Source organism: Triturus cristatus, chromosome 4_1, assembly GCF_964204655.1.
Source record: "Triturus cristatus chromosome 4_1, aTriCri1.1, whole genome shotgun sequence".
NCBI classification, from domain to species: Eukaryota; Metazoa; Chordata; class Amphibia; order Caudata; family Salamandridae; genus Triturus; species Triturus cristatus.
In genome coordinates this window covers 1279884416-1280028594 of record NC_140585.1, presented here as the reverse complement: position 1 = coordinate 1280028594, position 144179 = coordinate 1279884416, and positions in this window count along the sequence as shown.

Here is a 144179-nt window from a genome sequence, read left to right as displayed (position 1 = left end):
TGTACACATTTAAAAAAACACTAGACACCTGGTGGAATCAAGGGAGGGATGACTTGCATGGCTCTCATCAGCCTTTTTACCCAGAATCCCTTGCATACCTCAAACTGTGACAAAAAAACACATTTTCCTCCAATTTCTGTGATGGAAAGTTCAGGAATCGGCAGGGAGCCACAGACTTCCTTTCACTCAGCATTGCCCGAGTCTCCTGATTAAAATACTACCTTAATTGTGTAGGTAGGACTAGTGCCTGTGGCAGGAAACAGTCCACAGTGCTGCCACAGCCTAAAATGCAACATGAATACATCAAATTTTTCCACTCAAAACTGAACTTCTTTTTTACAAAGTGAGTAGCTGTGGATTTTGTGCCATAGATCAGCCAGCACCTAGGGAAACCTAGCAAAGTTGCACGTGCTACTCTTGCTCTGCAAACTGGTATAAGTACAATGCCTTCTGCACTTGATTCTCAGTTTTAGTGATAGTGAGCATTCACAGGCTACTCTGGGATGTAGCATTGGGGTGCTCAAGCCCAGGACAAACACAGAGCAGCCAAATAAAGCTCAGTCAATTAAAGCCACTCATTTTCCACACATGGAGGTGTACTGCGTATAGATTGTGTACATTTTGTTGGAGGACCCAGCCCTGTTGCTGGGACAGAGGGTCCTCTTGAAGTGGTAGCATGATCGGAGGATACATGCTCATGCTCAGGAGTCCCTGTTACCACACTCTTCTAGCCCAATCTGGAGTTACTGGTCTTCTTCAGAACTCAGGACAGAAGAGAAAGTGGTGGGAAGATGTACAGGTGGCCTTTCTTCCATTCTAGTAGGAATGCATCTTCTAACAAATGTACTTGCGAAATCTTCAATGGGCACAACTGTTGACACTGCACCTTCTTGATAGTATAGAAAAGGTCTAGTCAAGGTTCTCCCCACTGGTGGAAGATACCAAGCGCCATCTTGGCTTGTAGCCTCCACTCATGATCTGCCAGATGACATCTGCTTGGTTCATTAGCCAAGGCATTCAAGAACTTCACCAGGTGATTGACGACCAGGAAAAGGACCTACCATTCCAACCAACTTCTGGAATGGAAGGCATCTTGACACAGGAACAAGGACACCACCCTGCTCAGCTTGCTGCAGTACAATGTGGCGGTGGTGTTTTTCTTGAGAACCTGTACCAGCTTTACCTTGATGGGTGGTAGGAAGGCCTTCCTAGTCAGACGAATGGCCTGTAGCTCTAGCAGACTGATGTGGGGTTGGCCCTCCACAGGAGACCAGAGTCCTCTGATCGCAACCTCCATCACATGACCCGCCCCAATCCAGCTGCGATGCATGGTCACCTCTGTCAGCTCTGGGTGAGGAAGGGATAGGGGCCTGCTGCTGAAAAAATGTTGTAGATCAACCTCCACTGCAGGTCCCAAGTTTTCTCCTCTGAGACCTGGATGGTGTTGGAAAGGTGGCCTCAAAGTTGGGCCCATTAGGATTTCAGATTCCACTGCAGGGCTTGCATGTGCCATCTGGCGTAGTTGACAAGGATGATGCAAGTAGTAAAGAGGCCATGAAGCTCAGAGTGACCCTCACCTGGATCCAACAAGAAGCTTAAAACCTCAGGGGGCACATGTGCGACTGTTTTGGCGGTCGCAAACGGAGATTCCGCCCATTTGCGACCACTAAAATGTTTTTTGTCGTGTACTAACACCATTTTGTGAATCTGTAATCTATTACCGACTAGCAAAATAGGGTTTATGAGTCACTATTAGTAAGTGGGGTGCCACGAGCGTCCCTTCCTAATAGCGAGTTGCAGGGGGATGTAATAATGTTTTATTACCAGAATGCGGTCACAAAACAATCGCAGTTTACCGCCTACCTCAAGTAGGTGGTAAGCCAATTGCAAACAAGAAGGGGCACCCAGGGGACCCCTTCCCCTTTGTGAATGGTAGCAAAAAACATTTTTGAGAGCAGGCAGTGGTTCCATGGACCAGCGCCGACACTCAATAAGTTAAACTGAAATGTTTAATTCTTCTTTTTTAAATGCATCCCATTTTCCTCTAAGGATAATGGGATGCATTTTTATATAAAAAATAAAACAGCACTTTCCTTTTGCATGATACTTTCTACCTGATTAGCTCTCTTTCAGACTTTCTGATCTCTGCCCACAGGATTTAGGAAGTGGCCATTTGGGTTGTGGCTGCTCGCATAGGGCGTGCTGCGGGGCGGTGGGAGGAGTGAGGGAGGGGCAGGGTGGGGGTAGTAAACTCAGACATACGACTGAATGGAGGATAGTAATTATTACTTTCCTCCGTTCCATCATATATCTGAGTTTACTACCCCTCACACTGCCCTTCCCCCGCCCCGGCCTACAGCCCCACAGCACACCCTATGCCAGCCGCCACTGCTAGTGGGCTTGCAAGGTGAGAATGAGTGCTCCCGTTTTCTCCATTATCGCCGTTACACGGCACCAGCAAAGTGTGTGCTGACATGTTAGACGGCTTCATATTCTTGGTGAGCGCGTCTGGACAGTTGCTGCCAGCTGTGTTAGGAGAAGCTACCGCCAGACACCAGGTAACTCAGCACGCATGAATTACCAGTTTGGAATGCTTTTAATGGAGAATTCCCTCCCTACGTAGGCTAATTGATAACTGAATTATCGTAATTGAGGGTTCAGAGCCACTTTGCATGGCTGTCTCCTGACGAATCCAACAAGGTGAGCCACAACAGTTGTTGAGGGTTTTATTTATTTTTCCCTTCATCATGGGTGCAGTAATGTTTATATGCCCACCTTCACATTTTAGGCAGAGACCTTTCCCCTGTGAATAGTTAAGCCTGACGGCCATTGAATATTTCTACTTTTTGTCGAACACCGTTTGGATTAGTTTCTCTGTCACAGCCTTTGATGACATTGGCATCCAGGTGAGAAAGTTTTTCAGAAATCTAGCTGCAACAAGGGCTCTACTCACTTGGTACACAAATAGGGATGTTGCACTATTATGTTTTAGGTGGACTTCTACCATTTGTTAAGACAAAGCCTTTTTGCCTGCCTTATTGCACTCCTCCGACATCGATTGTCATAAATGGTTGACCTCTGCATTCGGGTGAGGGCAGCAGTAGTTTTGTTTTTTTGAGACACAGACAGAGTTTGAATTTGACCAAATGAGTTAAAAAGATGTCCTTCTTTTAGGTCACTCTCTCACCACTCACATCTTCAGTCCTGATGAAGACCCATGTTTGAAGCATTCTGTGGCCCCTTCCAGTGTGTCAGGTCGAAACTTCGATGCCCAATTAAACCTAGCCTGTATTAATATTTGGAATCCACCTGTTGCCAATCAGCTATGCCCACATGATGTGGAAGAAATGTCATGTCTATGTATTGGACAGGCTCTTTAGATGAAGAAATCTAATTAAGAAAAGAATCACAAACCCCCCTTTTTTTCTTCCCCTTCACACTCTCACGAGCACCTTCTCTAAGCACCTTCTGATACGCATACAATTCTATGAAAGCATTGATCACTGATATGTTTGCTTTAAATTACTATATTAGATATGCATGAATCACCATGTTTCAAAACATTTCAACTAAAAAAATGAAACTAAAACTGCAGAAGTATTTATATGTGTATGTGTGTCTCTCTTTTCTCTCCTGATTAATCTGGATTATGATACTTTAATTCTCTATCGCGTGTGCTATCTCATATAGTGTAAGAGAAAGAGATAAAATCAATTTTTCGATGTTGTTATGGTTGCTTCTTCCGATCTGAGCACTGTTTGTTTGTATCACACATTACCCAAGTGCTTCATTTTAAATTTGGGTCACCCCATTATTTGTAATTATTTAAAAAGCAGTCACAGACATTGTGGTCTGCTGACCCCAGCAGGCCACCATCCCTGTAAGTGCCGGCCATTCACAATAGGCCGTGAATTATGACCTGCCTCTGATACACTGATGTACATCAGGTTTAGCGAATTACTAGGGTTTTGTACGAGGGAAATGTCCAGCTAACTATAACGCCCCTGAAACCTATGGTTTTTTCAGTGAATTTCTAAGGTTTTTTAAATGCCAATTCCTAACTATAACGTGCCTGAAACCTTTGGTTTTTTCAGTGAATTTCAAAGGTTTTTTAAATGCCAATTCCTAACTATAACGTGCATGAAACATATGGTTTTTTCAGTGAATTTCAAAGGTTTTTTAAATGCTAATTCCTATCTTTAACTTATCTCTGAAGATGTCATGTTTAATGATTTTGATTGGATTTGTATATTTTTCAAATTCAGTGTGTCAAATTCATTAATTTTGTTTTTTATAGACTTTTTTATCACCATTTTTTAAACTTATTTTTTCAATTAATTCTTTTAAAAATTAAAAAATATTATTTGAAGTTAATTGCTTTTTCAAACATATTTTTTTATATTTTTCAAAATATTATTTGAACTATATGTGCAAAACTTTATTTTATATATATATATTTTTTAATGTTTTTGGATCCGCGCACCCTAAGCGCACCGTTCACGATTCCTACGCGATAGCGTCCGCGCATGGTATGCGTCGGGTACGTGGTTAGTGCGCGATCGCTATGCGACCGGTACGCGACTCCCAGCCTATACACGACACGTTCGATGTACGTAACGCGACGTCTACGCACTTCCGCGATGCGTCATCTGCGTCTATGACGCGGTAGGTGCGCGGATCCCGCGAAGTATTTAACATTTTAAAAAAACATATATATGTATTTCATGTGAATATTAATTGAAGACAAACTCTAAACTAGTCTTAAAACTAATATATTTTTACATCTAATCCTATAATTTTTTTTTAATTCAATTTCGCGGATGCGCGCTGGGTGCGTGCTGTGTAAGCGCACGGTGCGCGGATCCCATGTGACCTCCAAAAAAAGAGATTTGATTAGTTCATTACACTTCCTCTTCTAACTACTGAAAGACCCCACCCATTTCAATCATTCTTCTTTGAGCTTCTTTAGAGGAACATCTCATCTAGAAGAAAGTTTTTGGGGAAGATTTCCACAGCTGCAATTTTTCTCAAAACAATGGCTTCTGCACAACAACCAACATCTGAATCAGACCTTTCGTCCGATGAGGAATTTGTTGTGGAACCTCCACGTCAAGAAAGATACACCTCTGTGTCGTGGAAATTTTTTTCCTTCCCAGAAGGACAAAACTAACTCCACTAAAGTGACATGTAAAATATATAAGAGTGCTTTCCAGAGGAGATTCCTCAAAAAAATACTCTTGTGGGACGGCGAGTATGCTAAAACACCTGAAGACTCTGCATCCCGTGAACCTGGCCAGGCAGGAATGCAGAAGACTCTGACAGCAGCCTCAGCCAGCAGTGGCAAGCACTTCTGCAGCAACTTCTGCAGCATCACCATCAACCACTCACCCGAACATATGTCCTGAATGTGGAAAACTGAAAATAAGTTGCATTAAGTGCAACAAACTGCTATGTTACGGCGAGCAGTCAATTGACCTTATCTGCCGAGCACAGCAAAACCACAAGTGCTAAACTCGTGTTTATTTTTTTTGGGGAGAAGTTAACTGTTTTGTTCCTCCTGTTGTCTTTTTTTCCTTTTGAAAAAAACAAAAAGATAACAAAAATGTTCCAAAAAGTACAAAAAAATTAAAAAACAAAAAAGAAGAAAAAAAAAAGTTCTTATAAGAACTAACTTTCCTGGTTTAAAAAAAGAACTACATTTCTTTGTTAGTGTGTGAAAGATTATATGAATGTATGAGTAGTACATAATTGACTGAATGAATGCATTAGTAGCGTATGGTGAATGTATAAGTGCAGAACTATGAGGAAGTGCTGCAGCATCACACAGTAACCTCTTTAACTGCAGTGTGCTGTAGTACTTCCGAAGCACAGGGATGCAACATATGTACATAAAAATGTTGCAAGTCTATGCTTCTCTCTGCACGGCTGCTTAAACTGCAGCCACGTAGTGACACAGGCACCCTTGCACCATAGTGCAAGGATATCTGTGTCATGTGCTGTTTGTTTTTCTGCAGGAAGACACACCTTCCTGCACAAAAACAATGAGAAAATGCATTTTTCTCCTTCAATGTATGCTGAATATTTCAACATGCATTGAAGAAATAAAAATGTGGATAAATGAAAACAATGTTCCTTGTTGTGCTTTCCTACACCAATTTTAGAATGGTACAGCATTCACACAAATATCGAGATTTATGATTTCTGATAAATCTAGACATATGTCTTGTTCTATGAGGATTCAGTGCAATCATGCACAACAACACTTAGAGAACACCCTATCAACACAAAGTGGTCTGCATGATGAGGTTGTATTTACATGGAGTATAAAAAGTGCACAGAGTGCCATTTCCTCTCTTTCTAAATATGAAACACTATCTTACACAATAACTATTTTACAAAAACTGTCATATTTCCATTTTTAAAATTCGTATTGAATGATAAAAGTAAGCACAGAGTTTTGTCTGCAAAGTTGTTCAAAGAAGAATGATTGAAATTATTGCAGTGCTTCAATAGCTAAAAAGGTGAAATATGATGAACCCCTCAAATCTCTTTTTTTGCAGGTCACATGATATCTGATTATGGTCAGATTTAAAAAATACATAAACAGAGTGTTTCAACTTAGTAGCCTCTTGCAGGCCTCTTCATTCTGCATATTCAGACTTAGTTAAACTTACCTTTACAGTAATATGAATAAAAAATGGTATTCATTTTTTGCAGCTTTTCGATCTAATATAAATTGTTAAAAATTGCCTATTTTAAATTTTGGATCTGTGAAAGAAAAGAAAAAAAAATTATTACATATAATAATACATTTTTTACAACACAACATAATGTCCACAAAGTAATTTCTTTGCCTTTTTTGCTGTTCTCAGAATATATTGAATTTCACTAGAAATAGTGATTTCAATAGTACTCATCACTTAACAGCGGGCAAAAAAAAAACAATCAGAAAGATTGTTAAAAAAAAACCAACATACTATTCTCAGTAAAATACCAGAAAATACAAATCATACATATATGAAATGCTTACAGATTACAACATTTTATAACTTTAACTTATAAAAACTGTAAATGTTGCCGCATTAAAATAATCACCGAACAAATGACCACCAAAAAGTCCATAATTCAAAAAAATACCTTTCCTTGAGGCCAAATGGTATTTTAGCACTTCTTCTTTATGTAAATTGTCCAATGGTAGTCCTATTAAATTATAATAATAAATTCCTCAGAGAGTGAATTATTTTCCTAAAACTTTGGCTTTAAAAATATTAGGTAGGAATTTGGTAATTCACTAGGCAAACGTTGTTTGAAAACCAACTGGGCATCATTACAAAGTGTCCAGCCTTTGTCACATTTTAGATAGGCAGTGTAATGCCCAGATGTGGTGGAAGGACCATCATGGAAAATTATTGCAATTGCTACAAAAGTCCTTCCTGATATTGATAGTTGTGCTGCTACAAATTGTTTTATTAAAGTATCCAATTTTCTTCCGTCAGCTGTACAATGTTGCATCATTAAAATTATGTATTCTCCATATTTTCTTAAAAATAATGTGGATAACATTTCTGATTTACATTGGCTACACTCCATGTTTTGAATTGCACCTTTCACTACTTTATTGAAAGACACTGATTTACAGTCTGGTAATATTAAATACAGAAATCTCTCAGTGTCTACATTGGTGGTACATGTATACATGCAATTTTCACAATAATGTTCCCATTTGTAAGAAAGGCCAAAAATATTTTCTAATTCTAAACCTTCATTTTCAAAAATTGTAAGCATATACATTAAAAATTCCTGAGCATCTTGTTGGATATTTTGTGTAAATTGTGTAGAACCAGAACACACATCCAAAAGATTACGAACATCTGAAACAGATTGTATTTTACTTCTATCTGTTGTCAATTTTTCATAAACAGAATGCAACAGAGAACAAAATCTTTTTTGCCGATTCTGCATAATTTGTGCTTGCAAACCTTCCAGATAAAAAACAACATTAACCACTACATTAGCATAGCAGTTGACCCCAGAACTATTTTCAAAATGATAACCAACATTCTCTTCAACAGTGTCCAATTTCTTTTTACCTGCAATCACAACATTATCTTCTTATTTTCTTTTCTTGATACCTTCAGAACAGATATTCTCTAACCTTCTTTTTCGACCAACCATACGCTTTTCAAATACAGGATATTTACCTAAATTTGGGGCATACACCCTTCTTAACCTATTATACTCTTTTACACAGTTTGCATCTGCAGTAACCTTTGTCTCATCAAAATCAATCAAAAACAAACCAGATAATGTTCTGACTCGTGACAAAGCAACATATGCCATACCCTCTTTAAATACAGTAGATCCAATGTTCACCAATGCACTGTCTACACTTAATCCTTGAGATTTATGAATAGTCACTGCATATGCAAAAGAAAATGGAAATTGTTTCCTACGGACATATAAATCTTTAACAAGCAAAAAACTAACTGAACAACGACCAATTTCTTTAACTTCATCAATCTGATCAAATTTAATTTTTAAAAATTAAATTCCTTCTTTTTTCTGAAAATTCACAAAATCCACCACTTTGCCTATTGCACCATTAACTAAACCTTTCTCTACATCCAAATTACGCCTTAAAATTACCCGACAGTTTACACACACATACAGTGTCTTTTCCAAACCAGCAGTTTTAGATATTTTTTTTTCTAAACAATCTAGTTTTGACTTCAACTTACCCGTCAAAATAATAGTGATTCCTTCATGTAGTATTTTATCGATGGCTTCCATTTTCACAATTTCTTCCTTTTCCAATTTTAATAATTCTTCGTTGAATATTGAACACCCACGTAGTGTCGGCATTAAGCAAATCACTTTTTTTAGAAATTTCCACGTACACTTTTGCAGCAACTGCATTTTCATTTGGAAAGACATTGCAAAGTAATCGACTCTCCAAAGCTTCTTTCCCTTTTTTTGATAGAATTCCAATTCTTATATCTTGAAGAATAGTTCCATATTCAGCATCATTTGCCTGTTGCATATTTGTTGTTAGTTCCTTGTATTCAAAATTACTCCAAATGTTCACATTACCAACACTGCCAATGGACTTTCTGGTATCTTCATGTGCAAGTGTTTTAAACACCGGTTGTCCTTTTACCGGAGTCAGTTGCAGTAGATCTCCAAAAACTATGACGTGTTTTCCTCCAAATAACACGTCATACTCTGTTTTAAGAATTTGCTGCATTCTTAAATGCACAAAGGCAAGCATCACGTTTGAAACCATGCTCACCTCATCAATAATGAGAAGTTTAATTTTCTTCAGCACTCTTGAAACTTCACAACAAGCTTCTCCAGATAGCTTGTGGTATTCCAATTTGTTCTCATGCTCTACTGGCAGCATTAGTAAACGATGTAAAGTAATTCCTTTAATGTTATGTGCTGCCAACCCAGTTGGAGCAGTGACAACACAAGACAAATGCGACTCAGTTTTTTTTTTTGCAGATAACTTGTAATTACTTTAATTAAGAAACTCTTTCCTGTTCCAGCTTGACCACTCACATACATTCGGATAGGTTGAAATGATGTACATGAGCATCCTTTCTTTTCATGAAGTAATCTATGGTCAATCTGCTCTTTCACTTGCTGATATATTTCTTTCTGTTCAACATTTAATTGCTCTTCCAAGTTTCCTAACTGTATTGCATCTTCTTGTGCTTGATACATTGCTGTTTCCACCTCATTCATTGCAATCGCTGCTTCATTTTCAACAATTGGTTGTCCTAGTGGATCTTGACCCAGTACAGCAGAACTTTGACTGTCTTGAGAACTGTCTCTTGCAATCTCAGCTGCAATTGTAGCTTCTTGATCAATTTCATCATTCAACATTTTCACATAATTTGCAAAAGCACTGCATTGTATGCTATCTTTACAAGCATTAAATGAATCTTCATAGCTGGGAAAATCTCCAAGTAATTCCAGTTCAGAACGCCATGGTTTGAACATTTGCAAAAGGGCTTAATAGTAAAATTCCCATTTGTCAGCAGTGTCGCAACTCAGTTTTCTGTGATTAATTAAATTTCCTTTCCTTTGTTTCACCAGACATCCTTCGGAACCAATCACTCCATATTTTCCATCGTTGATGTTCTCTGTAATATTCTGTTTAAAAGTGTAGTTTTTCAGCACTTCATAGAGACACATGTTCTCAAGATGATGACTTCTCTTTGGATAGTATGTGTCCATCATATTGGTTTTCAAAATATCTGTACTTTCTGGGTCATTTTCTGCTAAATATTCAATTTCTTGAACAGATTTCAGTACCCGATTTCGCATTCCTGCAAGACCTAGACTCACCCAAATGATTCTTCTACTTTTGGAATATAGACTTGCAGATGATAACCGATCTGAACATTCATATGCTCCAATTTCACGATGCGAAAACATCTTCAAACTGAAACTGTATAATTTCTTACTTAGAGTCTTCTCGTGAGAAATCTCTTCCCACATTTCTTTCAATTCAGTCTTTTCTGATTTAGTAATGTAAGACGTTACATATCGAGCAACAGCAATGGAATTGTCCGCAACATACTGAATATCCATGTTAGCGTTCCACAAGGATAAAATAACTGGATTGTAGTCATTTATGTATTTTGATTCTTCGCTTCTTCTTAAGTTGTAGGTGTTTTTCAGAGACTTTCTTGTGATGGTATGTCGTAGAGCTGACATAAAACTGTTCACTCTTCCTTTGGCTAATACAAGACGTGGAAATCCAAAACGACATTTGGTGTAGAACTTATCCTTTGACTTGTACTTTCGTTGACAGTATTTTCCACACCTATGGCTTTGAAATCTTAAGACTTGTTGTTTTAAGTTTTTCTCTTCTCTACTATTTGGAAGAGCACATGTAGCATAATCTTCAATGAAAGACAAAACAGTTTCATCTGAATCTGTTCCAAATTTGGGGGCATCCTTGACCCATAACAACATATGTATATGAGGAGCACCTCTTGCTTGATACTCCTTTCTCCAAAATAAATCCACAACTTCTCCAAGAGGAGGATTCTTTTTATTGCAGATGAAAGACATCATAGCTTCAAATCTATGATTGAAATATCTGCATACATTGACAGGATCCAAAGAGCACAATTCTCCAGGTGTCTTGTATTCAATATTTTTTATATTGCAATTTGCCTCTCGAAGAAATTCAAGTAGATCATCCCAAGAATACTCAGCACAGCTTAGTGTAACAAACCATGTAGGAGTTCCCAAGTTCCGTAGCATGCATTTCAGTTCTCCATGTCGACGGTACCAATATTCATTAGTCCCACGCTGACATGCCATCAGATTAATCAACTGAGATTCTAAATGATCATCTCTCTGATGCACTTTATCCATAAAATCCTTTGCAGTTACATTTTGAAGATGCATTCCAGTTTTTAAAATGTGATTTACTGCATATGAAAGTCTAGATGAAACATATAAGGGATACATTGTCGAAATCTTGGATCTTCTGCATATAATCTTGTTGTCCGAAATTCAGATGCAGGAATCTGCACAGGACGTTCATCATATCGTCCACCTTTTCCTGTTGGAAACAACTGCGGGAAACAACGAGCTTCCAAGCTCTCTTCCCATACACTCATGGGACTTCCAGTTGCTTTTTTCATTTGAAACAACTCAATTGTATTCCCCATCACCTCTTTGGAATGAAGTGGATGTACACTGTAATATTCATAGATCTCTTCACATCTGGACATGTCCACTTTTTCAATTTGTCCACTTAATGTTTCACTATCTTCTGCTAAATCTATTTCTTCTTCTCCAACAAACACATTTCTATAGTACTCATTATTTTTTAACAGATACAATGATGCCTTTTGCACTTTTCTAACATCCACTAACTCTTGCCATATTTTCTTATTCTTAGTAAGAACACCACTAACCAGAATGACTAGTGGCTCATTTTCTGCATGATCTACACCAATGGTTTCAACATTTTTCCTTAAATCTAAATACACAACTCTTCCTTTCAATCCTCTTTGCAACTCTGATGGAGGTAATTTACTTGTTTTGGGCTCCATACGAACAATAGCCTGAAATGGGTGAACACATTGTATCAGAATAGACTCATACGAATTTAAATCTATCAGCTCTGGAGGAATAGCAACCAACTCTAGATTATTATGAACAGCTCTAGCAGGCATTTTATTCTCATCTAATTTATTATAACAATATTTGCAAATACGCTGCTCAGATCCCAAATCAAAACAATCCTCTTCCAGCAAATAAGTTGCAAATTCTATCCACTTATCATTATCTTCTATTTCACTCTTTAAATACAGATTGACACCCCTAGTCTGATTTTTATAGTGACTTCGCCGACAACAAATACAAGAAACATTTGGTCTTTCACCTGAAATTATCTTAAACTTTGTGATTTCATCCTCAAATTTTTCTGTAATTACGGGTTCTACATTGTCTTCAACATTTTGTTCTACTAATGTGTCAGTTTCTTCACTCTCTTGCTGAGGCTCAAAGTAACAAAACTCAATATCCTCACAGACCTGCTTCACATCTGATACTGACCCACTCAAAAGAGCACTGTTCAACTCACTTAACTTTAGTGTTGGACTTTTTGCATAATAGAACCTTCTCACTAACTTCCGCATTTGAGTATGATGTACTGCCAGCATTCTGAAATGGTGAAAAACACTTTCACAAACTTTCCTAGAAAGACAAGCCAGAGAATGACCTTGCAAACCAGTATGTTTTCTCACTCTGCAAGGGTCTAGTCCTTGCAACAGCTTAATCTTTTGTTTTACACTTTTTTTACTATAGGTTCATAAAAAACTACATAATTTTTCAATAGATTCCTGTCGTAGACTGCAAACACTACTGCAATCCCAAGTGTACACAGGGTTTTTAGCACGTCTCCCTAAAACTTCATCAGCTATCACTTCTTCTGCATTTCTTTCAACCATTTTCTCTTTCTCCATTGGACAACCATCACTAACTTCATAACCTCTACCACTGGTGTCAACTGCATACAATACTTTTTTTTATTAATAATTCTTTTCCTCCTACTTTTGGCCTTCATTACATATATTGGTTTATCTAGTGATCGAATTCTGTTTAACAATAAAATAAACAGTTTCCTTTTTACTTCAAAAGCCTTCTCCACAATGCTTTCAATATGCTTCTTCTTTTTATAAAATAAAGCTCTCTTTTTATATTTCTTCACATCTTTCAGCAAATTATTCACTACTCTCTTGTAAAATATATTTTTGCGTAATTCCTTATACTGATTTTGTCTTCTTTTACCATACTTTATCTCCTTTGACTGAACATTTGCTTTTTTACTTTTCCTCCTAATTTGATTTGTTTTCTTACTTAAAAAAATCTGTGAAACTGGAGCATTTTCAACATTCTGTTTGCTCCTACAAACATTTTTAATAAATTGCTTCGTGTTCTTACCAGAAGATTTTTTCCTTTTAGCCACATTATCTTGTAAATTCAATACTTGTGGTTGATGTTTCTTCAAATAATCCTCCTGTCTCTACTCTTTTCTTTTTCTGGCATAATTTCTCTATTCTAACGTTGAAAAACAGTATCTGTAAAAAAGAATCACAAATAAAAGTATATTAATAACTTGAAAATTTATACTATTCTATTACTGTCCACACACATTTTATATAAAAACTGACTAAGAAACTATGTCCCTGAACCACAAGTGTGACGATGATTAAAACACTACATACATAGTGCATACTACTTTGAAGCAGTTCATGCCCTAAAGCCTACCTCACTAAAAGACTACATGCTAACTGACTGAATGATTACAATACTATAAGGAAACAAACTGAGTGAGTGACAAGGTGTTTCCTAGAAGTGTATGAATACTGACATGGATATTGATGGTGTGAAAAACAAGTGTGTAGGTGATTAGAGACCTACATGCATACTGGACAAATGTTTCAATCCATCCATATGTTAAGGCCTGTCTCACTCCAATACTATTTGGATACTGATTAAATTATTAGAGTACTGCAAGTAGAGTGCCTGGGTGAGTTTATAAGTGTTCGGGTTTTGGCACACTCAATGGATTACTCCATGGTGCTGAATGGGTCACTAGAGGACTCCAAGGGGAGTGACAGAGTATTTGCTAGAAGTACTTGGATACTGACTGAATGATTAGAGTACTGCAAGGAGAGTGCCTGGGTGAATTTATCAGTGGTTGGGTTTTGATGCAGTCAATGGATTAGTACATGGTGCTGAATAAGTCACTAGAGGAGTGCAAAGGGAGTGACTGGATGTTTGCTGGAATTGTATGGATAATGACTGGTGAATCGCAGGTATGAAAGACAAGTGTGTAGATGGTTAGAGAACTACGTGCATAGTGGATAGGGGTTTGAAGCAGTCCATATGCTAAGGCCTGGTCACTGAATGAGCACTTGGGTACTGACTGAATGATTAGAGTACTGCAAGGACACTGCCTGGGTGAATTTATAAGTGTTTGGGTTTTGGCGCACTGAAAGGATTAGTACATAGTGCTGAATGGATCAGTAGTGTAGTACAAAGTCAGTGACAGGGTGTTTCCTGGAAGTGTATGGATATTGACTGGGGAATTGAAGGTGTGAAAGACAAGTGTATAGGTGGTTAGAGGACTGCATCCATACTGCATAGGCATTTAAAGCAGTCCAAGTGCTAAGGCCTGGCTCACTGCATGAGTACTTGGGTACTGACTGAATGATTAGAGTACAACAAGGAGAGTCCCTGGGTGAATTTATAAGTGGTAGGATTTTGGCGCAGGGAATGGATTAGTACTTGGTACTGAATGGGTCACTAGAAGAGTGCAAAGGCAGTGACAGGATGTTTTCTGGTCTGTATGGATACTGACTAGGGAATTGAAAGTGTGAAAGACAAGTGTCTAGGTGGTTAGAAGACTGCATGCATAGTAGATAGGGGTTTGAAGCAGTCCATGTGCTAAGACCTGGCTCACTGCATGAATACGTAGGCAGTGACTGAATCATTAGAGTACTGGAAAGAGAGTGTCTTGGTGAATTTATAAGTGTTTTGGGTTTTGGCACAGTGAATGGATTACTACATGGTGCTGAATGGGTCACTGGAACACTGCAAAGGCAGTGACAGGGTGTTTCCTGGAAGTGTAGGCATGCTGACTAGGGAATTGAAGGTGTGAAAAACAACTGTATAGGTGGTTAGAGAACTACATCCATACTGCATAGACATTTGAAGCAGTGTATTTGGTAATGAATGGTTCACAACATAAGTACTTAGAAACTAACTAAATCATCAGACTACTTTTAGGACAGTACCTGGGTAAAAAATTTAAATTTTCAGTTCTGGTGCAGTGAAGACAATACTACATTGTACTGCACTTTAGTGTCAAAGCATGATTCATTTTTTCAATGCATAAGCAAACACTGCCTAATAATGCTACTAAAACTTGACAACATGACAGGTTTAAAAACACTTATCTGCCACCAAATACATAATGTTACCAAATGCTTCTCTCACAGTGGTTCCCAAATGCACACAAACTCACAGTTTGATTCTAGACAAGCAACACTATCACTAGGAGTTTACCAAACCTCATTCACTACAGTGGAAGTGGTAAGGGAACTGCACACAATCTACATAATTCTCGACTGCACTTTAGTGTCAATACCTGACTCATTTAATCAACGCATAAGAAAAGACTCGCTTCTAATACTACTAAAACTTGACAACATGACAAGTTTAAAAAAAGTTATCTGTCAGCAAATACACGATGTTACCAAACGCTTCTCTCATAGTGGTTTCCAAATGCACACAGACTCACAGTGTGCTTCTAGACAATCACCACTATCCCTAGGAATATACCAAAACTCATTCACTACAGTGTAAGTGGTAAAGGAAGTGCACACAATCTACATATTTCACGACTGCACTTTAATGTCAATGCCTGACTAATTTAATCAACGCATAAGCAAATACTTGCTTCTAATGCTTCTAAAACTTGACAACATGACAGGTTTTAAAATTATTATCTGTCAGTAATTACACAATGTTACCAAATAGTTCTCTCACAGTGATTCCCAAATGCACACAGACTCACATTGTGATTCTAGACAAGCACCACTATCCCTAGGAATATACCAAAACTCATTCACTACACTGAAAGTGGTAAAGGAAAGGCCCACACTCTACATATTTCACAACTACACTTTACTGTCAATACCTAACTCATTTAATGAAAGCATAAGCCATAACTGTCTTCTAATGCTACTAAAACTTGACAACATGACAGGTTTTAAAACATTTATCTGTCAGCAAATACACGATGTTACCAAACAGTTCTCTCACAGTGGTTCCCAAATGCGCACAGACTCACAGTGTGATTCTAGACAAGCACCACTATCCCTAGGAGTTTACCAAAACGTATTCACTACAGTGAAAGTGGTAAAGGTACTGCACACAATCTACATATTTCACAACTGCACCTTAGTGTCAATGCCTGACTCATTTAATCAATGCATAAGCAAAGACTGGCTTCTAATGCTACTAAAACTTCACAACATGACATGTTTTAAAACACTTATCTGTCAGCAAATAGACGATGTTACCAAACGCTTCTCTCACAGTGGTTCACAAATGCACACAGACTCACAGTGTGAATCTAGACAAGCACCACTATCCCTAGGAGTTTACCAAACCTCATTCACTACAGTGAAAGTGGTAAAGGTACTGCACACAATCTACATATTTCACAACTGCACTTTAGTGTCAATGCCTGACTCATTTAATCAATGCATAAGCAAAGACTGGCTTCTAATGCTACTAAAACTTCACAACATGACATGTTTTAAAACACTTATCTGTCAGCAAATAGACGATGTTACCAAACGGTTCTCTCACAGTGGTTCACAAATGCACACAGACTCACAGCGTGATTCTAGACAAGCACCACTATCCCTAGGAATATACCAAAACTCATTCACCACACTGAAAGTGGTAAAGGAAAGGCCCACACTCTACATATTTCACAACTACACTTTACTGTCAATACCTAACTCATTTAATGAAAGCATAAAACAAAACTGTCTTCTAATGCTACTAAAACTTGACAACATGACAGGTTTTAAAACATGTAACTGTCAGCAAATACACGATGTTACCAAACAGTTCTCTCACAGTGGTTCCCAAATGCACACAGATTCACAGTGTGATTCTAGACAAGCACCACTATCCCTAGGAGTTTACCAAAACGTATTCACTACAGTGAAAGTGGTAAAGGTACTGCACACAATCTACATATTTCACAACTGCACTTTAGTGTCAATGCCTGACTCATTCAATCAATGCATAAGCAAAGACTGGCTTCTAATGCTACTAAAACTTCACAACATGACATGTTTTAAAACACTTATCTGTCAGCAAATAGATGATGTTACCAAATGCTTCTCTCACAGTGGTTACCAAATGCACACAAACTCACAGTGTGATTCTAGACAAGCAACACTATCACTAGGAGTTTACCAAACCTCATTCACTACAGTGGAAGTGGTAAGGGAACTGCACACAATCTACATATTTCTCGACTGCACTTTAGTTTCAATACCTGACTCATTTAATCAACGCATAAGAAAAGACTCGCTTCTAATACTACTAAAACTTGACAACATGACAAGTTTTAAAGAAGTTATCTGTCAGCAAATACACGATGTTACCAAACGCTTCTCTCACAGTAGTTCCCAAATGCACACAGACTCACAGTGTGCTTCTAGACAATCACCACTATCCCTAGGAATATACCAAAACTCATTCACTACAGTGTAAGTGGTAAAGGAACTGCACACAATCTACATATTTCACGACTGCCCTTTAATGTCAATGTCTGACTAATTTAATAAACGCATAAGCAAATACTGGCTTCTAATGCTACTAAAACTTGACAACATGACAGGTTTTAAAACATTTATCTGTCAGTAAATACACGATGTTACCAAATAGTTCTCTCACAGTGGTTCCCAAATGCACACAGACTCACAGTGTGATTCTAAACAAGCACCACTATCCCTAGGAGTTTACCAAAACGTATTCACTACAGTGAAAGTGGTAAAGGTACTGCACACAATCTACATATTTCAAAACTGCACTTTAGTGTCAATGCCTGACTCATTTAATCAATGCATAAGCAAAGACTGGCTTATAATGCTACTAAAACTTCACAACATGATATGTTTTAAAACACTTATCTGGCAGCAAATAGGCGATGTTACCAAATGCTTCTCTCACAGTGGTTCACAAATGCACACAGACTCACAGTGTGATTCTAGACAAGCACCACTATCCCTAGGAATATACCAAAAATCATTCACTACACTGAAAGTGGTAAAGAAAAGGCCCACACTCTACATAATTTAAAACTACACTTTACTGTCAATACCTAACTCATTTAATGAAAGCATAAGACATAACTGTCTTCTAAGGCTACTAAAACTTGACAACATGACAGGTTTTAAAACATTTATCTGTCAGCAAATACACAATGTTACCAAACAGTTCTCTCACAGTGGTTCCCAAATGCACACAGATTCACAGTGTGATTCTAGACAAGCACCACTGTCCCTAGGAGTTTACCAAAACGTATTCACTACAGTGAAAGTGGTAAAGGTACTGCACACAATCTACATATTTCACAACTGCACTTTAGTGTCAATGCCTGACTCATTTAATCAATGCATAAGCAAATACTGGCTTCTAATGCTACTAAAACTTCACAACATGACATGTTTTAAAACACTTATCTGTCAGCAAATAGATGATGTTTCCAAACGCTTCTCTCACAGTGGTTCACAAATGCACACAGACTCACAGTGTGACTCTAGACAAGAAACACTAGCCCTAGAAATATACCAAAACTCATTCACTACACTGAAAGTGGTAAAGGAAATGCACACAATCTACATATTTCACAACTACACTTTACTGTCAATACCTAACTCATTTAATGAAAGCATAAGCCATAACTGTCTTCTAATACTACTAAAACTTGACAACATGACAGGTTTTAAAACATTTATCTGTCAGCAAATACACAATATTACCAAACAGTTCTCTCACAGTGGTTCCCAAATGCACACAGACTCACAGTGTGATTCTAGACAAGCCCCACTATCCCTAGGAGTTTACCAAACCTCATTCACTACAGTGGAAGGGGTAAGGGAACTCTAAACAATCTACATATTTCACAACTGCACTTTAGTGTCAATGCCTGACTCATTTAATCAACGCATAAGCAAAGACAGGCTTCTAATGCTACTAAAACTTGACAACATGACATGTTTTAAAACACTTATCTGTCAGCAAATAGACGATGTTACCAAACGCTTCTCTCACAGTGGTTACAAATGCACACAGACTCACTGTGTGATTCTAGACAAGCACCACTATCCCTAGGAGTTTACCAAAACTCATTCACTACAGTGGAAGAGGTAAGGGAACTCTACACAATCTACATATTTCACAACTGCACTTTAGTGTCAATGCCTGACTCATTTAATCAACGCATAAGCAAAGACTGGCTTCTAATGCTACTAAAACTTGACAACATGACATGTTTTAAAACACTAATCTGTCAGCAAATAGACGACGTTACCAAACGCTTCTCTCACAGTGGTTCACAAATGCACACAGACTCACAGTGTGATTCTAGACAAACAACACTATCCCTTGCACTATACCAAAACACATTTCTTCATCTAGAAGAAGTACTACATTTTAGTATAGAAACATAACATAACTCCTTTCACAAATTCATAAACAATGTCTGATTTCTAATTCTACCAAAATGTAAAAACTGCACAGTTATCTGTCTGCAAACACATGAAAAACACAAATGCTTATCACAGAATGGTTTCTACATGCACACACACTGTCAATACCATTGTAGAGAGAGAAAAGAGGTACTCCCTACACTTTAGCAAAAGAAATACATTAGTCTGATTAAAATCAAAATAGTCTACATACATCCCCTCAAAATTAAATAACTCACATTTCAAGATGTTTTGTAGATTAGGAAGTATATCAGACACACACCAGATATCATTCACACACCAGATTTTCTTATACAGAATCTCTGCACTGTGCACCTGTCAGCAAAACCAAAGAATGGCAAAGTTTCCCTCTATTTTTCCACACATATACATGTAAACATCAAATCACACTCCTTCCCACATAAATTCAAAAGCAAACACACATTTCTATTGGTTAAACATTTCAACCCTTTTCAAATGACATAAACTTCAACCCTTCCCCCAATCTGCCTTCTGCCCGTTACCATAGAAACATGTCATGGAACACTGTACTGAGGACACAGGTCAGAAGTTCAGCACACACAATGTTGCTAATCAAGACAGCAAGTGTGCTTGACTTCTTAACATATCAGCTTATCATATATAATGTTCCTTACAATCAGTTTTTGTTAACCAATAAGAATAATGCATTTAAAAAACAGAAATATGCACCCTACCTTTCAGTGTAGAAGGTTGTCAAACAACCAATGATTTCTTGTCTTTTTTCAAACTTGCATCTTAGCCACCATTTTAGAAACATCTTACTTTCTAAATGCCATTTCATTTAGAGAGACCATCTGAGTGCATCCAGACCTCGATACAAGATGCTTACAGTGTGGATTGTGGGACACAGCTACATTTTCTGGAGCCAAAGGTATGCAGAAAACAAAGGCATTCACAAAGACCTAGGTTTGCCAAATGTAGACATTAAATGGATTGGACAGAGAGGGTTAAAGTGGCACCAATTGATGCCATTGGTGAATTCCTTCATGCAAATCCAACACCCTGACCTCATAATAGTGCACTGTGGTGGCAATGACCTAGGCACTTTGACTGGGGTAGGTCTGGAAATGCTTATGAAGGACACCTTTGCAGAACTGATCTCACTTTTCCCTAAAACTGCCTTTGTGTATTCTAACATATGCCAAAGGCAGAAATGGAACTGGTCCGATCATTTTTGTCCACAGATTGAGAAAGCTAGGAAACATGTGAATAAATCTGTTTCTGCTTTTCTCCGAGACTACAGAATGGGGTCCATATACAATAACAATCTGCGCTTTCATATGCAAGAGATGTATAGGAGAGATGGAGTACACTTTACTGATGAAGGAAACAGAGTCTTCCTCAACAACTTTAGAATCTGTATAGGTACTTAATTATAAGTACCAAAAACTCTGAATGAACACAACGGCTCTTTTTAGAGCCACTCAAGAACAAAACACTTAAGGTTAATCTTTATCTCCCAACAATTTCATTTTTATTCCCTTGGATCCGCGAACCCACCGCAAGAGGATCCGTGCATCCAACGCGATAGGATGCGCGCATTTCGCCGTATTTGTTTCTTTTAAAAAAAGGGGCCCCAGGGGGTCCTTCTGGGACCCCCTAAGCACCTCTAGAGGGTTAGAGTATTTCCACTCTGCCCCCTTTGTATGTTTTACACACTTTTTCCCCTTGCTTCTTCAGCCTCGCTTCTACCGAGGCAGAAAATGGCCGCCAACAGTTCCTGATTTCGAATGTAGAGAGACACTCGACAGCCAATTAGCATTCAGCGTGCGATCGGGAGGGTGCGCGCTTGGTTCGGGGAGGGTGCGCTTACGGTGCGGGTAGGGTGCGCGGATCCTCCGAGGCCATAGATATATATGTACTTTTAACTCTAATTTTCTCAGGAACTACTGAACGGATTCACACCATATATGCAAAAGGCATGAGTCCGAACTGGGGACTACCTCTTTGCCAAATTTGGTGTCATTCCGTTCAGCGGTTCGGGCTGTAGCTGCGACAACAGATCCTATGGGAAATTGCATGGGGAAAATGCGTTTTGGGACCCCCCTTTTTTCTCGGCCCCCGCTTGACGGATCATTGCAAAACTTTCAGGGTAGAAGCGGAGCGGAGCTGGCCAAAAGTTTGGAAAATTTCGCGAGGATTCGTCAACCGGCGCCAGACTTATTGGGAATATAATGTTGCGCATTTCCTATGGAAAATAGGTCCTAACTATAACTACCTACTGGCGACCGCCAGTAGGTAATATATATATACATATATATATATATATATATATATATATATATATATATATATATATATATATATATATATATATATATATATTACCTACTGGCGGTCGCCAGTAGGTAGTTATAGTTAGGACCACGTTTCCATAGGAAAACCTCAACATTCTATTTTGAATAACTTTGGCGCCGGTCGACGAATCCTCGCGAATTTCTCAAAATAGGTGGGGCGCTACGCTCCGCTCCTACCCTGAAAGTCTCGGGGGGATCCGTCAAGCGGGGGCTGAGATAAAAGGGGGGTCCCAAAACGCGTTTTTCCCATGCATTTTTCCATAGGACCTTTAGAACGAGCTACAGCCCGAACGGCTGAACAGAATTACTCAAAATTTGGCAGAGAGGTAGTCCCTAGGTCAAGGAAGTGCCTTTTGTAGGTCTGGTGTAAATCTGTTCAGTATTTCCGGAGAAAATAGCATTTAAAAGCATATATATATATATATGCGCGCAGGGTGCGCGCACCGTGCGAGCACCGTGCGAGCACCCTAACGTGCGCGAGCGTAATTCTGATTGGTGGTTACATGTTAGTCAACGTTCGAATCGGTCGAAATCAGGAAGTGTCGGCCGCCATTTTGTTTGTTTTCAGTGCGAGAGTGAAAAAGGAAGGTGGCGAACGTGAAAAGGGGGCAGGGTAGAGAGTTCCTGACCCCCTAGCCTTTGTCAGGGGGTCCCTGAAGGACCCCGAAGGCAAAAAAAAAAATTTTTTTTTTTTAAAAATCGCGGGGGTGCGCGCACAGTGCGCGCACCCTGAAAAACACAAAAAAAAAATTTTTTTTTTTGCAAAAAAAAAAAAATTATTCGCCGGGTGAAAACCAAAAAAAAAAATAATAATAATTTTTAATACGTAGTTTATTGTAAAATAAATATATAAAAAATAATACATAAATAAATTAGCATTTAAAAAACCGTACAAATTCACTGAAAAAACCATAGGTTTCACACACGTTATAGTTAGGAATTAGCATTTAAAAAACCTTGCTAATTCACTGAAAAAACCATAGGTTTCACACATGTTATAGTTAGCTGGACATTTTACTGATAAAAAACCAATGAAATTCCCCCGTTATAGTTACTGTAGGCAACTATAACTCACGCGACCGTAATCCTCTGCTGATGACATATGTGTCTTTATGAAAAAAAAATATTTGTAATATATGTATAGCTAAAATTTAATGGAAGAAGACATGGGCAAATAAGTGTCTAAATACAGTATTAGCATCAGCAGAGGATTGCGGTCGCGTGAGTTATAGTTGCCTACAGTAACTATAACGGGGGAATTTCATTGGTTTTTTATCAGAAAAATGTCCAGCTAACTATAACATGTGTGAAACCTATGGTTTTTTCAGTGAATTATATATATATATATATATATATATATATATATATATATATATATATTCAACACAAAAACATCTGAGACCAATACTATTCAATGTTTTCAATGATCCACAGATGATTAGTCTTCTCATTCAATCATTTCATGACGTTTTTATTCTTGGATCTTTTTTTGAAGCCAACAGTTCACAAAGGGGAATCACAGAAATTGCCAACACGTGTTTCGCGCCAGCTGCACTTCTTCAGGGCTGTCATATAAACAAAATTGATACACTTAGAATTAACTAGTCCATCTTGATCGTACACCCTTACTTATACAATTCTAAATTATAATAATGAAACAGAAAATTTAGAAACAGAATTTTTTTTTCTTACAGTGACAATTTTTTAAACAAAGAAAGTAATATACACGATAAATACACAGTGCTAGAACACATGGAGAACATAGGAACATATATATATATATATAGCTCCCCTAGCTCGGTAGCGAAATCGTCGGGCTGTCACGGGCGGTCCGAGTTAGAACACCGGAATTCCTTGTATATACTCCACAGTTCCCCTTTATGAACAGGAAACACTCGGACACCCAGGTTGCTTGCAGATAGTTTTATTCGGCAAGTAGAAAAACGACGCGTTTCGCCATTACGGCTTGATCACGCTCGTATCGTACACCAACCACCATGTTTAAATTCACCTCAACGTGAAAGGAATAATAGAAGAGGGACTAAAGCTGCAAATAAATAACATATCAATGTCATTTGTGCGGCCATTTTGAAATGTTCAATATAGTCCTATGGTCACATCTATTTGCACATATACTTCGTATATATGATAATATTGTCAATTATCCTGGACAGATTACAGATTGTGTCTAAAATACTCCGTAATACCATAGTAGCTCCCTACAGCCCTATGAATTCCTCCGGGATGATAATATGATAAATTGCCCATCCCCGTCGATATTAATACACATACTGTCTCTGGCACATTAGTTGGTAAAGCAAATAGCATTCTCATAATAGTTCGGACATTGCTCTTGTTAAATAATAATAATAATAGGATTTCAAAAATACATCTCACGGTCAGTACCTTGTTGGTTTGTCATTAAGCCCAAGTGGGCAACATTTAGTACAATACATTCAATATCAATGTCCAAATTCCTGTCACAAGTGTCCACAGTTGATGATGCTGTCCATAAATAAATGATTTCTTCATTAAGCTACAATTATTCCAACAATTTGCAACAGGAAGTGCCCCATCTGAAATAAAATTAAAATAAATATATAAAAATATAAAAAAAATCGAAACAGACTCATATGCAGACCAATACATTTTCTACAATTAATTATGCAAATTAATTGCCTATTCTTCACTTAGGTTTAGTCCCTTAGGTGCCAGACTCTCCAGATCAACAATGTATCGGGACTCCAATTTTCTAAGTGACAACTCCCGATTGCCACCTCTCACACCCAGATTCACAGTGTCAATTACCACCATGCGGACTAGTGTATTGTCCTGCATGTGTTTCTCATAAAAATGTCGAGCTATAGGGTATTGTTTGTTGTTGTTGTGTATGGCACGCAGATGCTCCAGTACTCTTTTTTTCGCTTGGTGTTTAGTACTGCCAGTATACCATTTATTACAGGGACATATCAAGACATAAACACAGTAAGTAGTGTTGCATGTTAACTTTTCCTTGATCACAAATTCCCTCTCGGAGTTGGGTACTAGCAGTTTTCTACAATCAATGCCATTCCTGCACGCTTTACAACTCCGGCAACATCTAAAACCCGATGTACCCATGGGTATTATTGCGTCTTGTTTGGTAACATGATTGTGACTCAGTGCATCTTTTAAAGATCGCCCTTTTCTAAAGGTGATCTGTGGGTTACAACTCAAATCCTTTTTCAAATGTTCATCCGTTAGTAATACGTGCCAGTGTTTGTTAAATATTTTACGAACCTCCCTAGCCTGTCCTGAGAATGTGGTAATAAACCTAATGCATTTATTCCCTTCATCCTTCTTATTAGGATGCAGTAATTCATTCCTAGATTTCATCTCTACTCTGGAGATTGCTTCCTGGATGATTTTATTGCTGTATCCTCTCTCTTTGAATCTTTGACACATGATCGTTTCCTCGCACTTGTATGCACTTATGGTGCTGCAATTCCTTTTCGCGCGCAGTAATTCCCCATAAGGGATACTGTGCACCAAATTTTGTGGATGGCTACTGCTGGCATTTAGAATACTATTGCCTGCTGTTTTCTTACGGAACAATTTAGTTGTCAACTGATTATCTTTTACTTCTAAACAGACATCCAAAAATTCTATTGAATTTTTGTTAACATGTTCAGTAAACTGTAGATTGAAACTGTTCCTATTCAGTTAGACACACCAATACCAGTTACTACACACGCACTCACTGATTCTTAGGTCTACACACACATCCACTCATTCACCCATACAGTAACTCATACATGCAGTCACTCATCAATACAGCACTATCATATACACTCATACACCTATACATACACCCACATACCATCACTCATCCATAGACTTACTCACACACCTCCTCAGTCATGCAAAGAATCAATCACACCCATTTACTCACCTATACAGTTATACACAGACCACCTCACTTATTTATACTTACTCTCTTATACAATCACTCATTTAAGCAGACGCTCATCCATACAGCCACTCTCACAAGCACTCACTCTCACGTATAGTCATTAATATTCCCAACACTCACATATACTGACTTTCACATATGTAGTTACACACACATATACCACTGGGACATCCATTCACTCATCAACACACCCATACACACACTCACCCACCCATACAGCCCTTCACAGATGCACTTTTGAACCCATACACCCAGTGAATCACCCACTCACACATCTATGCACAGAGTCATCCACCTCCCACCCACTCACAAAGACACTCAGGCACCCATACAGATACTCAGACAACCAATCAATAACCCATATAGACAGTCATGTAGCTACTCACCAACCCATGCAGCCGCTTATACACCAACTGACAGACTGAAACAGACATTTACACAGTTAAAATCACTAACCCATGCATTCAGTTAGATATGCTTAATCAGTCACTTATACAATCAGCCAAGCACCTACTAAATCATCCATTCAGACACTTATACACCCACTCATTCTTCAATACAACTTGGCATATATATATATATATATATATATATATATATATATATATATATATAATATATTTAAACTTTAAAGAAATACACATTCACTTTATGATGTTATCAGTGATGTCATTTGAGATGTCATGACTGCTGTCATCAGTGATGTCACTGACCATGTCATGAGTGATGTAATATGTGACGTCATCAGCAGTGCATTGCGGGGGCACGAGTTATAGTTAGCTCTAACTACAGTGGCCGAATTTCTCTGGTTTTGTACGAGTGAAATGTCCAACTAACTATAACGTCCCTGAAACCCATGTTTTTTTCAGTAAATATATATATATATATATATATACACATATATATATACACATTTATACACACACACACACGCATATATATATACATATATATGCATATTTAAATACACACACACATATATATTTATTTATTTATACATTCCAAGTCAAGTCAGTTTTTATTGTGCAATTACTTAAAACCTTAACAATAAAAGTTAATACAAAACATATCAATACATTATCTTTTTAAAATGTGCAGCAGACTTTAAAATTCAGATTCATAATTATATATATATAATTCATATGTGATCACATAGTTGGTGTTTCTGCAGTGGATTGAGTTGGGTGCTTAATTTAGTTTATAGGTGCAAGGCCATATTGGGGCTAATATTAATTTGTAAGCTAACAGATTCTTGTATGTTCTAAATTGTAACATATTTTTCTTGTTCGTATTGCATTAGCTGAAATATTTTATCCAGTTTCTGCAATATTTTCATGAACTGTTTTCTGCTTGCCGGCCCAACTTGTATGAGTTCTGTGGGGGTAGAATTTCAAAGATACAAAAATAGAGGTGGGCGAGCCACTGACAGGTTGAGCCAGGCTCAAGGCTGAAACCTGGCTCTGGCTAAGCTGAAGGTCCTGTTGTTACCTTGAGCCCTTAATGAGCCGAGCTTTCATGTGGCTTCTGCCTGCCTACCTCCCTGTACCCAGGATGTAGCATTACAGACAGAGTTGTTGACCAGGTTCAAGTTTCAGTGTCGGCTCAACATATTGTGTTTCTGGACAATCATTTAATCTACCCGCCTATAAGTAATGGATGTGACCTTGAGTAATGTAACTAACTCTCATGTAAAGTCCTTCAGTACTTTTGGTTCGAGTTCTCGCCATTTAAGAACTGTAGAAAAATGCATAGATACAAATAAATCCTTAACATAAGGAAAGACAAATATATATCAATTTAGTGACTGGTTTGCACAAAGTCAAAGCAGAAAACCTAAATTAAACACGACTTCCCGCTTAAATTGTGTAATCCTAGGCAAGCATTGTATTTCATCAAAACTTTTTTCTTCATTATCGTGTATGAAAGCTCATGTTTAAAAACCATCACTTATAATAATCACTTCTCGGTGCTGTGCTGTAATGGGATTAATTCATGTCAAGGCTCCACATATTAAGGGAAATACTGTTTTTGAAGTTTGAAACAGTGTTATCATACTTTATGTAATGTTTGTTGTGTGCTTTACATAGCCAGCATTTTCAGGTCTTGGCTCATGCAGTGACTCTAAGATCCGAGCTAGACACTTGGCTTGGGTTCTACTCTACCTGCAAATCTGTTGGCTCGCCGACCTCTATACAAAAATGGTGGCATCCAGAGGCTTCCAAATAAACTAATGGGAGCAGTTTTTTCAGTCCTGTGTTGCAAAAAGCAGGATCCAAGTGCATTAGCCCCCACTATCCCTATAGGCTCCTTCAACTAGAAATGTTATACAAGAACCTGGAACCTGGTAAGGGGCTGGAAATGCAGATCAACCAGTTGGTGGGGAGATGCCATCAAGTGGAGATCTGATTTGAAACTGACTGGCATACATAGACCGGTAGTGTTTTCTGTATTATAGAGCGCAGGACACCTATGGTCCCTAATGGACTCTAATGATGTAAGTGAGTTTTTCGAGGTCCAGCAAACTACTTGTGCATGCAACGTGTGCCTCAGTTGAAGTGAAGAATCGACGGTTGGCGTACGTGGAGTCAAAGAGTAACTCCGGCCAGTATGAGACCTTCAAGGAAAGGGAAGGCCCCACGAAAAGTTTCATTTATCATCGGTCAGAAAGTTGCCAGTAGGATCGAGATAAGAAGAGCAACAATACAACCTAACAAAGAGCTGTCATTCATACAGTGCGGAACCTTCAAATGCAGTATCAACCAGGTACATAAAGTGCAAAAAATTGTGACAGCTGGAGTGAGAGAACGCCGCAAGCAGAAGTAGATGAGCACAAACAAGTACTAAGAGGCAGAGGTCAACTAGGTATGAGAAAGCTGGAAGGACGGCAAGTGTAGCATGCCTCAGAAAGAACAAATGATCATCTTCTTTCTCAATATCTAGAGTAATGACAGTCATCCAACCTCAGCGTCAGGTGCAGCAACCCAGCCGCAAGTATGAGGTCTGTGGTTGCGAGGCTGTCTAAACCTGACAAACCGACAAAGGAGGTTATGAACAGTGGCCGGAATAGTGCAATTGCTTAGCTCTTTCATGGCTGCCAAAGAGAGCACCCCACATGGCACTGCCTCCTTCCTAAAACCACAGTCCAATTTTGATGTTACCAAGAAGTAGAACATAGAACTGTCTGGATTAAAGCTTTTGATGTCTTCATTAATACACTGGAAGAAGCATATGACAAAAAGATCATCAAATATCTCAAAACTTTAGCAGGTGATGGAGTGAAGGAAGTACTAAAGAAGATAACGAGAGGTGAAGAAATGTCATACCATCTAATTAAAGAAGTGCTGTACACCAAATTCAATCTGATGCAGAATTTTGACTATGAAAGGTACATCTTCAATCAGAAGGGACATAGAGCTGGAGAAACCATGGATGAGTTTGTTGAAAGACTTGAAATGCTCATCAAACATTGCACATTTAATTCATTCATTGATGAAGAAGTCACTTATTTCAGAGTCAGAATTGGTTGCCTGTCCGATTCCTTCAGACTCCGAACGCCAAATGTAATGCTCAGTCTGGAGCATGTGCTCATGATGGCCAGAGCTAAAGAACGTGCCGACAAACAAGCCGCTGACTTGGAGGCCAAAGGAGCCTGTACAGAAAGCAAAAAAAACGCAAGGTAGAAGGCCTGTGAAGAAAAAGAAGCTGTCACCGCCTTGGTCCAAAGGTCGCCAGTAAGCCTAGAGGTGTCATTATGTTGTTTCTGCAATTCACTGACCTCCTACAGGTCCTTTCAGCTACCAAGCTCAAAAAGCAAATTATGTGGGTAGGTCATCGCCTTTATTTCTCACAAGATGTCTCCAAGGCCACTGCAGATCGAAGGAAGAAGTTTTTGGACATGGGACCTCAATTAAGATCCCTGAATGCTAGATATGGACTACTACATCCTTGTCTCTTCAAGGTCACATATAAAGACAAAACAACCACGTATGAAGATCCTGCGGCCTTACAGGCGTTTCTCCAGAGACACGGCCCAGATGTTATGGATGTATCCAGGCCTGGCTGACTAGTTCTGCTATTTTTTCTTTGGCCTCGTTGTGTCATGATTTTGTCGTATTGCAAGTGTCGCTGATGTTATGATTCCCTCATTCTTTCTCCTTTCACTGGCCATTTTATTCTCATATGTCCCCTTTGTAGTTTAACTGTCTTCCCCTCAGTTGTTATATCTCTTTTGTTTCTACAGATACCTTCTCCCATCCCTCTACCCTGATGTGCCATGCTACCTTTTATATACTGCGTTTTCGGAGCCGTGGTATTTGAGGTCTGTTTTGTTCGTTTTGGATGTTGTTGTCGCTGTCTCCCGGCGTCATTGCCCCATCCTCGCTTTTGAGTCTTTCGTTCCGTAAGTATGCTTTTCAGTCGTTCGTTTCGAACATGTACTGTCCTCTTGTTGGTTTTTATTCTTGTCCTTTTTTCTATTACTTTCTCTTTCCTCCCTTTTCCCTTTTTTATCCCTTCCTTTTTCTGGACTCAATACTGTATTCACATGGTTTCCCTTTGTTTTTTCTCTTCCTTCCCTTTCTCTTTGCTTTCTCTCCTCTTGCCCTTTCTCCTTATTCAATTCATTACAGTTTCTTCAGTTCTGTTAAGCTATTTTTTCTGTAATAATAAGCATGTTGTTATTAGATGCTTCTTTTTGTTGTTCCATTCCGTATTACTTCTTGGAATGTTAAAGGTTTAAATAACCCTATTAAGAGGCAAAGGGTTTTATCACATTTAGCGAGACTTGGGTCGGATGTTTCTTTCCTTCAGGAGACCCATCTTTCTGACACGGAGGCTCTAAATCTCAAGCGTTGTTGGGTGGGCCATGTTTATTGCTCTCCCACAGTTTCTAAGAAAAATGGTGTTGTGATATTATTGCATAAAAAGTTAAATGTTTCATCTATTACTCATGAATGTGATGTTGATGGTAGGTGGGTTATTGTTACACTGCTCATAGATAATATTCCTATCACTTTTTTAATGTGTATGCTCCAACTGGAATTGATAGATCATTTTGGCCCTCTATTTCAACCAAGTTGTCCTCCCTTTCCGGGGAGTACATACTTCTTGGGGGGGATTGTAATCAAATTATTGATCCCTTTCTCGACCGCCATTCCAATGCTAAATTTATCCCCTCTAGGATGCATTCTCAATTTGTTAACACTTTTCAAAATAACGCTTTGGTGGATATTTGGCGACTGTGTAACCCAGATCTTAGGGAATACAGTTTTTACTCCCCTTCACATCACTCACACTCCTGCATTGATCACCTCTTCCTTAGCAAATCCCTTTCCCAGCACGCTATACGCGCTGACATTGGTTCCATCCTAATTTCAGATCATGCTCCGATTTATGTGGACCTTGACTTACTTCCTTTCTCCCCTCACTCTGGCAGATGGCGTTTCAACAATGCCTTACTTTTGGAACCTACCTTTTGTTCCGAATTTAATGCCTTTGCCATTGAATTTTTCCTTTTTAATCATACCCCGGACTCCTCTTTTGTCACGGTTTGGGATTCTTTTAAGGCAGCCTCTAGGGGTTTTATTATCAATTTTGTGTCCCGGCGAAAGAAGCTTCGAGAAGCCAAGTCCAAATGCATTCTGGCTAATATTAAGACATTAGAGCTTGATTATCACGCCTCCGGTTCTGAGATCTCCCTTAAAAAACTTATTGATGCGAAAATCACTTTCAATAGGTCTACAATTGATGCTGCTTCAAATCTTTTGCTGAAATGTAACTCAAGGTATTATGGGGGTAAGAACAAAATGGGGAAGCTTTTGGCTAACTACTTGAAGATAAGGAAGGAGCGTACAAAGATTGAATCCATCAAGTCTTCCACTGGGAATTCATGCTTTAAAGATAAAGACATTCTCTCTGAGTTTGTTAAATTCTATGACAATCTTTACAACCCTGAACACATTCCGGAGACCGCGGATCTTCTCTCATATTTCCACTCGCTTCCTTCTCCCCCGGCTTCTCACGTCGACTTCGCTGCCTTGGACCAAGACATTTCTCTTTCTGAAATTTCCCACACTGTCTCTAAATTACGCCACGGTAAATCTCCAGGCCCTGATGGATTCACTATTGAATTCTACAGCCATTTCTCCTCTTTACTTCTTCCCAAACTATTACTTTTATTCCAATCTTTTCTTGCTGCGGGCTTTTCCAGTGGCTCCTTCCAACAGGCTTTAATCTGTTTAATTCCCAAAGAAGATAAAGATCATTCATTATGCAAAAACTACAGACCAATTTCCCTGGTTAATACGGATTACAAAATTCTGGCCAAAATTTTAGCACTACGCATGGATCCACTTCTACCCGATCTTATTGGCCCTGAACAATCAGGTTTTGTCAAAGGTCGTCTCTCATCTGAGAACTCTAGTGTTTTTCTCAATATACTTAGTAAGGCTTCCTCTCTGTCACTTCCCTTTGCGGCTATTTCTTTAGACGCAGAGAAGGCCTTTGATAGGATCGGGTGGGACTTTATGTTTCAAGCCCTGCGCTGGATAGGTTTTTCTCCCAAATTCATCTCTATTATTTCTTTACTTTACTCTCATCCTCAAGCTTCCATTTTTGTTAACGGGATGACCTCGGATTATTTTCCGTTACGCAGAGGAGTCCGACAAGGCTGTCCTCTCTCTCCCTTACTTTTTGTTCTAGCCCTGGAACCCTTCCTTACTAAAATTCGTTTGGACAATAGTATTTCTGGTTTTAAATTTGGCTCGCGTCAGGTCAAACTTTCGGTTTATGCTGACGATATTCTTTTTTATTGCTCTGATCCTGCTTCCTCTATTCACTCTTTTCTTAATCAGGTGTCTTCCTTTTCCTTGGTCTCTGGTTATCGTCTAAATGCTGATAAGTGCGAGATTTTACCTTTAAACCCCTCTTGTCAAAAGCATCTTTTTTCCCAAACTGGTTTCTCATGGCAGCCGTCTAAGATCAAATATCTTGGTGTTTGGTTTGCTCCTCTCCTGTCAGATACGCTTAAACTCAATTTTGATTATGTTTTCAAGAAAATGGATACGGCTATTCAACGCTGGCATCCGCTCTTTCTATCCTGGTGGGGTCGGCTCAATTCTATAAAAATGATGCTATCTCCTCTTCTTCTCTATACCATTTCCATGCTCCCAGTGCACATTCCAGCTTCCCTTTTCAGGCGGATTGACTCCCTGTTACTGAAATTCTTATGGAATGGTAAGCGATCTCGGATAGCTTTGAGCTCGTTGCGCAAGGACAAGGCTCATTCTGGTGTTCGTTTTCCAGATTTCAGAGAGTATCATCTAGCTTTTTCCCTGAAACAGTCATCTCGCTGGTTCTCTTCTGATCTACCACTCTACCCTCCCCTTTGGTTAAGTATGGAAGCTTTCTTTCTATCTCCCTTTACCTTTCATGAGTTTTTATCCTTCACGTCTTCTTTAATTCGCCTCCGTACACCTGTTATTTCTCACTCTCATACTCTTCTTTTCCCTTACTTATCATCATCTTATCCTTCCCTCCTTTCCATTCATGAACAACCGATTTGGCACAACCCTCTCATCAAAATTCGTAATCGTACCATATTTTGGAAGTCATGGTACTCTCGAGGATTGTGTTGGATCTCTCAAATAATATCTCAAAACACCCCCCTTTCTTTCCAGGAACTCCAATCCTCTTTTTCACTGCCCTCTTCTGCTCGTTCGCAATATAATGCTCTTCTCCCAGTCCTGGTCTCATATCTTCGCTCTTTAGCATTATCTACCTCTAGAGTGCAAAGCCACTTCTTTACTTCTGGAGGAGTCTCCCTCAGCCTCCGCTATTTATAACTCCTTTCGTTATTCCACCGGCAGACTAAAATCTAAAATCGAGACTGCATGGGAATTGGATCTTTCTCAAGACTGGCCAATACCTTTTTGGGACAAGTTATGGGCCAAGCTTCATAAGACCTCTAACACTACCCAAACCTTATATTTTATTTATAACAGAACTTTATGCACTCCACATGTTTTGTCCCATTTTTCATCTGACTCGTCCCCTACTTGTTGGTCCTGTTCCTGTCCCATTGCTGATCTCAAACATATGTTGTTCGAATGTCCTCCCATTTCCAAATTCTGGTGCTTAGTTTGGACGCACATACAAAGATATTTCGATTCCAAATCCCCTTTTCTCCTACACAAATTTTTCTGGGCTCCCTATCACCGTCCCTTTCACAATCTCCTTCCCATTATTTATTACTTGACCTCCTAATTGCTGTAGCTCTCCACACCATTACTTCTAACTGGAAGCAGGCTGCCAATGTCTCCTACAACTCGTGGTGGAACGCCGTTTGCTTCCATCATCGTTTGGATACTAATTATGTCTCTCCCATCTCCCTAGCAATCAAGCGTGACATGCTTTGGCTCCCTCTGGTATCCTATCTCTCCTCGTTTGCTCCAACCCTTACCTCTCTAGACCCTGACACAGTTGAGGTGCGTAAGCCACCATGATTGTCTTGTTTCTCTATTGCCTCTTTGTTACGGTTCATTACAATATATTTCATAGTATTTTCATTTTTATAATAATTTCTGTTCATACAGTCTGCATGCTTGTTATTTTTGTTTTAATGGCAGTTTTTATTGAATTGCTTAATCTTTACATATGCTCATCATGATGATTGTACCCTGTACCCCTTCTCTTTCTCCTCCCCCTCTCTTTTCTTCAATAAACTCAAACTTAAAAAAAAAAAGAAAAAGAAGCTGTGTTATCGATGTGGATTTTCCTTTCCACATGAAGGTAAATGTCCCACCATTATGCAGATATGTAAAGGCTGCGGGGAAGAGAACTATTTTGTAACAGTATGCAAATTGAGAGAAAAAGTGAGTGCATCATATGGTGAAGGCAAAATGGCAGCCAGTGCGCCACGTCTGAAAGTCAAAATGGCAGCCAGAAAGTTTCAGAACTGCTCCAGTCATGCCCATCAAAGTAAACTGCAACATTAGTTGATGCAAGTAGAAACTGAAAGAGGATGATTGTCATCTAAGTGTTTGTTGAGTGACAGTGAAGAAGATGGGTGTGCAATGACGATGCTGGCCACAGAAAGATGGATGCATGTGGGTATGGCTTCCTGTAAAGAAGAATAAAAGTCAAAAAAGGATTGGCAAGTGAAATCACGAAATTCCTCTGGGCACTGTCCCAAAATCAAACTGAAGGTCAATGGTTGCTATATACGGTTCACTATAGACAGTGATGAGTCGATAAACATCATGCTAACTAAAAAAAAAAATGAACTGTCTCAGGTGCCCCGTCTCACACCATCGGAAACCAAAGTATACACGTGGGCAGCCTCAACACCATAGCAAAGTCAAGGTTTATTATTAGGACTGGGCGTAAAACTCTGCTCTGGAGTGACTTGCAGGGGCACACGATCACCCACGAGATTTCAGAGCAGTTCGGGAGCAACACGAGATTTGATAGCCAGCCGCATGCTCCCGCAAGATTTTGCGGTCGCCAACATGTCATTAGGGCATACCAGCGACCTCTGGTGGATGTTTTCTGACGTACGCAATCCCAAACGCACAGGACCTAATGCAGTTACAACCTGAGAAATATTCTCTCCTCGAGAAGCATCAAAATCTTCCTGAACTGAACATTTGGAAGCAAAAACCTCCTCAAATGGAAGGTTAGCATTGGTGTTTAATCTGCCACTGGGCCTTCCAGCCAGTAGGCCTAGTGCTAGTTATGGGTTCATAAAAAAACAGTTTCAGAGTCTGTTGAATGTAAACATACTTTAGGCCATGGATGGCATTGGATTAAAATACAAATTATCTTTAATTGTGTGGTATTTCACATTTCTTCCCCTGCTAACTGTGTATAGGTGGGGTAATGCCTTTGGAGGATGTGTGTTGTGTGTTGTTGTAAACCTGTTTAGCCCTGTTAATTTTCGTTTTTGGCATTGCTGAATTAATGCTGTGTTCTCTGTATTACCAATGCCTCCTATGCCTGGCTGGTGTGCGTGTGCTTGCCATAGGCCAACATTTGACTTGGTTCCCCATGCCATGTTGCCAGGGCCCATTTTGTATAGTCAGTGTCCATATACCTGCATGTGAAATTTGTTTTTCAGGCTTCCTGCTTCTTGTTGTGACCATGTGGCTGGAGACGATTTTGGGTAGCCAGACAGTTTGCTATCCCCATAGGGCTGCATCTCTTTTTTGTGATGGCCATGCCTTCTTGCTGGTTGTTGTTGTAGTGACCATGTGGCTGGCGGCTATTTTGCGTTCGGCAGCCAGTGTGCTTTTGCCATATTCCTGCATGTCTTCTTTGTTCTGGCAATGTATTTTTCCTGATTGTTGTGACTATGTGGTCGGTGGCCATTTTGAGTAGCCAGCCAGTGTGCTTTTGCCATAAGCCAGCAGGTATTTTTGCCCAGTGTTATTGTTGTTGACGACTATGTAGCACTGCAAAAATTTTGTGCATCCAATGTGTGTGGCCCTTTGCCATTGGCTTGCATGGATTGAGAAATTAGATAGCAGTATAATGAATTATATATGCATGAAAATAATTTCACTAATTTAATATATATAATTATTTTTTATTTTACTTTAAAAAAAAATATTTTAATTTGCAAAAAAACATTTCTTTGATTGTTTTTATTTTAATGGTTTTTAAATACATTTTTGTCAATTTGTAACCTTTTTTTAACCATTTTCATAACATCTGGCATCAATGAATCAATCTCTGGACCCATGCCTGCTATAAGTGCACATTGCACAACAGCATTTATTGTCTAGGGATTATTCCATTGTCATCATTTGTCAGCTGCACCTTCCTGAGTGCCATACCCCTCATGATGCACATAAAGCAAACAGTTACATCTGTATGTTGTTGTTCTTCTTCTTTCTTATCCTTCCTGAGTGTACACACCATGACAGTTTATGTAGACGTAGTTTTAAGAAAGGTGCCATCAATAAAGTGGCCAGTGATAAGAAGAAAGAGTTTACCACCACTGGTATGTTGCCCCAGACATTTTTTTTGGGAAAATAACTTGTGCTTGCCGCACCGGCCTCTGGAGAGCAAGCTGGGAGCAGCACTCACGCATCAGCAGAACCACCCCAACCTAGGCCCAAGCCCATGTCTGTCATAGGGCCAGTCAGTCTAATCAAGGCAACACCAATGACCAGTGACATTGACTTATCTCTTTAACAAAGTAGTACTAATCATTGCAGGAAACTCAGATAAGTAGACAACAACAGCCTCAACCAACAATTGTAGTTCCTCCTGAAGTAGGAGCAGTTCGAGAGATTGAGCTTCATGCTGAGGAAGTAGTGGAAGCTGCTCTTTCAGAAGATCCATTGCCTTCCAGATCTCCAGCAAGAAAAAGAAGGGTCACTCCATCATCTTCTTCTCCAAGCCCCCTTCTGATGATCTAGACACCACTTGCATCCCGCCTCAGTCTGAGAGTGAGACATGCCACTAGAAGCTAGGGAAAAGGAAGATTACTGACAGCCATAGACTTATTGATGAAGAGGAGGAGGATGACGAGCTAGTCATCATGGATGTTAGCCCAGCCCCAGTGGAGATCGGGTTTACCCCATCCCAATCTGATGTGAGGGATGTGGCATCACAGATACCACCACCACCGCTGCCAGCTGCCATATTTGCAAAGTCCTGGCAGCGACCTAAATCCACAGCCAGTAGAAGCAGGTACTGCAGAGAGACAAACGTCAAAGCGTCTACCTTCCACCAGTTCATCGTACATTGGCAGTGCCACCAGCATCAGAAAGTGGACCTCCCCAGCTTGGGGCTTCTTTCCGGTTAGCAAGAAGGAGGTGAATATTGTCATATGCTCCATTTGTGGAGCAAGTGTTAGGCGGGGTAAGCTTGGTACAAACTAAGGTATGGGAGGCCGAACAACCCATTTGAGAAAACATCACATGATCCAGTTGGAGGCACATCTTAGCGGCCACAAAACTGCAAGTGGTGTTGGTGAAGGGGTTGAAAGGCTGAGCAGGGAATCCGATCCGATCACAGTGAAAGGTGGAAGGTGAAGATAAGGTAGACCCTCTTCCCAGAATTGCAGTAGTACTGCCTGCATCAGTAACATCACAATGGCACAAGACCCAGGTCGAGACACCAAGGCAAAAGAGTACAGTGACTGCCTGGCTAAAACGCACATTGAGCCTACCACTGTCTACTCTCAAGAAGTCATCTGCATTAGTGGCACCATAAAAGAAAAAAATCCAGGCTACTATTCTTGGCATGTTGAGGCAGGAGGGGCAGAACGAATGAAACCATCGAACAGCACATTTGTACAACGCAAACCTTGCTAAAATGTTAGCGCTGGACCTCCTCCCTTTTTTTTTTGTGGAAGGGGTGGGTTTTCTAGAATTTGTGCAACCATTTGCACGAAATAAAGGGTCCCAGCCAGTCCAATTTCCCAAGAGTTGCTGTTCCAGTGCTACAGAGTGCTGTTCACACTATCCAACTGATGACAGACATCTGGACCAGGTTCCAAGCCACTGATTACATGTTCATCACTGCACACTAGATCTTTTTTCTGGGGGTTAGAGAAAAGATATCTGCAGGTGTTGACGCTGCTGGGATTTTTAATGGCACTCTGAAGCAGGAGACTTTAGCCATGTTCGCCAGGGAGAAATCACAAACTACTGCAAACATTTTGGAGACTTTAACAACAAGGTCTTTGAATGGCTGTGACTAAGAGGGCTTAACATTGGATTTGTTCACACAGACAATCGCAGTATACAGTTAAGGCCATGGCTTATGGTGGCTATTTCAGGGTCCTGTGTTTGACACACTGCATCAACATCATGGTACAGGACTTTCTTAAAAAAGAAGACCAAGTAAGCAACTTACTGTCCACCTGCAGAAGAATTTGCACTCATTTCAGCCATTCATTTAAAGCCCAGAAGCAGCTGAGGGTCATTCATTGTGATAATAGAATGCCAGTTAAAGCATTCACGTAGGAGCTGCCAACACGTTGGAACTCGACTTATTACATGTTGCAACGTCTGTTTGAGCAGTACAGACCATTCAATGAATATGTCATGCAAAGGGTGGTTGCAACTGTAAAAGGCATGATCATTGAGATGGACCAATGGGGCCCAGTCAAATGCCTGACAGAGATGCTGCTTTTGAGGTGTTCACATGGGAAGTCAGCAAGGAGGACAGTACCATGTTCCAAGCTATCCCATTGCTGTACATTCTACAGGAACAGCTAAAAGAGGTGTCTGCAATGTACGCAGGTGTGGAGAAAAAAAGATGTGTATGAGTTGGTGGAGAGCTTAATCCTTTGATTATTTGTTAATACAAGGGTGCAAAGAGGCATTGTGCCTTCCAAATATTACATCTGTGCCACAATTCTTGTTCCATGGCTCAAACCATTACTGTCCACAGGGATGTTGCACGCTACAAAACATGGATTGCTGAGCAAGTCACTGAGCTAGAAAAAGACCAACTGGGAATTAGAGGCTCAATCTTCCAGGGTACAAGTTCTACAGTGCGGCCTTAAACTTCAGAGCCTGAGGGCAGTGCTGTTGGCTCACAGTAGCCAAAACCAACAACAGGAACACCAGCAACAATTGGAATATCAGCCCCAAAATCTGCAAATGATTTGTTTCCATTGGCAAGGAGTAAGTCCATTGCAGAAGCAAAGGCAAAATAGGCCAAGCAAGGTGGAGCACCAATGACTATTGAGCAGATGGTCCAGGCCTATCTGGATGTCCCAACAGTGGTCCACCAGATCAACTCTGTCTCATCCTCCTACTTCCACACCCTCCGCCTCCTACGTAAGACCTTCAAATGGATCCCTCTCAAAACCCAGAAAGACCGTCACTCATGCCCTGGTCACCAGCACACTTGACTACGGCAACGCACTCAATGCCGGAATAAACCAAAACCTCACCCGCAAGCTACAGAACATCCAGAACGCCGCTACAAGACTGGTCCTCAACCTGCCAAGACACTGCCACATCTCCCAGCACCTGCGCACACACCACTGGCTCCCCATTGAGGCTAGAGTCACCTTCAAGATGCTCACCCACGCACACAAGGCCCTCCATGACACCGGACCAGCATACCTAAACAGTCGACTCAAATTCCACGCACTCCAAAGGACCCTACGATCATCCCAGCTCTCCTACACCGTGGTCCCCGCACCAGAAAGACCAGATCGGGGGCCGCTCCCTCTCCTTCCTCGCTGCCCGAGCCTGGAACACCCTTCCGCTCCGCCTCAGACAGACAACATCACGCCCCATCTTCACAAGAAACCTCAAAACCTGGCTCTTCTGCAGACCCCCTCCTTGATGGACTGGAACCTGCACCCCTCTACCCCCAGCGACAGGTGAGTAGTCATGCTCAACAAACACCTGATTAATTGATTGATTGAGGTCTATCTTGATCAAAACCCATTGGTGTATTGGTATGGTAAGAGGCGCCATTGGGCAGTGCTCAAGAGGCTGGCAATAAACTATCTGGCGTGCCCGGTAGCCAGTGTCTTCGCTTAGCGTGTTTTCAATGCTGCTGGTGCCGTTGTCGCAGTGAGAAGGACTAGTCACTCACCCCAAAATGTGGAGAGATTACCCATGATCAAAACGAATCAGCACTTTATATCACCAGAATACTCCACACCTGAAGTACGACAGAAGGAAGATGAGGGAGACTTAGGTGATAGAAGTAGTGTGTTAGCTGACCTGCTTCTGAGCAAACCACCAAAGTTTAAGGACAATCGCTGTTTTCCTGACTACTAGGCCCGGGCCAAAAACAATAGAACATTCTCTATCGTTGATCTGCTTTGACACCAAAAAAAAGAAAAAGATATTGCTAGGGGACATAATTATTTTTTGTTTTTGTCTGGCTGACTAATTCAGCCCCACTGTCTTCAAAAACAGTCAAAAACACTTTATTCGATTAGTTAAAATCATAAAAGTACAGAAATACATAAAAGCATAAACCATGACATGATCAATAAAAAATATAGTTACAATAAAACCATATAATAAAACAACATACAACATATTTAAAAATCATTAGAAAATTACTCATATGATGCCCAAGCTAGAAGATTGTTTCGCCTTACAGCGCATAGCAGCCACCAAAAAATTTGCCACGCTAAAGATAATGCGAGTACTACTCAGCTGTTGAAGAAACAACAGGGCAGGTCTAACTTGTAAGAAGCCAGCTTCCTTTAAAATTGGAAGTAAGTATTTTTTACGGCTAGCAGAATAAAACTCGCAAAACATAATAAAATGCAACGTATCCTGACATGAAAAGTCATCACAGTGGCATGGTATGCTGCATTCGGGCTTGCCCCACAGAGGATAAGAGCCAAGAGAATAGTGAATCAGATTGAATCTAAAACGCAGTAATAAAAATCTATGGAAAGGATTTGTAACAATGCTTAGATAGGGTTCCAGCGAAGGAGACGAGAGAAGCAAAAAATGTGCTCTCACATTTGGTTTTCGAAGTTCTGTCTCCTCGCGGTCCATAGTAAGTCTATCTAAAACAGACTGCCTGGTCCATGCAATATCTGCTTTAACTATGAGAGATGGAGACGAAAAAAGCTCAGGGCGCCCCATGCTAGAGAACGCCACTCTAATGTACTCTAGCCAGGGGATTCTATTAGCATGATCTAAGGCTAAAACATCACTCAGGATCTGATGATTAAGGGAGATTTCCTGGTTTAACCAGGTTTTCACCCAAAATAACAATGGAGCCAACTTCAATTTATCAGAAACATAACCCAGACCAACCTCCGCATGAATAGAAAAAACAGGTGTTGATTGGGGAACTGATAGCAAAGAACACAGGAATCTATTTTCTGCAACTTGAATCATATCCTGTGTAACATAGCCCCACAGAGCCGCGCCATAAGTGGCAATAGCCAGGCTTTTTGCAGTATAGACCTTCAACAAGGCCTCCATTGGCCTTGCCCCCAACTTCTTAGCAAAACTGATCACAGCTGAGGAAGACCTGGCTACTGAGTTGCGTTTAAGTTTAATTTGTGGGCCCCAGGAGCCATTCTCATCAAAGAGAACTCCCAAGTAGCAGAAGACCTTAACCCTGGAAATCTCTTCCCCGTTGCAAAATAGGGATCTAGACTTTGGCTTTTTACGTTGTTTCCCCACAACCATAAAGTGAGATTTTTTAATATTCACTTTAAGATCCAGGGCAGCCATGAATGCACCAAAGGCATCCAACAATCTCTGAAGCCCCACCGCCGTGCGGGCCAACAAAACAGCGTCGTCCGCGTATAGAAGAACTGGTACAACCCGTTCCCCCACGCGCGGCGCATCAGCTCTCGAGACCCCCAGAGACCCTTCCAGGCCGTTAATATAAATTGTAAAGAGGAGTGGGGCAAGGATACACCCCTGCCTCACCCCTCTCTCCGCCCTAAAGTGCTTCGTGCATTTCCCATCCTGTGTGACCCTCACAGATGCGGATAGATCCTGATGCAAGGTTGCAAGAAAACTTACTAAGGGCGGGTCAATACCCAGATCCAGCATGATTTGCCAGAGCTTGGACCGGTTGACCAAATCAAATGCGGAGGACAGGTCCATGAAAGCCATGAAAAGGGACCCGTCCTTCGCCACCGTATATTTGCTGATTAAAAGCTGAAGATTTAGACACTGGTCCAAAGTCCCCCTTTTTGGTCTAAAACCGTATTGCAGATTAGATAAAATACCTCGGCTATCTAAGACATCCCTAAGTTTACCAAGTAAGACCCTGCCCAAGATCTTAACCGCAGAGTCTAGCAGGGAAATAGGTCTGTAGCACGAGGGGTCATCACGTTGGCCCTTTTTAAAAATGGGTATAATAAGAGCAGTTGACCAAGAAGCTGGAAACCTATAGGTTGAGACGGCATTAAAAACAATAACTAGGATCCTTGCCCAAACATTAGGAGAAGAGGCGAAAAGGTCGGCTGGTACACCATCAGGGCCAGGTGCCTTATTACTAGCTGACTCCTTAATCGCCATTTCCACATCCCCCTGCTCAAAAACTAGGGAAGACGTGGAGCAGGCTACCGAGGGAAGAAGACCACCATTAGCGCCATCGCCACAGGCCCCATAGATTTTACTAAAATGGTCATACCAGAGCTCATCCTGGATGACACAGTCCTGGATAGTACCCTCAACATCTGAGAAGAATGGGTTATTTATTGTGGCCCAGAACTTACCGCTGTCCCGAAGGACATCAATAGATAAAAGATTATTCCAGGCTTCTGATTTTATTTCCTTTTTCCTATTAGCAATGGCCGCTTTATAGGCCCTTCTCGCGTGTGAGATTTCTCCCCGATCCCTAGGGCTCTTTTTTAATGCATCATACAAAATCCTATGCGCCCTAGAGCAACTCCCATCAAACCATCTAGGAGGATTACTGTTGTTTCGACGGGAATTAGTGGAAGTCAGATCCCTTGAAATCTGTGCGCAGATGGCCTCAAAGGCCCCGACCACCTCCTCTGCTGACGAATGTTGGTTCAAACAGGTGGTCCATGGCCCATCCATCTTAGCACACAACTCCTGTAAAAAGGAGGCAGGGGCCACCTTAGCCCATTTAAGCCTGCGACCCTGATCTTTCACAATCAGGGAAAGGTCTCTTGGACAGGGAGGGTGTATTACGCCCAAGCTCTTCGGCAGGGCCACCTCTAAAAAAAACGGATTGTGGTCACTATGTACAGATGGAATAACTGAGTGAGCTAAAACCCTAGCTAAGACGCCAGAGGATAAAAAGAAGTAGTCGATTACTGAACCCAGGATCGAACCTTTAAAAGTCGAGGCCCTACCTCCAGCCTCAATGAGATTGGATTCAAAGATGTTAGTTGTAGCGAGGAGAACTTCAAGGGCCTCCCCCTGCTTAGTATGCTCGAAATGTGGAGCCACAGCGTCTACCGGCCCCTCATAGACATCAAGCCCCTTTAGGTAACACTCGTCAGCGCAAGGATGAATATTAAAATCGCCCATAAGGACGAACTCGAAACCGGTGTTTTGTTTCTGACTATATTCCAACATGAAAGTTTGCAAGGCAGCCACATGTTGTGTAAGATCAGCACCTTCTCTTGCATTATAAAAATTAATTAATAAAAGTTTCAAAGTGTGGGAAACCAGCCATTCAACACAAAGGAAATTGTTAGAGATAGTAGCCAACCGGGTGAAAGTACCCGTCAGGTGTAGTGACAAAAGAAACAATAAACCCCCTTTGGGACGACCAGCCCCCCCTGTAACAGCCGGAACGACAAAGCTGGAGTAGCCATCCACACAGATATTGCTAGAGGGGTCCCACGTTTCCTGGATGGCAATAATATCATGTTTACCTAAAAAGTCCAACCAGGATGGGTCCGTTTTTTTAGAGCTTATCCCAGCCACATTCCAACTCAGCAATTTACAACTGGCCCCACCAGGAGAGTAGTCCAAACAGGGATCAGATGTCTGAACCAGGTCTGGCAGTCAGTCATTAGTTGTCAAGTCTGACAGTGGGGAATAGTAATTGTTCAGGGTCAAAATGGGAGGCTGTGGTGGCAAAAGTTCTGAGGAGGTAAGGGAACTACAGGCATATGCGGAGCTCCATAGTTGTGAGTCCCTCCCAGGTAGGGCACTCTTGAGAAAGAGTGAGGCTTCGAGGGTGGGGGTGGGATATACCTGATGTTACGGGGTAAAACCCGATGATTGTGTAACCCAGGGAGGGGTAGAGGGGCAGGTTGGTGGAAAAACCCCAGGGGGACTGCTCTCATGTCACCCTGCCTGATCTCAGACCCATCCCAAAACAAACTGTCAGCAATATTTGGACTATTAAAGTTAACGATTACACAATCCCCCATCAATCGCTTTGGGCGTCGTCCCACCCACCCCACCCTTCTGGCCATGATGATGTTTGAAGAAAAATCCCGCCCACCACAGCTACGCATAGTACACCATGATCTAGTAAGCCTCAGAAGGTCTTGCGTAGATTCCATTACGCCCGTTTGGAGCGGGGGGACCCCAGCAAAAACGGCTACCAGGGGGGCTGATTCCGGAGGTAGATCAAGAGTAACCTGACTGCCCTTATCCTGTATCGAGGTCCTTACTACGGGCTGAGAAACATCAATGCCAGCCCCGCCCACCAAGTGGCTATTTGTATGGGTGGTTTGTAACGGATGTGGGATAGGAGCGGAGGGAACCAATGCCGACTCTCTACAAGTGGGGAATCCAACCTTTGGGGGGCATGATTGTAACGAAGACCCAGAGGGATACTTCTCTCTATCCTGGATTGGGGATCTAACCCCGCCCTGACCCCCACCTGCTGTTGATGAAGCTCCTTAATGGACGCTACCAAGCTGGAACATTTTTTAAGCAGATCTGCTACACAAGCATTAAGTGTTTCCACAATGTCTTTCGCAATGCCAACCAGTAAGGGTTCCACTTGAGATGCAAATAGTTTTTCTAGGATGGGCCCTAGATGCTCCTCAGAGGGCAATACTGGTGCAGGTTTAAGCCGTTTCGTACACTTCTTCTTAGAGTTGCTCACAGCTCCCGAAGTGGCACAAGCCTGAGGCTCTGGTTGAGCCACCAGACCCTGGGTACAAGACACAGGCTCGTGAGTAATTGGCGGATTAGAAATTACGACAAAGGGCTCCAAGGGAGTACTTTGAGTGACCACTCCCACACTAGGGTCACAAGGCAAGATAGGAGGTACCAGTCCAAGTTCCAGTTCGGCATTGGCAATTTCCTTAGATAGCACCCCAACAGCGGACGACAAATATGAGATGATACAGTCAGATTTGCGGGGCACTTTCGCTTTCTTCCCACTCCCTTCTAGGGATGCTGCTTGTTTGCGCTTACCCATTGTGTGGCGTTAAGGGAGTGGCCCGTCCCGGCCTCCTTCGGGCTCTGACGGGCGTGGACGGGCCCGCCCTTGGCCCGGGCTGCGCGCGTCCCGCGCTGCGGGGCACCAGCGGCACTGAAGTAGGGGCCAGGCGCTGCCTGATGACAGCAGCGGCGAGCGCCTGGCGCAGGGACTTCTGGGGGCTGTAGTTCTGCAGCGCTGGCCGTTCCCCTCGCGACGGTGCCGATAAGTTATTTGACTGGGTTAGCACTGCTCCCTCGCCCAAGCCGTTCCCCTCACGGCGTCCTCTGAAGTTCTTGGTACGGGTACTGGTACTGGCTCACATCAGACAGGCTCCCACTACAGGCGCGTCCCCTATCAACTGTCAGGATATGCTGTGCGCACAAGACTGCACTTAACCCCACTACAGCCCCTGCTGTGGGAACAGGGCTCGCCCAGGGGCTCAGCTGCCTCACGGAGTGCTTGTGGTCTGCACCCCGCGTGTGTTGTAGGAAGCGCTGTGCCAGCCAAAATCACCTCCGCTGTGAGGGCGAGGGAGCCATCCTTTGAATTGCCCTGAATCACTGCCTCCACCCTGGACCTGGCTGTGCTGTAAAACGCTGGGAGCAGAGGAACCCTGCAAGTCTGAAGTCACCGCCTCCGCCTGGGATCGTAGGGTGCCGTGAAGCGCTGCGGTGGTAGTGAAGCACTGAGCGGGCCAAGCTGGCCGCCGCTGGCCCGAGACTCGCGCTGTTACCCTGAAATCATCGCTGCGGGCCAATGTTCAAGTAAATTCAAATCTCCCTCCCTCTTAATCACCTCTGCGGCAGCCTCAGTTGGACGATGTGGATCTTCCACTTTGATCACGTCGGGACTTAGATCTCTCAATGTCCGCCTCCGCTGCCATTTTGTGCAGCCTCAATCGCCCGTTTGTCACCGCTAGCTGCAGCTCCCGGCTCTGGTCTCTAGCAGTCGGCAGAGTTTTACCCGGTCCACTCCTTCTGGCTCCAATCTCCAAGAGGGCGCTGATGGTGTTCAAGGCAGCCCCGGCTGTGCGATTGTTGAGGAGAAATTACGGGCTGATGCGGAGCTCTCTGCTCACACGTCCGCCATCGTCCTCGGCCACCTGAATGCACCAACTTCCTGTTGACCCTGCTCCTCCCTGGTTGTTGAAGTACACATTTTACTGCCGGATTGGAGTTGCACCACGGTGGAGTGAAGAAGCCCCGCAACCCATTTTACTCAAGCACATTGGAGATACAAATGTGTACCTGCCTCCAACCCCGGGCCATGGCTATCTATCCTTTTCTACTTTATTCCCCTAGCCTGAGTGCCCCACATTATTTCATTTATTACAAGACTAGTCAATGTCTGTTTCGTGAACAATGGATCGACAATGTACCACGGTGGCCATGCCTGAATTAGAAGAACATTTAAATTGCATGCATTGCACGCTGAGTGAATGTTATTTTTAATGTGTTGAGATGATTCATGTGGTGTCAGGTAGTGACACTGGGTGTTGTTTATCTGTAACTACTATGCCTAAATGTGTTTGTGATGAGTTACAATGTTGGTGACCTACTGACGGCTGTTCATTTTGTTTCCATGAAGGTGATATTTTTTCTTCCCCTTTGAGAGTTACCTAGATTTGTTTGACGGGTCCACACCACACTGCATTGTTTTCTGCTTTGTACTCCTCAAATAGTCAGACCCAACCAGTCCCGTTAGCTAACACAAACACAAATCTAGTCTACACAAAAAATGACTCAATGTTTATCTTGCTGTGCATCAACAGCATTGTACTACATGTCAATCTATTGCATTTGAGTCGGGACTCGGGACACAGTCGGTACAGAGTTGGATACCTTACTCGGAGTTAGAAGGATCAAGATGATGGAAGGACTCAGGGTGTGAGCGTGAATACTTCAAGAACTGCCACCAGAAGCAAGTTTTCTACTTCACTGAAACCAACGGATTTGGTGATGACTTTAAAGTGGCCTACCCAACTCTTTGGAGTGGTGATGAGTAGTGACAGCGGTGAGTTGATTTTACTTGATTTGGAAAATGAAATGTTGCTGGGTGTATGTGTTGAGTGCTTGTTGGGTGGGAGGCCTGTTGTTGTAAGTAACTGGAGACAAACATGTGGTCATGAATGATCATTACATTATGCACGTGCTGTTAGGCCACATATTATTGTCATGATTTAAGATGATGAATTGATGATCATGACAGTTGCAAGTTTGATCAGCCTGATACCAATAGTTACATGTGGCCACTTTTGTGCGATTGTTGGTTGTTGTAAAATTACTCTCACCTAATTGTTCACACATCAGTCAAAAATCATTAATGCAAAAAGGACTCCTTTTCTCTTCTCTCTTGTCTTGCCTCTGAGTCTTCTCATTGCACTCCTTATGATGTTTAACTCCTTTCTTTCTCTTTACTTCAACAATATAATTTTTGTTTTACAATCCGTAGGCCCTCGTATCCTGTGCAGAACTGGAAAATCAACATAATACTCATGCTTACCTTACAGGGCAGAATCCGCCAGGCACCCAAGATTGACAGACAGCCCAAAAGGAATGCAGATGCAACTCCCAATTTGGCAATACAGTATCATTTTTCTTTTAACACTCATTAGAACTGTGTGTGTTGTTCACTTGGCTCCAACATAATTTGTAATATATTCGCTATCTTTCAAAGCTAGGTATCACAGAACATTTTGAAATCATGTAACTTGGGTCTCCCTGGGGGCAGATGGACAGTTTGACTTGCATTCTAATTAAGTTACCTGTACTCCTTCCTTTGTTTCCTTTTCCTCCCATAACAGATTTATGATGGTTGGTGCTCATTGCCCAGATGAATGTTGTCCTTGTGTAGTGTTTGCTTTTGTCAAACCTTTGCCCCGAATCCCCCTTCCCATGCATTCATCAAACCCCTAACCCTCTTCCCCGGGCTGTGTGATTCATTGAGGTGTGACTTAATAATTTACACGATTAATTGATGACACACTTGGTGGGGCGGATGTGGTGAAAGCAACACCAACTCAGTGCAGGATCTTCAGCTCTAAGTATAGCCCACACTGGCCACATTTACCCACTGATGCGACGCATAAAGACAGTGTTCAATATTTTCAGAAGGACATCATTCCCAGCATTATCATTCAGGCACTGTGTTGCGTCAAAGCTTACCCTTGTCCACTTCAGAATTTGGGTCCACTTCATTTTGTAACTTTTACTAGCTCACCATTGTTCTGAATAATTGAATTTAGCATTGCTTATTATATGTTCTCTATTGTCTTTCTTCTTGTGGACTAGTAGTCTAGTCTGGTGACTGTCTCAATTGTTTGTAAAGCTTTCATATAATAATATATAACCCATTAAACTCAGTTTTTATATCAATTTAGTTAGTTCCCTGCGATGAATAGTCCTTATCCTACAGTTTGAGTTCACCTAGGAGGGAGTGGAACCTTGCTTCTGATGCCTTTACTGTTAGTGCGCTAGCATGCTGCTACTACCACCATCTTGGAACCTTGGGAAACCATGTAGCACTTGCTTCATCTCTTCAGGTAAGAGAACTGTGGAGCATTGCTGTACTGCAATATAGACAATGGAAAATTACCCCCCCACACACTTCTTAGGGTGTCAACATAGTTGCAGACTGCAGAGACAAGGAGGAGAGTAGTAGGACACAGGTACCGCATAACTAAGTTGGTTATGTACACTATCAGCAGATTTTAAAAACAGGCTGCGGCAAAGGCAGCAGTGTGAAGTAAAGCACAATCCCAAAATGAAATTGCCTATAAAAAAAAACATATGCCCCAACACCCACATTCTGACCCTCTTCCCACAACAATTTCCACCCATCCAATAAATAATTAAAAATTGGGTAGAAGAGGGCACTAATGGTAGGTTAGTAGCTTCTTCAGGTGCCTATTTATCCTTTCCTGCCTGGCTTCCGTGTGCACCAGCCTCTGCATGACTCGGCACTCAAATGCACGGAAAAAGGAGGGGCAACAGTGATGGAAGGGCGGCGGGTGGCTGCCATCGGTATTGCGCCCTGGTGGCCTCCAGTTTCCCTCGCCGTGTTCGAACTGCTATCTCCTGCCTGTTAGGACCAGAGGGATTAGCTATATCAAGAAGGAAAAAACTAATTGTAAACAATGCTCTTAGCAAAACATATAATGTAGTGGCACAGTAGCAGTACATTTGCTGGTATCCTCCGTCCATTCCATTTTGATGTGATTAGCGTTTCAGACATTATGCACTATGGAGTGCAGAAGTATTCTTCTATCTCTTGTTGTGCTAAATGAATGGAGGCATGCTAGTTCAGCTGGCGCCCTAGTCATACTCGCATTACTTTGCTACTGTCTGTAGGTGAGGCAGCTGTAATAGACAATCATCCAAACCCAAACAAATACTTTATTTCGGCCTGAGTGCCATAAATGTTTCCCACATTCACAGTTAATCACCAATGTACAGTGTATAAAACTACAAGAGTAAACCTTTGTTAGATATTGTCGGGAATTAATAAAAGAAGACAATTACAGATAAAAACATGCAATGCATAAAATACATGTATATACTGGTATTGCGGTTAAGATTTCAAGATAAGAATATATATATATATATATAAGATAGCCTAACACCTTAGCAATATCCAATTTAGGTCAGTACTGCCTAATGCTCATTAAATCCTTTTGGGGTAACATATCTTTATTATCAGGATCTCCGTAAAACAGTATGGGGGGATATCCAAGTACAAATAGCATTAGCCCCCGTCGTAGTTCCCCGGTCAACAGACCGTGAAAAGTGCAGGTGCATACAGAACAGTGCAATAACACATAGAAGGTTCTATAGAATAAATAGACTGTGAAAGATACTACTGAGCGTTAGTTGAAAAAGTTAAAACAGTAAGCTCTATATATATCCACCAAAGATACTCAATTAACAATTTTCGGCAAAGATCTTCTGGTAGCACACATCTTGCCAAGGAACTTAGAAACTGCGCAGACTATAAGCAAGCTGGTGTCAGATTTTTGGATGCGCAGTGCAGCTCGAAGGCAACGGGTACCGAGGCACTTACAAAAAGGGGCTAATCATCTCGATCTTAGGGCACAATAGAGTGGACAAGCAAAGAATATATGGGCTATCGACTCAACAGCTAAAGGGCACCCTGGACAAACCCCAAATGATTGGGAGACTTTCGGCAGGAGGCTGTGAGCAAATTAACCGGAATCGAGCCGTTAGAAATGAGGGGGCTCTGGTTGACGCAGGTGTGAACCCACCACAAGCAGGGACCCTTTACTTCTTGTCAGGGCGAAGGATGACTCCCCAGAATAACCCCTGCTCACCCTCTAGGTGCGTGGCGCGAGCAGTCTAGGCTAAGTCTCAGGCGTACACGGTTAAGCAAATGCAATTACACATACAGTAAACCCCTTGCATGCACCACAAACGGACACCAATCAGGAAGTATATAAAAATAAGCTTTTAGCAGATTCAAATACAAGGCCCAGTAACGTTGAACTGATGGGGCCACAATTCTTGGAAATACGGTAAAGTCTCTTTGTTACGGAAAGTTCTTTAGGCGGGCACAAGGTAACTGTAGGCCTCAGCGCACTTCGTGCTGAGGCGGCGCCCGGGAAGCACATGGCAGATGACAGGGAAATCAGAACGTTGCGGACCCTGGATCCGATGCGAGCTCGCGGTCGAGTTCGTAAGTACAGTACCTTGTTTCTTGACGCAAAGGCGGGTGCGGGATTTCAGCGGCTCTTCGACAGAAGGGCGAGGCGGCGTCCGAGGCTCCCACACTTCACGAGGGGGGTCTGATCTTCAGGCTCACGGCAAGAGCGGGGTGTTGCAGATGGCGGGTGAACAAAGCGGGGCAGCCGGGCACGCAGGTTGCGTCCGGGCCGTCCGAGGCTTGGAGATGCTCACAACGCCGATTCCGGTGGGAGGGTGAAGGTGCACAGCGAGCCTCCGGCGAGCGAGGAGACGCTCTTCTGCTGGGGACCCTGCCCACCTTTGGCGGAATCTCCCACGGTACCCTTGTGGACCCTGGTACTGACCCAGCGGTCCGCCTCCTCAGCAAGCTTCCTCGGGTTAGTCAGCCTACTATCTATCAGGTGCTGGCGTAGCTCAGGAAAACAATTACTGGACAAGTGCTCCCATGCCATTAAATCAAGAAGCCCTTGATAATCATTTACCTTACTACCCTTTACCCAACCATCCAGCGCTCTGCAAAAGAAAGTCACATACTCCACATACGTACTATTGGGAATCTTAGTGCAACCCCTGAACCTCTGTCGATGTAACTCAGGGGTCAACCCATACCTAGTCATCAGTGCTTCCTTCATATGGGCGTAAGAATTATGAACATCAGCAGGTAAATCTAACAGTGTGTCCCGCCCTTCACTCAGGAACCATCCCAACAACCCCGCTCCCCAATCTCTCTCAGGGACCCGGTGGGAAGACATGGCTACCTCGTAGGCTCTGAACCACTGCCCGATGTCGTCATTCTTGAAGAACTCCTTCACTACATCCTTGGAAATATAAACTCTTGGTTCCGCCGGTACTGGCGGTGTGCTGCCACCAGAGGGATTAAGCTCCAAACTTTTTGCTTTCAGCTCCAGCTCCCTCAGCTTCATGTCATGCTCTAATTGTAGTTTCTTTTCTTCCATGGCTAATCTTTGTTTTTCCATATCCATCTGCCCATGAAGTTTTGCCATCTCCACCTCGTGTGCCCGGGTTGCTGCCCTGTCTGCCAACTCTTCTGGCGACAGGCCTCTGCCAAACTCATGGACACTTTCTGGTGGAACCATTTCCACCTGATTCTCTGGTGCCTTTGACTCATACCAGGCCCTCATCGCCTTCACGAGTTGGGTCTTGTTTTTCAATCCAGTTTGGGCAATTCTGAACTTGGAGCAAAAACCTTTCAATTCTTCATTTGTATAGCCCTCAAGCGCGCCTTCTTCCCAATCTATGTCCTCAAATCCAGAGATTATAGAAGCTGCCCTTCCAGCGGGAAGTGAACCAGGCATGGCTCTAACAACGGAGATTCTTTGGCAAAACAAAAACAATTGCTAGTCTTGTGGCTGTGTTACTGGTCTGCTCTCACTACGTGGTGATCAGTGATTCACTATACGCAAACCACAAATGCAAATCCGTAAATCCTCACCGCTGCCACCAATGTTAGAAATGAGGGGGCTCTGGTTGACGCAGGTGTGAACCCACCACAAGCAGGGACCCTTTACTTCTTGTCAGGGCGAAGGATGACTCCCCAGAATAACCCCTGCTCACCCTCTAGGTGCGTGGCGCGAGCAGTCTAGGCTAAGTCTCAGGCGTACACGGTTAAGCAAATGCAATTACACATACAGTAAACCCCTTGCATGCACCACAAACGGACACCAATCAGGAAGTATATAAAAATAAGCTTTTATGTAGATTCAGCAGATTCAAATACAAGGCCCAGTAACGTTGAACTGATGGGGCCACAATTCTTGGAAATACGGTAAAGTCTCTTTGTTACGGAAAGTTCTTTAGGCGGGCACAAGGTAACTGTAGGCCTCAGCGCACTTCGTGCTGAGGCGGCGCCCGGGAAGCACACGGCAGATGACAGGGAAATCAGAACGTTGCGGACCCTGGATCCGATGCGAGCTCGCGGTCGAGTTCGTAAGTACAGTACCTTGTTTCTTGACGCAAAGGCGGGTGCGGGATTTCAGCGGCTCTTTGACAGAAGGGCGAGGCAGCGTCCGAGGCTCCCACACCTCACGAGGGGGGTCTGATCTTCAGGCTCACGGCAAGAGCGGGGTGTTGCAGGTGGCGGGTGAACAAAGCGGGGCAGCCGGGCACGCAGGTTGCGTCCGGGCCGTCCGAGGCTTGGAGATGCCGGCAGGAGGGTGAAGGTGCACAGCGAGCCTCCGGCGAGCGAGGTGACAGGGGCAGCCCAGCACAGCGTAGGGGGAGCGGCTCCGATCGAGCGAGGCTCTTTCCAAGGCGGGGGGGGGGCTAAGCAGTCCTGGTCACGGCTCAGGGAGGGACTGGGGCACGAGGGTCACAGCTCCGGCGAGGGAAAGGACACCACAGTCCAGCGGCAGGCGAGTGAAGATCAGGTAGAGCCCAATTGTCCTGGGGCTCAGTTCAGGGGGCAAGCTCAGTTCCAAGCCCTTGGAGATCGTTTTTGGAAAAGCACAAGTCTTGAAAGTAAAAATAAAGCAAAGTCTTCAGCAACAGTTTCTCTTCTCCCCTTTGGCAGCAAGGTCACCACTGCAGGCCAATCCCCCAGGATAGGGACAGTCTTCCTCCTACAGCTTTCCCGGTTCCTCCTCCTCAGGCAGAGATTCTTCTTGGTCAAAAGCGGATCTAGTTTCTTAGGAGCAGGGCTCCTCCATTTATACAGCAAATCTTTTGTTCTCCCAGGCCAGGGGGTCCTTTGCCTAGTCCAGTCCGGTTTCTGAGTACTTTGTTTACGCGATGCAGGCTTCTTCTTTCAGAGTGCAGGGCAGAGTCCTCAGACGCTCCACAGGGGGCGAAGCCGGCATTGAGGTGGCAGAGCACTGTCCTATTCAGAGCCTAGGAGTACTCCTCCCACCCATCTACCTGTCGATCGTCCTATTCACCACCAGGCTACCTAGCCCTGCCCATCTGGGTTCCCCCAGCCCTGTCACTCATACCAGCCAGACATCAGATACACATCACGCAGAGGCGGGCTGAAATGTTTAGGCAAGCAAAGGCCAGTTTTCTAAAAGCGGCATTTGCAAACCCGGCATATTAAAATAAACCTTGCGAAAAGATGTACCTTATTATTCCGAGTTCAGGCATACTAAACTCGATCTCCTACCATGTTCCCTGGGTCGGTTAGGATCATAGGGTGTAACAATCCAGGCCGCCCATCCTGGCCTATGAGAACAGGGTAGCCTTGCAGTAGTGAACAACAAGATGGCGGTAATTCACTACTAGGACATGCCACGCATCTAGGCTTGTCCTACCTTATGCTCACAACGCACCCTGCCCGTGGGCCTACCAGAGGGGTGACTAACATGCAGCTAAGGGAAGGTTTCAGGGACCGGCAAGTGTGGGCACCTGCCAGTCAGCATGTCAGTACCAGACTGCACGCAGGTTCTGCGATGGCAGACCTTAGACGTATTTTACCGGCCGCTTCTGTGGGTGGCACAACCAGTGCTGCAAGCCCACCAGCGGTGTTTGCATTTACATGCCCTGGCGCTCCTGGCGCACTTTACTGGGGTCTGATAGTAAATCAAACAATCCAATCATGGAATCCAACCAACATATATAGTTTACATAGGGAGCACTCGCACCGCGACACTGGTTGGCAGTGGCACAGCGCGCTGAGCGGCCAACACCATAAAAACACATGAGGCACAGCGGCAAGAGAGGGAGGGAGACTCACGCCAAGGTGCCAGGTCTAACACGAGCCAAATCTAAATTGGATGTAGAGCTTTCTCTCCAACGGGACTGTTATAGCCTCCAAATATTGCTCAAATGTCCTTGTCTGTTTAACCTCGAGAAAATCCGATGTAAGACGGCCCCATTGGTGATGAATTAAAAAAGACTGGGCCACCCAATCCCAGCATTGTTTCTTGATTAGTGCCTTACTGGGAAGTAGAGCAGGATCCCTAACATCCCATGGGCCCTCTAGCCCTATTGCGGTAAGCAGACTTTTCAGTTTGTGGAGCCAAACAATCTTCTTAAAATGATCAAGGGCAATTACCTCAGATAGAGCAGCAGCATGTGGGAGCAACTCAGGTCAAGATGAGGTCCTATGCTCCTTAATCAGAGCAATTATCTTATTCCTATGGCCATGCGCTGAGCAAAATGCCTTTCAATTTTACCCTTACTACAAGGCAGATGAATACTATGAATGATGTACATCACGTGAGGTACTATAAAACCAATCATGCAGATATCCTCCTGTCTGCCGTAAGTAGATGGTGGGAAAAGCAATACACTATAATACTGGGAGAGGATTAAGGAACAGGATATTGTATTTGGCACATTCGTCAAAGACTATCCCATCTGCAAAAGTCAAGGCACTTACTCTTTGTCCCACTTTACTCCCTGGCCTCACCCTCTGTCACCAAACATTGAAATCACATTTTTCAACGAAATGGATTTGCTAGGCAGTAAGGAAAGGAATTATTAACTTACTCTACTGTGGGTAGGTTAGAGGGATTAGGCCGGGTAGGTAGATGTTTTACTGATCATCATCATCTTCTTGTGCCTAAGCTTTGGCTAATAGTGAGTAACTGGTTGACAGATGTTGAAAGGGAAAAATTTGAACAGATGTAATCTGTATGCAAGCCATAATAAAATACATCACTTGGCCAGAAGAATGTGGTGCATGCAAAGAATGTTCTTCGGAAGGCTGGGCCAGAACTTAGGAAAGGAGTTATGTACTAGGAAGTGACTGAGCGGGCACTGGGAGGGAAGCACACCTTGCTTTCGTATTGCCATGAACTTTGTAAATGGCACACTAGCTGAAGCAGACGCATATTGCACAGCAAACAATGCAGTGCTGTCGAATTAAACCATGCAGCCGTTAGTTCACCATTGGTGTCACTGGTGAAATGCCAGGGGTAGGGAGTGGGAAAGATGATTGATGATGGGTGGGTAGGATACATAATATATATTGTGCTTGAAAACTAATGTGAGTCAAAGCAGTAGTCAGGAAACCCTCCTCAACCCTTTGAATCTAAGCCTTGATAAAACCATTCAAAGAAAGTAAAGTAGGAGAGAAGAAGAACGCCCCTCCAGAGGGCCTCCTAGTCCCTTGTTTCTTCTTCATTCTAAGCATTTATCTATTCATCATTATGCTGTTCTTCTAATATTATTATTCTACACCCTTGACTTTGCTACTCATCATTTAATTTTTACATTCTCTCATCCAGTCTTCACCGTTGAAAACCATCTGTTCCTATATTCATCCATCCAAACATGGCTCTCAGTCTCAATGAACCTTTCACCAACATACATTTACCTACCTATGCTTCCTTTCACCCATCAAACCCACCTGAGGATTCCTTTTACCCACTCAGGCAGGCATCCTTTCACCCATACCCTTTCACCTACTCAGGCAGGCATCCTTTCACCCATACCCTTTCAACCACCTAGGCATGCATCCTTTCACCTGTATACTCTTTCTTCTATCCTTGACCCAGCCATGCATCCTATTACCCACCTATATGCATCGTCTCGCACATGCACCTTTCTCTTTCACTCATATTACATTTCACCCATCCTTTCTCTTTCATTCCCTCGTTCCCTTTTCCATCATCCCATCATAGTTAAAGTTCACTATGAAACATTGTCTGTTGATTTGCAGATAGAAGAGGCTATTAAATACTCAATTTCCGCTGTATCTGCTAAAGAAGGGTGTTCACAAGTCAACGATATACCCTTGCAGTGAGTATATTATTAATTGTCAATAATCAATCAATATGATTTACTACCGCCTGCAACTGCTGCTGGCTCAGCCCTTCAGACCACTGTTGCGTTTGCTTGGCTGGCGCCGTCACTGCTGGCCCAAGCACTGGTAGTCGGTGCTGTTAGAAAAAACATTACACATTTTTTAGATGCCAGATACACCTCCCCAATACTTTTTTTATAGCAAAAAACAAACCACAATACATCACTACAATGCAATTACAGTCTCTTCTTTCAAAAATATCAGGTTGGACATTTTGTTGCTGGTAATTTTTGAAAAGCCAGGTAGTCAAGACAAACAATACCTTTTTGGAATGGAGTGGCACAGCTATTGATGAATCTGAGTTTTTGAAAATAAATAAATGGGTGGACAGCTGTACATATGGTCTTGGTTAGCAAATGTAATGGGGCCGTCCTCCTCATACTTCCTTCCAGCTGTGGTGCACAGTCTTCATCAACTGCTGGTATACTATAGTAAATAATACATGCACAACTTTGGGGTGTCTAGCATGACCACGGCCACTCTCTCATTTTACTGAATGAGTATGAGCTAGTAAAAGAAAGCCTTCTCATCTCAACAAACATGCGCAGAATACCATACTTGGGCATATAATCTTCACAACAGAGTAGTAGTACATGACCAATGGGTTCTCTGAGACTTACAGTATGAACACTAGGCAGTCTACAAGGTATATAAGGGGGAGGGAAAGCTGACTGGCAAAGCAGAGGAAAGGAAGCGACAGACAGACTAGTACAAAGACAGTTTGAGGTAAAGTACAGAAACCTGAAATATAGAAAACAAGTAAACAGGACAATGCAGAGATAGCAATAATTTAGAAATGGATAGCTCGAAGAAGATTTTGGAACAAATTAGGAGACAGGCAGAAATAATTCAAAATAAGGAGCGGTAAAAGTTAGGGGAATGAATATTAATGTTAACAACAGGAGGACTTACTGGGGCCAGCTGAGCCATCAGCCGCGGAACTTTGGGAGGCACCTCCATCTCCCTCACCCACCTCATCTGCCCTCTTCTTGTCCCAGGATGCTGATGTAAGACATAAAGACTAGAAAATCAAAAAAGATTGGTGGTAAATAAATAATCTCTCAAAAAATAATTTTGGGCAGCAAAAGGCAATTGCAAAAAATTTAACTTTTCTAAAAAAGATTGACTAGTAGTATCACAGACTGCCCTATTCCAAATTTCATAAACCTACCTAACCCTATTCCAAATTTACTAAACTAGATTTTGGAATTTCTAATAAATTGCAATGAATGATGCTTGCTTCTCATCTCATTTGCAACCTCTCAACCCCCTTTGACGGGCCAATTTACTAAGACTGCATTTTTCAATGCATAGATGGCCGCATGATCACTGAGAAAATGCTTGACACTGTACGAGCTACAAAAAATAAAGGCTCCAAGAAGTGAGAGAACACACTAACTCACTAATACTAACTACCACTATCTTAGTGACAGGACAAAGGAGTCTCTGCTGCCAGGGTGGAGGGGAGGTGGCACTGAACATAAAATACCAGCGCTGCCACCTCCATCTCTGAAAAAAGGGCACGGGCTGCACGCCTTCCTGGTGCCACTTTTCACAAAGAAGGCGCCTGCTTTTGCCTTACTTTTGTCGCCCTGCTTTGCCATGGCACTGGGGGGTGGGGAAGAGAGACGAAAACAGGAAAAAGAAGGAAGGAAGGTTAAAAAAAGGAAATAAAATAGCAAAAAATGTCATTACAAAACGCACACAAAAACACAATTTATTTTAGAAAAACATAAAAAATGCACACACAAAGACAACAGGTAAGATAATAAATAAAAATGCAGGGCAATTAAGATTTAGAAGGAAAGGATTAAACAGATTCAGAAACCATTGAAAAAGTAGGCCCCAGCACCATAAACAAACTGAAAACAAGATGGCCCGGCTCATTTGAACCGCGTGGTGCAGTTCACACAAGATTTCGGCACAAGAACGCAGTTTGCGTTGACGTATACATAAATGTCACGCGACCAGAGAACTCCATCTGCTTGCGGAACTCCACGTAGTGTGGCTGAGTTTCTTTCCAATTTGTGGAGTTCCGTGTAACCCGGCTACGTGAACTCCGCCAGGGCCTGTGCCACATATATTATTGAGCTAATTGCAAGTCCGAGTACTTTGTAAAGGTCCATATTCCAATTTAACCTGGTATTCATGAGTCCATGCATGTCTTCTTTTATATTCAAATTTGGTGATGCAAAAAGTAACATGCATCATGCATATGAGGAGTCTGCATATGATAATGTTAGAAATGAAGATGAGAGCAATCTTCAAATGTTACAGGTTGGTATGCTATATGTTGGCGGACTCTCCAATCCCCAACTTTCAAGGACTGTCACTACACACAGATATGCAGCGATCCATCTCAGGCATGTAAAACTAGACCTGTTAATGGAGGGATGGCAGCAGCTCTTGAGAGCAATAAGGAAGCTACAGAGATATTCATGCTTCTGTTGTAAACGTCGGTAAGACCACCTCAAAGGCAGTGAAAGGAATACATCAGCTGCTAGGGATCAATCACAGAAGCCAAAGATCATGATGAATGAGGACCAGCAACATCCACCTCCTATTCCATCCATAAGTCAACATCTACACAGCCGTTGTGATCAACCACAAATTAATTTATTAAAACATGTTGATGGCATTATGTGAAATATTTTTTGGTTACACGGGATTTCAAAAAATAGTTTTTTACATGCATCATGTAACACATGCTTTATTTTGTATTTTTCGTATTCCAATGCAGATGCGGGTGACTTACATTTATATATTCAAACTGTCAGACATCATCGAAATAAAATTCCTTAAAATAATTTGTTTTCTGGATGAGATGCCTGTTGCTTGTCAGAATAATGTGCCAATCTATGAGGTCAACAGCATTCATAGTTTCCATGAGGGGACACCAATGCAAGTGGGTTTACCTATGCCATGATGGTTGATGCAGTAGTTTATTGGGCATAATCATATTGATGTGCACATCAGCCAGAAAAAGGATGATTTGTACATCATTCAGAAAAAGATGCCAGAGATACATAGTACACAACTACATGAAACAAGCATTGAAAAAGTGAAATTATTTGATTGCTTTGATAGTTAGATTAGAACCATAAATCGTAGTAACTTTGCCAGGGTTAGTCTGTGTCCTTGGAAGTGTACGCAGACAAATATTTCTGAAAAACGAGTGCTACAGAAAAAATATGTTTTTTTAAGTAGCATCAATTTTTCAGATGTGCTTGGCAGTACTTTCTCCCTAGTGATTCCGGGCTGCTCGCAGACTGATTATATATAAAGTGGCTATCTTGAAATGGTAAAAAAATAATACAGTATGTAGGATAAAGTTGCAAGATGGCTGCCATGCACACAGAAAGTCAGACAATGTATCAGAACTCACTGATATCTTTGATAACCCGTTGCAGTGAGTAATGGGGCGATTAGAGCGTTCCCTCCCTCTTATCTCACCTCTCATTTCCATGCTGATGAAGCGTTCCCGATATTTGCTGGCACTCTATTAGATTTCCTCTTTTCCTCACTCCATTCACAAGCACCCCACATACTTTAAATATGGCACTTGGGTTGACGCATGGATGTCTGTAGCAATTGGAAAATTAGCTGCACTGAGTTATTGATTGGTTATTTCCCTTTTTTCCTTCTTTATTTCGTATGGTTATTGTTGACAGAAAAGAAACAAACTGTACTGTGTTTCCTTTGTGTTCCTGTACATTGTTTGCACTGGGGATTCCCTGGTTGAACACGTCTTATGGAAAAATGCTTGCTAGCCATTATTTAGGTGTTCACCCACTACACTATGCTTATGCTGTGTTCCACCTCAGAGTCCAAACCATATATAACATATTCAAAATAGAATTGAATATTCTAAGAGATGCTCACATGATGCGCTAATGTTTGAGTTCACCACGCTATGACTTTCATTGTGCCCTGTTTATAATTAGTCTGTGAGTGTTGTAATAGCACTGGCGAACAAGCTTTGACAAAATCATCTGTAAAATAGATGTTACGGAATAATAGTATCCCTTTTTTCTGTTTCATTCATTTTTCATCTGCGTTGTCAGCATCCAAGTGTTTCTGGGAGGTTTGTTTACTGATTGCGGATGCAAAATAGACACTGAAGCATTCCAATGAAGACGGAAGAACACACCCAAAGAGTCAATAGGAAACAGTGAGACTAAATTACACCTTTGGGCTGACCAGGATCAAAACGATAATGTCTCAAGCCAGTGGCTGAAGGATTAGCAGCAAGAGAAGCCATTGGCTGGTGAAGGTAGACTCAAAGCCCCTTAAAGTAAGTATACAATACAATGGGCCCAATTTGTAAAGATAAACATACACATGTATATTTAGTCATGTGTATATTTACTACTACATCTAGGTGTAACTCTCCACTTTTTTGCTAGTCACCATTTCTGAGTGAAGTGTCACACTTAGGTGTAGACTTACCCCCACGGATGACAGGGTGGAGCTTCCTACAGAAGAATGTACTAGTGTAAAGTCACTAGTTTTGACCTGTCGGCGGAGATCTCCAACATCAAGATGGAGCTCTGCCTATGGGAAAGTTCAGGGAAATTTATCAAAGTTTATTATTTTTTAACGAATGTATATATAAATAATTTAAATTAATTAATGTAATTTATACATATACTTTTTTAAACAATAATAAAAAAACACTCATCCTTGCTAATATTTTTATTTCTATTTACTATAATAAAATTTGTTAAATGCTCTATAGCTATTTAAGTGAAACAAATTTGCCTTTCGTACGGTTTTATAACTGGATAATTTTTTTAATTAAGTTTATTCTTAATTTAAAAATAACAATAATTGTATTTAATTTTTGGTCATTTAAACACACACACATATATATTATTGTCTTACTCTTTTGTGAATTTTGTATCTGCATATCCCTCCCAAACTCCCTCTTCTAGTTCCCTAACCTTTACCATTTAGCAGTAAGCCAAGCCCTCTGGTTCCTCCCACATTTACTACTAAATCATATACCTACATGTGTGTGTGTGTGTGGAGATCTCTGCCCTCTGCACAGAAAAGATAGGAGAGGTGGAGTTGAATTTCATTTTGTAGTGTTACTTTATGAACTACAAGAAATTAGTCATATGTTCTCCAGCTTTGGTATCTTTTAAATATCCACATGCTTGAATAATTCTCCCTCGTTGGGCTGGGAATGCACGGTAACCTTAAAGAATACTAACCATTGTTCAAAATGGCCATATGCCTCAACAAAATGTGTTTAGTAGCACAGCAACCTCATTTGAAGTAACCCTTACTTTACCCAATTAGGTGAAAGGACTACTGAGTCAGCTGCTGTGTTTCAAATATATCCAGGCAGCAGTGCTCCATGAAAGTGGGCCTGCTCTTCCAGGTAGCAACATGCAGATGTCTTGAAAAGGCACACCAGCGTAGAGTGCTGCAGTTCTGCCATGCTCATGGTGGACTGCACCCTCATTCTTCCCTTTAGCGGATGTTTGGCTTTGCTGTGGCAAAAGGTGATGCAGGCTGACTGCCAGGGTGCTATACCCTGTTTGGACAGGACTCTGCCTCTTCATGATTGTCTGAGGCACACAAACAGCAGATCAGAAGTCGATTTGTCAGTTGTATTGTCAATGTAGAACTTCATGCACCTGCTGACAATCGGTGAGTGCAAGGATCTCTCTGATGACATTGAGAGATTGTGCAAAAAAGTATGCAGAATGACAGGCCCATTCAAATGGTCAGGAGGTAGGTAGGCATGAACTTAGGGTTAGTCCGTAAAATTACTTTGTTTCTGGGGAAACACAGAAAGTATTCTTTTACAATAAAAGCTTGCATCTCTCCTACTCTCCTTGCCAATGTAACTGCCAGGAAAGACACAGACTTCCAACAGATGAATTTAAGATGTACCCTATGGATCAACTCAAAGGGAGGCTGCATAAGCCAGCTCAAAACATTGCGGAGCTCCCAATGGACTGAATAGTGCCAGATAGGAGGAAATGCTCTGAAAAGTCCTTTCATAAACCGCTATATGATCTGTTGTGAGAAAAGAGTGGTCAAAGAGTGTTCTGTTCTTCTAAACCTTGATATTGCTGCCAGATGGACTCACACTGACAAGCATTTAAGATCACTCCCGGCTAGTCCTAGCACATATGGATGTATTTGATGGGTTTTATGGAGACTGGATAAAATCATCTGCACCATACAGTGAAACACTTCCATTTGGAGTTGTAAGCCTTTGTTGTTGCTGAAGTTCCGCCTGTGCCAGAATGTTCCTGCAGTCCACTGGCAGGTTCAAATGACCAAATGTCCTAGTAGTCAGGTACCATGTAATGAGACTCAGCAACCAGAGTGGTGATGGGGCATCTCTACGCTGTGTCTGGAGAGCAGCCTGGGGTCCATCTTCAAAAGTATAGCTGTAAATGCAGATAGTCTCAGGAAATTGGTGTACTAGTACTGGTGTGGCCACACCAGTGCAATGAGAATAAGCGTACAGTGATCCACCTTTGTTATTCTCCATACCCTCAGGACCAGTGGAAGAACAAGAAAGGTGTATGCAAAGGCGTTGGACCATTTCATCAAAAAGGCATTGCCTCTGGTTCCTGGGAGCCAAAACCTGCCAGTGTTGTACCAGTATTTTCTTGTGCTTTGAGTTGTGAAGAAGTCCAAAGTTAGGAGACCTCACTTGTGGAATATATAGTCCACTTGCTCCTGGTTGAGTCCCCAAACATGGCAGTTCACTAGTGTTCAAATGAGAGTGTCAGCCTGATCGTTCTGGCATCCTGGTGGATGTTCCAAAGAACTTGGTGGGAGATGGCCCATAGCTTCTGACAAGGGTTAGGTTCTTGTTCCTTCCCACTTGGCGATATAAAAAGTTGATGTTGTGATGACTGTCTTGATGAGGACCACCTGAAAGGAACAATTGTAGACCTAGTTTTGTAGCATGGCCCTCAAGAATATTCAAGTGAAGCCTCTTTCTCAAATCTAACCAGCGGCCTCTGATAGAGCTCCTGCATGTGAGCCTTGAGCCATCCATGGAAGCATTGGTCATTGGAACCACTTTGTGTCTAAGGATGAAATGGGAGGCTCCCATGTTTGCGTTCAAACATGGTAAAAACATAAAAGACCATCTGGTGCAGTCGTCCACATGATGCATCACTAGTCATAGACCAAGGACCTTAGAAACAGCTTGGGGCCTTCCTCAAGTGAAAGGTCACTTCCGGTGTGGCAACTGTATTGCCTGTACATTTTCCTTTGACACCAAGGTTTTTTAACATGATAACATCAGACAAGAATTACATTTTTTCTTCAACTGTAATACACGTAATGTAGTTTACTGCATGTGGTGTCCATGCTGATTACCTTATATTGGACAAACATCACAACCGATCAAGACACACATCTGCCAACATCACAGTAGAATAAGATGTGCTGTTCTGAATGCACCCTTGGTCACTCACTTAATTGAAAAGAATCACACAGCAGATGATCTAAAATGGCAAGTCATAGACATGGCTACCTTCCCGAAAGAGGAGGAGACCTATTGCAGAAACTACAATGACTGGAATGCCGGTGGATAGAACGGGCCAACTCTATCACCCGTGGACTGAATACAGCTGAGGAATGGCGTGGATTTGTAGCCACTCTATTGAACTAATTTGACAACATGTCTCTGAACTGAATCAATATGAAGCATCAGAATGAGATGTCATCCTGTGGAAGTTATCATAATACAATGACACAAACTTTCAATTACTTCTGGATTATAACTACGAATGTGTAATTATATTACTCCTCATCATTGTATATATGTATGTATATCATTATTTATATATTGTGTATTTCTGTAATCTCCAAAATTCCTGGTCCTCGTGCTACTTTTGATTTTGGTATTATTATTTCCTTCTCACAGACATAGAAAACATGTTTGTGGGGGATGTACCACTTATTATAATGTTATCCTGGTACAGACCTTTGAATAAAAAGAGAAAACATGGCCTGTGGGGCACATATGTGTGTAAGCGATCCTGTGTGAGCCCAGAGCGGCACAATGCTCGTGTGCTCTTTGCCTGTCCTTAGTAATGGCTGCCAGGTCATTTGCCACGAGGACCTGCAGGCACGGCTCCAATCTATATTTAGCTACCGGAGCCGAGCGCTGCAGTCTGTGACTCCAAAGAAGGAGTCTGACTTTGGCGGCCCTCCGCGGTGGCCTAATCCCTTTTATATTTTATAGGAGATGATCTGTCTCTCAGTTTCCTACTTTGGGTAAGTCAACTGAGAACTATTCCTGCGTAATAATATAATGATCCTCTGAGACATACAGCACCTCACGGTGCGGTTCTCTTTCATTCTTCCCGCTTTCACATTTTTTCCATAGATTATATCCCACACTACGGATTGTCGTATCCTGTCTCATCTTTAATTTTACAAAGTACAGACATATGCCCATAATACACAAGGACTGTCAGCCCCTTTTTTCCCCTCACAGGGGTGAGTTACATTTTCATTACAGTCTATGCCACCTGCCCTCCAGCGCTGTCACATTAAACCTGACATGTATTTTTTATTCTTCTCCCAACCAGTGCCCGGCTGGGCCCCATATGAGTACCCCCTCAAAAATTACTCTGTCTTGAACCACTGTCGTTTGGTGTACACCTTACCACTCTGACAGTTTACTAATATTCATTCAGGTACAACATCCAGTCATTATACCACTCATTTTGAATTTCACTACGTTTTGGCCCACTTAGTTATTCATTTATTATTTTTTTCAGAAGTCTCTTATTGATAGGTCCTGAACAGACCCGCTATTGTAGGTGGGGTCGAAACACCATCGACACACATCTAAAACAAACCATCCTTCAGCACCTACTATTGTGATAGAAGGCTGGATATAACTATTGTATAACTATGTTATGGTTGTTTTTTGTATAATTTGAAACCTATTTTTATGTCACAAACTGTCATCTTTAACATGTAGGTTCTATGCTCACTTGGGACACCATGCACCTTGTTTTTATTAACTTGATTATGTTATTTACATAAATAGCAAATAACTTTGATTTTCTTGTTGTGTATAATTTTAATTCTCCCTTCGACATACTTTTACCCAGAAAACACTGCCATTGAGCTAAACTACTATCATATATCAAACACATTGTCCACAGGAACCACTGTTCCTTTACAAAGTGACGCATTAAGCCTAATGCATTACTTTTCTCAGACATTTGTATTTTTTTACCTGCGTGACAACCGGCTGCAACAGGGAACATTAGTCATATGCGAGGTAGGCGTTCCCCCTTAAAATCCAGCGCACAACTGATGCAGCCATATTTACAAGTATATGGGAAAGTGACGCATTGTTGGCAAATGATGTGCAGAGTCCAACAAGCCAACGCATCGGCAAACTAGGCTTACAAATGGCGCATTGGCACTGGTACAAGAGCAGAACATACCCAAATCACTTTGGAAAGCTCAACTACACTATGGAGCTACTCATACTGCAGCTTGGAGCAGGAAGAAGATGATGACCACCCTCACCACCACCAGCGCCACCACTTCCAACACCACCATGGAGGCAGCGCAGGAGAAAGGAAGGGACATACCACCAGAGTATTACCCTCATTGACCTCTGGGAGGAGGAGGTCATCACTCATTTCGGGCTTGGAAGGGAGTCCATGGTCCAGCACCAGATTACACCAAGGCTACAGACAATATCCCAGAGGTGCACCAACATCTCTACTGGCAGTACTCCACATGCTGGCATCTGGAACTTTCCAACTCACCACAGCCAGAGTGGTTGGAATATCTCAGCCATCCTTTTCGGCATTCCTCCCCTTCGTCCTGAATGCCATCATACGTATGGTAGAAATCTAAGCTATGGTGGCCTCTAGGTGGAGTAAGAGAGCTTAGTACTTAGGACATCCACTCACTTCTTCTGTCACATCCAAATATGTGTGAATGAATGAGACAACATCATCTGCTCTGGCTACAGTTTTTAAAATCAGACATGTATTAGTTCAGAAATGGCAATAGTACTCCAAAACAAACACAATAGTATGAGAGAAGAGTCTCCTCAATTGTTAACTGACTCTACATACTTGTTAAAATTCACTAGGTGCATGGCATTGGCACTCACAAGTATGACAAATAGTAAGTGTATCGCACAGGACAGTATAATTGTATGTGTTGTACAGTGTCACTCATATCAAAAATAAAAAGTGCGTGTATGCCAAAAAATGTCAGCACACATCCCATACTGTTTGCAAAGTGTATTAATAATTTAGGACACATAACAGAATGTATATTGTTAAGTTTGCAAAACTCTTTATCGTTATGCACCCTTTAAATGCCATATTAGGTTAGCAGTGTGCGGCTAAATAGAAACTAATCGTATTCATTGCATGCAACCCTCTAAGTTATCCATGAAATGTACAAGCTTCAGTTAGCGAATGTGACTCCATTTTGTATTTCGTAATCACTCTCTAGCTGTGTCTGAACTAAGCCTCATGTCTCATATTGCTTGCCTCAGCAGAACCTCATGTTCAGTAATTATTTTCCTTAGTTGATCAAGGTTGGATCCTGTCTCACTAATGAATAGGCCATTCTACTCTTGCATTCCTATCCTTGTGTAACTCTGCTCCCACGTTAGGAGACGCCAAGCTCCAACGTGGCAACCTTGAGCCCAAGATAACATGTACCCATCTAGCAGGTGGTAGCCCATCCTTCTGTGCCTCCTTTGTTCATGTTCGGCCTGAAGCCGGTAACTTTCCATTGTGGGCGTGGTTGGGGGTTCTTGGAGGAATGATTATGCGTTGCAGACTGTTGGGGGACCAGTCCTTCGGCAGACATCTTAGGGTGCAGGTCAGATTGGACTCCTCTGCAGAGTATTACTAATAAACTATTGGTTTCTATTCTCTACTGTCTGCCCAACTTTTCATTTGTTTGGAAGGCGATTAGGTGGTTGCAGAGAACCCGGGTGGCCTCTAAGGGCCACTTCATTCAATATGAATGTGGGCACATCAACCATCATGACCATTGACTGATGGTTTTCCTCCTTTCTTTTCGGATGACCAAGAATATGGTCTGTAGCCATGGGTCATGACCCCATATGCACCTACCCAAACGGATGCCTTGCGAAGCTACAACCAGGCACTAAACAGGACCCAGTCCATAGTGGATACCACATTTAGAGTACTTAAGTCACAGTTTTGGTGTCTTGACATGTCTGAGGGGGGATTGCTGTACTCTCCACCTATGGTATATAAGAGGACACTAGTGTTCTGCGTTTTGCACAACATCTGTGTGTAGACCAATGTCCCATGGGCTGAGGGAAATGAGGACCATGAAGGGCTGGAGGATGATGATGAAGAAGATGAGGAGCAACAACCAAAATGCCCCTTCACTTGCTGGGACAAGGTGGAGAGACCAAATTGTGCAAATGTGCAAAGGTTCCTTGCCTATGCATAAGCCACATCAAGACTTTACTTAAATAAGGACCACATGAAAAGAGTGCACTAACATGCTTACAAATATCTGAGCACTAACATTGTGTAAGCAAGTATACTTCATAGACACAGTAAACATCTAAACACTCACATCACACATGCTAGTAATTGGCTCACAACACATATATGTAGCAATGTGTAACAAACAGCGTTGGACAACATTTTGTAAATCCAAAAATGTGTGCATGGCAACAACCTGTTTCAAATGTTGGCTCATTGAGAAGGCAGATACTTAGCAAAGATAGCAGTTTGACACAGTTTTGACAGGCTGTGATAATGTGTTCTGTTGCAGTGTCATGACTGTCAGACATCCAAACACAATCAAAATGATGTGCTAAAGTAAATCATGTGCAATGACTGTGTGTATGGAGGTGCAGCTACCAATTTGAACAGCCTCATACATGTGGAGGACAGTGGATTTTACTCTTAGTGTGATAACTGTGACGCGAGGCATGGAAACACAGGCAAAACACCACAGTCTACATAAGCTACTTCAAAATCTGCAGGCACTTATTGTATGCAGTCAGACATCTCACACACAGATATATATGCTAAATAGACAACTTTTCCAGTGCCAGAATGGTTACCTAGTACCAATGTGGCCACACTTGCACCACTAGGCTAAGAGGCAAATGACACAAGCAGCGATGTATCCTACCATGTAGGTGTGTGGCACTCAGATACAAACAATGGCTTCATCCATACGAGTACAGTGTTGGTGTTATTGTAAAAACACAATGAGTCAGAATAGGAATCTACAGCCCAGAACAAATTACAAAATGCAAGGTTCATCCATCAGAGGTACCATGCACTGCTGTATTCCAAATAATAGTGGCTGGTTGTGTCAATAAATGGGCAGGTGGGGAGAACAGGGTGACTGCACTGCGGGTGGATCACTAGAGTGCCATTGAGCGCGCACCACCACATGTAACCATAGGCCCCCCTATGCGGAATTAATGTGCCTCACCGTGTTGTCATAGGTATCGGCAGAGGCTGCAGAGGGGCTGCTGGGCAGGGTCAGGAACGTTAGAGGTTCACGCTGGTTCAAGCCTGCCCTGGAACTCAGGAAGAGCTGCAGGGTGGCAGCGCGAGATCTCCACCAGGTCACTGGGGGCAGTGTCAGCACATGCGCTGCTCCTGTGGTCCCTGGCGAGATTAGGGATTCTCTGGCTGCTGGAGAGAGTGCTGAATGCCACAAGGAAGAGCTGCTGTTTGGTGGAAGGAAGAAGGAAATGTTGGAGAAACAGCCCACCTGCAAGGCAGCCACACAAGTGAGAGGTAGAGGGTTAGTCCAGGTGGTGGAAAAACAAATTTGGGCAAGCTCAAAACTTCAAAAGGAGAAAATTGCTAATATAACAGAGGGCAGTAACAAACAATTCCCAGAGCAGCTCTTGAATATTCTCTTAATATGTGTTACTTCTGAACATAGTGTGGAAGGAAATTACCACCAAACCAAGGCGTGTAGACCTAAGGAGAAGTCTAGGAAGAAGGCGCAAGGGACAGGGAGAGCGCAAAGAAGGAATTACATTTTAGAGCATAAATAAAAAATTACTCCCTCTTTGAAGTCCATTTTTAAGGTCTTACCCCCGTTGTGACTCTCCGAGAGCAAGAAGTAGGTGCTGTAGAGAGGATGGTGGCTAAACCAGTCCTATCAATGTTGGCAGCGGAGGGGAGTGCACCTAACCCATAGTGGTTCAATCAAGAAACAGCTTTAAATGGCACTAGTTTAGAGAAAGCTGGGCCCCAAGCGAATGATCCTACACAAGATAAGGATAAGGAGAAACTTCTGCCAGACATTGCCTTAAAGATGCTAGGGGGAGAAAATACAAATGCAGAGACCCCAGCTAGCTCCTTAGAGACCATGTTTTCTTCACACACGGTGGATATCAGGAAGGGTTTATTGGTATGTGAAGCAAATCAGGGTGAAATACGTAATTTTTGTGAGGCACTTGAGAAAAAGATTGATATTTTGTTTGTAAGGACGCAAACACTTGAGACTATGGTGGGGGAGTTGAAATAAGATCTAAGCAATAGTAAAATGGAAGTACAGGCGTTACGCTGAGCGAGAATTGCAGGATAAACTGGAACAGTTGGAGAATATCTCAAGAAGAAATAACTTGAGGATATTGAGTGTCCCAGAGGGAAGGAAGGTCACAATCTAAAAACTTTTGTAGTTTCCCTTTTAAAAACAATGGTCCCGATTGATGAGTGTGAGCTTGACATTGCAAAATATATTTAACGGGTACATAGAGATCCCTTTTGAAAAATTCCAAATAGGGTTAAGCCGCGGAAGATTCTCCTTAACTTTCAGATGTACGATCTAAAGGAAAAACTTCTTTCATGCGCTTTAAAATTGAATACATTAAGGGGTAAAGACTTCTCACTTGAGATAAGATCAGATCTGTCACGGGTTACCTTAAATAGACAATGTGTATTGGGAAAGTGTTAAGATGTATTTAAAAAAGTAGAAGCGACAGCACAGCTTAAATTCCCTGCATCCCTACGAGTTATGAACAAAAACAAAATGCATATGCTAAGAAGTCAAAAAGAGGCAGATTACCTTTTAGAGGTTATCAAGAAGGGAGGAGCGGGAAACTAGGAGATGATATGTGTATAAGTGGAAATGTAGGCCAGGGTGCACCCAGTTTTTCCTAACAAAGTAAAGGAGGGTAAAGGAGGTCATATGAACTTGTTTATGTTTATGTTATGGTGGTGGGTGCCTGTGGTGCCGGGAAAGAAAATGTGTCTAACATCAGGTCCAGAAGGAAGTATGGGTGGGTTCTCCAAGAGATGGTGGGGGGATAAGGGGGGGCAGTCGGTGTGGAGCATGTGGGAAAACAATTATAAAAATGTCCTCAATAACCTCAGAGAGATATAAGGCATTCAGAAGAGATACATGTGCCCAGATGAAGGGTAGGGAGAAAAAAGCAGAAATATGTTGATTTGGGTGTTAACATGGAATCTCAATGGGTTACCTACGAAAGGGAACAGGGATAAGAAACTACAATATCTTAGAGATTCTCCAGCACAGATTTGGATCCTACAGGAGACACATCTGCTGAAAACGGAATGTTTTGAGCTATTTATAAAGCAAAGATGGGTGCAATAGATGGTAGGTACAGGTCAGATCGCGAATATATGACGGGTAGCAATAGTGGTAAAAAAACAGGCAAATATATGGATATTGGATATGAGGGTGGATAAAGTTGGTAGGTGGGTCATAGCAAGAATAAAAATAGCTGAATCATTACTAACATTAGTGGGATATTATGGTCCAATTTATGATGACTGCGAGCCACCAAAATACGTTGTCAACAATCTGTTAGATTTTTCAGGTCCCGTAATTATGGCAGGAGACTTCAACGTGATAATGGATCTGAACTTAGATAAATCAAATAAAAGCAGAGCTATATCTACTCCCAAATTGCAAGCATTTTTTAAATCTATGATGAAACAACATGCCTTTTGTGAATTCTGGAGAGAGAGGGTTGGCTGCTTGCCGGGTGCCTCCTTCCATAATACTAAATATGGACACAGATAGTGGATAGACTACTTTTTAGTAGATTGAAGCCTGAGAGAAGATATGCTAGACATTGGGTATAAGATGGCCCATCTGTGAGACCTTTCAGCAGAAACATTAACAATCAGGGGTATTAACAGTTTTACGGTAAGGAAGTAGACACAGAAGTAATGGAAGGTCTGAAAAGATAAGTAGGCGAATTCCTTAAGCTCAATAGTGGCTCAGCTCCCACTGGGATAATATGGGACACACTCACAGCCTTTATCAGAGGTAAGATCATAAATGCAGTTTGCTATAGAAATAAATAATACAGGAGGGATGTGTCCCGGTTGGAGGATGAAATGGAAAAGTTCCAGACTGAAATAAAAATAAATCTAGCAGATGATAGAAGGATTTTGGTAGAGAAAATAATGCATTTATTGAAAAATCAACTGGAAGAAATCCTCCAAACTCGAATTTAAAAAAGATCGGACGCTAGTAAGTTAGCCTATTTGAGTATGGGGAGGGATTGGGGAAGCTATTAGCTTGGACGGTTAAGGCAGAACAAAATAGAAATCGGATGCTGACCAGTGAGACGGCGATGGAAGAGGCATTTAAGGACTACTTCCTGGATCTATATTCCGAAGAGGGAACTGTTATAGAAGGCTAGGTTAATCGTTGGTTAGCAGGCTCTATTAAATCCTTGGACTCAACTCAGCAAACGTTTCTAAACCAGGACATCATAGAGGAGGAGGTCAGAATGGCTGTACAGTCAAGTAAGGGGGCAATGCTGCAGGGCCCGATGTGATACCAGCGGAGCTATATAAAATTCTTGTGGAGGTGTTGAACCCATATATGACAGCAGTGAATGGGGAGATTTTAGACCAAGGGGGACAGCTACCAAAATCCTGGGATGAGGCGATAATTACACTTATTTTGAAGCCAGGTAAGGACCCCGCAAGCTGTAAATCATATAGACCGATATCACTCCTGAATACTGATTATAAAATCTTCACAAAAATCCTGGCAGGGAGATTAAGTAAGAGAGCCAGAGATGTGATACGCAAGGATCAGAAGGGGTTCATTAAAGGGATATATTTACATGAGTTAACACACAGGATTATAGGGGCTATCAACCTTATAGCTTCCCATTCAACCCCCTTAGCAGTAATGACTCTGGATGCTTCTAAAGCTTTTTATAGGGTAAAGTGGTCTTACTTGTTTACTGTTTTTAAACTATACAAGTTTGGGGATAAACTCCGTTGACTAATCCCAATAATAATATATCAGTACCCCTCAGCAAGAGTATAAGTGAACTGGAAATTATCCTCATCTTTTCTATATTTAGAGGCACAACACAGGGCTGCCCCCTAGCCCCTCTTTTTTTTAATCGTTATATAGAGCCTCTTGCATAGAAACTGAGAATGGCAGCTAACATTCCTCCTTTTTCCCACAAGGGTTGGGTAAAGAAGGTAGCCTTATACGCAGATGATTTTATGGTCTTCTCCTCAGATCTTGCAGTGGCTCTGCCGGCCATCCTACAGACAGCTTCAGAGTTTGGCAAAGTGTTTGGCTATTGAGTAAATAAGGGGAAAAATAGGTCATGATATGGAACCAGAGAATGAATAACCCATTGATCAAGAAGGAAATTAGATACTTGGGAGTAGAAATTGTGCATGATATTAATGAAATTTCAGAAATAAACCTCAGTAAAATACTTGGAGAAATTGTGTAATAATGAAGGGATGGGCACACCTACCTCTAATAATTCCTGGGGGGTTAATCTGGTCAAGATGGCGATATTGGCAAAAGTTACTTTCCTATTCAAGCAATCCCCCTGCATTTTGAGAAACCTTCAACTAATAAAGCCCAACAGTGAAAAACACCTTTATTTGTTCATATACGGGGATTATGATCTCATGGAAGAAGTTGCTGAGAAGAAGGGAGAAAGTGGGGGGTTATCCCTACCAGACATCCAATATTGTGCTTAGGCCTTCCAACTGACTAACTCCAGACTGCTTTTTAATACACCGGATGGATCGGAATTAGAAACCATATTTATGGCAATGATGAAAGAAAGCAAGGTGGGTGTAGAGTGGTTCCTTTTTAAATTTGGAGACCCAAAATACTTTTAAAAAATGTAAGTAAAAGTGCTTCAAGTATTGGCTCAAATGTGGTACACTATTAGACGATGCTGAAAATTAGAATACTATTCCAACTCTGCCCCTGTTTGGGAATCTCCAGTGACCACGGAATGTCTTAAAGACAATCTGTCGCTACCGATAACAAATGCAAGTATATGTGACTGGGGAGACCTTACTCATGACAGTAACCTTATACCATGGAACAACTTAAATGAGCTGTTGGGGGGCCAAAATTCTTGAAATTTATATATATATAACTGAAAAGTTAGGTACAAATCCGGAAGCTGCTCTTGGGTATTTGTAATGGCTTGGAAGAGCAACTTGTCAAAAAAACTCCAGGAAACAAAGAAGTTTCATTTTGGCATTGGGAATTACGAGACACCATGGAGGAAGAATTCAGCCTGGTAGAAGAGTTGTAGGGAAGATGCTTGCCAAGGAAGCAGTTAAAAAATACATGGCAAGTATCGATGCAGACATTATATTCCATTGTCAAGCCTGCTTTTTTAAAGAGGAATCACCTCTTTTCACTCCACAGGGCATATATAACAACTGAGAAGCTGTCAAAGATGGGGTAAGGATGACCTACTATATGCGCAAAGGGTGGTCTAGAAAAGGCGACAGATCGCCACATGTTTCAGCAATGCCTGGGGATCATGAGGTTTTAGGATACAGTGAGAAAGACAGTTTCGGTATTTTGTGGCTGCAAACTAAGGTGAGCCTTTCATTGATCATTTTGGGAGTAATGGAAGGTGTTTTAGGAATTGCTAGAGATTTCCTTTTCTATTCTATTTTATTGGCCAGAAGAGAAATCTGTCAGAATAGGGTGGGAGGTACCCCCCTCAACATTCAGAGTGGTTAGATTCCCTTTTTATATGTCTAGAATGGACCTAGTAGGGAAGGATTCTAAGAAGAAAAGATTCTGGTCTCTGTTACAGAATTGGGCTAGGGTGTAGTGGGAAGCAATGGTTATTCAGGATGCAAGGGTTTACAGAATTGTCCAATGATTACACCTGGATAACTCTCTGTTTTCGCAATGATGTTTCCCCTCTCCGCCTCTTTTGACGCAGTTGACGTTAATCGGACATTCTGAGACAGATGTACCTGTAGGGAGGAAATGTCTATTTCTGATGCCCGCTTCAGGTCAGTTTCTTTTTCGCACTTCTGGGCTAAGCTATTAGACATTGGAACCTGAGGTGAATGAGGACAAAAATAAATGGCCAGGTGACCATTGTGTGTGAATGCATACCCACAACCTAAGTTCAAGTAACCCCTCAATATAGAAACATACCGTGATGCATGGCAATAACTACCAAATTCTTCCTTTGATTAATTCAGACTAGTTTTTGCTACACAAGCTGACCTCGTGATCACCAAATCATAGACAAAGCTTCGTGGACAGACAATGTGGATTGCCACTGTGCACATGCCAAACATACCTTTCCCGACCCAAACTCATTCAGCGATGTTTGTGCACCGCAACATGATATGGTGGCTGTTGGTAAGGGCTCTCTGGTAACTGTTGATATGCAGATATGAACATGTGTCATTAATGCCTTGACACATCCAATGCAAGTGTAGACTGTCAGTCTGTCCCCTGCATACCACATAAACTGTCAACTGGCTGAACCAGACACTCTCTCTCACTCCCTCAGTGGGTACTGCAACCACAAGACAGCCTCCAATAGCAATGTATACAGATATGAGTCTATGTACCAAAGGCTAGTACCATTGATGTCCCACTACTCTTGGACCATCTGGTAGCACACAACCCTCAACAATATCCATAAGGCCATGAAACGTTCCCCCTTGTGAGGTTGCCTAGTGTTACTCTGTGCAAAAACAGCAGTTGATGGACAGAATGCAGAACAATGTCATACATTTTTTGCTCACCATGCCGTTCCAGATTGAACCCAGCCATATGCAAATCAGTCTTGACCCTGTGCCTTATGGGAACAGTCCAGCCCGACCTGCCAAGCCAGGTCCTCCCTGGACTGGAAACAAGCATCCTAGGACTGGTTTCAGGGTTTCACCCCTCTTCAGCCAGGATAGCTTGATTCCAGTGGCATGGAGAGCACGGGACCCACGTCTGGGCATATCCTTCCCACTCGGGGTGACAATTGCAAAAACAACAGTTGATGAACAGAATGCAGAACAATGTCATACATTCACCCCAGTACAGAGATCTGGGCCTAAATCCATCGTTTTTTTGCTCACCATGCTGTTCCAGTTTGAACCCAGCCATATGCAAATCAGTCTTGACCCTGTGCCTCATGGGAACAGTCCAGCCCGAACTGCCAAGCCAGGTCCTCCCTGGACTGGAAACAAGCATCCTAGGACCGGTTTCAGGGGTTCACCCCTCTTCAGCCAGGATAGCTTGATTCCAGTGGCATGGAGAGCACGGGACCCACGTCTGGGCCTACCCTTCCCACTCGGGTGACAATTGTTCTGCATTCTATCCATCAACTGCTGCTTTTGCATTTGTCAGGACACATAAAAACAGAAAAGCCAAGGTGAAATCAAAAAATACATTCTTGTTATGGCTCTACTGGGGATGTCTAACAAATTAGAGACTGCGCCGGGTTGACGTGAGTCTGATTACCCGTCTCAGTGTCAAACTACAGGGGTGTTGCATGTGAACACCCACTGCAAGGCACATGCAACACCCCCTTGATGCAGAGTCTAGTAATGCTGTCCTCAATATTTACAAGGTCATGCCAACGCATGCATGGTTGTTTTACACTGCACCACCAGCATGAGTGAGATTCTTGCACCTCCCAAATGAGGAAAAAGTTACTTTACTATGGGGTAGGAACCTTGTTTATGAACGCCCTATAGTCAACCACTCCAGAGCACTCATGGCTCTATTTCATACCATATTGTGTCATGTTTGTATCACTGTTGTTGCCCATACATGACACAGATTTCCTGTAGAGAAATCAAGCCAGGCAAGGGCCAATGTACACTACCCTGTGTGGGCTAGAAAAGAAAGTAATGCAAGGCAGTGGCTTGGGCTGCATTGTATAACATTTCTGAATGTAAACCGATCCGGGGGGGGCGGGGCATGGGCCTTTCTATTCATCCACCTATGGATTGCCTGCTATCCCAGAGTGCCCAAGGTTTGTAACCCAGGGATATGGGTGATTTCACCACTCATCACCGAGGATGCCATAACGATGAGATAATTATTTTAGTGAGTCATTTCTCCAAATGATGTGTGCTGCAATCTACAGTACACACAGTAAGAGAGAATTACAGTGAGAGTTTGCTAATGTGCAGGAATTTATCCATTCCTGCACATAAACAAATCTCCTAGCAATGTCAGCACTCAGGCGCCATGGTGCAAGGGTGCGTGGGTTGGTGCTAGACTGCCTGAAGTGCATCAGTGCAAGGAAAGTGAATGTAGACTCCACAACCTCATGGATGGCCCATTTCTGTCTTCGCCCATCCACACAACACAGCACATCAACTTGGCTTGATGCCCAGCGTTGTCTCCAAGATTACTCAATAGGCACATTCAGATGCTGGCCAATGTGGAAATGCCACTTTGTGTGCCACAGTATTCGCACCAGGTGTTTGCACCCACTTTGTGTACACCGGGGCACTCTGGTATGCCAGAAGGGACTGCACGTGCTTTTGCAGCCCCTCATGAAAAAGCTTTAGCGCTGAGCCACTTATAGTGCCTGCGTCATCACCATAGAGGGCTCCCTCTTATGCAGGGGTGCATGGCCCCATGCAAATGTTCAAATCCCTTTTACTGTGCCTCTACGCCACATGTAAGATGTGGGCCCAGAGGCAAAGTCAATGTCAGGAGGTGCACTGACAGTGTGACCCCTGATGGGAGCCCTCTGGAGGTGGAAATGGTTGCCTACAGCCCCACACAAACATCTCCTGCCAGGTGGGTGCAGCCACTCACTGCACTAACGCCAACATTTGCAGACAGCCCTGCTTCCTGCACTAAGGCACACACACAGATTGCCCCAAGGCTGCACTGTCTTACACTTGGATGCGCTGACCCCAGGGCAGTGCAAGTTTGCAGCAGCCCGGGGGGAAGCACAATCTATGTAATCAGGTGCACTTACTCATTTTGGACACAGCACACCTCCTGCAAGTTGTGCCGTTGTACAAACAGAGGGATTGGGCCCTATGCGTAGTATGATCCCAGTAATAAACAAACTCGCACACATGTGCACTGTCAACAGTAATTAAACACATGCTAATACATTAATCAGCTCATCTCAACTATTCACAGGCAATACAGCATTGCCTGCATTGCGCGTCACACTACGCTGAAAAACACACATTTGGCCCAATGTGTCAATGTAAAATTTTGCGTTATGTATGAGTTTTTGCAGCCGTCGCGTCAGCTGCATGTGACGCATAAATAATATATTTTTGTGCATTGTCATACGCTGTTTTACATTCATGCATTGCCTATTTTTCAAAGAAAGCGCAAAAAAATAAAATGATTTAGTGAAAACATGATGCATCGGCCCGCAAAATGATTCAATACCTCTGCCGTGCTACAAATCAGGAAGTGTGAAGTTAGTTTGACTTTCTCTTCAATTCTTTTTGTTTGCCCTGAGTGCTAGAGGCGTTTTGTGGTGGCTTGAGAGTTTAGAGGGGTTTTCTGGTGTTGCTGATGTCTGAGGTGTCTCTGTTGTGCCCCTAAAGTCTGTTGTTTGTATTTTTTACAGTTAATTAAAATGTGGGGTATCTGTCTTTTTATCGATTTGTTCGAGTAGTTTGTCGGATTTAGGTAGTTTATGGGTATTTGGAGAGATATTTTTTGTCTGGGAAGTGATAGGTCGGGGAGGGCAGAGCCCACAACATGTCAGAGCAGGAGTTTGGTGGCTTCCTGTGACTCATCACCCACTACCTCCTCAAAATGATTGCCAGTGGGGGAAGTGTGCTCCTGTCATAGCTCCCACAAGAGAGGAAGAGACAGTGGGAGAAGGTGAGGCTGGACATGAAAAGAATATTCAGGGTGGATCAGAGTATGCAGCAGCTCAAGCATCGCTGTGCAGATGTGGTCAGACGGTAGTTTGACCTCCTGGATTATCTGAGCATTGAAGTCGGGGGGATCTGTTGGTAAGCACACATTTTCTGTTATTGAATTGTTGCAGGGATTCTGCACATATACAGAACTATGAACAGGAAACCAGGACCTCAGTGTATAGTGGTGTACCAACCTATCACCTTAGTGCCCAAAAATCCGCAAAACCGACTAGTTATAGTGTCTCATTCGTTCTCGGACAAATAGCGAAGCTACAAATGATTAGACAACCCAGAACACAATACTCCCGACTCTCTCAGGAATCGCAGTAGCAAGACAACTCTTTCGTTCACTCACTCATATTTGTCCACAATAAGAGTAATCAGAGTCACTGTATGTTTTCAAATGTTTATTTTAACTAGCGTGCTTCATGGTGCAGTACATGTACCATTACTAGCAGCAAAATGCATAAACACAATACTATCAGCATTGTTACAATTCCATAGAATACAAAAGGGGATGTCATTATTGTATAAAGACAGTGGAAAAGGGCTATAGTACCTAACCACCCTCTCCGTGATAAGATATAGTTTATTATAAAAAAGAAGAACTCTGGGCTTTGTCAGCAGACCCCATACCTCAAGGCCTAGATGAAAGGTTTACATCTCGGGACCAGCGCAGCTCGTCTCTCTGGAAAGGTGTCTCTCCAAGTGTGTCAATAACATTCATCTCTGGAATATTAAAAGCACTCAACTTTCAGTAGTGCAGCTGCGTGTCGTGTTATGTCTAGGTGCGAGGGACTGACCAGGACAGAATAGCAAGGGGCATTGTTTATTGACGTTGAACATCATGTGCATACTAAACCCCAGAGAACAGCAGAGAACGCGAAAGGCAGACAGTTCTCATATGAAAGGCACAAAACTAAAGGCGTGTAGTAACATGTGCAAAAACAGCCTCATGGCAGCGAAGCTCATACTAACTTAGCAATGTCGACAATGAATCTACCATCCATACCACAGAATGGCTGAGTCCACTTTGCCAATATCTGCTTTTTCCTCACTAACTCTAACATTCATATATGTTTTGTGGTCAGAACGCCATGCCTCTGCCTGATTATGTTGATATGGAGAGGCTTGTCACAGAGGCATTTTGACATGGTCCTGTAATTAGCCCAGACAGACCATGTATTGCATGCCAGCCCCAGAAGTGCTTCCTGTCCCACCAGCATTGTACAGGTTTTGCTGTCACCAGACATTCCATCTCCTTTTTGACTCACATATGTGTGTCATACTCAAAGGGCCTCATTTTCTGATATGTAGTGCAGGGCAGTTCTGCGAGCCATCATGCTGCGCAGAATTGCCTCAAGACATAAAGGGCATAAACGGGCCAGAGAACATATGTATGGGCCATTCCTGTCCTTTTGGCCTATATTGGGCCACTAATTGTTGACATTTGCCAAAGCTGGCAGCTTTGCACGATATAGCAAGTAGATGTGTCTTTTTACTTGCTCTGCATTCAGTGCACCTGCTTCCTAACTTGTCACCTCATATCTGTGCACACTTCAACCTGCCATACCTATGTGTGTCGTTCAGCCATGACAGCTGTGCCATATGCTTCATACTCAACGTGCACATGTACATGGACATTAGCCCAATCAATGCACTGTGATTCTTATGTCCACGGTGTATGTTTTCTAAATCCACTGTGCAATGTACCATGCTATGTCTTGTAGAGGGTACAGAACCATTCACAAGGGTTGTGGTGGATGGCGTCAGGGATCCTAATGCTACCGGTGATTGTCACCTGACTTTATACTGTGTTGTGAAAGGAGTGTGTGATGTTGGATGAAGTTTGCTATGACGTGTTCAATGGGCATCCCAATTCCAATGGAAGATATTGTTATAGACATGATACATCCTAAATGACATATGTTGATGTCAGCTATGCATCAGATATTGACTAACGTCAGGGTGAATGTACAGCCAATACAGTCAGCTCCACACATGAGATGGGGTGACAGAGGAACCAAGTCTTAAATGCAATTGCCTGGTTCTATATATTTGCGTGAATTGTTCGGTGAACATGACTTTAAACGGGAAACCTCCAAACGCATGTCAGATGGACATTGCAACTGTAGGCGTCCAAATTCCATTCTCTGTCCATTTGGTATGGCATGTCCAGCCAGGATGTCAGGATTCACAACCCTGTGAAGACTGGCTAAAAAGGCTACCTGCCCCAGATGTCAGCATTCCACACATGGTAATGCAGTAAAAGGCCTAACTCATGCTGTGTAATCATGCATAATGGATACCTAATCACTTATGTGCACAGCCTCCTCACAAGAAAAGCAAAAGTGTGTCTGAACTAAGGCATGTCTGCATGGTGTTGTCACCCAACATTCCACTACACAATTCTACTTTATGTGGTGGTACCTGTAGGAGAGTAGGATCTGCACTTATGTTGCCCCCACTTTTTCTCTGATGTATACACTGGTTTCTGGCTATAGTCAGGCTGGGCCCCTGCTAATCAGGGCCCCAGCCTCTCTGTTCTCTCTAAACGACTTGGTGTGCATATTAGATGCACTAGTGATTGGATACTGTGGTACCTTATGAGCCCTTAGTATATGGTACCTTAGGTACCTAGGGCATAGGCACTTCACAGGCCTACCAGGGGCTGCAGCATGTATTATGCCACCCCTGGGAAGCATTCAAAATCTGACACCACAGGCCTGCTACTGCATCCTGTGTGAGGTAGTGTTAGCACTCCTCACTGAGATATAGGTTTCTATACCTCACCATACACACACCTATAAACCTATCAGCCACCCCTTTGGCAGGCCCTATCAATCCTGAGGGCAGGGTGTGTGGTTTACAATGTGAGGGGGTGCCTCTGCCTGAGCAGGGCCCCTCTGCAGTTACCAGAGTCTATTCTCTATGGCTGTTTGTGGATGCGGTTAAACCATATACTCTTAAGTGCATTAAAATGCTAACTTTGGAATGACTGCATCAAAACATGTCGTGTTTGGTGTCAAGCAACTTGGAATCATACCCCCATACCAGTCCATGATGTAGGAGCATGATTCCACCCTTCTAGAGGGGACGACATGTAAAACAATAGAAATCCTATAGAGCCCTGGCATCACAAAATGGATCCCACTAGCACAGACACTGGGCTGCCCTCCTGCTGCTGACTGAAACTCGCAGTGGAGGAAGCCCAACAAAAGGCATCCTGTCACAGGAAGGTGTGACCACCTTCCAGACAGTATTTAGTATATTGGGGCTGTGTGGGTGCACTCCTAGAGTGCTTTGAAGTCCTGCACTGGGGGAGCAGTAGGCTCCTCTGTGCATATGCCAGCTCAAACCGGTTCAGGGGCTACCTGTCCCTGCTCTGGCGTGAAACTGGACAAAGGGAAGTGGGTGTAACCACCCCCTCCCCTGACCCTCCTAGAGGAGTGGTCATAGAGCTAGTCCCTCCCCTATCTTCACTATAAGATAGCAAACTTTGCCATTGCAAATCAGATAACCCTGGACGACGCTCTACAAAGAAGAATCCTGGCCCTTCGACGTTCCACTACCTTTGGAAGACAGAAGAATCTCCCTTGGAGTCAAGGAGTGACTCCCCTGCTTGGCAGGCACCAAAAAGATGAATCAACAGTTGCAAACTTTCCCGTTCCCGCCGGAGTTTGAAGTCCCTGCAGCCCTGGAAGTAGATTTCCTGACTTCTCGATGGCCATTGTGAGTCCCCAGCAGAGCTGTGGTGAGTGGACCCCACGAGTGACGAGGAACTGCAATACCCAGGGACCGTGCACTATTGTCGAGTGCAAACCCTTCACGATGTCCTATGGACATGTGCATTAGACCATTTATGGCCCAAGCCTCCAGCAGGCTTTGCAGTGAAAATCAGAGGCCTACCCGGTCCCGAGTGACCGTGGGCTCCTGTGAAGCATTTCCTGAAGATGCGCCTTTGCGATCCCTTGCCCGTTGGCTTGTGGGCCCCCCAAAGACTTTCTTATCAACTAAAAGGGCTCCGCTGGTTGCTCCAGGCCTGCCCTCATTTACTCTTGCTGGGTGAGTCCCTCAGACCTTGCTGGTCTGCACCATCGACTTTCTTCAGTCTACACATGACTGGCAGTTGCCAAGGCTTGTTGGCTCCAATCCGGTTGCTGACACTGCCATCAGCTGCAGACGTCGTGGGACACTCCGAATCCAGCTGCTGGTCATCATCGCACCCTCCTGGACCTCGTGAGCGAAGAGTCAAAACACCATTGATGACCTGAAATCACCCAACATCCGTGGTCTTCCTGGCCACCGGTCACTGGCAAGTGACTTTGAACACTGTCCTTTCAATTTTCAGGTCTTCAGTATCTTGAATCCACCCTTGGATTCCACCGGACACTTCTTCAGTCGACGCAAGCAGCAAGTCTTCTTTGGTCTTCATAGAAAACAGCAACGCGACCCGACACCAAAAGACACCTATGAACCTGGCTTCCCTGGGTGAGGTAACTCATGCACTCCGGTGCCCTAGTGTGTTTTGGCCCTGGAGTACTTACCTTGTTAGTGGCTTGCTTGTAGACTTCCTTGAAGTACCCTAGAACTTTAAAAATCAAACCGCGACTTGCACCATTATAATCAATCGGGAACCCGCGGCTGTGTTCACACACTGCACGCGTCTCCCGTGGGCCTGTTACTTACCTGCTAACACTGCAGTAGTGAAACCCCAGCGATTCCCCAGGCCCGAGGCCTTGTCATTTTGCAAGTCGACATTCTTATACCATTTTTTTAGTATATGGTCTGGTACGCCCCTAGGGCTCCAGCCATATTTGTGCTTAATTTATTGTGAAACGTTGACATTTGAATGTGTATCTGGCTTCTAATCTCATAAAGAGATTAGTAGAGTGCATCTAGTAATAAATACATATATATTTGGTATATATACCTGTGTGGTGTCCTTTCATTTGGTAATTCAAGAGATTATAAGGTAAAACAAGCTGCTTTACATTCCTCTGAGACTGAGCCTGAAGGCTGCTCTCCACAGCTACCACTAGGATAGCTTTTTTTAAAAGGTTGTCTTAAACCTATCTACCATAAGAGTCGAATTGGACTGGTGCAAGGTGGCCACTATAACTAGTGACCAGCATATGCCAGGCCAACTTCTCACAGTACCCAATATGGTGTACGAAAGATTAGTGATTCAGGAGTGCACTTTGGCTACCACTTGCTAGTTGCATCCAATGTTACCTCTAATTCTTTTCCTCTGTGTGCTGCAGTGTAAGGTCGCTGTGCACTGCAGCCAAGGTTATCTGTGCCAGCAACCAGACCCCGCGTCTGGGTGCAGCATCTAAAGAAAGGGGCACAGCCAACATTAAAGTGAAAGTGCCTATGGGGCACTTTTACACAAAGTGTATTAGAAAGAAAGAAAGAAAGAAAGAAAGAAAGAAAGAAAGAAAGAAAGAAAGAAAGAAAGAAAGAAAGAAAGAAAGAAAGAAAGAAAGAAAGAAAGAAGGAAAGGAAGCTTTTGTAGCGCGGCCGCTAAAGTGTAAGCGTTTGCGCTGTGAATTAAATAAATAAATAAGCATGGCCACTAAAGTGAAAGCGGCCCGCACTGTAAATTAAATAAATAAATAAGCGCAGCTGCTAAAGTGAAAGCGGACCGCGCTGCAAATTAAATAAATAAGTGTGGCCGCTATGAAGCACTCACAATGCCTCCGTGTTCTTGGCATCCTCGGTATCCCATACTAAGCTGGAAGTTCAAGACAGGTAAGCGCTAATAAAGAAACAGCTGGGCGCTTGCTTTTATTCTGCTTTGAACTTATCCGAGGCAGGGGGGTGTTGCACTGGGGGGCTGTTGATGTCCATGCTCCAAGGTGCATGATCACTGTGTCTTGTCGCATTGAGCAGTCGACGTGCCCCCGCGGCATGTCCTCACTAAACAGAAGATAACAAATAATTATGTTTTCCTTATAATGAACTTCAATGAATCATTATTAGGGATCCCCCACCTGACAGAAAATGTGTTATTCTTATCTAGCCGCAATGTTTATTCTGGGACATTTAGTTTCTCGTTTCCCAGTAAGGGACCCAAAGTCCCAGAATGCAATGCGTAGCCGGCTCAAAAGCTAGGAATAGATGATGGTGTTAGATTGAGTCACTTGGCAGCTATGCATGTGATATCTCTGCACGTTAACATGGCTGCATCCCCTTGTTTGTGTGGTATATGCCCTGGGCACTGGCTCACGTGCTCCCAAGGAGTTTCAAAGTTTTTCAAATTTTAAATAAATCAAAGTGCTTCACGTTTATTTCATCAAAGTTCATTGTACTGTTATGTCACATGTTAGAACTGGGGGTCTTTAGTTGGCAGAGGTCGGTACCTTTGACCAAATAGGGACCCTTGCTTCTAAGTCAGAGAAAAGGGATTACACTACTGTATAACCCCTGCTCACCCCCTTGGTAGCTTGGCACGATCAGACAGGCTTATCTCAGAGGCAGTGTGTTAAGCATTTGTGAACACATACAGTAATACAGTGAAAACACTACAGATGGACACCACACAGGTTTTCAAAAAATAAGTATTCTTTATATAGACTTAACACAAGACCACAAATTACAAAAATCCACAATACTCTACTCAAAATTGACTTAAAGATGGTAGAAGTAACTTAGTTCAAGTTGCTGGTAAATGCGACACAGTTCTCACAAAAGTACCTGGATGCGTAACTCAAAATGAACAAAAGGCTCGCAGTGTTGGAGATGCGTCGGTTCCTTGCTTCGGGGGAGACGGTGCGTCGCGCCTCAATGCTTGCGCAGAGTAGGGGAGGCATCTTGATCCTTACCGGAGAGGAGGTGATGCGTAGATTCTTGTGCTGCAGCCTGGTTGCGATGTGGCAAGATGGCGCCTCGATGCGATGCGACAATCCGGTGTGATGCGATAAGATGGTGCCCTTGATGCGACGATGTTGAGATGATGTGGGCACACCCTGGCAGCCTTGCGGCGACTCTGTACTTTAGAGCCGCGACAGGCCATGCGACACCCTTCTCTGATGATGTGATGGCGACCCTCAGGGTTGCGACGTGCTTCTCCATTGATGCGACAGCAGACAGCTGCGACGAAGGCACGCTTCTGGGAGCACGTAAGCCAGTGCCCGGGGGGCATACCCCACACACAAGGGGATGCAGCTAGGTTAATTGGTACAGACTGTAGTTCAGAGAGTGATACCCTGGAGCACGGCACATCTTCATAAACTTCTTGAAAAATTATAGCTGTGCGGGCACTGTTACCAATTGTATATATCTCTGCAGTCAGAGGTGCTCTGAAATGACTTGCTTACCCTACTACTGCTGAGATTAAGGGCAGCGCTCTTTGTATAAAACTGGTGTGACCTCCTGGCAGACTCTGAAGCACATGCTCGCCTGGTGCCCTCTTATGTGTGAGATTTCATTGCCTTCCAGAAGTCCCCTTCATTGCCCATCTGCTTGGGAGGCAGCTGGAGGGGGTCCTGTCAAGCAGCCTGGCACAGCACCAGGCGTGTACTCCTGTGGAACTTGAAGGCCATGTCACGTCGAATACTCGCGAAAGAACAAGTTTTACAAAAATAAATCAGGTTAAATTGTTTACAATAAAGAATTTTCCGTTTACCAAAATGTGCTTAATGATTGATTGAGCACAGAATTAACTTTTCTTGGTGGTCCTGGAACAGACAGCAAATGAGTCAAGATTAAAACAAGATTTAAGGGAATCTTTATTGCTTATTCACTCTCTGAACACCTGTTAATTTCCAGCTTAATTACACTCGCCAGAAAAGACCAGTAGGCCTTAAAACAGTTCCACCTGATAAAATCTGACTCACCATAGCAAGTGGACAAATAGATTTTTAGTAGGCCTGAATAGGAAATAGTACATCTACTCTACTGTGAGAAGAAGCGATCATTGTTATGCAACCAGGGCTTAATTTGTAAAAATAATAAGTGCAAGGGCCCTTGCCAGGAAGCCACTGAAGCTTGCACCACCTCTTGTCCCTGCCAGTAATGCCACTGATAGTACCAACACAACTACTAACCATCACACTCCTCCAACAGTGACAATTTAGACTTTTCCAGGCCTCCAAAGCTGTAAGAGTAGGTTGGGTGTCAGGTATTAGTCATTTTTAATATATATGTATTATATTAATAAATAAATACTACAGAGACAAGTAGGATAATAGCTGCCTGTTTTCTGCGAAAGGGTGGTTTCAGCCTGGGTTCTTGGAGCAAAGAGTCCCACTAGCCCAAAAGGACACGAGGGGCAGGTCTAACAGTACCATTTAGAAGCGACTATGATTTGGCCATCATTAGGACCTCACACTTGAGATTATGTGCATAATAACTATTTATAGCACTTAGTCCCACATTTGTTGCTATCGGTAAACCTTTACTGTCCTTTTTCAAGACCTCAAAGAAATGCAGCAAGTCCAAAAGCACAATGTGTGTTTTACACCTCGAGGCCTGCCAAGTACCACACATCAGGCGTTAGACTAACACATTTCAGTGTGGTGGTCAGCATCACTGCACTGAAATGAAAAGTCACGCATAAAAGGCATAGCGCCTATCTGGTTGTCAAGCCGTGTATTAGCACTGCTAATCATGCAGCACTGAAACGGTAAATTAAATAAGCCTGGGCAAAGCACTACGCTACGCTTGCGTAGTTTGCGAAGTTTGCGCTACTTCGCACTACGCGAATTGCACGTAGCACAGTGCGAACACGCGTAGCGTAGTGTTGCGTAGTGCAGCGGTCATTTTTTGCTTGCTCGCGGTCCTCAACGTCAAGTTGGCGACCGCGAGCAAGCAAAATGACATCCCGGCGAGACTTTTTCCTCATTCGCGATCAGCAACATCAAGTTGGCGATCGTGAGCGTGGAAAATAAACCTCCCGGCGAGATTCTCAACGCGAGGAGGTCAGGTTTCTCATTGCGAGTGGTCGCGTATGCTCGCGACCGCTCGGGATGAGAAACTACCAGTCCGCGTTGAGAAAGCTGCCGCTCGAGTGAAAATCTACTCGAGCGGCAGAAAACTACAGCTCGCACTGTGCAAGATGCCGTTTTCAATGATAGCACAGTGCCGGTTGCTTGTCCGCACTGTGCAATCATTGAAAACGACATCTTGCACAATGCGAACAGGGTACTACGCAGTTCGCGAAGTGCTACGCGTAGCTCGCGTAGTGCGAAGTGCACTTTGCGTAGCTTCGCATAGTGCTACTTCGCGAACTACGCCCAGGGTTAAAATTAAATCTGTAGTGGCAGCGTGCCGTGGTGCTGCTCCAGTAGGCTTGGAGATTACAACAATGTAACAACCATTCTATTCCCTTGCGCAGCAGTACGGGGTGTGACTTTCTGCTGCTGCCCAATGTGGTATGAGCGGGTGGCTGCACTTCCTGAGAACAACATTGTGGGAGGCTGCAGAGGCAATTAGCACTTCTTGCACCGAAGGGATTATTTAAAAAAATGTGATCCCTGCAACCGGACCCACCCGACCCAACCCCAGAGTAGAGTTACTTCTGAGCTTATATCATGCCCGGGTGGCGTGGTTTCCCCTGGGAGTCATTGTGGCCACGTGGAGGCTGGGCCATATAGAATCACCGCTCACCTCGAGTAAGGGCCTGGAGTGAGGTAATGGTATATCTCCCACTCTGCTAGTTTTTAATAAAATTAAAAATGTGCTTTTAAATTTTAATAGTACTTTCTAGAGCGTAGTCATGAATTTCAGCTGCCAGCTTTGTTACAGCTGTAGTTTTGTAGTCATTCACAGTCTTTGTCTTGTGAGTCACTGTAGTTTTCACTGAGCCATGCCACATACAGCCGCACTAAACTCATGTTAGGCCAGTCGGGGTCACTGAGCCACACTGTGTCACTGACGTCAACAGTGCCTAGTATAGCTCTGACAACATGAGGGTGGGTCATGGTGTGATCTGTGCTGCTGGCTGCTGGTCTGGGCGGACCTCTTAGCGTTAATGGTTTTTATTAGGGTGTGAGTCGGGTCGTTTAAAAAAAAGAATAATACCATTTTGTAGTCCTTTGTGTTGTATTTTTTTTATTGAGCTCCAGCATGTTTCCTTCATTTCCATTGATTGATGTTGCTCTCGTGAACATGTCACTCATTGTCGTTGAAATGTCACTCATAATTTCACTGAAATTATGAAATGTCACACATAGCAGTGTGCAACCTTGGCAAATATGCACGTTGTGCTTTTAGACTTAATGCATGTTTTTTTGTTAACGGAGCTCGGCTACGGGCTGAATGTGGGCTATTGTGAAAGTTTTCCTGTTAATTGCAGCACCGTAATGCTCTGCAATTAACAGAAATATTTTCCCAATGGCCCACAATCAGCCTGCAGCCGCGCTCTGTTAACAAAAAAACATGCATCAAGTCCAAAACCACGACGCGTAAAGCACAAGTCCTGCTTTTGCACTTGCTGCATTTCATTTCTTAGTAGAGTGCGGCTGATGGCTGATTGCGGGCCTTTGTGAAAGTATTCCTGTTAATCGCAGCACCGTCCTGCTTTTGCACTTGCTGCATTTCATTTCTTAGTAGAGTGCGGCTGATGGCTGATTGCAGGCCTTTGTGAAAGTATTCCTGTTAATCGCAACACCGTCATGCTTTTGCACTTGCTGCATTTCATTTCTTAGTAGAGTGCGGCTGATGGCTGATTGCGGGCCTTTGTGAAAGTATTCCTGTTAATCGCAGCACCGTCCTGCTTTTGCACTTGCTGCATTTCATTTCTTAGTATAGTGCGGCTGACGGCTGATTGCAGGCCTTTGTGAAAGTATTCCTGTTAATCGCAGCACCGTCATGCTTTTGCACTTGCTGCATTTCATTTCTTAGTAGAGTGCGGCTGATGGCTGATTGCGGGCCTTTGTGAAAGTATTCCTGTTAATCGCAGCACCGTCCTGCTTTTGCACTTGCTGCATTTCATTTCTTAGTAGAGTGCGGCTGATGGCTGATTGCGGGCCTTTGTGAAAGTATTCCTGTTAATCGCAACACCGTCATGCTTTTGCACTTGCTGCATTTCATTTCTTAGTAGAGTGCGGCTGATGGCTGATTGCGGGCCTTTGTGAAAGTATTCCTGTTAATCGCAGCACCGTCCTGCTTTTGCACTTGCTGTATTTCATTTCTTAGTATAGTGCGGCTGATGGCTGATTGCAGGCCTTTGTGAAAGTATTCCTGTTAATCGCAGCACCGTCATGCTTTTGCACTTGCTGCATTTCATTTCTTAGTAGAGTGCGGCTGATGGCTGATTGCGGGCCTTTGTGAAAGTATTCCTGTTAATCGCAGCACCGTCATGCGTTGCAATTAACAGAAGTATTTTCACAATGGCCCACAATCAGCCCACAGCTGCGCTCTATTAAGAAATAAAAAGCAGCAAGTGCAGGAGCTTCTTGCTGCTGAATGCGTGCACAGGGTGCCGGATCTGCTGTGTGCGCCCTTCACATAGGACAATGCGCTCTCGGAATGAAAGAGGTGGGCGTGCACCTTACAGGAAACACTGGTTGCATCCCAAAATTATTGGGCATCCAAGATGTACAGCATGGGTATGCAGAGTGAGGTTGTGCAGTTAGGTGACATCAATAGCTGAAAATTTGGTAACATACACTAGGCTATGTTGAGGGGCAAATGCCATAATCCTAACTGCATGAGATGACCCATGGAATAGTCCTCCAGGGTTTTTGATGTGTGTGTATATATTAGATGAATCAAACATCTCTGATGTGAGTTGGCTAGCCAACCTCCAATTCTTGTTCTGATAGATGTAACATCGTAATTTGATGTTGCATTGTGTTCCTAGTTGTGTCCTAGACATATCAGGTACACATTGCGAAGTCACAATGCATGTACTTGCCAGCTATTGCTCATCTCACCTAGGTCAATGGCCATGGAGTCAAGCCCATGGCAGGCTGTAGGAGGAGCACAAATAAACAATTGCTAGGGACATGTGTACCATACCATGTGTACACTACAGCATTGTCCCAAATCTTGTTCTGTTTCACAATGGTTTGACCTGCATGAGGTCAGACAATGCCATTGCAATTGCAAAGTTTGTAAACAGTGGTGTTCTTTGGCCCAACTGAATTATGGAGAAGTAAATGCATTTTATCATGGATGGTGACTTCATTCATTATGAAGTTTGATGGGTTTTGGAGGTGGCACATGTAACATTAGAAACTATGAGAAGCATGATGATTCACACAGTTCCTACTTCCACTTTGTCTGAATTATTTTCTTTCCACTCCAACAGCCAATATAACCCTGTGCAGAGGAAGAACTGCTTCCTCCGCCTTCAACGGTACCACCGCAATTTGTGAAGGAGAGGTGTGCCAGCACATGGTGCATCTCACTACAGGGGCCAGACACATGCCTAACCAGGAGCAGGACATGCAATAACAGCTGACCAAGGAGGTGCATCAGACCCTGTGCCAAGTATATCTAGCAGCCAGGCCATAGGGCCAGCAGTGCCCCTGCCCCTAACCACTGGTCTGAGTGCTAATTTTGAGATGATGTTAATGAAGGACATGTCAATCATGAATTGGTGGCCGCACTGGAGCACAAGGTTGACATTGTGATCCAGCTGTTGTAGACTCTCAACAAGGCTGTGGCCCAAATTGGGACGCACATTTAGGCTACAGGATGCTATTCCACCACTCCTTATTGACGTAATATATTTTTTATTGCACAGTTTTAATAGCATAGTTTAGGGATAGTTAGTGTAGGCATAGGTTAGGGTAGGTATAGATGTTTAAATGTTTTAGGTGGGGTTGATGATATTTGTGGGTATAGGGGTGTGCAGGTTATTTAGTGGGGGGGGTTGATGTTTAGGACATGTGTTATAAAAATAAATATATATAAACAATTCCAAACAAATATATATTTGTTTAATTTTACATGTTTAGTTAGTTGATGTACAGGTATAGTTTGTGTTGTTTTTTATGAAGATGCGTATTAAGGGGTTTGCTTTTGATGTTTATCACGTTGTGTTATATGTGTAGAGTAAGGCAGGATAAGATAAGGTAGTTTTAGATGCATTTTATCATCACGTAGGGTAGGTTAGGTTAGATAAGCTAGTCTAGTTTAGGTAGTTTTAGGTAGATCACGTATTAAGGTTACATTAAATATAATTTGTTTCTACATACAAGTCTACATCATGAGTTACTGTGTAGGAATTTGCACTTCTGCTTAGGTAATGTAAAGTACATGCACTTACCTTTGCTAGCAGTGTTTTGTGGAACCTGTCAGGTAGCCATTGGGATCACATGAGAGATCTACAAACATCACTGTGAACTGTACCTGACAAACTTGATGTGAATGGATAGATAGTCCAAAACTAGTATTCACATGCTGCTGCTGGATGTGTGTAAGTCATGGCACATACATTGGAGAAATGGTGATGTAAAACCATAGTCACTAATCTGGAAGGGCTGTGCTAGCAAACTGATGCCAGCCATTTATGCACTCACATTTGCATCATTTGCTTCACACAGCAGTGGTGTTTTCTGGATAGTATCCATGAGTAGACTACCTATCACTGCTGTGACTTTATTGACCACTTACATTGACTGCATGATACTTATTGCACTTCATGCTTGTGACCATGAGTAACTACTTGGTAGTCTACACACACATATTGTTCCCCAAATATATTTCTTTCTGACTGCATCACTTTGTCCCTGACTCCATTACACACATGTCCCATTGGGGAGTAGTTGGTGTCTTTGACTTACACAATAAACCATGTTCTACTTGGATCACACTCCAACAGACACACAACACACAGGTCTTTCTTTTTTTTTAAACAATATTTTTATTGGAAGAGTTCATACAGTCATCAAGAGATTTATACATTAAATCAATACATCATGATAAGACACGATGTTCAAATCTAAAAAAGAACAAACATAAACCACAATATAATAATGCCAGTAGAAAATCTCATATTACACTTTGCCCCCAATCTCAAGTTAACTCATTAACCTTGTAAGCTTTTACTCCAGAATGTGGGAGGAAGCCTCCCTCTATCCCTCCAACTATCCCAACGCCCTCCATAATCTCTGAAATTTCTATGGGATCCTGTCCTTAATGTTATGGATATTCTAACACCTTGATTTTTAACATTTTTGACCGCCATTGTTGGAAAGTTGGGATTACTTCTGAATGCCAATTCTGAAGAAGTATTGATCTAGCAAATAATACAATGATAAACAATTGTGTTTCTGCAAGGGTACTCTTTTTACAGGGGGGGAGTACCCCAGAATAGCTGTTTACACATCTATTAATTGTTCCATTCCTAATGTGCAAAAACAATATTCCTGAATCCCTGCCCAAAATGGATTTAATTTAGAACATCCCCAGATAATGTGGGTCCAGTTACCCTCCCCCTTGTTGAACACCTAAAGCAATTTTCTGGTAGCTGGGGGTTAGTTTTATGCAAGAAGGCTGGGGTTCAATAGAATAGCCACTTTGTGTAGAATTTTATTAGTCAGAAATTCACTCCCTTCATTAGAGAGAAATTAAACAAATGTATCATATTCCATGCCTCTGCTTAGATCTGAAGACCTTCCTTAGACTGCCACTTATCTCGAGCCTTCATAAACACCTCGCTAGCCTTCTTTTGTCTGAGGATAAAAACCCAACAGCTAATGGATCTCAAGGTTCTCATTTCTATTAAGTCATCAACCAGATGATTTGCATAAAAATTTCCCCCCACTACTGTTTGGGTGGGATTGTGCTGTACAGTCCCCCTGGCTCTTTAGGCACTTTCCCTAAGTTGTTGGACACTTGGATCTTACCCAGAGCTCTGCGTTACTTCAATTTTTTGCTCCTCGGGGATTGTAATATCCACATGGACAACCTTGATGGAAATGAGACGCGCAACTTTTTAGCCATGTTGCATTCTGCCGAACTTGTTCAATACGTTTCCTCTCCGACTCATAGTGGTGGCCATACGCTTGACATAGTTTGTTCTAGTCTGCCACTGTTGGTGAACCCTCCGCAGCCCGTCACTTGGTCTGATCACTATTTAATTTCCTTTTCCTGGAATATGGCCAAAGGTCCCTCCTCGTCTAGGCCTCGCTGTGCTGCTACCCACAGGGCTCCCCATAAGATAGATCCCGCAGCTCTGTGCACCGCGCTGGCCGACTGTCTTCCACATCTCCCGGAGGATTTGGACTTGGCTCTGGGGCAGTTCAATAACTGGATCAAGAAGGTGGTTTGTGATCTTTCACCTCAGGTCAGACCTCGACGCCTTAATATGCCACTGTCCAAACCCTGGTTTACGCCTTTGCTTAAATCCCAGAAACAGCAGTGCAAAAGGCTGGAAAGAAGATGGAGACAGAACTACAATACATCCAACAAGGTGGAATTGATAAAAGCCTCAAAAACTTAGTATGAGGCCATCACTGCAGCAAAACGCTGTTATTACACTGACCGTATCGCCATGTCGGACAATAATGCCAAGGCACTATTTAACATTGTAAAAAGTTATATTTCTCCCAAAGCTTTGAATAATGCACATACACCTTCTCCTATTTGGTGCGAAGAGATTTCGGACTTTTTATGGCTAAAGTTAGATAAATTCAACTGCTCTTTAATACACCAGCAGCCCAGACCATGCATGTGCCTGGGATGTCTCGCCTTTGGACTTTTTCAATAGGGGGGCAATAGGTCAAATGTTGGCAGCTCCCTCGTGGTGGCGGATGAACCCAACCTGGTCTGGGTCGTTCAGTCCCGGGAGGTAGGGCTCGAGACGGTTCGCTAGTATCTTAGTGTAGATCTTGGTTTCAGGGTTAAGTAAGGCAATAGGTCGGTAAGAGATGCACAAAGATCGATCCTTTCCAGATTTAGGTATGAGAACATGTTAAAAAGGTGGAGTAAGTGGTCCTGAAGTAGTGGGAGGAAAACACAGTAAAAGAAAACTGGAAGGCCTTCCGGTCCCAGAGTTTTATTCGCCTGGAGTTGTTTTAGTGCTCTACTCAATTCATCTAGGATGCTTGGGTCTTCTAGCAATTTAGCATGTTGAGGGTCAATGGGTTCCTAGGGGCATATACTGAGGAAAGAGAAGGTCTCCTCGGGCGAGTGAGTGGCAGCAGCATATAGCTCTGTGTAAAACGTGGCAAAGGCTTGTCCCTTGTCCCGTTCAGATGTTGCCCAGGTGGTGTCTGTGTGTTTGATTTTGGAAATATATGATTTATTGGTTTGGGCGTAAAGGCGACGTGCTCAGATCGCACCCACCTTGTCCCCCCCACAAAGAATTTCTGCTTAAGCGACAAAAGTGTTTGTTCTATCTTGTAATATCAGTTGGCCCAGTAACATAGCGAGGCGTTTCTTGTGTTCTTTTGAGGGTGCGGTATGGTCTCTGCATTCTAAGGCCTTGATTGTTTTCAAACAGGCGAGCTTCTCAAGAGCCGGCAATAGAGATAGAAGATATGACACCTCGGATGGTGGATTCAAAAGCAACCCATCACATGGCTGCAGGTGGCTATGGGGGGCTGTTCACGTCAAAGAAAGCCGAGATCTCCTGACGAATCTCAGCCAGATTTACTGGGTCCTGTAAGATATGGGGCAGAAGGTGCCATCTGTAGGGGGTGTCCTGTCATCTCACTGGGGCTCGGAAAGTCACTGCTACGTGAGTGTGATCTGATATGGATATTTCTGCGTTATCAGCCGATTCAAAGGTTTTTATCAAAGAGTGAGAGGAAACAATAGTAAATTCTTGAGTAAGAGCGGTGAACGTGTGAGAAGAAGGTGTAATCACGTACGTCCAGGTAATAATATCTCCAGGCATCTGCCAGGCCCAGTTCTGTACGGTCCTTCTTCAAGGCAGCTGAAATTGCCCCTGTATTCTGGTAAGTGGCAGCACTATGATCCACATCAGGATCTCAAACCATGGTAAAGTCACCCCCAAGAATCGCTTAGCCCTCCGGGGAGTGCAAGTGGTCTTCCAGCAAGGATCTGAGGAAGGCATCCTACGCCTGATTAGGCGCATAGATATTGAAAAGGTTCAAAGGCTGTGTACCCAATTGGGTTTGGAGTTTGAAGTACCATCCCTCAGCGTCTTGTGTCACCCGAGGAGACACCCACCCTCAGTTTGAATTTAGTTATGGCAACCCCCACTGTTTTGGAAGTGCCCGATGCCCAGTATTGATAGGGGTATTCGGGGTGAGTCATGAGATGTGTGTCTGTAGAGAGCAAGTGAGGTTCCTTGAGGAAGAGAATGTCGGGGTCTTGGAGGAGTAAGTATCGCCATACTGTTGCCTCTTATAGGAGAGTTGACCCCTTTGACATTAAAGGAGAGGAGCTTAATATTCGGATTCATGGTCACATTGTTGTGGTGAGTCATTGAGGGCAATGTTTTAGCCATGAGTGGGCAAATTATATTCCCCTCGGAGGGAGAAATAGGGTTTATGGAGCAAATGGCGAGTACCCCAAGTGTATAGAATATGTGTTTTAGATTGTGAGAAGATTGTTGTATCAGGCTCGCCCACCCCCGGTGTAGGGAAGGAAAGAAAAGGGGGAAGGTAACAGGGTGCAGCCAACAGGGCCTGTGGGTGTTCTGCCATTCCTGGAATAGCTCAAAAGTTGAGGCAAGAGCCTTTCCGAGGATGTCACTGCTGCGAAGGGCACTACGTGTGTGGGGGGCGTAGTAAGAGCAAATGTAGGTATGTCAGGCTCCACAGACCGCTGCCAGGGTCAGGATGGCAGTGGGATTTGCAGATCTTATATCCACCAGTGAAAAGGAGTAGTCGAGTATCAATAGAATCAGGTGTGTGGCCTCTATGCCCAACTGCAATTTGCTAAAGACATAGGGGAGTATGCCAGGTATTAAGGCGCCTGTATGCACATCAGAGGTGGGGCACTAGTGCAATCTGGAATACAGAGGAGAACAAGAGTCCCCTCCAGGAGTAGAGAGTCAGAGGAGGCATTCAGAAGTTATAGCACACATTAAAATGTTGACAGTTAGAATGCAATATTTGTGGTAAGTTCCACAAGGATTCGTCACTAAAAGGTCATTTGTGGATCGTTCAGGACAGAGTCGGTGCATTGTTGAATCTGCTTCAGTCCAGGGTCTCCGAGTTACGGGCCGGTGAATGAGGAGCGCTCATGGTGCAGAGGGGCATGATAATGTCCTGCTTTGTTTGGGAGGATATCTGTTCCTTGGCTCAAAATCGGTGTTTTGGGGGGAACGGTGGACCATTCTGACTGGGTTGCCTCTCTACAAGGGGCCTGCGGTGAGGAGGAAGTATCGTCGCCAGGTTCTGTTTGGATTTGAAGGAGTTATTTTGCGTCTTTCAAGGAGTGGAGGGCATGGCGTTCGCACTCCCAGGAGAAGATCAGTGCGAAAGGACGGACAATTGGTATTTAATTTAAAGATCGCGTAGTTTGTCTGTGACTGATTCGAATTCTTTATGTCAGCGGAGAGTAACCGGGGCAATGTTCTGAAAGACTTGGATAGGGTGGCCTTTATACATCAGATTCGTTTCTCCTCGTACCTTCTGGAGAATGGCTTCCTTTTCTACAAAGAAGTGGACTAGAGTGAGGATATCCGGGACAATGTCCAGGTGACCTCTTGAGCCAATAACTCGATGTGCTCTGTCGAGAGCTGGAGGGGAGGCATCATCATCAGCCCTGAATGTATGCAGAAGGTCAGCTTTAAAAGTCATATTATCTTGGCCCTCCACTCCTCGTTGGAACCCCCCTGATGCAGATGTTATTACATCGGCTTCTGTTTTCTAAATCTTCTTGCTTCAGCTGCAGACTAATATGTTGATCCTCTAGTTGAGCCATTCTACGCCACAGGATCTTGTGATCCTCTGGGCGTGAATACATTGTGCGCTCAAGGTCGTATACCAGGCCCCCAATTTCCGTGATATCCTGACAGATCTCTCGCAGCCAAGATTTAACATTGTTCTGGAGCGGTCCGATTTCATTCTTAATTACCTGTAGGAAAGAAGTCATAAAAGCCTGTGTGATCGGAGCTGCCGTTGATTCTTCTGTTGCAGAGGATTCTGGAGTGTCAGAGGTAGGCTGAGGGTTAGATTGCAGCCATAGGGAGGCAACAGGGTTATCCTTGGCTGGGTAGGTGTGATATCTTTGCCCAATTTAGAAAGTGGCATGGTGAGAGTTGGATTGTCCTCAGTGCAGAGTTCAGGAGAGATTCCGGGGAGAGAAAAAAAAAAGTGCTGGGGCTGTGGTACAGAGTCCCCTTTGTGAACGTTACACTTTATGAATGTTATGCTCTAGTGTGACAGGGCAGTCGTGGATCCAGACCATATGCGTACTGGTGAGAGCCCTAGGGCAGTGCAGTCTATCCGGGGTCCCTTCGCAGTCCTAGCGAGAGCAAACCACAGGGCTCCAGGAGTAGTTCAGAGGTAGGGCCTCTAAGGCAGACAAGAGAGGAGAGGGGAAGTTGAATAAAGTTGCTAGATGAGTCCTGTAGGTGAGTCCCCCAGCTCAGAAGTTAGAGGATAGAATCAGTCTGTTGAGGTGCGAGGGGGCGAGGGTGCAAGCCCAGCTCCAAAGCCCTGTCAGATGTTAGGCCCACAGGAAAGGACTGAGTGCCCAAATCAATGTTGGCTATATTCAGATGTGAAAGAACCCTATTATCTCAGGGACAGGACCCATTCACTCTTCCCGATGTATAGCCCTCCGGTGCAGACGAAAGGACCAAAAGCTATGTCTCCATGAGGGACCCACCAAAGGCCCATGAAGGGAGAGGGGTTACGGGGGAATAGAGAGTCCCGCTGCACAAGCCCCGCAGCCAATCCCCTCAACCCCTGAGAGAATCAAGGTTTCATGTGCTCAACCTCAGTAGGGGCGGGTGGCAGCAGGAAAAGTAATGGGCATCAATTCCAGCTAATAGTGGGCTATGGAGGGGGGTGGAAGGCCCCTGCTGCGTGATCCCCACAGCCGATCCCCCTTACCTGTTAGTGGATCCCCCATCACCTCTCTGGTGCTGTAGTGTGTGCCGACAGTCGCAGGGGGGAGGGAGAGCCATGGTCTGGCTCTCAAGGCAGAGGCAGGTCTGATGCTGGAGGCCTCTGAATTGCTGCTGCCGGTCGGGTCTGGCAACCTCCCTCTGGGGAGCCCAAGTAGTATAGGCCCAATTAATGTTTAGTGCATGGGCCGCTGGCTAGTGAGCAGATTCAGGGCCAGTGTCGGGGCACATGGAGGGGCCAGTGTCGTCACTCTTCACCCAGTGATCCTCTGTGAGTAGGCAGCAGGTGAGGAGTTATTGACAAGGGGGGCAAAGCATACCCCGTTATTCAAGTTGGTGGGGACGGTGGTCGGGTCCCACAGGAATCCCGTTGAGGGCCCAACGAGTGAAGGAGGGGGTGAGAGGCTCCCGCTGCATGATTGTGGCAGCCAATCCCCCTTATTATTAACCACAGAAAGCTGCTCCTATTGACGTGTGACCCTACTACAGTTCTAGAACTGTTGTGAGTTGGGACATCTCACAAAAAGTGACGGACTAGTCTCACACACCACCTGGTGTCATGCTTCATCATCGGCCAGTCCTCGCCCTCCAAAACCTTCGTTTGATGGAGGGCGGGCATACACCTGGAGACAGGGATGCACTTCTAAACTAAAGAGTGGGGGCCCATGGGGTGGAACGTGAAGTTAAAAACCATTATAGTTACCAGAAGGAAATTTTTAATTGACCAATAACTATATGATGCTAAAAACAAAAGGACGGTGGGTGGGGTAGCTAGTGTCCCCTAACCGTCTTGTGGAAGGTCGACATGTTTCTGCCTTGTTGGCCCGAGCGGGTCCAGGGCATTCATCAGGACCTAAGTTCAAATTAGGGCTCCGTTCTTACCAACAGGTAGCAAGAAATTATCACTGCGCGGGTGTGGCGAGGGCCACGCTCCGCTTCCTAATTGGCTTCCAACCGTCAAGCCCTAGTTGAGACAACTACTTGCCACATGGGGGGAAGGGAGGGGACACTCCTGTTCAATTGTCTCAGGCAAAGTGTCCCGTGGTCAGCCTATGGTGTTGCTCCTGGTCCTCCCGAACCACACCCGCGCAGTGGTAATTTCTTGCTACCTGTTGGTAAGAACAGAGCCAACAAGGCAGAAACATGTCGACCTTTCCTTCTGGTAACTATAATGGTTTTTAACTTCACGTTCCACCCCATGGGCCCCCACTCTTTAGTTTAGAAGTGCATCCCTGTCTCCAGGTGTATGCCCGCCCTCCATCAAACGAAGGTTTTGGAGGGCGAGGACTGGCCGATGATGAAGCATGACACCAGGTGGTGTGTGAGACCAGTCCGTCACTTTTTGTGAGATGTCCCAACTCACAACAGTTCTAGAACTGTAGTAGGGTCATACGTCAATAGGAGCAGCTTTCTGTGGTTAATATCTAGCAATGGAGGCCGCTAGCTCCTAGAACCCCACGCCTCCCGTTCCCCCCTCCACACACTGTGGAGTTTCTTTTGTGATTACGAGCCAATCCCCCTTACCTGTAGACAGGTCTACCACAGCCTCTCTGTTGCGGTAGTGAGTGCCGGTGGTTGCATCAGATACAGAGAGTCCGGGTTCAGCTCTCGAGGCGGAGGCAGGGTTGGCGCTGGAGGCCTCTTGAGTGCTGGCGCCAGTCAGGTTCAGTCACTTCCCTATAGGGCAGCCACCGGAGTTTTTCTGGCCGCCTCTCCCTAGCTTCGAGCCCGGGGTGCTCAACACATAGGGCCAACGCTAATAATTTGGACAGCAAAAGTGGGTGCTTCCGAGGCCAGAGGCCCGACGGTGTGGATCTGCAAGGTTCCGAGGCAAGGTCTGCTTCCCATTCTCTTCGGACCGGCCGCTGGGCTCTCCATTGAGGGAAGGAGCTCCTCTGCTACAGCTTTGTCTCCAGATGTGCTCACAGGGGTGTAGAAGTCCGCAGAGCATGCGACACCTGATGCAAGGGGGTTGAGATGGGGATGAGGTGATCCTGCAATCCCGGGTTTTCTCAGTAAGGCCCAAGATGGTGGCAGCTTAGGGCACAGTCGCTACATCCTGGTGAATCGGGAGCTACCAGTAAGGTCCTGAGCAGATTTCTGGGACTTTGGGGGGGTTCCCCGAGTGTTCCCGGGGACCTCACTCTCACGTACAAGCACATTGATAAATATTATGCGCTGCGAGAAAGCTTAAACAAGCCGCGGTGGAGCAGAGCTCCGAGAGCACATGTCCTACTCCATTCGTAGCTCGGCCATGCCCCACTGATTGTGTTTTAACATATTTTGACACCACTAGTGTTCAGATACCACCTAATCACCAGGGTAGCTGCATTCCCTGTAGCCAGTATTCAGTCCACTGCCCCAGTGCAGCTGATGTGGGTATGGTCAGTGGCGTAGCTAGGGGGGGGCGGTGGGGGCGCTCCGCCCCAGGCGGCACTATTTTGGGGGCGGACAAAGGCATTCAAAGGCTCGGCTTCCTTTTGTGGACGTTTGGGGACGGGCAGAGAAGGAATAGGACTCGGGAAATGTCCTCTTCTTTTTTGTGCTGGCAGCTGTCCCCCCCCTCTCTTCCTATTATTCCCTCTCTTTCTGTCTTGCTCCTCACTTACTGAAAACCGAAACTTGAAGAAACGGTTCACAACCTCTTTCCTTCTTTCATTTAGTTGCTTCCCTGTGAAATGGATCCAAAAAAGAAAAACACTCTTGCGGGAAATGCCCTTTTTCTGAAATTTTTCTATTCCAAAGTGCAGCGGGATGGAGAGAAATAGAAGGTTTTAAATATGAAAAATAAATACATAACTAAATAAAGCAAGACAGAGTGGTTGCAAAGTGGCCAGATTGGTTTTATTCACATCCAAACACACCAGCCTCACTTTGAAGAGTTTGCCAGTGAAGCGCTACTTTTGTTTTCTCGTCTTTCTTTGAACAGCATTGTTGTCCCCAGGTGGGGAAGTGCACCATTCCTGGAGGGACTGCGATACCTGGTTAATGGGTGGATTGGAAAACAAACTGTGTACCATGGCTCTGTTTATGGATGTGGTCTTTTTAAACCATACTGCTTACGTTTATTAAGGATACAAGCAATGGACATTGAAACGGTTCCCTTCAGGGCCCTGTAGTCATGTCCTTAACTTTTCAGGTAAAACCACTCGCTGATTTCTGAATAGTGAGTGAGAGATCGTTAAGGTAACCATGTTGTTTCTGCTTACATTTCACATGCTTTACTTAATCTTGCATTCCCTATGAGTGTTTGCTTTTACTTTTTTTTTTAGGCATCATATTACTCTTATCAAGTGCATCATTTGAATTGAGCCACATCCAAGTGTTTATAGCGGGCACAATTAGGTTGTAGCTGAAGGCAGTGCGAGTTTCTCTCAGTGGGGCAGTATGGTGTTCAGTGGGGGAGAGGATGTGGCACTATGGCCAGATCTGGGGAACTGGGTTCAGCCTTCATGACCAGTCCACCAGACCACTCTACTGAGGGAGCATATTCCCATGCTAGACCTTACAAGGCCCCACTAGACCTTAGACAGCTTGATGTCTTAGCACACAATCCATACTGAAGTTCATCTCCAGTCTTGCGGGCAGGCCTACGAAGCAGCACACCCTAGATCAACAGTGATCCAGTCACTGTGACTGTCACTGAGGTCACATGAACCTTGAGCAGGTTAGGGCGGTGCAAACGGTGTGACCGCACTGGGTACCTATTTCGGGTGGATGCGTAGTGTTTGCAAGTATATTATGGTTTTAAAAAAACTTGCTGCCACCTTCCTGGCCTCCAGCAATTTTCAGAAACAATAAAAATGTTGTGATAACTTCGGTGATTAATGTTCTTCCTAGAGAGAGATCCGAGTTTTTTATAGTGGAAGGGTTGACTCCTGGAAAGGTAGCACAGAGGGTTAATATGCCTGCTACAAAGAACATGTACCATGCAGATCACAAAGTGCCCTGCTTTAATGGGGGGACCATGATGAATGGTCATTTAATGTCAGCTGTAGATGATGGATCCCTGAACAGTGTCATGTATGTTCATGTTTGCATTGTGCTGAGGGGATTACCAGGTAATTGTTCATGCAGCTCTCTGATGGATGTCACATGCGGTTGTTAGAAATGAGGGGGCTCTGGTTGACGCAGGTGTGAACCCACAACAAGCAGGGACCCTTTACTTCTTGTCAGGGCGAAGGATGACTCCCCAGAATAACCCCTGCTCACCCTCTAGGTGCGTGGCGCGAGCAGTCTAGGCTAAGTCTCAGGCGTACACGGTTAAGCAAATGCAATTACACATACAGTAAACCCCTTGCATGCACCACAAACGGACACCAATCAGGTAGTATATAAAAATAAGCTTTTATGTAGATTCAGCAGATTCAAATACAAGGCCCAGTAACGATGAACTGATGGGGCCACAATTCTTAGGAATACGGTAAAGTTCTCTTTGTTATGGAAAGTTCTTTAGGCGGGCACAAGGTAACTGTGGGCCTCAGCGTACTTCGTGCTGAGGCGGCGTCCGGGAAGCACGCGGCAGATGACAGGGAAATCAGAACGTTGTGGACCCTGGATCCGATGCGAGCTCGCGGTCGAGTTCGTAAGTACAGTATCTTGTTTCTTGACGCGAAGGCGGGTGCGGGATTTCAGCGGCTCTTCGACAGAAGGGCGAGGCAGCTTCCGAGGCTCCCACACTTCACGATGGGTGTCTGATCTTCAGGCTCACGACAAGAGCGGGGTGTTGCAGGTGGCGGCTGAACAAAGCGGGGCAGCCGGGCACGCAGATACGTCCGGGTCGTCCGAGGCTTGGAGATGCTCACAACGCCGATTCCGGCGGGAGGGTGACGGTGCACAGCGAGCCTCCAGCGAGCGAGGTGACAGGGGCAGCCCAGCACAGCGTAGGGGGAGCGGCTCCAATCGAGTGAGGCTCTTCCCAAGGCGGGGGCGGCTAAGCAGTCCTGGTCACGGCTCAAGGAGGGACTGGGGCACGAGGGTCACAGCTCCGGCGAGGGAAAGGACACCACAGTCCAGCGGCAGGCGAGTGAAGATCAGGTAGAGCCCAATGGTCCTGGGGCTCAGTTCAGGGGGCAAGCTCAGTTCCAAGCCCTTGGAGATCGTTTTGGAAAAGCACAAGTATTGAAAGTAAAAATAAAGCAAAGTCTTCAGCAACAGTTTCTCTTCTCCCCTTTGGCAGCAAGGTCACCACTGCAGGCCAATCCCCCAGGATAGGGACAGTCTTCCTCCTACAGCTTTCCCGGTGCCTCCTCCTCAGGCAGAGATTCTTCTTGGTCAAAAGCGGATCTAGTTTCTTAGGAGCAGGGCTCCTACATTTATACAGCAAATCTTTTGTTCTCCCAGGCCAGGGGGGCCCTTGCCTAGTCCAGTCCGGTTTCTGAGCACTTTGTTTACGCAATGCAGGCTTCTTCTTTCAGAGTGCAGGGCAGAGTCATCAGATGCTCCACAGGGGTGGAGCCGGCATTGAGGTGGCAGAGCACTATCCTATTCAGAGCCTAGGAGCACTCCTCCCACCCATCTACCTGTCGATCGTCCTCTTCACCACCAGGCTACCTAGCCCTGCCCATCTGGGTTCCCCCAGCCCTGTCACTCACACCAGCCAGACATCAGAGACACATCACGCAGAGGCGGGCTGAAATGTTTAGGCAAGCAAAGGCCAGCTTTCTAAAAGCGGCATTTGCAAACCCGGAATATTAAAATAAACCTTGCGAAAAGATGTACCTTAATATTCCGAGTTCAGGCATACTAACCTCGATCTCCTACCATGTTCCCTGGGTCGGTTAGGATCATAGGGTGTAACCATCCAGGCCGCCCATACTGGCCTATGAGAACAGGGTAGCCTTGCAGTAGTGAACAACAAGATGGTGGTAATTCACTACCAGGACATGCCACGCATCTAGGCTTGTCCTACCTTAGGCTCACAACGCACCCTGCCCGTGGGCCTACCAGAGGGGTGACTAACATGCAGCTAAGGGAAGGTTTAAGGGACCGGCAAGTGTGGGCACTTGCCAGTCAGCATGTCAGTACCAGACTGTACGCAGGTTCTGCGATGGCAGACCTTAGACGTATTTTACCGGCCGCTTCTGTGGGTGGCACAACCCGTGCTGCAAGCCCACCAGCGGTGTTTGCCTTTACATGCCCTGGCGCTCCTGGTGCACTTTACTGGGGTCTGATAGTAAATCAAACAATCCAATCATGGAATCCAACCAACATATACAATTTACAAGGGAGCACTCGCACCGCGACACTGGTTGGCAGTGGCACAGCGCGCTGAGCGGCCAACACCATAAAAACACATGAGGCACAGCGACAAAAAGAGGAAGGGAGACTCACGCCAAGGTGCCAGGTCTAACAGCGGTTTTTCTGAGTCCCCAGATAGATCATGCAGTCTGTGTGTTCTCTTTTGTACTGCCAGTCACTGGTGTATTCAACTGTGTAGCCTTGGACCGTGTCATGTATGTGCATGTAACTTGCATGATCGAGGTAACTATTAGCGGCAATACTACGTGTCTTTCGGTCCTCTATCAAGTGCTTGCCGTCCTTTTTCCCCAGCAACCCCCCCCCCCCCCCCAGGGGCGGCAATCTGAGGGATAGCCCCGGGCGCCACAAGCTCTAGCTACGCCCCTGGGTATGGTAATGAATTTGTTATGATCCTGCCATCTGACTTTCAGAGTGCACACTAGAGCACTATGCCATGGTGGGCTGTCTTGCATGCATATTGTGCATTGATATGGCCAAGGGTCAATTTGGAAAAACATATCATGCACAGCTCTACATGCCAATCAACCTTGATACACTGCAGGAATATGTGAGGGCAGATACTTCCAATGTATTTCCTAGTTCTGTCTACTCCTTTGATTTGATTGGATACATTTTTGGCTGCATCATTCGCGGCAGTGGGCATTGTGTAACTAATCAGAGGGTATGGGCCCTGTCATACTAGGTAGGGTGCTAGCGCTAACACTCACCACAGTTGACAATTGGCAGAGTTGGGTTTCTGCATAGTATGACACATCTGTTAACACAGGTCCACTCACTTGTACATGTACACGCCTCCCCTGCCCCTCCTCATTTTGTGGCAATGACTAAATGTAATTAAGCCTGGGCAGAGTTCATGGAGTTCCGCTATGCAGAACTCCATGAATTGATCCAAAAACTCTGCCACAGTACGTTGAGTTCTGTAAGGAGTGGAGTGCGGGTGTTTGTCCCATGCTGGAAAATAAGCGCAAACGGCACCATGCGCACCTACAAGAGGCTGCTGCTTCTTTCTGCTGCTCAAGTAGATGTTCTACTCAAGCGAAAACTTCCACAACGCTAACAGAAGGTTTCACAATGCGAGCGGTTGCTGCCATCTGCAACCGTCCGCGTTGAGAAATCCCACCAGGAGGTGGTCTGGAGTAAGATTTCCCTTGATCACCAACTTAGGGGCACATTAATAAGCACAGCGTTAAAATTATCGCCACTTTAGCGGCAGAAAACTGCCGCTAAAGCGGAGATAATGGGCTTGATAATATGCCGCAGAGAATTCCAATAGAAGCCCATGTTGACACCAGAACATGGCTTCTATGGGAATTCTCAAGGGTATATTATCAAGGCCATTATCGCCGCTTTAGCGGCAGTTTTCTGCCGCTAAAGCGGCGATAATTTTATCGCCGTTTCTTGATAATATGCCCCTTAGTTGGTGAGTGAGAGTGAGGAAGGAGCTGAGTTTTTCAGAACTCTGTGCAAACTCCCCAAGCGGAGCAGAATTTCAAGCCCTGGCCTAAACGTAACGCCACACAGTAATGTAACCCAGATCATACATTGACTGTCATGTGCCTACCACACCAACGATAAGTCTGACCAAATCCAATGTACTGCCATGTTTGGCGTGAGGGCTGTGGGTCAGTGGTGCCCCACATGGCAGTCGAGCTGGGGTTGGTGATATGTATCTACCCTGGATTGCAACATAATTGTGCACATCCATCTAAGTGTCCAACCTTCACAGATTTGGGCCCTTTGTGGTGGTAGACTAATTTATCCCGTCCCTTTTCAGATCCCTATTTCATATCCTCCTACTGAGACATATGTGGCATGGTGAGACAACTCCCAATCACAGTCCCCCTGCCACATGCTATATCTTCACCCAGGACAACATCACAGGTAGGATGTTGCACCCCAGTGGCCTCTTCTCTGTCACCCCTTCCAAGCTCTAGTGTGACACTATCAGACACAGCAGTGCATGTGTCATATTTGACCTACCTTGCAAGATACATATCCATTTGGACATCCTTGCCATTTAGACACAGTGGCAGTTCAACCGACCCAGGAAGCACTAACAAGGCACTGCACAACCTTGAGCCCACCAGTGCCAAACATCATCTTTGGTTTCAACACTCATGGTCCTCTGATGTGCATCACTTGCATTAACCCTGACGCAGTAAATTGGTGTACATGGGGGAATTCTGTTGGTCCTTACCATGGCAAAGAACACCTGTGTGGTCCCACAATGCGCATCAGGACAGCTGTGTGCTATTTCTTGTAATGCCAGTTGATATACGCATGGATCTTGGCATGTTCATATGTGTTGATATTTCACATGCCCCACAGCTGACCTTCCTCTCAGGTGGCTGTTTCTCCTCTGACAGGCACATACCATTTGTTTCCTTTCCTGTGCAGATATGTGTGCATGGGCTCATGTATGACACAGTGGACTCATGGTGCACGTTGGCCTGCATCGTCTCCCTCAAGTTGTATAGGGTTCAGGTGTCCATGCATGATGTGTTTGTCCTGTACATGGGGCATAGTTTACTAACTCTTCCTCTAAAGAGACATCACTTTTTGTGACACACTAGCAAAGCAGGCTGCAAACTCATCCCTATAAGACCACTGAAAACCAATTTGCGTGGCTTTTCATGGCCTTGTAGATAAGGAGTAAAGCAAGGTAGTCCAAGTTGTGATGTTTTATACCTGCGCAAGATGCAATATGTGGCAGTATGGAATTAACAAAATGAAGATCTATAGGTATAATACAAGTATATGTTTTCAAATTCAACAATAGACTAATTGCAATAGTCAGTTTGTAATTTATGCTGTTGTGTGTAATTGCCAAATAGGATACATTGGAAGTACCAATAGGGTGCTTAAGTTGAGAATACAGGAGCATTGTAGAGCTGTTAGATCAGGGGATGTGAGATCTGCTATGGATCAGCATTAGAAGGATTGCCGCTCTGAGACACTAGATTTCAAATTTCATGCTATCCAAAAAGTTGCTAAGAACTTGAGAGTTGGAGATTTGGTTCTGAAATTGCTCCAAACTGAAGCAAAATGGATTAGTAGATTGAGAACTTTGGAGAGGGGACTGAAAGTGGAAAATGAGATGCACTATTCTCTGTAGGGATCTGGTTTCTCTGAATGTGCCCCTATCCTATCTACTAAGGCTTTCATGAATTTAAGAAGGCACAGTCATTACACAGCTCGAAAGCTAGGTTTTAGACTTGGTCGGATACTATGTTTTTCTTTGTAACTTTTTTACAATACCTGACTGTAGTACGGAGGACGTTGATAATGTTTGAGGAGCTGATGCAGTAACAACATACAAGTCTTTTCTGGATGTCTAATCAGATTGGAAGGTGTGTATGATTTATTATATTGCTAGGGCCTGAATGGGCTTTTGAGACTGATTTATCTTGGAAATTAATTCTCTCCCAGGCTTTGAGAGTAGAATTTGGTTGTGTTTGAGAAATACGATATACTATGGTGTAAGTAGTTCTTATTCTGTTGGATTCAGTCTTTTCCTGCGAGATAGGATGGTGGTGATATACCATAACCTATAACTTTTCAATCATGCAATATGGTGGATGAACTCATAGGCATCACTGATACTGTATGTTCCTGTGTAATACCAGCCGGGGTTAGGTCCCATACCTAGTTAGGTGGCTAAAGACCACAATCAATGGGATCCCAGCTAATGTAGTGATTTTTGCTGAGTTATGCTATATCATTGCATCAATAGGAATTATGGATACATGTAAAATACTATGTCAGGATATGAATAGTGACAAAAATGAGAGGGGTATATTCCCCCACTACTATTTAATGTAGGGATGGTTTTTCCTCTCTCCTAAATCCGTTAGAGGAATGAACCAAAGGACTTGTGTAGAATAGATGTTTTTTCATAGACCTAAATGGTGGGTTAATAGCAATGGACCTTTGTCTTATGTGACTGGACATTGTCATTCACCTATGGGCATATGTAATGAGCTTGTACGAGTGGCCATAGATGTTTGACTATTGTGATTGGACTATCCTAACAACCAATGAATTCACCGGTAAAGGTTGTTCCTTTCTGGTCCAACTGTGTTTTTGGAGCACATTAGAGGTAGGAGTGGCCATAGATTTCTGACAATTGTGACTGGACAATCCTAACAATCAATGAATTCACAGGAGAAGGCCATTACTTTATGGTCATAGATTTTTTACTATTGTGATTGATCTATCCTAACAACCAATGAATTCAGAGGAAAAGGTTGTCCCTTTCTGGTCTGACTGTGCTTTTGAACTGTAGTAGTGAAAGGAGTGGTCAAAGAAATTTGACTATTGTGATTAGACTATCCTAACAGCCACTGAATTTACATGAAAGGGTTGTTCCTCTCTGGTTTGACTGTGTTTTTGAACTGCAATAGTGGCAGGAGTGGCAATAGATTTTTGACTATTGGGATTGGACTATCCTAACAACCAATTAATTCAAAGGAAAGGGCTGCTAATTTCTGGTTATAGATTTTTGACTATTGTGATTGGACTATCTTAACAACCTATGAAATCACAGGAAAAGCTTATTCCTTATTGATTCAACTGTGTTTTTGGACTGTAATAGTGGTAGGAGTGGTTATAGTTTTTGTCTATTGTGGCTGGACTATCCTAACATCCTATTAATTCACAGGAAAAGGTTATTCCTTTCTTGTCTTACTGAGTTTTTTAACCTAATAGTGGTAGGAGTGGTCATAGATTTTTGACTATTGTGATTGGACTATACTAACACCCAATTACTTTACAGGAAGGGTTGTTCCTTTTGAGGTCCGTCTGTGTTAGTGGGCTGCAATATTGGTATGAGTGGACATAGACTTTTGACTATTGTGATTGGACTATCTTAACAACCAACTTATTTTCAGGAATGGATGTTCCTTTCTGGTGCGACTGTGTTTTTGGTCTGCAATAGTGGTTGGATTTGTCATTGATTTTTGACTATTTTGATTAGACTATCGTAACAACCGAATGAATTCACAAGAAAGGGTTGTTCCTTTCGCTGTAGGATTTTTGACCACTGTAATCGGACTAACCTAACAAACAATGAATTTACAGGAAATGGTTGTTACTTTCTGGTCCAACCATGTTTTTGGACTGCAATGATAGGAGTGGCCATAGAGTATTGACTATTTTGATTAAACTATCCTAACAACCAAGGAAATTAAGGAAAGAGTTGTTCCTTTCTGGTCCAACCGTATTTTTGGACTGCAATAGTGGTAGGATTGGCCATAGATTTTTGACTATTGGGACTGGACTATCCTAACAACCAATGAATTCACAGGAAAGGGCTGTTCCTTTCTGGTCATAGATTTTTGACTATTGTGATTGGACTTTCATAACAACCAATGAATTCACAGGAAAAGTCTGTTCCTGTCTGGTCAATGATTTCTTGATTATTGTGATTGGACTTTCATGACAACCAATGAATTCACAGGAGAGGGTTGTTTCTTTCTGGTCCAATTGTGTTTTTGGACCATAAAGTTGCTGATGCAGACTGATTGGAAATTTTAACTGAATTGGATGATGTTTGGTATAAAATGTCTATAAAGAATCAGTGTTGTCTACAAGGATTCAGTAGAAGGTCAGTGGCATGTTGTAATATCTGGTCTGAGCTTACAGGTCAGTGACGAATAAATTGAAATATATTTTGCTTTCTTTGTGGCTTGGGTGGTTTATATCAATTTATTGGCTAGTAGTTGGATCTGTTTGTAGTAGTTTGATATTATGTTATATTATGTGCTTGGGGTGCCCCTTTTTGACACTTATAGGTCAAGATTAGTGATTTTGGAGAGGATGAATTCATATAAAGGGGAGGTCCTTTGCTTGTATGTTTATAGTGGATAATTTTAGAGTGTCATAGCATGTTATAATTTTCTAAGGGTCTTTATGATAGATATCAAGTTGAGATTTGGAGTAATGAAACTTTTTTAGAGGGTAAACAAATCTCTTACCTGATTCTTATTTTTCAGAACCCATTTGGTGTGCTTTATTGTGTTTGTAAACAATATATCTGCTAAGGGAAAGATATTTTTCATGATTGAGACACTGCTCTGATGGGTAAATTAAATATTATTATTCCAGTAATAAATGAGAGATTAATTGTTATTCTTTGTTGCCTGTAGGATGAAAATCATTTAGATTTTTCCCTTTTCTAAACTGGTCTTCTAAGGTCTGGTGATGGTTCTTTAGCCTGTCGGTGTAGCGGAATCTTTATTTTGATCATTTTCTGTTTTAATGTATAAGAAAAGAATTTGGTGACATTTATGTATTTTTGTGTTGGTATTGTAGTCTTTGCATTTTATATTGTTTGCACATCAACACACTTGTGTATTGTAGAATGTGTATGCAAAGTTGCAAGCTGAATTTCCACTGGTTGTGTTATATGGGATTTTTCTACTTCTTTTCTGCTTTTAATGTCCATGGAAAAGAAAATGAGGTAAGTATTTGGTATAGTTACATTAGGAATTTTGCAACCAAATCACTGTCCAGCACCTTCCCTGAGGTAACAACCTGGCGGTATTAGAATAGAAACTTTGCCCCACAATCACTGTCCAGCACCTTTCCCTGAGGTAAGAACCCAGTGGAGTTAGGATAGTAATTTTGCCCACAATCACTGTCCAGCACCTTCCCTGAGGTACGTACATGGTGGTGTTAGAGTATTAATTTGGCTCCCAGTCACTGTCCAGTACCTTCCCTTAAGTAAGTACTCAGCAGAGTCAGAATAGCAATTTTCCCTCCAGTCACTGTCCAGCCTATTCCCTGAGGTAAGTACCTGGCGGATTTAAAATAATCATTTTGCCTCCTGTCACTGCCCAACTCCTGCCCTGAAGTAAGTACATGGTGGAGTAAGTATAGTAATTTTGCCCACCAGACACTGTCCTGCACCATCCCTGAGTTAACTACGTGGCAGAGTTAGAATAGTAATTTTGCCCCCAGTCACTGTCTAGCACTTTCCCTGAGGTAAATAGCAGAGTAAGAGTAAGAATAGTAATTTTGTTCTCTTGTCGCTGTCCAGCACCTTCCCTGTGGTAAACACTTAGTGAAGCGAGAATAGTAATTTTTCACCCAGTCACTGTTCACCACCTGCCCTGAGGTAAGTGCCCAGTGGCGTTGTAAAAGTAATGTCAGCACCGTCCTTAATGTAAGTACTTGGGAGAGTTAGAAATGAAATTTCGACCACAGTGACTGTCCAGCCCCTTACCTACGGTAAGTACCCAACGGAGTAAGAATAGTAGTTTTACCCCCAGTCACTGTCCAGCACCTTTCCTGAGGTAAATACTTGACAGAGATAGAATAGCAATTTTTCCCCCAGTCACTGTCCAGCACCTTCCCTGAAGTAAGTAACTGGGGAAGACAGAATAGTAATTTTGCCCCCAGTCTCTTTGCCGAATTAATTCTGAGTATGCAACACTTTTTTTTAAACAAGAAACCCTTTTCATGATAAGGTTATGTTTTTATTTTACCTTCCAGTGGTGTACAATAAGTATCTGAACTTGAAAAGTCCACTGTAGTAAATTTCCTCAAAGTCTGTCAAATAAAAAAAAATTCGGAATAAATATTAGTTTGTGAAATAATGTTAATATTGTTAGAGAATTATATTTTATAAAGTTTATACTTACTTGTCTAGCTAGATGGCAATGTTTGGAACTGGCTGTGGCTCTGTCTCTCCTCCTCTCAATGGTGTGTGTGGGCACAATAGAAGTCAGTGTACCACAAAGAACAAAATGGAGGACGGTTACATTTATATGATTTTTGGTGGTATTCAATAATTCACAGTAAAATGTGTTTAGTAATCTATTTTTTTATTATGGTTTAAAATCTGACTGAATGTATATTTAGTTTATCTGGTATAAAAAGCACTTTTTTGACTTTCGCATATCATGACAGCCATTTTGGTTAGGGACAAGCTACTTACATGTTTGAAATGAAGAAAGGACTACTGTGTTCTTGTTAAAAATGTAAAGCATTTATTCTGATGGTTTTTTTGTGTCCATTTTTTTTTTAATACTTAATACATATAGAAGATTTGTACCAAAATATCACTGCACTGTCTTGTTTTTCTTACTGTTGCTTCATTTAATAGCCATTCTCTTTTTTGTACTTTTAAATTACATTTCAAAAATGTGAATGTATTTATTCACATGTTCGGTCTATGTCAACATATGTTTTTAAATATTTACCTAAAGTAGAAAATGTGTACTAAAACGTTAATGTGGTGCCTTGTGTTTTTGCTGTGTTGTATTGCTTATTTGTAATAATTTTTTTGTACTTTAAAATGAATAATTTTAATAGATTAATAAATTGTGTTGTAAAGGTTTGCATGATAATGGTATGCATGTTAATGGTACTTCTAATGTACCTCCATGTATGTGCGTGGTAGTATCATGATGCGTTCTAAAGACTGCGCTGTAAAGGCATGCGTAGTAATGGCATGTGTTGTTCCTTCATACAACCCCTTCTAGAATGCTCGCAGCATGTTGGTCTGTTTCACCATCAGACTTAACCTTACTGACAGGCACCTCATCTTGTTCTTGCATGGATAATTTATTTTGTGTGGAATAATGTGTAAGATGCAGCCCATCACAAAGGAAAGGGACTTTTTGTGAAAATCGTACATGATAGCTCCCACAAACAAGTGGATAGATCAAAATCTGCTTTTTATGCATTGCCAGATTTATTGTGGGCTATATTATAGTTTTTATCAGCTTCACATTGAAGATGCAGAGTTGGCTGCAGTAACAAGGGATTCGGGCATCACTTGCTGTCACCTATATGTAGAAGAGGAGAAATGAAAGGAGATTTACTGAACATATGCAGATGTACAATCAAGGATCTCATCCAGTAACCAATTCCACTAATGTCATAAAATTATTGAATCCGGTTACTCTAATGTTGCTCATAACGTACAAATCATTGCAGATCCTGGATAATTTGATTAGAGTAGAGTTCTGAATCATATGTATGTATTAAATCATCTTTTGAGTTCAGAATATATGTTCCCTCGTCTATTCATAAATTTCTCACATTGGTTTGGTGCAATTCAGGTACGACAAGGCTAGGCAAAGACGCAATGACATAAAGCGGCAGTCCATAGCATTTTGTTTCGCATTTTGTTTGAGAAATACCATGTAGTGTGAAACTGAACATGTTGAATTCAAGACGTGATGGTCTATGCATAAAAACGTTGGCTGGGAAGTGACAGAAACATTTGCAACTTTTGTGGAAATATGGATTTTCCTGGTCAGTTATGTCCCCTATCTTGGACCCCAACGGTTCTATGTGCATGTCGCAAGTACACGTATGTTCCCTCCAGTTCCAGTATTGATGACGCAAACACATGCGTGTCCACCGTCAACATGTCCTCTGCCAGATCCGCCATGAATAGGCCGGATATTCCATTCTTAAATATGAAAGGCCACCGGCTTTATATGGTTCACTTATGCCACTTTTCAGTCCAGGCAAGTAGGCCCTGATTCTGTCATCAAACTCTTCTTGCCTTCTGCCTCTAAAAGCTCCAGCCCGAGCCTGCATCTGTGACCATGAACTTTGTCTCATTCTCTGCGCTGCTCACGAAGCCTGACATCAGTTTACTCTCTGCCAAGAACTGTATTTCACCTTCGAATTATCTGCTTCCCCCTCAGCCGATGCATTCCTGCCTAGCAGTTTAAGTAAACATTCTTCCAGTTACCAAGCAAAAAGACCCATCTTCTCTGTCCTCATGCAAGTAATTCATAGCCTTGTTACCATGGAATATTCCTACCCCCTCGCATTCAGTGTAGACACTTAGACGCTTGTACACGCACAGTCAGTATAGAATAGATTCTGTCCGAGAGTCCTCCTTTTTGGATAACATAGTTCTTTAAACATAGGATGTTAGATATGATTTGGGATTAGGTTGACTTGACCTCCCAGACTTCTCGTCTCCACATATGGAGCTAAATGTCAAGTCCCCGTCACCCCCTAGTTACACGTCAATTACACGTCAGACTGCTGCGCGCGCATCCATGCCAAGTATTATCTTATAGATCCACCTATACATGACATCACAACCAATCATGTTTCTTTTTACTCATTATTACACCCATTTTCGGTTACGCAAACCAAACGTCAAATGTCCTTATCAATTGTTACGCCTACTGTATTCACTTCATTATAATGTATGTATTATAAAAGTTACTGCTTGTCAATAAAGTATGTACTTCACTTCCTGAACCCCCGTGGTGATGGAACTTGAGGCATCCGATTATAATCGCTTATTGGAATAAAGCCCATTCCGAACCTCTAATATCACGGATTCTGCCTCTCATTTTACTGAGCTATTTTATAATGTTTCTGTACCAAATTCAGTCCCGGTAAAGGAGAAATATTTACCACATGATGGCGCCCGAACAGGGACACTTTCTCATCTCACGCGCCGGCGGTGTGTTGCAGGCCCGGTCTCCTGCCACAGCTGGACGGACAATAACGCGTACCAGCAGGATTTCCTGTATCTCCCTCCGGTCAAGCGGGGGCGACTGAGACTGCAATCAACACCCAGACGAGGCGGTGAGAAGTGCGAAGTATCCCGACCAGAGCCTAGCTGAGAGAGCAAGATCCGAGGTATACAGAGACCCACCAGTCCGAAGTCAAGCCCAGTGTCCGACGAGTCGAGTCGAGTCGAGTCCGGTCCGGTTCAAGTTCAAGTTACTGAGGCCTTCTGTTTCCGAAGCTACCCGGTGAGTACCATTGCTGGGGAGGCATTTCTGACGTGCACATAGGTTGTGCCGGTCAAGACGGGTTTGGGTACACAAATCCGGTCTGCACTGTTTTAGCAGTGTATCTGTACTGTTTAGCAGTATATCAAGTATTCCGAAGTATTCCGAAGTGTCTAGTTATTGTCTAGTTATTGTCGAGAATTAAGCTTGGTGATTAGTTATGCAGACGATCATCATTGTTGTTTCAGTTAAAGGTTTAATGTTAAATGTTTAAAGTGTTTAAGTATGTTCTGAATATCGTGGTATGAATGACTGTTCATTATCGTGTTTATTGTATTAAGTCTGTTCAAATTCAAGTATCAGGTCAAAATCAAGTATAAGGTCAGTTCTCAATATGCCGCTTTTTTCGAAATTAAGACAGATCACTACCAGAAAAGGGGTTCTCGAAGAAGCCGTCCCTATTCCTCCTAGGGACACTCCAGGGCACTTTATGTATCACAAACATGGCTTAGACGCTATATTATTTCTTGATTTATGGGTAGACTATACCAAGGGATTACCAGAAAGTCAAAGGTGGAGCACAGCGGGGACCTGGGATGCAGAGTGCATCATGAAAGTCGAGGAAGAGTTATGGAAAAGAAAAGTCAGACAGTCACAGAAAGACGCCGTTGAATTATGGCGTAAAGAATCACATAGACGAACAGAAAAAGCACGTAGACAGGAGGAGAAGAGTAAAGAGAATTCCAATAAAGTTCGAGAGAATCTATTAATTGAGGAAGGTATCCGAGTAAAATCAGAACAAGTAGACAGACAAAGAAATGCCCTTATGAATGGTATGTATCCTCTCCTGGCCGAAGGATTACCTAAGGCTACTCCAGAGACACCAAAAGACTTGCCAACCCCATTGTTCCCAATAAAGGTACATCCTAAGGGGCATCCTAGAACCGCAGAAGATGTTTTTCTTTCCTCATATTTAGATGACGCAGCTCCCGAGTATGCTAACTCTGCCCTACATAGACCGCATACCAGGGAGGTTCAACGCCAAGATCCAGTACCCGTATCCCTGCAGCAACAAATCGAGTCACAAGTTCCGGCAAGCACATCTGTTTCTGTACCCGCTCCTACAGCTACTTCTATGGCTGTGTCCACACCTGTAGTTGCTGTGTCACGTTCGACGAATCCTTTTACACCCGACGCCCCAGATGGGGCCGCGGGAGGAGCTACCAATGTCTTTTCTACGCCACCCAGAATAAATAAACTTACTTTTCAAGAGTCAGCGCATTCACGTACACCCAAACTCCTTAGTACCCGTACGCTTAAGGAACTTCTTATAGACTGTAGATATGACCCGGTGCCTGGAAAGGAGGACGAAATGACCCTAGCATCATTGCGTATCAGACGAGCCGCAGTGTATTTAGCGAAGTTACCAGGAATGACTGCGCATCTAGATAATATATATCATTTTGTCCAAACAGGGGAGATCCAGAATGTATTTACAGAGCTATGGAATACCAGAAAGTAGAGATACAGGGGGAACTGTTACGTTTCCTCATAAACTGTGTGATCAGAAATCAAGACCGACCGGGGGTAGACCCGGAAGCCATGAAAATTCTTACAAGATGGAGCCAGAATATATCGGAAGGGAGACATGATAAACAAAACTGTATAATAGCCATGTGCCGAAAGATCCGTAAAGAAATAGAACGCCTACACGAAGAGCGATTAGAGGTAGACGAGTTCGAACAAAACGAGGAAGAAGGGTCAGGACTGCCCACAGGACAGTCGGACACCATAGCCTATGTAGGTAGAGGAAGATCTTGTAATAGGAGTAAGACTAGATATCACACTGACTCAATACATCCGATATGTCCAGATAATAACAGAAATTTTCAAATACCTATAATTAACATAAGGTCTAACGAGCATTCGTTCCAAACCGCCGACAAACTACTACAAGAACGAAGGGGTTATCATTTCCTCGATTCTATGGATGAACAAGATTTAGCCAGGGCAGCTGTCCATTGGGTGGACAGTCCCGGAAAATATAGTGATGACACAGTAGTACGCACATTTTTGAATCTTACCCCAGATGAACAAAGGTTAGCTGGGATTTATATGATTCAACAACTCATTATACTATATCGGAGTCAGCATTCGGACCCTGGTCCCTTGCCTGACATACTGACTGAATTACTTATGAATAAATGGAGAGGTCCAGGTACTGAATTAATTAAAGAAATTCTAGAATCAAGAAAGCAGTATATTCTTTTTGTATGTTCAGAACATGTTCCATTGTCTGTCAAGGAAAGAACTACGTATCACATAGATAGACAGAATCCCTTACGAGAAGTGCACCCAATAAAGGGTGAGGACAACGAGTTTAAACGCGTATTTGTATATACGCCTATATCGAAAATAGAATTGTTAGAAATGAAGAAAGTAGTACCCAGTCATGACAAGGACCCAGCGGGGTTTCACCGAGAAATTAAAGACATGTTACTCATGGGAGAATATACCTACCCCGACATTATGACAATATTAAAGGTGTTGATGCCTGCTGGCATTTATGAGAAACTCAAGGAAAAAGAGTGGGAGGTAGGTGATCAAAAGATAGAATGGTCAGCATTAGAAGCAGAGGAAAGGGCCCGAGGTCCAGGTTCGGGGCTTGGGGACAAAACTAAGGCATTACCAGGACTACTGCCACGTTTATTAACTACGAAAAAGGAAGATTGGGGTACAATTTCAGCCTGTAAACAGAAGCAAGACGAAGACACTAGTGATTACTATGCCCGTTTTGAAAAATGTTTTGGTATAAATAGTGGCATAAAAGCAAGTAGCGAATCATACCCACATCTGTTTGTAACAAAATTAGTAGAAAATGCTCTGCCCCCAGTAAAGAATAGAGTATTAAAATTCGAGAGTACCTGGCAAGGTAACACTCCAACACAAATGTTACAAATGTTACAGTACCACCACAATAGAATTAAAGAGGAACAAGAACATGAACACAGACGCATGAAAGACACAAAAATGAAAATGCTAGTTTCCCAGACAGTTCCAGCTGAAGGACATAAAAAGGGTATGACACATTCCGATTCAGCAGGACCTGTAAAGGGGACATGCAATTATTGTAAAAAGCCAGGCCATTACGTACACGATTGTCCAGTTTTAAAACATAATATCGCCATAGGTAAAACACAAGAAAGATCACGGCCACTAAGACAAGATCAGAATGAACAAGGAGCTATGCAGCATGCCCAGGCCATGCCAGCCTCACAACAGCCAATACAGTTTGTGCCAGCTGCACCACCGTTGCCTGCTGCTGCCACACAGACGACAACACGACAAATGTATCAGACCGCACAGTATGAATATCCCGAGTATCAGCGTTACGCATGAACAAGCCTAGAGAGGGAAGTTGACTTACCCCTTATCGAGATTCCTGTAGATCAAGAAGGACCTTATGTACATAGTAAATTATTAGGTCAAGATAGAAAATTTTTACTCGATACAGGGGCAAGTCGAACAACTATAAAACGTAGTGAAGTTCCAGGGGCACCCCTCTCAGGCTCACAGAATATTTCCCTTGGTTTTTCAGGAAAACCTATTGTTAATGAAGTGTCACAGCCTTTGCCACTTACGATAGGACCTCTGACCCGAACTACAGATTTACTGCTTACTAAATCATGTCCAGAAAACTTGTTAGGAATAAAAACGTTGAAAGCCCTAGGAGCCATAATATGTTGTTCTCCGGAAGGAGTAAGGTTGTTTTTACGTGATTTTAAAGGTCACTATGTATCTAGAGACATGGATCCCCGACTGCAGACTTTACCTACACACCTATGGGCACAAGGCCCTACTGATGTTGGTTGCATGAATATTACACCATATCGAGTCACACTAAAGGCAGGAGTGGTGCTACCACGAATGCGACAATACAAGTTACCACCAGATGCTGTAGTGGCTTTACTACAAATCATTGACGAGCTCATTGCCCAAGGAGTAGTTGTGGAAACAGACTCCAATATATGTAATTCACCGATAATACCGATTCTTAAACGAACAGATCCTACAGCGCCGCCAGTATATCGATTGGTTATTGATCTGCGCGAATTAAACAAATGCATTGTGCCACAATTCCCTGTGGTCCCAGATATCTCGTCATTACTGACAGCCATTGATTCCGAAGCGACATTCTTTACTGTAATTGATCTCAAAAACGCCTTTTTCAGCGTCCCAATAGATCAGGAAAGCCAATATTTGTTCGGATTTAGTTTAAATGGGCGTAGCTTTAAATTCACACGCGCACCTCAAGGATTTACAGAAAGCCCCAGCATCTATAGCCAAGCACTGAAACGAGAACTTGACAGTATCCACATACCAGTCAACACTGCTTTGCTTCAATATGTCGATGATCTGCTGATTACCGCAAGAAGCGAACCTGAATGTGAGAAAGCATCATTGACAGTTTTACAATTTCTGGCCGAAAAAGGGCACAAGGTGTCCCCTTCTAAGCTGCAATTCTGTGTCCAGCAAGTTGTTTATCTTGGACACTCGCTGGACAAGGAGGGAAGGCAGCTTACACCCGACCGTATTCAGTTAATAGCTAACATGCCAATACCCAAGACACAAAAGGAGGTACGGGCTTTCATAGGCCTCACTTCATATTGTAGGCAATGGATCCCTCAGTATGCATTTCTACCAAAACCACTCATTCAATTGACAACACAGGAGGCAGCCACATCGACTGTTCTCCCTTGGACTCAGGAACACACACAAGCTTTTGAAAGCCTAAAGAAAGCTTTATGTCAAGCACCCGTTTTAGCAACGCCATGTTACAAAAAACAGTTTACACTCTTTGTTACAGAACGCGAAGGTACTGCTTTGTCAGTACTCACACAGGATCAAGCAGGAGCACACAAACCATGTGCCTATTTCTCTAGTACATTAGATCCCGTAGCTCAGGCTCTGCCTGCGTGCCTGAAATCAGTAGCAGCGACAGCTTTAGCAATCAGACAAAGCGATGCCATAGTGTTAGGACATCCATTGACAGTTCAAGTACCCCACGCAGTAGAGGTTCTTGTAAATAGAACGCAAACACAACACTTGACTATAGCGCGACTTACAGGATATGAACTTACATTGTTTCAGCCACATATAGAAATAAGACGCTGTAACACATTGAATCCGGCCACACTTTTGCCAGTAACCGGAACAGACCCACTAGCCCATGACTGTATTGAAGTTATTACTGTAACGACAAAACCCAGACAAGACTTGACCGATGTTCCATTGTCAGATCCAGACTTGACATTTTATGTCGATGGTTCATGCATGAGAACAAGTACAGGAGAGTTAGTAGCCGCTTATGCAGTCACAACAGATACTGAATTCATTGAAACTAATCGTATAAATACTTTGTCAGCTCAAGCCGCAGAGCTCATCGCTCTGACGCAAGCCTGTATTCAAGCCACGAATAAAAAAGTCAACATATACACTGATTCACGTTATGCATTCGGAGTTGTACATGACTTCGGCGTGCTGTGGCGAGAGAGAGGTTATTTAACTTCCCACGGTGCCCACATTCAGCACGGACCCCTCATTCACGCATTATTAAATGCAATACATCTACCCACTGAAATATCAATTATGAAATGTAAGGCTCATACGAAGGTTACTGATATCATTTCCCAAGGCAATGATCTAGCCGACAGAACAGCTAAACTGACTGCTCAAGCTCAGACCCCCGACATGACAAAGACAATAGTCCCGACACCGACACATTGTATGACCGTTAAAGATCCTACTCTTGACGTAATTGACATACAGACACATGCTACACCAGACGAAATAAAGAAATGGACCGAGTTAGGAGGGATCCAAACGGACCAAGGATGGATGATGAAGGAAAGGTCTGTATGGTTCCTTCCTGATTCAATGGTCCAAGTCGTAATTAACACTATACATAGTCCGGCACATCTAGGAGAAAAAGCTATGCTAGACAGCATTCAACACATTTGGTTCAATAAACATTTACGAGCAGCAGCAAAACAAAAGGTCCGTACCTGTATGATCTGTTGCCAGTTCAACCCAGGAAAAAGTGTTCCCGTAGAACAGGGTGGATTTCATCCTCCTGATCACCCTTTTGAAGTCCTACAGATGGATTATATCCAGATGGAACGATGTCGAGGATTCAAATATGTTCTCGTAGTTGTCTGCGCTCTGTCCCGTTGGACAGAGGCGTACCCGGTTTCAGATTACACGGCCCCGACTACTGCCAAACAGTTGGTTCGAGAATTCTTCCCACGATACGGTTTACCACGTGTTGTCTACTCAGATAACGGCCAGCCGTTCTCATCCGAATTAATGAAACACGTTTCACTTCTGCTAGGATATCAGTGGAAATTCCACTGTGTCCGACATCCCGAGGCAGCAGGTCTCGTAGAAAGACATAATCAGACACTGAAAATCAGACTGTCCAAAATATGCAGAGAGAAAGGGGTCGACTGGATAGTAGCATTACCAGTTGCACTTTTTTATATGAGAATGGTAGCACACTCTAGAACAGGGCTATCCCCGTATGAGGTGATCTTCGGTAGACCACCGAATATGTGGGGGACGCCTATACCACGCAAAATAACTGATATTGACTGTAATATGCTGACAGATTACTTGGCTTCCTTGATGTCTGCACTACAATCTTCTCGTTCACAGGTAGCTGCAGCCTTTCCCGACAACACTGAGGTGAAACCCCATGACGTGGTTCCGGGGGATCTTGTCTTTGTGAGAAATTTCGACCGAAAGACTCAACTGGAGCCCAGGTGGAAAGCACCCAAGTTGGTCCTGTTGACCACAAGAACAGCCGTGAAGATCGAGGGCCGCAAGGGCTGGATTCATTCAAACCACATCAAGAAATTTCATGGACTATCTTCGGATATAGACATTGTGCCCTGCACTCCCTCACAGACTGATACAAAGCTTCCTTTTGTTGAACCGAACAAATCTGAAAATTACAAACTAAAGCTTAGGCCCACCAAGTCGAGCAATTTGATTGTTTAAGTCCTCTCCAAGGTGAAGCGGTTGAATTGTCTCTGACATGTATCCCTTGGACCTGAGTAGAGAAAATACCCGAAAAATGTTGAAACGACAGGCGTATTGTAAATCACTGCGTAGCCACTGCATAGTGACATTATTAATTTTGTTTTTATTGAGTCTTTTAATAATTATTACAAGTATGTTGTTGCACATATATTACCCTATTTCTAGACATGTTTATAATGTTGCTGCTGAACATTCTTTTAGTGACTTACCTCCGCATGAATTGTCTTATAGACTTGCGCTGCGCAATAACACTTTCATTAGTATGTTACATCATTCCCATCAGACTAGTAACGCCACCAATTGTTGGGTGTGTGGCCGACTCCCTCCCTACCAGAATTATGAAGGAGTCCTGCCTTTCTTTCCACATCCATTTACACATAATGGCTCCTGTGGAGCATGGTTTAGTTTAATTAATTCCATAGACTCAGACACAGCAGTTTACCAAGACCATTGGATATGGGGAAACCTGAACCTAGTTTTATTCAAAGTCTGTTACCCTGACAAGGAGGGTCGCCCCAAAGGAACAGGAACTGATCTAGAAAATGAAGTATATGGATTAGGTAATTTTACACCTAATCTCATGATTCTAAATGTCGTATCCGAAGTTGAGCTAGTCTTACCCACCATGTCAGTATTCCCAGCAAAAGGTGAATTATGTGTAAGAAAGGTTGGTTCCATACATATGGGCCACAGTCAATGCACTACTACCGTAGAATTCAGTGACCAAGGCAAATCTTCATTCAGAGCTTCTCGCCACTCCTACTTTATATGTGGTCAGACTGCATATATGCGTCTACCCCTAGATTGGGATGGTACCTGCTACATTGCATTCCTTTTGCCACCTGTTTTCCTAGCTCCTCCTGATTATTACAGAAATATTCATTTAGTACACAACAGAAAACGGAGAGATCTCCCCATTGTCGATTACACTGAGACGGCATGGGACAAGTATGTAGATTTTAATAAAGGCATCTTTCCCTATATAGGTACTGTTACTAATAGTAAGCTGATACGTAGATTAACTAGAACCCTTGAAGCAGTAGTGAATGAGACTATTTCCGCCTTAGGCAATTTAACGGAAGAGCAGTCTGCTATGCGGATTGTTGTGCTTCAAAATCGTCTTGTCCTTGACGTCATCCTGGCTGATAGGGGCGGAGCTTGTAGGGTCATCGGATCAAGCTGTTGCGTATTCATACCAGAAAATTCGCCATCTGTATATAAAGCCATCACTCGCCTTCATAAGATTGTAAGCCAGATACACCAGAACCCAGGCACTTGGACTTGGTCCAGTTGGTTTTGGAATGCGGTATCAGCCTGGGGATGGAGAGTTCTATCCTTCCTAGGTATTGGCCTTCTCATACTATTCAGTTGCTGTCTATGTCTACAATGTGGACCAGCGATTTGTGGTCTGTGTGCCACATCGTGTATCCCACATCAAGATTTTCATTCAAGATCCCGGAAGAAGAAAGAAGAACAAATGATGCTATATGAACAGATCAATGGATTGATGAAGATTGATATCTCTTGAAGGGCAAGTAGGGGACAAGGAGGGAATGTGGAAATATGGATTTTCCTGGTCAGTTATGTCCCCTATCTTGGACCCCAACGGTTCTATGTGCATGTCGCAAGTACACGTATGTTCCCTCCAGTTCCAGTATTGATGACGCAAACACATGCGTGTCCACCGTCAACATGTCCTCTGCCAGATCCGCCATGAATAGGCCGGATATTCCATTCTTAAATATGAAAGGCCACCGGCTTTATATGGTTCACTTATGCCACTTTTCAGTCCAGGCAAGTAGGCCCTGATTCTGTCATCAAACTCTTCTTGCCTTCTGCCTCTAAAAGCTCCAGCCCGAGCCTGCATCTGTGACCATGAACTTTGTCTCATTCTCTGCGCTGCTCACGAAGCCTGACATCAGCTTACTCTCTGCCAAGAACTGTATTTCACCTTCGAATTATCTGCTTCCCCCTCAGCCGATGCATTCCTGCCTAGCAGTTTAAGTAAACATTCTTCCAGTTACCAAGCAAAAAGACCCATCTTCTCTGTCCTCATGCAAGTAATTCATAGCCTTGTTACCATGGAATATTCCTACCCCCTCGCATTCAGTGTAGACACTTAGACGCTTGTACACGCACAGTCAGTATAGAATAGATTCTGTCCGAGAGTCCTCCTTTTTGGATAACATAGTTCTTTAAACATAGGATGTTAGATATGATTTGGGATTAGGTTGACTTGACCTCCCAGACTTCTCGTCTCCACATATGGAGCTAAATGTCAAGTCCCCGTCACCCCCTAGTTACACGTCAATTACACGTCAGACTGCTGCGCGCGCATCCATGCCAAGTATTATCTTATAGATCCACCTATACATGACATCACAACCAATCATGTTTCTTTTTACTCATTATTACACCCATTTTCGGTTACGCAAACCAAACGTCAAATGTCCTTATCAATTGTTACGCCTACTGTATTCACTTCATTATAATGTATGTATTATAAAAGTTACTGCTTGTCAATAAAGTATGTACTTCACTTCCTGAACCCCCGTGGTGATGGAACTTGAGGCATCCGATTATAATCGCTTATTGGAATAAAGCCCATTCCGAACCTCTAATATCACGGATTCTGCCTCTCATTTTACTGAGCTATTTTATAATGTTTCTGTACCAAATTCAGTCCCGGTAAAGGAGAAATATTTACCACACTTTTCCCCCTGAAAGTAACCAAGGGCACCAAAATTGAGTAAAGAGAGGAACTTAAACCAAGGGTGTAGGGAGATACATATCTTGCTACATGGTTCGAATTTGACCCAACGTTTTCAGGATGCTTTTTTCATCCAGCCTGTCCACAGTCAGTACTAGGCTGGTTTGCTTAAAACGTCTACTCTTGTTCAGTTGATCATTTCTAGTCTGCTTATCAGGTCTTGCTAAAGAAATCTTTAGTTGTCTGGGAGACCTTATGTTTCCAACATTTTAAAAACATACATATAATAAGTAGCACAGAAAGAGTGGGCATTCGATGAGCCAACTTCAGCCAAAGGCCTTCATGGGGTTTTCATGGTTTACCATTACTTGTATGGGCAGTTCATCAATACATTTTGTGGATGGTTACATTGTTCAATTTGTGTACCACTGGTGATAGTGCTCAAGTAGTCCTTTTGTTAGGCTGCACAAACAACAGGACCAAGTAGCTTTTAGTTTAGAGTTCTTGGTGTTCTTTAATGTGTATGCTGAGTTAATAACATAAATAACATATTAATTGCTGCTTTCTAGCTTTTTTATTAGGCAAGAGCTCCCTCTTTGCCTTTATGACAGGCTGAGGCTATTCACTAATCACCCCTACTCATTCACATTTTACTTTGTTTTCTTGATAACATATTGTTCGACTTATCGCTTTTTTTTTCACATAGTAAAGACAAGCATGCAAACATAGGCTGTCTTACAGATGCACTAAAAATACTCACATATTGTCAAAAGTAGCTCCTATGCAGTATTTTGCTGTTCATGCCTTTTTACCTTTTACATTCACCACTTACAACAACAGCTTTATGTTCAAGCTCAATTTTAATTATTTTATGAATGTCCGGCTCAACTATGCACTATTAATAGAGTTGAACTGCTTTAATGGCAAGTATGGCCTTTCCCAGTGGTAGCCAAGCACAACTGGCAGCTGGCCAAGAAGGATGCCTCACTGAGCATTTCATAACTCCACACTGGAATTTTCTGAGATCACTACATCTCCCTTCAAAACAAGTTCCACAAATCAAATATACAAAGCATTTCATAGTGAGACAACTGAACAAACACAAAAGATATACAATTCAATCAATTAATGAAATCTCTATTTGGCCAAATGTGGCCATAAAAGAGAAAACATATATTAAAAGAGACAATAAATGCTACAATATTGAGTAAAACCAAGTTGCACAGCCAGTTGCTAAAGCAGCACTCCAATCATTGAAACACATAGAATAGCGAATAGCCTACTGATTGTACCATAAACTTAACGATGACCATTGATCAAAACTTTTAAAATAGCAACCTTGAAATTTATGCAATCGGATCAAAGAAGATAAAATCAGTTTTGGCAAATTGGTTGAAGAAACAGCAAAGATAACAAAATAACATACAAGGGAAAAGCCAATGAAATAAATTGCCAACAGTGGTTGGTTCCTAACTTTAGACAGCAGACTAGGGGAGCCTTCCCGAAGCCTAACATTCCAGTGATTTCCTACATCTCGCAGCGGCTTTAAGGAAGGAACCTACTCTAAAACATGGATCGGGGCTCTTCAGCAGTTACAGATGGAATAATGCTTTACTGCATTTACAATGACCCAGGTTTTTTAAGAGGTTATTTGCACAGAAAATGAAAAAAAAAATATGAAGAGCAACATAATTTGATCTGCAGTGCCATCACAGGGGCAGGGCAGAGCTGTTCCCCACCATGGGTGTAGAATGGTCTGAAAAACACAGAAGCTGCCAAAATGTGCCTGCTCAAAAACAGAAGAGGAGAGGTTCAACAGTGGCAAAGGACCTACAGAAGGTCTGTACACAGTGTTTTGGCAATTCAATGTTCAGCCTTCTAGTCATGCAATAATCTAGAAAGCGGGGCTTAGCCCTTTGTTTATCCTCTTTTTTCATATTCTGAGGGGGCGAGAACAAGTTCGATAAACCTATAGCATGGACATTTTTTGGGGCCTAATCTAGCCAAGGGATTGCACGCTCCTAATCCAAACCGAGGCAATCCAAGATGATGTCTCTACATAAAGGTGCCTCTGGGTAGGTCCATACACTAGTCCACAGCAACAAAGGGGCCAGATTGACCTTACTAGTTACATATTGGAAGTGTAGCTCAGAGTGTATAATAAAGCTAGAACTGGATGGAGGCAAAAACATCACCCAGGAGATACGATTTTGAAGAGGGGAGGCTATGTGATAGCCCCAAACCCTGGCCCCAAAGGTGGCAGCGGGAATGCACTGGGCATTTTAGACATTTAGGAGAGGGCAGATAGCCCCATTCCCCCCCAACTATAGGGAGGTTAAGCACTGCACTGTGCCAGCAGCTCTGCTAAGCTTCAGTTGCAAACTAATTAGTTGTGGCTGCCAAGAGCCCTTGGATTTAAAAATGACACCCAGATAACTAAAGTCGTTGGCCCATGATGGAAAGCCTAGAGATATTGTTTTTTGCCAGGACCACATACCATAATGTTGGACTTTCCAAAATGAGTACACAATTCAAGAAAATTAAACTTTAACAACTATGTATACACAAGATGAGCCAAAGGATAAACATGCAGGGCACCTGCGTGATAGCAACAATCATACGACGCAAGACTGTATGCACTAGGAAATCAGCAAACTACACTCAGTCTCTAAATCTTTTGGGGAGTTTTATAACCCGCCACTATATCTTACCACCTGTGCACCCCCGAGCTTCACCTCTGAGTTCTATATAGCACGAACCTGACCCCAAAGTATCAGAGCGCTTTACATGAGCACCCAGCTGCGTTACAGACAGGCACATTAATTTTTGTTCTGCAGGGGGAGATTAAGTGATTTGCCCAGAATCATGGGATGTTGAGCGTCCCTGCAGAGACTCCAACCCGGTTCCCCAGCTCAGAGGTCGACCGCTCAAGCCATTAGGCCACATCCTCTCCTTGTCAGTGCTCCACTAGCAGGTGCTCTGCAATTAAAAATACTGCACAACTGCTGAGGAGCTCTGGCACTTTCCCTTTCAAATGACAGAAGTGCAGGTACTCTTTCAGTATGAGCATTGAACCCCTGCTGAGAAGTGCTGGTACAGTCCTTTTCAAATGAAAGAAGTTCAAGTCCTCAGTACCTGCCCATATAAAGCAGAGGTTTCTGTATACTGAAAAAACATTCTGCGTGATGCACGAAGTGCTGAAGGATCCGGGGAAGTGTGTAAGAAGCGGGAGGAGAGCAGAAAGGACTGGAGGCTCAAAGTTAATAAAAATATCGCTGAGAGTTCCATCTAGTGTGGTGAAATAAGGAAGCAGATAGCACTTGCATTAATAATGCAGTGTGAAAATTGAAATCATTTTTACGTCGAGCAATTACATTGGAAAATACGTCTAATTCTCCCAAACTGTTTATGTTGTTTGTAAAATATGCCATTCAAACACATTATGCTTTCTTAATAGCCGGCAGCCTCTGCTGTAGGCCTACAGTGCATCAAGATTCAATTGCCACTGAGCCAACTAATTAACCTCTTTTATAAGGCACAAAGATGCCCTTCTCCTCGGCAGTTAATTACATCTTTCAAATCCCACAGCCCAGAGGCTTCCATTTCCAGCTGATAAGGGCGAAGGACGGTCTCCATCCATGTACTGTAAAAATGGATATTTCATTCAGTGCACCGTGTGCTTTAATTGCAATCCATACAAGGTTAAAAAGGGTGCAGTTAAATTGAAAGATCGTGGATATAAAATGGACGATGTTACGTGGAGACGCAAAGGGCACGTTCACAGCGTGCTCCTAGAAGGTAGGGAGGACGGGGGCGTCTGTAAATGTCAGGAGGGCCTGCATCTAACGGCTCTGCAGTACTTATCATCTGGATGCCGTGAACAATGTTGATGCTTAATCATCCTGACAATTAATTAGCAGATTTACTTTCGTTTTTTCGAAAGCTTTTTCTGTTTTTGAAGTAATAGAATGCATAATTTTTCATTGCCGCGATTGATAAATATCAGAATAATATCTAAAAAATATACAAAATGAACAAGTCTTTAAAATAACAGTCTAATATTTTCTATTTCTGTGCTTAATCGGACTTCTCATTGTTAGCTGTTAAACTCCCTCACCTGTGGGTTTCCTCTTGAATATTAGGTCCCATTATGGGAGGAGGGCAGGATGTTTGATAACTATTGCAGTCAGCCGCGGGCGGCATTGCTCGCAAGTGGAGGGGCAAGCCGGTGCGGGGGGGAGGGGAATGGGTGAGGGGGTTCATGGGAGAGGTCGTACAGGGGGGTAATTCAATAATGAAAATTAAAATAAATATTTAAACATACCTTTCCGCTGGCCGTCTGTCTTCTCTGCACCCGCTCTCCTGCCTCTGGCAGGAACAGGAGGCAGGCTGCCAGGCTCCCTCTCCTAAGCCAATCACAACGCTGCAAGCAGCCTTGTGATTAGTCGGGATGGCGGCCAGCCAGGCGCTTATGGGGAGGCCATGTTCTTCATGCAGACTGCATGGAGAAGGGCCGACCAAACAGTCTTTGTGCACACAGGGCAGGAGTGAGCACACAACTCCTCCCCCGCTCACAGAGCAGCCCCGCCTGCAACCAAACATAAAATGGTAATAACTGAAAGTTTTTACCATTTTATGTTTCTGCTTCTCACACTGTGAGAAAGCAGTGGGGCGACGCTGCTCTGTCCTAGTGGAGGAGCCGCCCCTAATCGCAGTTCAGTTCTGGTGTCACAATGCCTGCTGCCAGAATCAGCACCCTAAAACACAAAAACAAAACATTACTTTTTCTACCTCTGCTCTATTTTTCTGAATGAACAGTGCTACACAGCAGAAAGCAGATATTTATAACAATATGTTTATTTTCTCCACTCTTTAGGTTAATATTAAAAATAAAGGCTTACTCTTTATATTTCTATTTGTTCTGAGCTGCAGCATTTTAAAAACTTACTTATATTAAACCAGTTCTAATATCTTTTTTACAACAAATATCTAACTGCTTTTTTGGTGTGTGTAATTTTGCACTAGAGATTTTAATGTTATTCTTTATGTTTACAAAGATCCTTTCCCTTTCCTATGAAAGAGCACCACACTAAGCATTTAGTGGTTTGTTGGAAGGGCTATGGTGTGATCATGTATTATAAAGATAAAGTGCCCCCTGCCGTACATTATAAGGATATTCCAACACCGTATAAATATCCATATAATGTAAAACAATGGGTACTTTATCCCACATATATCTTAGCCTCTCTGTTCATCATATCACAGCCTCTTTGATTATGCTAGAGTTCATAATAGGTCAGGGTTTGGATTCTGGCTAGGGTCTGATTGCACACTTTTCTTATTATACCAGACTCTGAATATGATAAGACTCTGTTTATCTCAAATCTTTTTTTTTTAATTGTTTTTATTGAAATTTCCACATATAGCAATCTTACAGTATTCATTAATGATCTGCGCTGATGGAGCAGGGTAAATACAAAATACTGTACCCCCTAAGAAGTTAATAACCTCATAACTTTAAAAATACTAACTGTTTAAATGCATGAAATAATGAATAAATGCACCTTTAATTAGACACTACATGCGGGAAACTAACTGGCATTTGCAAAAATCTAATTTATGTACCAATGTGAAATTAAATTAACATAGGTTTGTGATTCATGCAGAAAAACAGGAGTACATTGCATGTATTTTGTTTGTAGTAAATATATTGTGGCAAAGAATGCAGATGGTAAGTAAAATGGCTTTAAATGTCGCTTATGCTAGGTAATAACTAACATGGGTCATTAGAATGGTGGGTGGTAAACAGAAGGGCTTATTTTCTATGTCTAATTTCTGCTATGTTGTTTTCATATTAGTTCTGTTCGTGCCTGCTAGGCCTCGCTGGGAAAATGGCCGCTGCCGAGAGATGTGACTGTACGCAAGAACATAAAAAGGCCCCCGCGCATGAGCTGAGTGGAAGTTTTGGTCACGAGTGTGTGGCCTATGCCCGGAGTGAGAGTTGTAGGACGGGGTGACCTAAGACAAGAGCTGTTCCAACAGCCCCTGCAAGAATGCCTGGGAACGGATGAGAGACTCGAACTGCAGAAGATGATCCAGTGCATGACTGATGGAAAGTTGTTGCAAATACATTAACAAAGTTAAAATATCGGAACTTGATAAGTCACGAGACTTTTACATGAATACATTATTTACAGAACCGGTTTAGGCAAGGAACACAATGAGGTGACAATCACCACCCCTCCAATGGACCAATCAGAATAAATGTAGCCCCTAAAAGGTTTCAATTTTGGGTATAGCAAGTTAGTGAAAGGGTATAAAGAGTTGTGCTTATAATGACATTGGTGCTTGCTTATTCTACTATTCAACACGACACGCTGGGTGTTGAGATGATTTCCTACTTGATGGTGAAAAGGCTTTGACAAATTTGAACTGTGAACATTGATGGGGAAAAGGAACGAGATTGTCGCGGAATTATATCTTGGGAGGAAATACGTCCGACGAGGTTAGAGGGACAGTCAGTCAGTTTGGGAACCTATCCTGTAATCTGCGGTTCATGCTCTGGTGAACCATTTTCGTCATCGCCCTATGGCCAAGGGTAATGAGTATTTTCCGTTTCTATTTCAATCTTTACTTGAATGCTTATGAAATGAATGTCTAGAATTTTGTTTACTAAAACTTGACTTAATCAATTTATTCAAGGAATCTAGATAAAATGTCATGCTAACTTAAACTGAGTCTGTGGTTATTAGAATTAAAGATATTATCAATAAATGTTAAACGTTTTTTTGTTATTGAGCTGGACTTAATCGCCATCCACTGATTCCTACTAGTTGGTCAATCGACCCAAAATAGTGGAGTATCTTGATGTCTAAAACCGAAAATTCTAGAGTCAAATGTATATAATGTATATAGTTATTATTTAGGCAAAGAAATAGTATCAAGGCACCCCGTAGGTCTTGCAGCTCGCCAGCTTATCACTGATCCAGAAAACTGAGTGCATGTATGTTTTCGGTGTTATGGGCCCCGCCGATGAATAAGTGGTGTAAGGGTTTTCTGGGTTGGTTTTGTTTGTAAAAGTTCTGTTAAAGCCGCGCTGCATCAATTTTTCTTGGTAGCAGAGTTATGGTTTCTATAGGTCAGTTTAAGGGATTATTGATTATTAATTGCATGTCTAACAATCCAAGTTGAGTTTGTGTCACGTTCTATGTAGTCGGAATTTTGAAGCTTCCAGGAAGTAGGAAGTGGATGTGTGTGACAAGATAAGTCACATGGAATTGAGAAGGGTAAGGTAGAGGGAAGTGCTACACTTATCGAACGAAACAGTATTCTTGAATGTTTGAATAAACAATCGCTTTTGTTTAGAGAAACGTCCGATGGTAATGCGTTTTATGTTGTAACTAACTGATTTTGTTAAAACAACAAGTTATAAAATAGTGTCGATAATTTTTGTAAAGGAGGGGTCAGCAGAAGCAGGAGTAGAGCTGAAGTCAACAAGAACCACGCTGGGATTGGTCAGTTGCGGAAATACGAAGAGCTTTCTAATTGGTATACTGGTGTGAGTCGTGCTGAGATTGGTCAGTGTGAGAGTGACATAAAGCTTTTTGATTGGTGTGTTAGTGTGATTCGCGCTGGGATAGGACAGAATGGTCAAGCATATCAAAGGAGAGTTGTGTGAATTTGCTTTGGCAAATAATTGTGAAATATGGCTTATTATGATGGACGAGAGATAGAGAAACCTTCATGGTTTATGAAATTCAAGAACCTTTTTAAGAAAGATAAAACGATTGTAACGAGAGAGGGAGAAGTGCTTCCTCCACCGAAAACACCTGCATCTTACATGATGACAAAATATGGTTATCATACTTGTATTTGGTTGGAAAATTGGGCAAAGTATACTCAAAATGATGGAGTATTGGCGTTTCCAGAAACTGGCTCATTTAGTACATCTATACTACGAAATATGAGGAATAAAATGATGAAGCTTGAACCGAGACCTAGACCAACACAGTTTGAAGCCCTAGGTGAATGGGAAGATGAGATGTATGAAAGAGAGAGACACAGAGGTACTAGGGATGATGGGTTTGTTCCTGGAAGAGTATGGGATTGGAGTCATGAAGACAGGATGAGAAAATGGAGGTACGCTAATATGATGGATGGTATGTTTCCTGCTAGGACAGTTGAGGAGGGAACAGGGAAAAAGTGTACAGAGAAAAAGAAGCATACAGTACCGGAAAGGTGTGGATATGGAGTCAGTGATACAGATGATGAGCTGCTGGAAGACATATTAAATAAAAGACCCCCTCCATATCAACAGGTTTCTGTGGTGGTGACACCAAATGCACCGCCAAAGGAAACTGGGAATGAAAATAGTCCATTTAATAGACAGAAAATACCACAGACCTGATAATCATAATGCATCTGAATTAGCGAGAACAACAAAAGAATTGGCCCAAAAGATAAATTAATTGACAAAGAATGTAGAAGCTGTAACTGTACCAGTAACTATAGGTCCAGTGATACCTGTATTTGAAAATCAAAAGATAGATGAACATTCCTTAACAATTCCCTTAAATTCTAGTATGCAAAAGGTACGAGAAAAAATGTATCCTGAAATTAGGGAAACGAAAGATTCGGTCAGATTAACTCCCCCTATGGATTTGACAATAAATCAGAGTCCAATAAATAAAATTCCAATGGAAGTCAGCAACTGAAACACCAGAGAAAAGTGTGAATAGAGTAGTTTAAAAACAACCCCTGTGGGTCCAACGGTGGAAGAATTAAATGAATGGGTCAAGAGTCTGCAGAATAAAGATACAGAACTACAACCTTTGGATCTAGTTAGATTAAAAATAGACATTGAAGAACTGATTCTAGGAATTATTGGTACAGATCGGTTAAAAACATATCAAGATGAAGACTTGATGTTTATGTGTAAAAGTATTATGTGGAGAGCTAAGAATTTGTATGAAACATTAGAAGAAACAGCAATTGGATTGGGAGGGGGTTTTGCTAAAGTTAGAGGATTACAGATACCTTACAGAGTGGATTTAAGTGAGAAAGATATAGAGAATGTAAACACTTCAGGACGGTTGACTCAGATAAAAGAACTAATTGAGTTACTGAGAAAATGGGGAGATGTAGACAGATGGAGAAGTAGATGGACAAAGAGGAAAGAAGATGCGGCTGATAAAGCAACTTTAGCTTTCCCAGTAAAAGAAAAGGAACCAATAGTAGTAGAATGTCCAATGAGAGAAATTCCAGGAGGAGGTTATGTACATGTCCCATGGTCCAGACAGGATATATTATCATTTACAAATGATTTTCCAAGATTAAGAGAAAAACCTGTAGAATGGTATAGACAAGTGGAAAGGTTTCAAAGGTATTGTGTGAAGATTTGGATGCATTGTTTGAGATTGTTGTTCCTGCTGATTTGTGGACGGAATGTAAAATCACTATTGAGTGGCCAAAGGAATATCCTAGAGATGCAAAAACAGGAGCTCCAGGTCCAGAAGTAATGAGAAAATATGAGCAAGTAATCACATTTTTGAAAAATAAGATTCCTCCAAGAGAAACAGATTGGGTGAAAATCGATAGAACAACTCAGGAAGCAGAAGAGTCTATGCATGCTTATTATGAAAGGTTGCTTCTAGTTTTTAAACAGGACAGTGGATATGAGAGCTTGAGTGAAAAGGACATGAGTCACTTTGTATATCGATTTGTGTATGGTTTGAAACCTGAAATAAGTGAAATGATTGAGCAGCACATGTTGTGTTGGCAGTCTAGAACAGTGGATGAGGTACTAAGGTATGCAAAATATTGTAGTGATGACATTGAAGCTAGACAACTTAAGCTTAAAAAAAAGCAATGTGGGCACAGGTGAAGGTTGCAGAACAACAAGAAGCCCAGATACTTAACCAGACTAATGAAGCAGGGCAGACAAAAATGAGACCAAATATTGGTAAAGGAAAAGGTCAGATGAATATAGAAGAAGCTAAAAAGAAATGGCCATGTCATAATTGCGGAAAATTAGGGCATTGGAAAAACGAGTGGAAATTACCTCCTAAAGTTAATACCGAAAATAAATCATTAAATCCACTGTTGCAGAATGAGGTGGGTTATCAACAACCGCCACAGCAACAGGTAGTTACTCAACAGAGTCAGGTGCCGCAGCCACCTCTCCCAAAGAGTGTAAATCTTCAAAGATACAGTGCAGAGACAGGATTCTACGGTGGAGAGCAGGTAATGAAATTGCCGCACGCAGCTGCTGTTTCACAGTATTGGCTACAACCAGATGGAAATTAATCGGATGAAAGTTTATGCCGGTACCTAGGAGAGGAAGAGGAGTGCGTGCTTGGCGCAGCTCTAGAGGTAGATCAGTCAGGTCCATTTGTGGATGGAAAGGTGAATGGTGTAAATGTTACTTTCCTTGTGGACACTGGTGCTACCCGTTCTACTGTAAGATTCCAAACTTTCCTCTCTCATGTGAATTCTTCCAAGTTGTAGGTGTCTCCAACAGACAAATTAAAGCCCCTCTTACTAAAGCTGTAGAGGTGGAAATTGGTCCCTTTAAAGATATGCACCTTTTTGTAGTGTGCGATTGCAGTCCTATAAATTTACTTGGGCGCAATATTCTTTGTAAAATGAACTGCACCATCTACTGTACCCAGATGGTATTGCATTTCAGACATCAGATGATAATGTTCTGTATAAAGTGACTATGACAGCACTTGAACAAGAACATTGTGATACATTTCCTGTGTTTGATGCAGAGAAAATCTCTACTCAATTGAAAGGAACAGTGAAGACTGATGTATGGGATTTTACGGGTGAAGATATAGGTCTCATGAACGAAACTGAGCCTGTAAAAATTACTGTAAAAGAAGAAGCAATTTACCTGAATACTCCACAGTACAAATTAATGCCAGAAATTATTGAAGGAATAATACCAGTGATTGATAAAATGATTGAACAAGGGATCCTGAGAGAAATAAAGAGCCGCCCATGTAATTCGCATATAATGGGATTGAAAAAGCCTAATGGAACCTATAGGATAGTGCAGGACCTGAGAAAGGTGAATAAAATTGTTGTTCCCTGTTGTCCAATTGTACCAAACCCTACTGTAATACTGTATCAAATTCCATATGATGCAGAATGGTACACAGCTATTGATTTGTGCCATGCATTCTTTTCGATTCCATTACACCCTGATAGCCAGCCATTATTTGCCTTCCGGTTTGGTGAGCATATTTTGGCATGGTGCTGAATTCCTCAAGGCTATACAGAGATTCCTTCCATTTTTAATCAAATTCTAAAGAAATCTCTGGAAAGTTTGAAGATGCCAGAGAAATCTGTTATGGTACAGTATATTGATGACCTATTGGTGGCATCAAGGACCAAAGAGGCATGTATTACTGACACAATTGCATTGTTAAATTATTTGGCAGAAGGAGGACATAGGGTGTCCCCATCTAAACTGCAGTTCTGTCAACAAGAAGTATAATATTTAGGTCATAAGATTGAAAAAGGGTTGAGATAAATAACGACTGAAAGAATCAGGATTATCAAAGGAATGAGAGCCCCAATGACACAGAGATAGGTGAGAATGTTTCTTGGAATGGTTGGTTACTGCAGACAGTAGATAAATGGATTTTTATTGATTGCTAAGCCTTTACAGCGATTAACAAAAAATGATGTAAAAGACCCAATTGTGTTGAATGAGCAAAAGATGAAAGCTTTTGAGCAACTGGGAAACAGGTTGTGTGACGCCCCAGTGTTGGGAATGCCTGATTATGAGCAAGAATTTGAGTTGTACTGTAGTGAAAGAGACGGATGTGCACTTTCGACACTGGTACAAAGGCATGGAAGAATGAGACGGCTAATAGCATACTTTTCAGTTGTTTTGGACCCAGTAGCAAAAGCATTGCCTGGATGTCTAAAAGCAGTAGCAGCCACTTGTGTGAGCCTGAATCAGAGTGAAGGCATTGTGATGGGATATCCGTTAAAGGTATATGTCCCACATTCAGTTGAAATCCTTTTAACCAGAACAAAGACCCAATTCATGACACAGTCGATTAACCAGATATGAGAAGGTGATTTTGGGTGCAGACAATGTAACGATTGTGAGATGCATAATTGTGAATCCTTCCACTTTATTACCCGATGCAGTAAATGCAGAGGTCAAAGATGATGTTGATCACAATTGCTTGGATGTACTTGAATTCTGCACAAAGCCCCGCCCTGACATCAGAGATGAACATCTAGAAGAGTCAGATTAAGTGATGTTTGTGGATGGATCATGCTTGAGAATGAAAGAAGGAATTTTGAGCGCTGCGTATGCTGTATGTACGGTGGCAGACATCATGGAAGCATCTTGTTTGAGAGGAATATGTTCAGCCCAAGTTGCTGAGCTGATTGCTCTAATTTGAGCTTGAAAACTGGGTAGAAATTTCTGAATCACTGTGATCACGGATAGCCAGTATGGCTTCGAAGTGGTACATGATTTTGGACAGATCTGGTCCCAGAGGGGATTCATGACTTCTTCAGGATCTCCAATTAGGAATGGTGAGTTTGTGAAAATGTTGCTTGAGGCGATACAGCTGCCTAAACAGATTGCAGTGGTTAAATGCGCTTCACACAAAAATGGTGATGACTACATTATAGAAGGCAATAGGTTTGCTGATGAAATAGCTCAATATTGTGCCAGACATACAACCTTAATGAATCGGAGGAGGGAAAAAGAACATGTTTCATGTCCTTTGATGTTTACTAACACAGTTGAAACGTGGGAAGAAGTGAGACAATTACAGGAAGAAGCAGGTGATGAGGAAAAAGAGATATGGATAAAATCAGGCTGTAGACAAAGAGAGGAAGATGGAGTTTGGGTTTACAAGGATGAAAGACCAGCTATGCCTGATAGCATGATCTCTAACATGGCACGGATGTACCATGGACAAGCACACATAGGTAGAGATGCAATGATCAGACTTTTTAAACAGACTTGGTACAACCCAAAATTTAGGGTTATAGCTGAAAGCCTTTGTCAAAGATGTCTTATATGTCAACAGTTGAATCCAGGAAGGAAAACAGCAGTGAGTTTAGGAACAATAGGTGGAGAAGGAGGTCCTTTACCAGAATGCAACTAGATTTCATTGAAATGCCCCCGAGTAACAGACTGAGGTATGTCTTGGTGGTTGCTTATTTGTTTTCTCGTTGGGTGGAAGCATATCCGACAAGAAGGAATGATGGTGTTACTGCAGCTAAATTCCTACTGAGAGAATTCATTCCTAGATGGTTTTCCAATCACAATGGAAGCAGAGAGAGGAAGTCATTTCCAAAATGAAGTTATTCAGTTGATATGTGAAATATTAGACATACAACAAAGCTGCATTGTGCCTACAGACCAGAGGCTTCTGGGGTAGTTGAGCAAGTAAATTGCACAATCAAGAATTGGCTAGAAAAGATGTGTATAGCCACAGGACTCAAATGGCCAGATGCCCTACCTCTTGTGCTCATAAGCATGAGGAGCGTACCAGACAGAAAAACTGTTTTGAGTCCGCATGAAATAATAATGGGATGAGTAATGAGACAAGCATTCGTATCTGTCAACAAACTGCTGACTATAACTGATGATCTTATTCTGGACTGTTGCAAAAGATTGGCTGATGTGGTGCATTCTGTGTTTCATCAGGTTGGACCTGATGCGATCACTCTTGAAAGAAACCCAGCTCATGATCTGAGTCCGGGAGACTGGGTTCGCACAAAAGTCCACCGAAGAAGGAATTGCCGGTTCCTCGCTGGGACAAACCACAAGTGATCCTAGTGACTAACACAGCAGTAAAGTGTGCAGGTGTGAAAAATTGGATTCATGCCAGTCATACGATCAAAGTCCCAGATCCTGGAGATCGACCTGTGAGTCGATATCTGGAAATATCAGATACCAGTTCAACATCTGAAGCAGAACAATCTGAATTTGATGAAAACCAAACTGAGGACATTGAAAAGTAAACATAGGACTTTGAAAAACAGACAATTGATATTGAAACAGGAGAGACAGAATTAATTCACAGTGATGTCCAACAACCAAGTGCAAGTACAAGCTTTGAGGAAATCCCTTCAGAAGTAATTGGTACAACAGAAGAGAAAATAAAATCAGACGAAGAATCAGAAATGATAAAGTTCAAAGTTAAACAAAGTAAAGTGAGATCTGAAACAGAATCGGAAGAAAGTGAAGAAGAATTAAGACAAAGGAGAGGACCAAGAAAGAGAGCTTGGAAAGTGGAATGAGAAGAAACAGAGACTGGACTAAAAAGGCCACAAAAAGGAGACAATTGGCCTAACGAATGTAAAAGACTAAGATATAAAATGATACATTTGAACAAAGAAGGAAGAACAAGTGAATGAAATAACAAGTCAAAGAAATCAAATACATTTGGATAAAGGACAATTGCAAAGACCGAAAAGAGTAAAAAGACCTCATTTGAAATACAAATCACCTGAATGGAATTTCATAGCACTGCCTGACATCGAAGAGGTGGATAGCAGTCAAGAGAACTCAAATGAAAATTATAAACAGGAGGGTGAAAGTGAACTGTGCCCATCCTGAAGAGACTAAAGAAACCAGAATAAAGACACACTGATGAACTTAAAGAAAATTTGAAGGAACAAACAGTGTGCCAAGGGCAGTTGGTTCAAAGGCTATATATTTCTGAGTGTGGAGAGATACATTTTTCTTTACATATCTTAGATTATAGTTTACCATGGCAGAGAATGAAAATAGAAGATCTAGGTGTAGTTTTCTACGCAGATGGTGTAGAATGTGTTTTTATTGTACAGGTTTACTGATACTTATTTGGTTCATTTTAGCAATAGTCATTCCACTTAGATTAACTGCAAAGAATACGTCTGGGATGAAAAATAAAACAAATAGTGATAAGACATATAACACAAAGGATACTGCAACAATGATAGATAATACTGAGTTTCATAGAGACAGGTCAATAAATTATTTTTCTAAGAATGTTTTTACTAAGCTTTTATATGAATATGTAGAGACAATGGATGTTAGGGATTGTTATGTCTGTATGCAGTTACCTGCGTCTGTGACTAAGTGTGTAACATATCATCACCTTCCTTTGACGTATGGATTAACTTGCAGTGTGTTGACTAGTTTATTTTATAAGACAGGCAAATTAGAATATTACGATACTGATATGGATGATGTTTTTGCTAAAGTTTCTGTAGTTTCTGAACTAAACAAGGTGCAGCCTGGTAAAGTTTTTGGAGATTTTTTCTTAAAAACTAAATAATTAGCTCACTTGTAGATTAAGGAAAGAAGAAAAGGTATTTTTAGACATGGTAGAGGATAGAAGAGTTAAGTTTCAATGAAAAGTAGCAGGAGAAAAGATGAAAACGCCACTTTGGGGTTTTGAGGAAGGAAGTTATGATAAAAGCTAAACTAATGTAGCAATAGGGTCAGATTTGCCTCAACAAGGGGAATTGTGCATTCGTAGAGATAACACTATGTATGACAACTATTTTGTGGGTGCTAGTGAATGTCGAGATACATACAGAACCATAGGGGGATGGGTATTCAAAGAAGGAAAAGATCCAGTATTCCCAGGGATCTATTTTATTTGTGGGAACAAAGCTTATTATAGGTTACTGGACCATTGGTAGGGAACATGTTATCTAGGCCTGGTCTTTCCAAATATATTTCATGTAGATAGGGGAACTCACGAAATAGGTAAACCACTAACACATAGAAGAAGGAAAAGTTTCTCTGAGATAATAGGTAACATTTTTGGAGCATTGATACCAGCAGTGGGTGTATCTTTTAATGCATATAAGATTCAGAAATTGTCAATAATAGTAGGTCGTTTATCAACGATTACTGCTGGAGGTTTCTTGATGGTAAATAGTGAGATGGTTGCCATGAGAGCTATGGTGATGCAAAATTGACTTGCCCTTGATATTCTTTTGGCAAAAGAGGAAGGAGTCTGTGGAATGCTGAAGGTACAACATTGTTGCACTTACATTCCTTTTTTTTTTTTTTAAGGATTTTTTCCCATATATTTTGCACACATTACATTACATAAACAACAGCAATTTACATACACTATTCATTGGTGCCGTTTTCTTAGACCTTAGACAGTTCGTACACAATCATGTACTATATACAGAGCATAATATTAATTAATTATAAACACACATTAACATAGTACATTAGCTCACATGACATTCTTTCCATTTAATTATGGGCTCCCAAATTTGCCTGCCTAATCGACTTCCCTTTTTCCCCTTCCTTGCATAAATTGCCATCTCCAGATTATAAATCTCTATTAATCTAGCTAACCACCGGTGAAAAGTCGGGGGCAGGGGTGCAAGCCATTCCGAAGCAATACACAATCTCAGTACTGCCATGGCAATAAAAATAAAGCAATCATGTTCGAGTTGCCTGTCGCAATTGTTAACTCCTAACAATATAATCACCGGTGTTAAACTAATCTCGAATCCTAATGATCTGGTGAAGAAGGCCTCGATGTCTTTCTGTATTGTTTGCATATGCGGACATGTAGCAAAGATGTGAACTATATCAGCCTCTAAACTTCCACATTTTGGGCAGTTAATACCTGTTGTCCCTCCCCATTGCGCTATTCTAGCAGGGGTATAATATAGTCTATACAATGTTTTATAATGTTGTGCCTGGAGAGCGGCGGAACATAATATAGTCTGCCCCAATTCTAATGAAAGAAAAAAAGGGTCTTTCCCTGCATCCAACTTATGTGCTCAGTTTTCCGCTCCTTTTTCTAAATCATCCTGTTTAGATTCTATCGATTCTGAATAGAGTCTTTTAATTGTGCAATCGGTTCCTCCCTGAAAAATCTCCAGAATTGAGTTTTTCTTAAATCCTACCTGCCCTCCCTTCTTTGTTGCCATAAAGCTTCTGACCTGTAAATATTAAAAAAATTGTCTTGAGTCCAATCCATATTTACATTGTATCTCCGAAAACTGCATTATCCCCTGCCCATCCAGAATATAAAATGTTGCACTTACATTCCTGATAAAAGTCAGAATATACAAAAATATATAAAGAATATTACTGAATTGCATAAAGAAATTACCCCACCGGAGGTTGATGGTGCTTGGGAGAAACTTGGTAAGAGTTTTTCCTCAGTAAAGAAATGGTTCACAGAAGTAGGTAATTCCTTAGTTGGGAAAATATTAATACCAGTGACAATAGTGATATTAATGACATTACTATTAAGATTAGCATGTGTATGTATTAGAAAAAGAAAAAGACAAAATAAGGGAAAAAGACAAAAGGAGAAAAAGAAACAAAGAGAACGAGAAATGGGAGAGATTGAACTAGAAGAATGTAAAGAGAAAATGTAAAAACAAGACTAAGAGACAGAATGTGAAGAATACAATTGTTTAAACTAACAGATAAAGGACAAGAAACATGATTTCAGATAAATTGGTAGAGATGGTTTTCGTGGTGATATTAAAAATCCCCAAAGGGGGGAATTGATGGAGCAGGGGAAATACAAAATGTTGTACCCCCTTCGAAGTTAATAACCTCATAACTTTAAAAATACTAACTGTTTGAATGCATGAAATAATCAATAAATGCACCTTTAATTAGACACTACATGCAGGAAACTAATTGGCATTTGCAAAAATCTAATTTATTTACCAATGTGAAATTAAATTAACATAGGTTTGTGATTCGTGTAAAAATCAGGAGTAAATTGCATGTATTTAATCTGTAGTAAATATATTGTGGCAAAGTATGCAGATGGTAAGTAAAATGGCTTTAAATGTCGCTTATGCTAGGTAATAACTAACATGGGTCATTAGAATGGTGGATCATAAACAGAAGGGCTTATCTTCTATGTCTAATTTCTGCTATGTTGT